At 35.4% G+C, this 144,179-nt stretch overlaps 8 protein-coding genes and 2 pseudogenes across 15 annotated transcripts; 5 read left to right on the top strand and 5 right to left on the bottom strand.

The window, feature by feature from the left end:
• The first annotated feature begins 5,907 nt into the window (after positions 1 to 5,907).
• Positions 5,908 to 8,587, top strand: LOC142605543 (G-type lectin S-receptor-like serine/threonine-protein kinase LECRK3). The gene is made up of 2 exons (XM_075776945.1): positions 5,908 to 8,338; positions 8,496 to 8,587. Exon 1 carries the CDS (start codon positions 5,923 to 5,925, stop codon positions 8,326 to 8,328), a length of 2,406 nt encoding a protein of 801 aa, XP_075633060.1. The 5' UTR covers positions 5,908 to 5,922; the 3' UTR covers positions 8,329 to 8,338; positions 8,496 to 8,587.
• Positions 8,588 to 33,781: 25,194 nt separating this feature from the next.
• On the top strand, positions 33,782 to 41,235 carry LOC142606096 (G-type lectin S-receptor-like serine/threonine-protein kinase LECRK3; annotated as a pseudogene).
• A 7,758-nt stretch (positions 41,236 to 48,993) lies between these two features.
• On the top strand, positions 48,994 to 51,304 carry LOC142607647 (outer envelope pore protein 16, chloroplastic). Its single transcript, XM_075779215.1, has 6 exons — positions 48,994 to 49,204; positions 49,328 to 49,379; positions 49,545 to 49,576; positions 50,277 to 50,310; positions 50,413 to 50,480; positions 51,020 to 51,304. The coding sequence occupies exons 1-6, from the start codon at positions 49,091 to 49,093 to the stop codon at positions 51,158 to 51,160; spliced, it is 441 nt and encodes a 146-aa protein (XP_075635330.1). The 5' UTR covers positions 48,994 to 49,090; the 3' UTR covers positions 51,161 to 51,304.
• A 1,095-nt stretch (positions 51,305 to 52,399) lies between these two features.
• LOC142607646 (pentatricopeptide repeat-containing protein At1g07590, mitochondrial) lies at positions 52,400 to 61,005 on the bottom strand. 5 transcript variants are annotated; one of them, XR_012839360.1, is made up of 4 exons: positions 60,637 to 61,005; positions 58,167 to 59,902; positions 55,770 to 55,902; positions 52,400 to 52,772 (listed from the first exon to the last, which is right to left on the bottom strand). XR_012839360.1 is itself a non-coding variant. In XM_075779214.1 (2 exons), the coding sequence occupies exons 1-2, from the start codon at positions 60,964 to 60,966 to the stop codon at positions 58,652 to 58,654; spliced, it is 1,581 nt and encodes a 526-aa protein (XP_075635329.1). In that variant the 5' UTR covers positions 60,967 to 61,005; the 3' UTR covers positions 57,957 to 58,651. The 5 variants fall into 5 exon arrangements, 1 of the variants encoding a protein (XP_075635329.1); XR_012839362.1 differs by lacking the exon at positions 55,770 to 55,902; XR_012839359.1 differs by lacking the exon at positions 52,400 to 52,772 and having other exon boundaries at positions 55,565 to 55,902.
• A 12,607-nt stretch (positions 61,006 to 73,612) lies between these two features.
• On the bottom strand, positions 73,613 to 74,200 carry LOC142606095 (uncharacterized). The gene has a single exon (XM_075777496.1). The coding sequence runs from the start codon at positions 74,198 to 74,200 to the stop codon at positions 73,613 to 73,615; it is 588 nt and encodes a 195-aa protein (XP_075633611.1).
• A 13,717-nt stretch (positions 74,201 to 87,917) lies between these two features.
• On the top strand, positions 87,918 to 89,703 carry LOC142607968 (metallothionein-like protein 1). Its single transcript, XM_075779661.1, has 3 exons — positions 87,918 to 88,046; positions 88,284 to 88,358; positions 89,276 to 89,703. Exons 1-3 carry the CDS (start codon positions 87,991 to 87,993, stop codon positions 89,367 to 89,369), a joined length of 225 nt encoding a protein of 74 aa, XP_075635776.1. The 5' UTR covers positions 87,918 to 87,990; the 3' UTR covers positions 89,370 to 89,703.
• Positions 89,704 to 94,572: 4,869 nt separating this feature from the next.
• LOC142606094 (protein FAR1-RELATED SEQUENCE 11-like) lies at positions 94,573 to 104,127 on the bottom strand (annotated as a pseudogene).
• Positions 104,128 to 118,546: 14,419 nt separating this feature from the next.
• On the bottom strand, positions 118,547 to 119,597 carry LOC142606602 (metallothionein-like protein 1B). The gene is made up of 3 exons (XM_075777919.1): positions 119,452 to 119,597; positions 119,161 to 119,235; positions 118,547 to 118,840 (listed from the first exon to the last, which is right to left on the bottom strand). Exons 1-3 carry the CDS (start codon positions 119,505 to 119,507, stop codon positions 118,747 to 118,749), a joined length of 225 nt encoding a protein of 74 aa, XP_075634034.1. The 5' UTR covers positions 119,508 to 119,597; the 3' UTR covers positions 118,547 to 118,746.
• Positions 119,598 to 126,346: 6,749 nt separating this feature from the next.
• Positions 126,347 to 134,582, bottom strand: LOC142608204 (putative GTP-binding protein OBGM, mitochondrial). 4 transcript variants are annotated; one of them, XM_075779933.1, is made up of 7 exons: positions 134,264 to 134,582; positions 134,093 to 134,147; positions 128,818 to 129,057; positions 128,537 to 128,645; positions 128,115 to 128,197; positions 127,959 to 128,021; positions 126,347 to 127,846 (listed from the first exon to the last, which is right to left on the bottom strand). In XM_075779933.1, the coding sequence occupies exons 3-7, from the start codon at positions 128,950 to 128,952 to the stop codon at positions 126,671 to 126,673; spliced, it is 1,566 nt and encodes a 521-aa protein (XP_075636048.1). In that variant the 5' UTR covers positions 128,953 to 129,057; positions 134,093 to 134,147; positions 134,264 to 134,582; the 3' UTR covers positions 126,347 to 126,670. The 4 variants fall into 4 exon arrangements, with proteins under 4 accessions (XP_075636048.1, XP_075636046.1, XP_075636049.1 ...); XM_075779931.1 differs by lacking the exon at positions 134,093 to 134,147; XM_075779934.1 differs by lacking the exons at positions 134,093 to 134,147; positions 134,264 to 134,582 and adding an exon at positions 133,830 to 133,922.
• A 1,464-nt stretch (positions 134,583 to 136,046) lies between these two features.
• Positions 136,047 to 138,368, top strand: LOC142607119 (pentatricopeptide repeat-containing protein At2g33680-like). Its single transcript, XM_075778543.1, has one exon. It carries the CDS (start codon positions 136,383 to 136,385, stop codon positions 138,216 to 138,218), a length of 1,836 nt encoding a protein of 611 aa, XP_075634658.1. The 5' UTR covers positions 136,047 to 136,382; the 3' UTR covers positions 138,219 to 138,368.
• Positions 138,369 to 144,179: the final 5,811 nt, after the last annotated feature.

Below are 144,179 nucleotides of genomic sequence, written 5' to 3'. Positions count from 1 at the left end.
ATTTAGATGTTTGAAAACTCCTACGCTAGAATCAGCCTTTTTATTAACTATTAATGCAATACGAAGCTACCACACAGTTTTAATTTATTAATCCATGTCTTTTTCTCATACCAAACGAGTAAATAAAGTTGTCACTTGCTATACAAAGTTGGTTAAGCTCAATTAATTTCACTAGTGTTTGCCTATTTTATTTCCAACCTCTGGCACATCAAGCCAATGAGGAAATAATATATACTTGCATGCTTTATGACACCCATTTCTTATTTTGTTTTTCACACAATTTGAAGCCAAACCTTGGTCAGTAGGTATGATTTAAGTATATTAATTAAACTAATCGGCAATATGAAATCCATAAAATGAGCACAGTATTTTACTCCTTGACAATACTGGCTACCTTAAATTTATGTGTGTTGCTTCATGCATACACATCTCAAGCTTCTGACTAAAAAAAACAAAGCCCATGGGTGATGTTATATGAATTATCTTGAAGATAATATTGATATACTTCGAAATGGCGGTGGCTTTGTTTTATTAATGACTGCGTTAGAATGGTGCTGGTATTTGTGTTTGGTTTTAATTAAATATGCTTGGAATTTTTATATCATAGTCTGGAATTCTTTTTCAATATTTCCAAAAGATCTAGAATAAAATGAGCCTATATTGTAGTTGCTTACAGCGGCAAGCAAGTCTCCTCCTTTGCAATCACTGAGAAGTAAGATATATTTCCAAGTTTCAATTTTTTACTTGATTTCAAATTTTGTAATACTAGTCTTGTTAAGTTTTTTACTTTTATTTTGTTTTATTTATACAAGATTTTATTTTAACTTAAGACTTAAATTTCAGCCCTTGTCCTCTAACTCTATAAAAACTATGGTAAAACTGCTTAGGTAGGTTTTGATTTAGGGTTTGGATCAATATGGTTAGGGCTATTGCACGCACCATGCAATTACCATCAATTATCACCTTTGAATTCGGAGTTAAAAAAAAGCAGTGTAGGCCACTGCCACATGTTAATCATCTTTGGAATGGTGGAACTTTTAGTGGAATATCCACATATGCTAACCCATCCCAGAGAAATAGCCCAATAGCGCAATGCCTACTAAACTTGGCTGCATAATTTAACTTCTATGTTTAATAAAAGTTGACATTTCCCCCCTATTATATAAACTTCTTTGAAAGTTTGTCTACAGGATGCCATAGGGTTGAAATTCCTTCGTATCTATTAAAAAAAGAGCGAGTAGACGACTCCACCTGCAGCATTATGGATGGAGCTTGCTACTAATTAGGCCTTAAGACCTAAGCTCGATTAATTTAATGTTTAGGATTTATTTATTTAATTGGTTTATTTTCTTTACCTATTTGGCTTAGGAGTTTAATTCCTTTTCTTAATAGGGTAGTACAATTATTTACTATTCCTAAAAGGATAAGAATATTGCAACTCTATTTAAGGAACCACGGGTTCAGTTTTATTATACAGTTTAATTGATTAATGAAATATCTCATGGAAATTTTTCAATGGTCTGGTTTTAACTTTAACCAACACTAGGTGTCTAGGTATTTTTTAATCTTTCATTTTTCTATTCTTCAATTTGTTGTTGCATCTGTGTTCAATCTTTCCAAAACCTATCAATGGATTCCTTATGCACATGGATTAGTGCTTCATCAATATTTTTCTTAGATATGTTGGTAGTTTTGTAAAACTTTATCTTATAATTTTTCTGTGTGATGTGACATATGGGCCTTGGACCAAATGGCACCTCTCCTCATAAATAAAGGCGTGGGGATGGGGTCAAGGATCAATATCAGTAATGTGTGTTTGTATCTACCTGTAAATTTATTTGATGGGTCAAGCTTCATGGAAAATAATGTATGCCATTTGCTTGGAAATAAATTGCTATTAGGTCTATCAGATTTATGCATTTGAATTTCACATATAGTGTATGCAGCTAAATGAAATAGCTCATAGGCTTGCCTAAATCCAAAAAGATTACACAGTCCTTGTGCATGATAAAAATACTTAAAAAAGGCATCTTAGATGTTCAAAATGTTAGCCTTGGACTCAAGATCTTTGACTCTTCTCTTGGCCAAAAGGCCTTTTGACACATGTACAGATTGGTCTTGCAAGCCCACATGGGGAAATAAGATCTCATATAAAGTTTTTGTAGAGCCTATACAGGCTTAATTGTTGATGTTGATGATTCTAGGATCACTTCTGTGTCTTCATATCATCTACTTAGTGACTCTTGGCACAATTGAATCGATGTTTTTAATTTGTTGCATATGCATTTAACTGGACAAATAATGGTTTTAGTTTTTGTTTCTGAAAAACTACTACATTCTACTTGAGAGAGAATATTTCCTCTTGAATTTCTGTTCGAAAGGGTGTTAGAATATTTCTTCGAATTTGCAATTATTATTCTGAATGCTGATCAAAGTATGTATTTTTGTGCTTCTATTCCAGGTCCTAGAAAGGGTTATTAAGTATCGGTGGAATGCATTGCCTGTGGAATAGCGAGATGTAATGTAAAATTACATATCTGATGTCATTGTGCAAAAAGTGCGGCTCATATAGTGATATTTTTCTCCCCCGGGGAGAGGAGTTTTGTTAGTTTGTGTCTTTTCTGTTGGCATCACATGCTTTCACAACTATATTTATTCTTACCTTTTAATTTTTCTTGCACAGCTTTCTAGTAATGAGGCCTCTTTTCGAATTGAACGATTGTATGTCAACAAACTCAATGTTGTATTGGTTTAGGTAGATTCTTCTTTATCCCCCTAAGTTTTGTTTAACTGATGATAACTGTAGCCCTTGGTATTTTGTAATTTGTTGTAGCAAGCATGCATGATGGTTTATGACAGCTGGGAGATGCTTATTTTATTTTATTTTATTATTTTGGATGGAGGCATGTTTTGCTTGTTTGTAGCTTTAGCTGAGCAACAGTGACTGCGTGCTCCTTTGCAGTCATTCTTGTTAAATTACCACTTGTCTCAAAAACTTAAGTTGTTAGGAATTGGTGAATTTAATCATTTAACTATAATTCTAACATTTCCATTCACGTGTGGATTCAAACTCCCCCTTAATGGTATCAAAGCCAACCAAGTATCCCATCGTTGTATGGCCTTATAAACAACTATAAAAACCTTATATTGTGATTGGAATAGTTCTTTTGGGTTGTAATGCAAACTTGGATAACAATATTTCTTGTTTCGTTATAGAAAACTCTTTGAAGGAGAACCCAACCTTCTTTTAGGCTAGACTAGGGACTCCTTCAATTTAAATTTTAGATTTTTTTTAACACTCCTTCCATCAATGAGTTATATTGGTAGCTATTGTTTAAGTATTCATGTACAACATAAAAATGAGGATGGTGTGGCTATGAAAGAAATTACACCATCTCACATTTACAAAGGGCATTAGAAGCTTCCTATGGGTTCTTGATAGTGGAAAAGTGGAGGAAAAGGGGTTGGAGTTTCAGTTTTAGAGGGGTTTTGTAAAGGGGAAAGAGAGAGGGAGAAATGCCTAAAAAAAGAGAAGGGAATTTTTGTACTTGAATTTTCCAAAGGGAGTGGGGGTATTTTGACAAGTGGGGTGGGGGGGAGGTGACATACCCACTTAGCTGCCCCTCTCAAATAGGCTGCTTGAGGGGTGTGGTACCTCTACATCACCTAATCTTATCCACTTGTCTTTATATTGTTGTCAGTGATCCTATAGATTGGGCCAGGGACATTCAGGTAATCCCAAATTTATTATTTTGAAAATCACATTAAGTTAGTTGGTGCATTACTGCATTGTATTGTATTTATCTATGCAAATCATCTACTTACTTCCAACTCTATCTTTCCCGCTTTTAACTATTTTTTTTCTTATTAATTTTCTTAACTTATTGTTACACTTTCTCAAACATTTCATCCTCCCTTTTAAACCTTTTTGACTCTATGCGTGTGTTTAAGTGAATTGTGAATTTTCTATAGAACTAACTTTGTTTGGTTGCTGGGAAAATTGAGTAGAAAAGGAGGGGAAAATAGAATTCATGACACATGTTTAGTGTTTTGTGTGTGTGTGTGTGTGTGTGTGTGTGTTTTGAAAAATTTGGGAAATTAAACTTACCTATGCTGAAATTGTTGTGAAATGAGAACTGTGAAAGAGTAAGGAAGGATGGTTATACAAAGAATGTTTTAGTTTCTGGTTTTGGGAATGGTAATTATGCTATTATGGTTGCCAGTCTTAATGAATAATGTTTCTTTTTATTCTGTTGTTGTATCTAACTCGGTTGATTTCCATTGCAGGTGCTTTGAAGGTACCCTTTCTGTTCTTAACAAATGGTAAGTCATTTAAATGATTCAGTTTGTGATTCATCAATAGAAATTTTAGGAGCTACTAAGACGATGATGGGCTTATTGTAAAGATATATGTGATTATGGGGTTATTAGTTATGGTTTGTGAGGTTGATATTGACAAATATGCAATGCCGTATATTGAACCTTATGGGGTTATTGGTTATGGTTTGTGAGGTTGTTGTTCAATTTGTTGTCAATTTCTCATATTTTGTCTAAGTAAATACATATAGTAGTGGTGGGTTGTTGTTTGGGAGTAAGCGGGTGGCTTGCATGGAGAGAAATGGAGAGAAAAGGTGGAGTATTTTCTATTAGGAGTGTTTTTTGTTTTTTAAACTCAATGTGCAATGGTGAAATTGTAGTGTAGGTGCACCTCATAACATTCTAGACACTTGGAATGTATTATTTTGTGTATAACATTCTAGACATTTGGGATGTAATTATTGATATGGTGTAATTAAATATATTTAGTTTGTTGGTTTAATGTGGTATTGTATTTGCTATTGGAAAATATGAATTGTGGTTCATTACAGGTTTTATAAAATATGTATTGTAGGTACATTTCAGGTGCTATAAAATTAAAATTTTTTTTTAAAAAGGCCCTATAGCAGCGCTTTGAAAAGCGCTGCAATAGGGTCTTTTTAATTATATTCATTGAAGATATGCAGGCGTTTTTGAAGAACGCCGGAATAGGTGCTGCCTATGCCGGCGTTTTCAAAAGCGCGGGTATAGGTCTTTTAAATTATATTCATTCAAGACCTGTACGGCGCTTTTGAAAGCGCTGGCATAGGCATTACCTATTCCAGCGCTTTAAAAAGCGCTGGAATAGGTTTTAAATGAATATAATTTAAAAGGCCTATACCAGCGCTTTAAAAAGCGCTGGTATAGGGCTTCTCCTTTTCCGGCGCTTTTGAAAAGCGCTGGTACAGGTCCAGCGACCCTATACCGACTATCACTGCGCGGCGGTTTGAAGCGTCGGGAAAAAAAACGCCGGGATAGGAATTTTTACCCTATCCCAGCGCTTTTTGGGGCTATCCCAGCGGTTTTAAAAACGCTGGGATAGCCCCATTTTTTTGTAGTGATTATAATCCAAAATTTTAGATAAGCGGAAAATTATAACACTATACTAAGAAAAAAAAAAAAAAAAAAAAAACCTCATCATATAATGAGGCTAGTATTTATATAATTTTTAATATACAACCTAAAATTTAGGTTATTAGGAGAAATGGACAATGCAAACATATAACTATCCTTAAAAAAATTAGTAAAACTTCGTTTTCAAAAAAAAAAAAAAAGAGTAAAACATTGTGGTTTGCATGAACGTGAGTTACGTGACTTCGAACTTTATTGTACGTTAACGTGTTAAAGCTGCCATGACTAATTTTATTTGTTGACACTTGACAAAGAACCGATTTTGTTGACCAGTTGCCCGCGATGCACGATTTTTTTTTTTCCTGAAAATCCCCCTAAATTCTCTCCTAAAATCTAGTAAAAGCGCCAGCAATTGCCAGCTAGTTGTTCATCAGTTCTCAATATAAAAAGTATATGCATGTTGTCATGTCCTAATACCTTTCTCATCCTTCTCTCATGGCTTCCATATTTACTGTTTTCTTTCTACTCTCTATTATGTCCCTTACATTTGGAGGAGCTCAACCTCAACAAAAGCAATGTAACCAAAGAATAAGCCTGGGCTCTTCACTTAATCCCACAACTTTCCCCACCTTTTGGCTTTCCTTTTCTGGCCAATTCGCATTTGGATTCTATCCACAAGGCAATGGTTTTATGGTTGGAATCTGGTTGATGGGTACAGACAATAATAAAACGGTTGTGTGGACAGCAAACCGCGATGATTCTCCGGTCACCTCAAACTCGACACTAGATTTGACAAGGGATGGTAAGCTTCATTTGAGAGCTGATGAGCAAGGAGTAGAGAAGCTTATCAGCAGTGAAGCAACAGAGTCAGCTTCTTCTGCCTGTATGCTTGACAATGGCAATTTTGTTCTCTACAACAAAAATGATTCAATCATTTGGGAGAGTTTCAGCCATCCCACTGATACAATTTTGGGAGGGCAGATTTTGTCCTCTGGTGCTCAATTGTTCTCTAGTTCATCAGAGACTAATCACTCAACTGGACGGTATCGTATGAAGATGCAGGATGATGGAAACTTGGTTCTATACCCGGTAAACACTATCGACGATGAAAGTGAAGCTTATTGGAGCTCTGACACTAGTTCCAAAAGCTTCAAGTTTCGCCTTTATCTCAATTATTCAGGTGTTCTAGAAATCATCAATAGCACTAGTATGGAAAGAGTTAAAGTTTTGAAATCACCATTGGCCGACAATAACACCAACACCATTTATCGTGCAACTCTTGTTGTTGATGGAATTTTCCGGTTGTACTCCCATACCTTTGACAAAGTAGGCAAACAAAACTCATCATCACCAAAACTTTTGTGGCCAGCATTGAAGGACGAGGATCTTTGTGAAGTGAAAGGTTTTTGTGGCTTCAACAGCTTTTGCACACTCAATGATTACAAACCGTACTGTGCTTGTCTTCCTGGAACACAGTTTGTTGATCCGAATCTCGAATCTCTCGGCTGTGAGAGAAACTATTCGGAAGTAGGGTGTGGAGGTGGCCACAAAGATCATGTTGCAAATTATTACATGTATCCCAAGGAGAATATGTTCTGGCAAGATAATCCTTACGCATATGTACCCATGTCAACAAAGGAAGAATGCAGCAATTCTTGCTTGGAAGATTGCAATTGTGATGCAGCATTGTTCAAGGATTTATATTGCCAGAGACAAAAGCTTCCACTGAGATATGTTAGAGGGGTTACAAATAGCGTAGCTTTTTTCAAGGTGGGCAGGAGCACTGAAAGCTGGAATAAAACTTCTTCCATCCCAAAGAAGCCTCCCCTTCATCATGTGACAACCAAAAAGGTTAAAAGGCAAATTTTTGTTTTAATTTTATCTTTTACAACATTCTCCTGTCTCGCCCTCGGAATTTCTGGCCGTTACACGTTCAAAATTCGAGCTCTAAGGTATAAAAGACTGAAAGAAAGTGAAACACTGGTCTTGACTAAAGGGCTCACTTTAAATTTGTTTTCATATGATGAGCTCAAAAGAGCTACAAATGGATTCAAACATGAGTTGGGTAAGGGTTCTTTTGGAACGGTGTACAAAGGGGCTTTGTACAAAAGTAAGAAACTTGTTGCTGTGAAGAGACTAGAGAAATTGGTGGAAGATGGTGAAAGAGAGTTTCGTGCAGAGATGCGAGTAATAGGGAGAACTCGCCACAAAAATTTGGTTCAATTGTTGGGTTATTGTGTTGAGGGCTCTAAGAGGTTACTTGTCTATGAATATATGAGCAATGGCTCCCTTGCCGATCTTCTTTTTAAAGGTATAAGGCGTCCAGACTGGGATGAAAGATTAAATATAGCATTGGATGTTGCAAGAGGGATTCTCTATTTACATGAAGAGTGTAAGGCCCCTATTATTCATTGTGATATAAAGCCTCAAAATATTTTGATGGATAATTTTTTGACCGCTAAAATTTCTGACTTTGGCTTGGCAAAATTATTAATGCCAGATCAAACAAGAACCTTCACATTGGTTAGAGGGACTAGAGGGTATATAGCACCTGAGTGGCAAAAGAGCATCCCAATATCAGTAAAGGCAGATGTTTATAGTTATGGAATAGTGCTTTTGGAGATCGTATGTTGCAGAAAGAATATGGAGGTCAATGTATCAAGACCTGAAGAAACTGTTCTTTCTACTTGGGTATATAAATGCTTTATTGCTAAAGAGTTGGATAAGATTATGGGTGGTGAAGAAGTAGACAAAAGAACCTTAGAGAATATGGTTAAAGTGGGATTATGGTGCATTCAAGATGAACCAATTCTTCGTCCTTCCATGAAGAGTGTTGTATTGATGTTAGAAGGGATTACTGATATATCTGTCCCTCCATGTCCAACTAATGTCTCCATGTAAAATTTTAAGGGTAAGGAAAAATTTATTTCTATTTTCAAGTAGCTGTCATATTGCTTTTTGTTTTGTTTTGTTTTGTTCTTCTTCTTTATTTATTTATTTATTTTTTTTTTTTTCAGTTTTTGGTTTTGACTTTTTTTCCTTTCTGATTCATGAGAGGGCATATGCAGGTACGTCGATCCTCTCAGTAGTCAGGGGTTAATTGTTTTCTTTAGAAGTGGAGACTAGAGAGAATTTTGATGGAGGCAACCGCGTTGGGGTATTTAGCTCTAATCATGAATGTTTCTCAAAAAAATAAAAATTCTAAACATGCATGTAACTATTTTTTATCAACAAGATTATAAAGAAAGTTTATCACTTTGATAGTCATTTACTTCAGAGAAATTTCAGAGAAATTTATTGCATAACAGTTTGTGATGTGTTATATTTCTCTAAGAAGATATTTGGTCAAGAAATAAAACAATGAAGTGTGGGTCAATCATTTTTGGAGGATTTATTGAATTTTAGCTATGGGATTTATTTCCTTATTTTAAGTATTTTTTAGAGTTGTAATCAAATTAGGCATATTTTTAGTTGGTTAATTAATTAGAATCTTTTAGGCAATATTTTGCTGAATTGGCCCTGTGGTCTAACATGAATAGAATGTTTAATATTCCTTAATATAATCTCTTTGAGATTTTTTTTTAAAAAAATTTCTAGTAGGATTCCAAAGTTTTCTTAATAATTTTAATATAATTTTAATAAAGGATTTAAAAAATAATTCAATGGTTGGTGGAGTTAGATTTGAACTGTGACATTTCTATAAGAAATACAATATTGTGTTAATTGAACTAAAAAACTCTTATGGTCGGTTTAGATTGAGGAGGAATTGGGGGGGAGTAGAGTATATTTCACTCAAAATTAGCTTATTTTCAGCCAACTTTACTCCACTCTCCCTCCTTCCTCCCTCAATCCAAACATACCCTCAACTTTAATATATAAATAAAAATTAAACAAGGGTAATTGAAGGAAAATAATTTAAACACGTTAATAAAATTTATATCATAGACTAAACATATGTGTACAATGTTGTACACATTTGTTTAGTCTATAATGTAAATTTTACATTGCCAGTCCAATATAAATTAATTATTTTTCTCAAAATAAAAACTCATGAGCATCCTTATTGCACTATAGATACATCAAAATTATAAAGTAATTCTCCATTGATGAATCTATATTACCAAAATTTTAATAAATTTAAATTACCATTTTGATTAAAATTTATTATTAACATTTTGAATTTTTTTTAAAATAAATTCAATTTCATTATTTATTTGACTTTATTTTATAAATTATTTACCATAATTTTTAGCAAACTAAAAATTAATTTTGCATTATTTATATATAATAAAAAAAGTCTTTTGCCCTTTAACTTGAGGTAAATTATTATTTTTACATTTATAATTTATTTTAATGGTTGCTTTGCTTAGAATTTGTGATATTTGTTTTGGTCTGATGATTGTATTTATTATTATCAAACTAAAGTACCAATTAATTTTTAATGTAGACAAAGATTAAACTCAAATCTCTTATTTAATTATAAAAAAATTTATTAGTTAACCTAACTAGAGCCTATATAAATCTAAATCCTATGTAAATAGTTTTTCCTTCAACTTTTTCATGTGTGGGGTTAGCAATTAGTATATAATTCCATGGAGATGGGCCCATTGGCAGCTCTTTATATCGCACATGCAATCATGCAAAAAGTCCACTGGCTAATGTGCATCTCTATAATAATTCTATCCTCCATTTGTCTGGACACTGGAGATATATGGTCTAGACTACCTTGACGAGCTAGCAATTAATCACTCAATGGGCAATCTCCAATGTCCATAGCTATGGTATTGCTGTCGTCCACCCAGGTCAAACGACTCAAAACTTCAGTAAGTTAGTAGGCAAGGACCCTACCAAAGTTTTTCAGGCTCCATCAAGATTGTGACTGCTTCTGGTTTTTTTTTTTTTTAATGGAAAAATAGTTTTGAGAAACTGAGTTGAAATAAAGAGACTCAAAAAAAAAAAAAAAAAGAGTTGAAATAAAGAATTTAAGTTCAAATTAAGTGATTGATGATATTAGGCATCTTCATTAGAATCATTACCAAACAGGACATTGGTTATTATAAAAATAAAATAAAATAAGATGTTAGGTATCTTTGCTGCCGTGGCATGAACGGTGTAATTCTTTTATGTGTGGCTCAACTATTCGAGTTTTTTAATAGACCTGAAGCATAAATTTTTGCTAGTTGGGTTAGGGCCACTTGCAAAATCTAAGGATCCTTGAAAGGTCTAGCAAGAGAGGCCCTCAACAATGAAAAACCCACTTATAGGAAGATTTTAAAGGTCTTGAGCTATTGTACTAGGAAGGCAAGTGACGCGACTATAGAGGTTACAACAGTAGTTCTAATTACTGTACAAAAGCCTTGTAAATAGATCATTGTAACTGGCTTTCCTATAATGAATTTTTCTATGGGACTGGTTGTGTCCCCATTGTGATTTTTACATTAAAAAGGCTCTTCTTTGGTTTTTCACTTGCCCACCACATTTTGTGTCATGCTTTTCTACTTTCTTATATTACTTATAGATTTGATAATTGCTTAGCTGTCGTGAAATATAATTATTTGTGTGGATATCATGTGGGTCTAAACAAAATTTTTCAAAGTTAAAACTAGTTAGGGAGGAAGCGAGGAACTTCACCTCTTATTCACAGTTGTGAATATATAGTGATATTATATGGATAACAAGAAACAGGCTTCTAAAGTGACAATATGGGGAAGTGTTAGATCATTTGACCTTAATTTCACAAGTTAAACCATTTATTTTCTTGGGAATTTGTAGATGAAACTAAAGCTAAACAGTGGATGGGAACTCCCCCCTTCCCTCCCTAATCTCCTCCTTTTGTGAAGGTTAACTTTGATGTTGTGGACAAAGAGGACAAAATGTGCATAATTGTTGCATAAAGAAACCAGAAAAGTGAGGTCCTTTTATCTAGCAGTGACAAAGACAACGGAAATAGGATACAAATTCTTCATTTGATAAGGAGATGCTTTTAAACGTTATATATATATATATATATATATATAACAAAATGTACTTTTAGTGACGAAAATTAGTGAAGAAATATTTTTCGTCGCTAAAAATATAATTTTAGCGACGAAATATGAATTTCGTTGCTAATAATGAAAAAAATTATAACATTTAGCGACGAAAAATAAATTTTGTCCCTATTGTGATATGAAAAATGGGAGCCAGCAGAGGGAACCTTTGGCACTAGTTTAATTAATTTATAGTGACGAAATTTTTCGTCGCTAAAAGTTGAAATTTTTAGTGACGAAATATTTCGTCATTATAGGTATTGTTGTGGATAGTATTAATAACGAAAATATTTTCGTTGCTGTAAGGAAGAATTAGCGATGAAAAATATTCGTCATTAAAAATAATAATAGTTTTACACTTATATGTTTTAGCGACGAAATTAAATGTCGTCACTAAAAGTACTCTATAGTGACGAAATATGAATTTCATTTCTAAAAATCTTTTAAAATCCAGGTTCTTTAGTGACGAAATTAACCTTCGTCGCTAAAAACTTAAAATCCTAATACCATTTGCGACGAAAATGAAGCAATAGCGACGGAACAATCCATCGCTAAAGACTTCAATATAAAGACCCAAAAGACCCATTAGAAAAGTTGAACAATCCGTCCCCTGTTTCATTTTTATCTTCAGCTTCTAAACTCCCAAAAGACCCCAACCGATGCAGCTCCCAAAAGACTCCAACCCACCGTCACTGTTGAGAGCCCACCGTCGCCAATAATAGCCCACCATCACAGTTGAGAGCCCATTCGCGACGGTTTAGTAGCTTTATTTCTACTCCAACCGTCGCCGATTCGAACCCATTTGCGACGTTGGAACCCATTCGTTGCCGAATTGGACCCTTGCGACAATTCCTGGTTGTACGAACCCATTTGCGACGGTTTTGAAGTTTCATTTCAGCTCCACCGTCGCCGATTCAAACCCATTCATGACAATTCAAACCCATTCATCGTTGATTCAGACTCTTCACCACTGATTCCCACCCTTCGCCTTCCGAGCTCTGACCCTTCGCCTTCTGAGCGCCAACCCTTCGCCTTCTAAGCGCCGACCCTTCATCTTCCAACTCCGACCCTTCACCGATCTAGCTTGTATTTGTATTTATATGTTAGAAATTTTGATATTATTAGCATTTTTTATGCTTTTGGAAATGAATGAGTTATAAACTGAGTTTGTTTGTTGTTGTTTTTGTAGCTCTTAGTGCAGAGGATCGTGCCAGTCTTGTTAATGAGTTAAAGGCATGTTTTTTCTTTGTGCTAGTGAGAAATGGTTTTGGTTTTGGTAGAGTTTAGTTAGTAATCAGTTCATTAAGGGCAATAATGTTTTTTATGAATTAGGTAATGAGAATAATGTGAAAAATATGCTTCGGTGGCTGGTAAAAGCTCAGTTTAGGGATATGTTTTTGAAATGGATTGATTTTAGCTGAGACTTTTTTTTTTTTTTTAAGTGGGTTTGTGCATTTTCAAAGAGGTGAACTAAAATGACTGGGAAATAATGGGTGCTTTGAGATTCATTTTCATGATTAAATATAGTTGTAGGAGTTTAAAATGGTATTTAATTTGATTGCCAAATGGATGTTTTGATTCGCAGGTTTTATTTTGCTGATGATGCGTTGTTGGATATGTTCTGATGTTTGTGCAGGATAAGCTTCAGACTTTGGCAGTTGGGCACTCAGATATCCTAGAAACTCTGTCACCCAAAGTCAGGAAGCGCATTGAGGTTCTGAGAGAGATTCAGGTTAGCTTGCCTCTAAATGCTATCAATTATGAGTGTCGTCTTGCCCTGTTTTGCTTGTTCAATATTGTGAAAATTTGATCTTGGTTGAGTATGGAATTGAATTGATTTTGTGATTATTTTGTGCTTATATTTTTGTTGTTACTATGCTTTAATAAAAAGAATGGGTTTTTTTTTGGGTATGATTAAGTTCTTGGCTTTTGTGAGGTTGATGTATAAAAGATTTAATATTTTTGATGTTTCTAGGTTTTGTTTGGTTGCAAAGAAAATGTGGGAGCTGGGTTTTTATGTTTAAGTGGTTACCTTTGTGAAAGACTATGGCTATCAATTCATGTAACTTTGATGTGTTAGAGTTTTTTTTTTTTTTTGGTTTCATTTATGTTTTGGTATGGATTAAAGTTGAGAATTAATGCTTGGTGTGTGAATGTTAGAGAGATTGGACACGAACACTAGTGGAATACCGAGTACAATTTGTGATCAATCATTTCAGTGTCCCTGCATTTCTAAATGGACTTACTTATCTTGCTAGGTGAGCTAATTCTTGATTCCACAAACATTTCCTCCCTTGTGTTTTAAGTTCTTTATTGGAGAACTTGCCAAGTGGCCTTTTTGTTTTGATCTTGAAGCTCCAATTTCATTATATTATTTTGAATATTGTGAAACCCACATAATAATAAATAAAATAAAATAAAAAGTTGTTCTTATTTATCCCAAATAATAATAAATAAATAAAAAGGTATGTTCTTTAAGATTTAATTTCCTGGTTAAAATGTATTTGTTAAAAAAGTAAGTTAGTTTGCATGTGTCTTTTAAGACATGTGGAGCTTATGAGGGGAAGGTAGAAAGTGGAAACGCAAAGTGCATTAGAAAGGCAAGAGTGCTTCATTTTTCTTTGACAATTGGAACCTACAATGTGTCGCTTTTTGCAATAGAAGTGCAACTCACTCAGGCTTTTCTCCTCGTCACTTTTCTGATTGTAGTAAGCACTACCTATATTACATGTGTAAGCTATGAGTTTGTGTAGTAATTTATGAGAGGATCATTTTTAAGACTGAAGTACTTATAAATTTAACTTTTCTTTTGAGGGCTAAATACACATTGTTTGCAATAATTTTGAATTTTTTTTTTTCTGAAAATTGTAAGCTTAGCTTGAGCAAAGTAAGTAAATTTTAGTTAAAAACCTTATAAAACTCTATACCTGTGATGTTGGAAATTGGATTTGTGGTGGTATGTTGTGTTGAAGCAAGCGGATGGCTTGCATGGTGTTATAAGGTGGTTTAAATACATATTGGGAGTGTTTTTCAATTCTTGTAAATGTGAATGAGCATTGTTGATTAGATGTGATAAATAATATTTTATTTGATCTAAATACTTATAAAACTCTATTGCATGGAGTTATAAGGTGGTTTAAATTCATATTGAGAGTGTTTGAGTGTGCAATGTATATTTGTTTAAGTATTATTTGGTGTAATGTATATTTGGTGTGACTACTCTTAATGCATTGTTAGAAATGTTTCTTATAATGTAGTTAATGTTTTTACTTTATGATTTTAATATAGTATTGTTTTTTTATTTGTGTAGATTTCTTATTGGTGGCTTTTAGAGGATTTACTTTTGGCATTACTTGAAGACATATGAAGACATCTTTCGTTAATTTTAATTATATTATTCTACACTTTTTGTATTGCTATAAAACATCTTGAGTTATTGTATGTGTTGCAAACAATTATTGTATGGAATGAGATTGAATTGGATACTTCTTTTATTTTTTACCTGTGGAATGTATAGATCTTTTTTTATAAATGTGTTGTTGAAATAAATGTTTTATTTAAATTTGAGGTTTTAATAATTTAATGACAAGTTACAGGTTAATATCAAATCTATGAAAGAAATAAAAACAAAAAATAAGTTTTAGCGACGAATTTTTTCGTCGCAAATATAGCAACAAAATATTGTTTTAGTGATGAAATATTTCATCGCTAAATGTAGAAAAATTTTGTAAGAAATGGGTTTAGTGATGAAAATTTTCATCACTATATGTGCCTAGAGTTTCTTAAAAATAGTTTTAGTGACGAATTTTTTCGTCACTATACGTACCCGAAAATAGTTTTAGTGATGAAATTTTTCATCACTAAATATGATTTTATAAACTGAAGTGTTTTTAGTGACGAAATATTTTCGTTACTGAATAGTGTTTTTAGCGAGGAAAACATTTAGTGACAAAACGTTTTCTTCGCTAAAAGTTTTATCTTTTTAAAACAAATCGGATTTTTAGTGACGAAATTTTTCGTCGCTAGGACTTTTAGCGACGGGGTTTCAACGACGAAATGAGTTTCGTCACCAAAAGTCCGATTTCATCGCTAAAGGTTCTTAGTGACGAAAAATTGGATTTTTAGTGACGAATTTTTTCCTCACTGAAAATATATATGTATGTGTATATATATATATATATATATATATATATATATATATATATATATATATTTATTTATTTATTTATTTATTTATTTATTTAAACGTTATACTTCCCCTATAAAATTCCTCCACTCCACATTATTGGTCCATTGAGTTTGGTTTGAAAATCACTTTTAGTGTCCGTTAGAAACTTAGAATTAATAGTTTGAAAGAAGTGTATTTTAAAAATAAAAAAAATAAAAAAAATTTAAACACAAGTGTTTATACTGAAAAAAATAATTTTAAGAATCACTTTAACTGATTGAAAAAACTAGTGAAAAAGTGTTGTTTTTATCAATTGAACGTCTAAAATTATCATTTCTAGTACATAATAAAAAGATCTTAACAATACAACAACTTCCTTGGAGAGAGAGAGAGAGAGAGAGAGAGAGAGAGAGAGAGAGAGAGAGAGAGAGAGAGAGAGAGCCTTTGCTCATCGTGTTTCCCACTTCCAAAAGAAAGTGATGCTACATTTTGGGTACACCAAGCTTAAATGCCTTCAACCCAACGTGTGTCAGCCGCCATCAGACTCTTTGCTATGAGAACATACTCCACTTTGCCACTACTTGCACTCAAAAGTGGGGCGGTTTGATGCATTTAAGGGTCTTAGATGAAAACTTATTAGAGACTTTTTATGCATTTAAATATGACTTTTTTGAGAAAAAAATTAATATTACTTAAATTCTATTATCTTGTTTTAGATGCAAAATTACTAATTAACAAAACTTTTCATAGTTGTTGATGTGACAAATTGGTAGTGGTAAGTAAAAATGTGATGTTAGTAATAAACTACTAGACTTAAATGAAAACTCGCAAAAGTTTGCCAACTTAATTGTTATGAAAAATATTGTGAAATTCTGTATATTGCTTCTTCTTTTTTGTTAAAAATGTTATATTCACAATATTTTCACAACAAATTCTAAATATTAAGTTGTTAATGGTTCTAATTTGAACCCAACATTGAAATTACTTTTTTCCCCACCAATAACAACCAATAACTACCTGCTACTTAGAATTTGTTGTGAAAAATGTTGTGGACAAAACATTTTTCTCTCTTTTTTCTTGTTTTTCATTTGAAAAAAAATGTTATTTTATTTATTGGCTAATATTTGAGCTTAACGAATAATTTTATAATAAAAAATTACTTTATTGGTTAAAATTGGGGGCCTTTTTCTACTTAGGGGCCTTAGATGATTGCCTCACTCGCTTCTATACTAGAGCTGACCTTGAGAAGGGGTAGCCACTTGTGAATGATGCAAAAATGGTTGTTAAGGAGCAAATAGATAAAACTTTAAGAAAATATTTGAGAGTATCTTAGGTATTGAGACCCTAAAAATTGTGCATTGTGAAAATTTTATTATTTTTTAAAAATGAAAATTTTGTCATTAAGCAAATATTTGAGAGTATCTTAGTAGGTGTTGAGACCCTAAAAATTGTGCATTGCGAAAATTTATTATTAATTTTTTTTTTAAAAGGCACGTACCTTCAATTTTAAAATGTGAATTTTTGAATTTTTAAAAACAAAATGGAAGGCCAAATCATGCGTTTTTGCATTTTTGTCTAAAAACATACATTTGCCCTGCACAATCATGGCGCCAACCAAATCTTAGAGAAACTTATTTTGTAACCCATAATGTTACAAGATGAGGGCTTTTTGTGAAATTTTGTAGAAATGATTCGCATCACAATGATCATTGGCCCTTGGTTTTGTTCCCTAAGAAAGAGATGGATATAACTCTCCACAATTGCTATCTTGATTTTTTTTCCCCTTTGATTTAAATGAAAGTATTACTTAGTAAAACAAAAAAGAAAAAAAAGAAAAAGAAAGAAAAAGAAAGAGAGTTAAAAAGAAGGAAACATGAAGATGAGTGAGCTCGCCTGAAACAAAAAGAAAGGGATTTGAAGACTCTCTTGGAGATCGAATTGCAACTGCTTCAAACCCCGCAACATCAACCCTAGTTGCCGAGCCTTCATGGCAAGAAACTGGTCGAAGAGATTGAACGCCACGGCCACAAGTACACTGGCCTTGTTGGCCTCATCAATAGTGTGGATCAAAGCTAGTTGTCTCTGATCCGTTGATCCCTCAACATCCAGTACACAACGGGACCATCCTCTGACAGTCCAAATCATTCCTTCAAAACCCTCATTCGTCTCGATGGTTGTACGAACAACAATAACTTGTTCGTCAAAGAAGAAACGGAAGCCATTGACGACGAAGAAATATCGGCGAAAAGGACGGGTTTGCTAATGTGCACCGAGAGTGTAGGGAAGTGCAGGTGTTTAGATTTGGATTTGGATTTGGATTTTTTGTTTTTGCTTTTTTAATATTTTTTTATTTTTGGATGAGTGATTTTTTTATTTTTAAGGTCATTGGTTTTGTTTAGTAGTGTATGTTTGGTTGTCGAGAATGTGATCGTGTGCTATTTTTGGTTTTGTGTTTGTTACGAGTCTGTTTTGATGATAAGAAAATGTAGGAAACGTCGAAGAGTATGTGGTAAAGTGTGTTTGATTTTAGAAGGGTTTAGTGGGTGTTGAGGTAGAAAAAGTTACAACATCAAGGCCCAAAATAGCACAATGAATGCACACTATGGAAAATAATAATAAAAGGGTTGAGCTCACCACGATAAAGGGGGGAGGGGAGTAGGCCCAAGTCCATTAAAAAGATTTCAAGCCCAAGACCCATGAAGGGATAGGCCTTAAGGCCTATCAAACAAAGGGAAGAAAGGAAAAAACCCAGCCTATCAAGATCAGAAAATCAAAAAGGAGTCCAGCAATAGAAACTAGGCTGAGATACCCAGAGGCTACCAGGGGCTCAGGGTCCTTGGGACGTGTAGCACAGCTAGGAATGAGACTAAGACAGCTCAAAAAGAGTGCCAAGAAACATAAGGAATGAAGAGTAGAAACGTCCTTCTCAATCACTCAATAATGCAGAAAGGAACCAGAAGGATTGGAGAGTAACAATTCATGAACAAGGAGGTTGGTACCTCAGGGAACCTAGGAGGAAGAAACATGAAAGGAAGCAGCTAGGAGAACTTTCAACTTGGCAGGGATGGAATCACCCCACTTGGGAAAAATGACAAAAGGAAAAGTAGCCAAAAAGCTGAGTCTAAAAAGGGGAGATTAAGAAGCCTCGAAGAAAGAGAGATTGAAGGTCAGCTTCCCAAGGACACCTTAGAATGGAAAGTCAGTAAGAAGCTTTTAGGAAAAAAATACCAAAAGAAGAAAACTATAAGAAACAAAGAAGGGACCAGCCACCAAAGCTGTTGGCACAACATGAGCCTTGGTACCCAAGGGAGCAAAAGAAGGGAACCAGTGGTACCCCGAAACCCTAAAATGACATTATAAAAGGAGGAAGCAGCCAACTGGGAAGGGGCATTCAGCAACAGTGAATCAAAATAGAATCATTGAATAAACTCTCAAAGAAAGTAGTGAAAGAAAGAGAAATACTACTCGATATCCTAAAACAGCCACTATAGAACATACTTGGATTTGAAGAGATTCAAATTTTACAATTCTTAGAGGCTTAGAAAGCCATCTAAGTCTGTAATTTTTGAGTTCATTTGGACCTTGTAACACGTCTTAGTGAGCACGTTGTAATTCACAATTAAGAAAAGATAACGAGATATCTTGCATCATTTTAAGGATCCCCATCATTTATTCTGTCTTTTCTTTATTACATTGTTCCTTTATTGTTTCTTGCTATTCAATACATATGTGTTCCGTGTTTGCTAGTATGTGTGTATTGTATAATTCTTGCTCTGTGCACCACTTGGTTCGTAATCGGCCTATTTAGCTGCAGTGAACCAAGCCCAGTCCCTTAACACCATTACTAACCGGGGTCCTTGCTTCTATTTTAGGCCTAGACATTTGTCAAAAAAGACCCTCACATTTTGGCGATTTCACTAGGGACTAGGTAAAGAAGAGGGAAGAAGCAATCCCTTTGTAGAGCATGGCTCTAAGACCAAGGAACAGCAAAGGTACCAATGCGCAACCTGCGGCCTCTAAGCCCATGCGAGAAAATGAAGTGGCCTCCAGACAAAGGAACGAGGTACCTCTGGTGGAGTAGAAGGTCATATCAGGACAGGAGCCAGACCTTGTGGTTCGAATGGTAGAAATGCTGAAAGATTTGCAATAAGAGATTTGCCTCCTTAAAGAGGGTAGGACCCAGGAAATCAGGGATAACGTCCCCCCTGTGGTCAACCAGGACAAAGCCCAACGAGAGGGAGGATCAGCGGTAGAAGGGGGAGACAACCCCCAATATCTAACGCTAGCAGATGTTAATGCCCTTTTGGAGCAAGAAAGGGAAAATCTCTCAAGGATCCCCAAGAAATTTTCATTAGATCCCCCATTCCCGCCAGAACTCCTTGACAAGCCATATCTCAAAGGATATGAACCCCTAAAGTTCCATCCTTTTGATGGAAGAAATGGGAGCGTTGTGGAACACATGAGTAGGTTTATTCACACTATGGGCCTTTACGCAGGAGATAGAGAGATGTGCCTAAGGGAGTTTGCTAAGTCCCTAGTGGATAAAGCATATACATGGTACACCACCCTGAAGCCTAGGTCCATTAAGACCTGAGACGAAATGATGGAGAGGTTCTGCACAAAATATTACTTAAGTGAGGACAAGGTCACCTTCCAAAGCCTTCAGATGGTGAGACAAAGGCCTGGAGAGGATCCTGTCCAGTTCATTAAAAGATTTGAAGATGTTTCTCTAGACTGCTATGGAGACCATAAAGAAAAAGAGCTCGTGGAGACCTACATATCCAACATACTTTTTGATTACAGGCTCAACCTTAAAAATTTATGTATAACCCAGTTTGGTGACCTGCTATAAAGAACTAGAAGGACAGCGTAGACTATAAGAACAAAGAGGGTGCCAGTACCCCAAGCCATGACAACGTCAATTAGAGAAAAAAGGAAAAGGCCTGATGGGAAAATGGTCGAGGAGCCACCCGTGATCCCATGTACTACAGAGGAACTAAATCATGCCTTGGACAAATGGATTGGAGATGGAATTGTCAGGCCATTTACTGTGTCTAGGCCACCAATCAAGGAAGAAAGAAAAAACCCCTTATTTTGCAGGATTCATAACTATGTCAAGCATTCTACCAAGGACTATTGGACCTTGGAAGGGACCCTGGAGCTCACTCAAAAGGAACCCAAAGTGCAAAGGAACTTTCTACCGAACCACAAAGGAAAGGGAGTGGTGGCTGTAGTGATTCATGGAAACCCGGCGGAAGCAGAATGATCTAAAGGATCCTTCCATCCAAGCACAGTCAGGACCCTTCAGAAGAACCCCAAGTTTAGGTCATTGTTCAACCAGTTGGGATTTGGGCCAGAGGCAAGAAGGGTGGCTACAGAGTCCCTCATGAGTATAGCAGTAGATTCAAGAATGGAATGTTTCACAACAAAATCCCATGCTAGTCGAGCCTACTTGGAGACAACCCAATGCAATAATCTTCACTGATGAGGACACGGAGGTTGAGCATTTGGACCATTGCAAACCTCTTTATTTGATGGCCACCATAAATGGTGTCCAAGTCAGGAAAACACTAGTAGATACAGGGGCATCACTTAACCTCATAGCCCTGAGTACCCTGGTGGTCGTAGGCCTAACTGGTAGGAGGATCCTAGGGGCTCCCATGGAGATAACAGGATTTAGGGGATTAGTAGAATCAACTGAAGGGTATGTGCAACTGGCCTTAAGGGTAGGCCCAATAGTAGCCCTGACCAGATTTCATGTAATCAACTCAGAAGTTTCTTACCATGTGCTGTTGGGGCACTCGTGGCTCAATAAGCATCGCCTTATTCCTTCCACGTACCATCAATGTGTTAAGGGGAGGTTGAATGGGAGGCATGTAAGGATCCCTGCCAACCATAACCCTTTCAACCAAGGAGAAGTGAACTTTCTGGAAATAATGTTTTACGATAAGTTGGAACCAGATGATGAAAGCCCCACACCAGGAACTCCAGGAGCACCTATTTTGGAAGAAGAAGAAGAAGAAGAATGAGGGGGTACCCGTGACCTGAGAAACCTCTTGGAGAGAAAAAGGCAAAAGAGGAAGCCCAGCTCCTTAGGATCCCAAGAATGCTTGGTAGTACGAGAACCTGGAGGAAGGTTAATCTATCATCTATGAAGGTGCGCAGGGCCTGAATACATCATACAGGAAGGTCCCAGACCACTAGATTGTATGATGGTGCAAGAAGAGATCCTAGAGGACCCAGTCAAGGAAGCACTAATACAGCCCGAGGAAGAATTGAGAGAGATAAACTTGAGGGCTGAGCTGGGATCCCAGAAGCCTATTTTCATTAGTAGTCAGTTGACAACACAAGAGGAGGAGCAATTAGTGGCCGTACTCAAGAAATACGTGGATGTGTTAGCATGGAACTATGATGAGATGCCTGGTCTGGATCCAAGATTGGTGGTCCATTCTCTCAACGTAGACCTAGGAGCCAAGCCAATAGTTCAGCCAATCAGGGTCTTCCACAGTGATGTAGAAGCTCAAATAACTCAAAAAGTCAAGAAGCTGCTAGAAGCAAGTTTTATCAAGCCCATCCAACACCCCAATTGGCTTTCCAACATAGTACCCATGAAGAAAAAGAATGGCCAAATCCAGTGCTGTGTGGATTTTCGCAATCTAAATAAGTCATGTCCAAAAGATGAGTTTCCCTTGCCTAATGTTGACCACCTAGTAGATTTAGCTGCAGGAAGCTCTATGTTCTCATTTATGGATGGATATAGTGGATACAACCAAATCTGGATGGCTGCCAAAGATGCTGAGAAGACAACATCCAGGACTCCAATTGAGAATTTTTATTACACTGTAATGCCCTTTGGCCTCAAGAATGCAAGGGCCATGTACCAGCGAACCATGACAGCTATTTTCCATTATATGATGCACAAAGAAATGGAAAACTATATGGATGATATTGTGGTAAAATCATAAACCAGGGTAGGACACTTTCAGATACTTGAACAAGTTTTTGAAAGGTGCAATAAGTACAAACTATGCATGAACCCCATGAATTGTGCCTTCGGGTTATCTGCTGGAAATTTTTTCGAGTTCCTAGTACATCATAAAGACATAAGAGTGGATCCAGCCAAAGTGGTAGCCATTGCAACAATGAAAAGGTCTACAACTGTAAGAGAGCTCAAAAGTTTCCTGGAAGGGTCTCCTACATCAGAACGTTTGTGCTAGGATTGGCTTCAGTCGCAAGTAGTTTATGCAAACTGCTGAAAAAAGGGGGTTGAGTTTGCTTGGGGAACTGAGTAGCAGGAAGCCTTTCAGAGAATCTAGCAGATCATAAACCATCTTCCCACCTTACAAGCACCAGTACGTGGGCGACCCCTGTTGCCATATTTAGCATCAAATTCCCAGGCTATAGGAGCCTTGCTAGCACAAGAAGACAATGATGGGAATGAACAACTCATTTATTACGTAAGCAGGGCACTTACGGATACAGAGACCAAGTACCCCAGGATAGAAAGAGCATGTCTAGTGGTTATTTACACATCCCAAAGGCTAAAACGATACTTCTCAGCCCACCAGGTCCTCTTGGTAACTAAGTCACATCTCATAAAAGCACTCCTTCATCAGCCCCTTTTGACAGGAAGGCTAGCACAGTGGCTGGTTTTGCTCTTTCAATATGACATTGGTATCAGAACCCCCAAGGCTATCAAAAGTCAAGCCATAGCAAATCTGCTAGCCCAATTCCCAGGGAAGGAAGAATGCTCACTAAGTGAAGAGATCCCCGGGGATGTGGCAGTGGCAGAACCCCCGGGAAAGAAGTGGACAATGGGGTTTGATGGGTCAACAACAACAACTTCAAATGGGCTAGGAATTGTACTAAGTTGCAAAGATGGGGACACCATGCCCTTATCTTTCAAACTTGGGTTTTCCTATTCAAATAATGCAGCTAAGTACAAGGCATACTTGGCTGGGTTAACCGTAGCACTCAGCATAGGAGTGAAGCATATAAGAGTTTTAGGAGACTCTAACCTCGTGATCTCCCAAGTGAAAGGTGACTTTGCAATAAGAGAGCAAAGTTTGGCAGCCTACAGAACTTGGGCGCAAAGACTGGAGCAAGAATTCCAGACCTTTAGCGTTGAGTACACCCAAAGAACTAAAAATAGGTTCTCTGATGCACTAGCCACCCTAGGATCCCAAGTACCATTTAAAGGAAGAGACACTCTGGTAAAAGTATGTACACAAGAACATTCCATCATAAGGATCCTCAAAAAGATGTTCTCTGAAGAACCAAAGCAATAGGATTGGAGGAATGAGGTTAAAGAAAAAATAAAAGAGGCAGGACATGAAGGAAGTATCAAGGAATTGAGGGATTACACTCTGATAAAAGGAGAGCTGTACAGGAGGCTACCTGGAGGGATCCTATCCAGATGTATCAATGAGAAAGAAGGAAAGCTAAGATTGGAAGAACTACATAGCCAGGTCTGTGGAGTTGCAGAAAAAATCAACCTATACAAAAGGATGCAGCGCATGGGGTACTACTGGCTAAATATGAACAAAGAAGCTGCAACTATACAAGAAAAGTGTCAAAGATGTTAACTCTCGGTAGACAAGGAAGAAAGCTATGCTATATTTGTCATGGAAGATTGGAGGACTCCATTCATGGAATACTTGGCTCAAGGGATCCTACCAACTAACAAGGCATTAGCTCACCAGCTCAAGAAACTTGTAGTCAGGTACTTCTTATAGAACGGGATCCTATTCAAAAAGGGTACTATTGGCCAACAATGAAAAAGGATTCCGAGGAGTTGGTTGAAACGTGTCATGCATGCCAAGTACTTGGAGATGCAATCCACACTCATCCAAATGTGCTACAAGCTATGACAACGTCGTGGCCTTTCCACACTTTGGGGCTTAATCTCATAGGCCTATAAACCTTCCTTCCAATGGCTACATATGGATCCTGGTAGCCATTGAGTTCTTTACAAAGTGGGTAGAAGCTATTCCTTTAAAAAAAGCCACTGAAGTATTCGTGGCAAAGTTCATTCGAGGGCACATCATTACAAGATTCGGGATCCCCAAGAAACTGATTAGTGACAATGGGACCTCATTCATAAACAACGACGTGAAGAACCTAACTGAGGCAAATTACATTAAGCATGGAAGGTCCACACCATACTACCCACAAGGAAATGGTCAGGCTGAAGCTACTAACAAGGTGATGCTGAAGATCCTTCAAAAAATGAAACACGAGTATGGGGGAAAATGGAGTGACCACTTGTCAGATGTACTCTGGGGATGCAGGAGCTCTATGAAGACAGCCACTGGATTTTCACCATTCTCCCTTGTTTATGGGACGGAGGCCATCAGCCTTGTGGAGTTAATCATCCCTACGCCAAGAATAGTGCTTAAAGAAAACGAAGAAGGTACCGAGGATGCAAATAATGAAAGAAGGTTGGCGAATCTGGAAGGGTTAGAGGAAGAAAGGGAAGTAGCTAGAAGGAGGAGCTAGAGGTACTAGCAGAGGATGGCTAAGGCCTACGCACAAACGATACACCCAAGGGCCTTCATTGAGGGGCAGCTGGTGTTAAGAACAGCAGAGCATGTAAAGAAAAATCTCCCAAGACCCTCCAAATTTGCCCCAAAATGGGAAAGGCCCTACATCATTAGAAAAGCCCATGATAGTGGGTACTACTTCCTCACAAAGGAAGATGGGATGGCCCTGATGGATCCCATAAATGGGAAATGGTTAAAACAGTACTACACATGAAAAGGGAGAGACCTCAGTACACCAAGACTTTTTTGCCAACTCTTCAACTTATTAAGTGTTTCACTGATCTTTACTTTTGTTATGTATTTTGTTTAAGTACAATTTTTATTTAGGAACCAATGGTAGAAGGACATTATGTGATCCTTACTACCTTTGACACCGCTTTTTGTGTTCCTTAGATGGTGACTTTATTTCGATTCAATGAAATTTACTTTTATTGTCCTTTAAGCTACGGCTAAAATAAACAATTGTGAAGCGTTACATAACCCAAGTATGGGCAGATTTAGGGAGGGGGGTACCTGAGCCAGTGCAAGGGAAAAAGAAAAACTTTAGCACATGGCCCAAGACTCACACCACAATTAGTTCAAAGCACATGACTTGGGACCACGGGCAGAAACAAGTGCCCGGGATACCTAGCCCAATACTTGACAAAAGGAGTCTGCCTGGTTCATAACCTGGGACTTGGAAAAAAAGAAGAAGCATTCAATGTACCCAGTTCATTACTTGTATAGCAAAACAACCACCAGAGTGTCTGATCCAAGACCTACAGCAAAATTTGTAAAGGCCATGGCCCAAGACTTAGTTACTTTTTGCTTCTTTTTTAAAAAAAAAAAAAAAAAAAAAAAAAAAAAAAAAAAAAAAAAAGAGCAGATCCACATGCTATCAAAAATTAGAAGCAGTCCTAAAAAAAATAACAACAGATCCATATTGCAGAAAATGGGTAGGAAAGGCCAAAAATAGTGTTCAAACAAGAAGAGATAGAACTTATACAACCCAATTGTCTAAAATACACACACACACACACACACACACACACACACACACATATATATATATATACACATCTGAATTGAAAAGAAGAGTAAGCAGCTAAGGAACAAGGCCGACTAGCAAGGAGCTGTCTGGAGAAATGGCAGGAACAGCTGAGGAAGAAAGGACCTGCTGCCTTTTAACCTTCCAATCATGCAAAACCTTGTGAGCACGGGCTAAAGCCTCCTTAGCAGCAGCAATGTCAGCATCCAGATTTTTGGAAGCCTGCCTCTAGAATAGCATGTAAGCCAGAGAACGCAAATATTCCAACAAGAAGGACAAATCGAATTTTGCTTCTATGAGATCCTGCACCACTCCTCTTCATTCCAAAAGTTTCTCTTCAAAACAGGACTCAAGGGAGGAATCCTTCAAAGAAATCAGCACAGCACACAACAGCTCCATCAGGATATTGCCTAGAAAGACACCTCCCCTAAACCCACTGGTGAAGTCTCCATGGATCTTGAACAACCCCTCCAGCAATGGCAAACCCTTCATAGGCACAGAGAAGTGTAGGAAGCTACCAAAGGAAGGCCTAAAGCGATGAAAATGGCTTGTAAGGAGGCTGTTGAACTCCAAGAGATCAAAGCGAGCCAAGAAAGCAAGGAGCCTTGAGCTAGGATCTGAAACAGTCACCTCTAGAGCCTTCCCTATTGTTGTATCTCCACTCGTAGGAATTAAGGAGCTTCCAACCCTCTGGGTGATTCAAGGGGTCCTTGCCTGAGATTCAGCAACCTGGACGCCAGGAGCAGATTCCACGGCTACCTCAGGAACTACGACCTCAAGATCGTTGACACCTGTGTCAGCACCTGCAAAAGCAGACAAAATTCAGAAAAAAGGGGAAAGAACCAAAGTAGAGATGTAAAGTGGGAAAGTAAGAGAAAGCTAAACAAAACCAGTGTCACCTCCCTGCGGCATAGCTTCCTCCTCTTGCCCTTCTAATTCCTTGGAGGACTCTGTGAAAGAACACACAGCACGTTGGAGAAAGGGTGGGGAAACTTTGGCAAAATGGCTAAAGGAAGGAAAGGATACTGGGGGCTTTTCCATAGAAGAAAAAGGCAGGGTAAAAGTATAAAAAATTAGAGGGAAAGAAGGGGGAGCACAATAAAGGTGAACGACACACACCTTCAAAACCCCCTTATTCCAAGGAAGAGGTGGCCTCAAGGGCAGATTGAACACTGGCTTAACCTAAAGGAAGAAAGAAAAACAAGAACTCTAAAAAAATAATAATAATAAGGTTAAGCATATTTATAAGGAGTGAATGAGCTTCACTTGCTTGTATGGATGAAGAAACACTCCCCAAGGACTCTTTGCCTAATATAGGCTCAGTCACAGGTTCAAATGGCATAATTTTGGCAGGACCGAAAGTCTACACAAGCTGGAGATCTTAGGGAATAGGAGGTTAGGGAGCTTCAAGGTCCTGAGCAGCTAGAGGAATAGAAAGCAGAATAGGTTGGACATCCTACATTGGCTGCCCAACCTCCTCAGTCACACCACCGCTAAGGAGCTCCTCTTCTACGCTTGGGGGAACTTTAGAAGAAGCTGTAATCACTTCTTCCACCAGAGTCCCGCCAAACGTGGGAGGAGGTACCTCTACCTGCAAAAGGGAAAGAAAAGCAAATGGCAGAACATCCCAAAATACATAAGTACACAACACTGGAAAAGAGAGAAAGCAAACAAAAAAATGCACGAATAAAAGAAGACCATACCACATCATCACCGGAAGACTGACTCCTGCCTCTCTTGGGGTTTAACTTGCATTTGGACTACAAGGAAGAAGTAACCATTCATCAATTAAAAGAGAAGGGGAAAGACACAGCAACAACAATGAACTACTGCAAAATAAAAGAGAGAAGAAGGAAAGAGGCCTTGCCCTTTTCTCTCTCTCTCTCTCTACAGATTCTCCAATGGTCTTTTGTCTACTATAGGTATGCCTAGAGGGTCCTAAGGGAGACTGGGGTATAAAATCGAATGATCTCAAAGAACCTTAGGCTGAGGAACTCACAGGAACCTAAGAGAGAGAAGATTCTACCTTAGGCTTCACTCGAGTCCTTGGAATTAAGGGATGGCCAACTTCCTTTCTAGTTGGAGGGGGGTTCACTCTCTCGAGTTCCTCAGAAATTACTAACTACTTCTGGGACCTTGCAGTCTTCTTCTTCTTAGTCTCAGGGGCAGCCTCAATACTCTCAACACTTTCTTTGAGCTCAGCTCTTCTAACCTTTTCCTGTTTAATCTTTTTTTCTTTACCTTTTCCTATGGGAGTGATAGCACCAATTGCTTCTATTGCCCCTCTCTTAATTGGCACACCAGAAGAGGTACCAACAATAAGGTCACACCCCAACCAAGTCTTTGGAAAATCTTGTGCATAGCATACCCAACCACCCCTAGAAGCATGCCACTCCGCGACCACTGTCTTGCTACTTATGGTAGCAGATACAATGCCAACAGTAGGGAGGGATAGGCGTCTGTTAGAAGTAGGAGCAGAGAAAATATTAGGACTAGGAACTCTCTCAATCTTGCCAGAACTGACATAATCAAAGAAGGTCTTCTGAACTCTTCTCCAGTAGCCAACAAAGCCACTAGCGCCTCAAGAACGGGTCCAGAGAAGGGAAAGAAGGAACTATATCTTTAAACACTGGCGGGAAGTCCTAATCAAAGCCAAATTTTCGAAGTACCTGGTGTACTGAGTAGTGGGTGTATCTGGGGCCACTTAAGGAGGGCACTAGAAGCCATAAGGGACTAATACAAGCCAGGTAGGCCAAACTACCTTCATCACCACAGCGTAGATCAAAGGTGTTCCATGGAGAATTGAGAAAAGAAGCTAGCACAGAGTTACAGGCGAACCTAGGGCTGAACTCCCGAGGAGAACGCCAACTTAAGTGCCCCGCTTGATCAAATAGCTCAACCAAATTGAGGTTGTCACCTTTTAAGTTAGCCCAACGAAAAATAATGGGGTGGCTGTTAGTAGAACTACCACACAGGGCTTTAATTACATCAGGAGATCCCTAGAACTTATCTTTTACAAACTTCAAATTTCTACACTTTGCCAAAGTAACAGAAGAAGGATCCCACATGAATACTTGGAGAATGGCGCAGTGGAGAGACGAGGTGATAGCATAGCAAGAATCACCTTCAACTTCATCTCCATGAAGTAGATCCAATTGAGAGTAAACATGGCCCAAGAACATGGGGGCTAGGGGATACTGAGCACTCTAGGCCAGTCTAATTGCCAAAGGGAAGAAAACAAACTTAACCCCATACCTGGGAAACTCACTAAATAAGAACTTATTGAGCCAGAGCACTAGGAACCCAGCTTGCTTGACTGCCTTGTCTTTCTCTTGCAAAAGGTTCATGACCTATTGCCCATTCTGGCTGGTTTCCCACTAGGAGAAGCAGTATGCCCCCTAAAATGACCGAATAATTTTTCTTCCACTTCAAGATCCTCGCCAGAAAGACTAATGTCGAAAGGATTCTCATCTCCAAACATTGGAAAAAAGAAGTTATTGACCACATCCTCCAAGGTGATAGTAAGCTTGCCAACAGAAAAGAAGAAGGTATGAAGAGAAGGGCACCAGCAGCATACCAAATGTCTGAGGCCTTTGGTGTCTCTAAAACCTTTAAGGTTCCTAGAAATTTCCATTGCTTTCAAGATCCCGGTGCACTCCAGACAACCAATAAATTCTTTATCAGAAAGTTCCTTGTCCACCTAAATGGGCCAACCAGTGATCTTCCCAAGAACGAAGTCGAAGAAAATAGGAACCGCCTCTCAAGATCCTCGCCTAATTTGGAGATCTGAAATCTCTCTTGGATCTGGAACCTGGGAGGAACTGCAAAACCAGATTAACCAAAGAACACCTAGGCTGGGGGTGTACTAGGGGTCCCGTAGAGGGAAAGCTGGGCGCTCTGTAACCCCTTGTAACTCGCGCTACACAGACCCAGAAGAGCTCTCACCCTCGGAGGGACTGGAGGTATGCTCCTTCCTTTTTCGTAAGGAAGAAGAAGCCATAGAACGGCAAGTGCACTATGAGATAGGAAAATCGAGGGATTAAAGAACACATAAGGAGAAAACAGAGAAATAAACTAACTGGGGGAAAGGAGATAAGCTTGGAATGAAAGGCTCTGGGAAGTGAAAAGAAAGTATGAGGTGATTGTAGTAATGGCGCAAAGAGTAGTTGGAGAAGACATTGTGTGGAAAGACGCGCCAGTTGCCAAAATTTAATTTTAAAGAAGAGAGTTATTGGTAGTTATTAATGGGAGTTAAGGGGAACGTGAAGCGTGGGTGGAGGAATTTTTTTACTCCAAAATTCAACTACCACGTCTCGTGCAAAGAGGGGGAGTTACAAAAGAAAGAAGTGCAACACGCAAAGAAAACCAGGATGCTCACCATTGGCGGGAAAGGCAAGATCCTGAAAGAAGAAGAGGAGGAACCCTAAGGATAATTAAAATAGTGAAGAGGGAATTCTTATGGAAATTAAAGTTCTAGTCTACTTACGCGTGGATTGCAAGCAACCCACTAGCTTGGGGGGCTAAATGTTGAGGTATAAAAAGTTACAACATCAAGGCCCAAAATAGCACAGTGAATGCACTCCATGGAAAATAATAATAAAAGGGTTGAGCTCACCACGAAAAAGAGGGGGGGGGGGGAGTAGGTCCAAGTCCATTAAAAAGATTTCAAGCCGAAGACCCATAAAAGGATAGGCCTTAGGGCCTATTAAACGAAGGGAAACAAGGAAAAAGTCCAGCCTATCAAGATCAAAAAATCAAAAAGGAGTCCAGCAGTAGGAATTAGGCTGGGATACCCAGAGGCTACTAGGGCCTCAAGGTCCGTGGGATGTGCAGCACAACTAGGAATGAGACTAAGACAGCTTAAAAAGAGTGCCAAGAAACACAAGGAACAAAGAGCAGAAACGTCATTCTCAATCACCCAATGATGCAAAAAGGAACCAGAAGGATTGGAAAGTACCAATTCATGAACAAGGAGGCTGGTACCTCGAAGAACCTAGGAGGAAGAACCATGCAAGGTTGTCAAAATCGGGATCCTACGTGAGATCGTTGAAGGTAGGTAGGATCGTAAATCGTAGGATCGAATCGTAAATCGTAAAATCCTACATATTTTCATATTTAAAGCAAAAAACACATTGATAATGACTTTGTATGTTGAATAATCACATAAATTATAAATTCATCCACAAAAAAACTAAGATTTGCATCATATGATATTATTTGCATGTCATACGTCACTAAGTCTATACTAACGAAATAAATATATTTAAGTTTTGACCTAATGTATTTAAAAATTTCAATAAATGTTTAATAAGCAACCAAATACCAAAATATTTATCAAAACATATGGAAAATATTTTCCAAATTCTAAGTTCTAAGTTCCAAGTTTGAAATCCAAAATAAGTTAACAAATGGAAACTAGCTAACTACAATATGAAATCCAAAAGTAAAATGAATATTAAGGTGAAGTAAACATTTAATTATTTTCATTCCAAGGTTCTTATAACTACCGTCCTAAATTCCTAATCATCATCACCCATTTCATCATCTATGTAGACATTATATATTTGTATACTAGAACTACAAAAGACATCAAGATACAATGTCACACTCAACTATTCAAGTTATACCACTCAACAACAATTAAAGAGCATACTCAAAAAAATCAATCGATCAATATACAAATACAAGCATAGCTGATAAAATTATATATATATATATATATATATATTTTTTAGTAATATTAGGAGATGAATGACAAATGTAGAATCAGCTTCCTAGTAAATATATCTAAAACCCAACTCTCATGCCATGAACATTATTGCTTTTGATGATTTAGGATAATAGTTCACACCTCACAAGGTCTTCTATAAAACTCTAGTGTTTGGTTGCAGAAGGGGAGCCATATATATTCATGTTAGAGTTTGCAACTGCTAGAGAAATTGCTTGAAAGATTAAACTCAAAATTGTTGCTCGCTATTTCTAAACAGTATGGAACTTTCCAAAGAACATATATAAAGACTCATTATTATAGAAGTCTAAATATTTTATCACTAATTAGCAACTATAAAATGATCAAACAAACTTAATAAAAAAAAATTTAGATAAAAAAAAAACCAAAAATTTATGTTGTTTGTAGGATCGGTAGGATCGGTAGGATCCTATACGATCCTACGATCCTATACGATCCTACACGATCCTACATACGATCCTAGTATTTTTACGATCCTAGTGCGATCTTAAACATTTTGATGAGGTGGGATCGTAAAATCGTACGATCTTACGATCCGGATCGCGATTTTGACAACCATGGAACCATGAAGGGAAGCAGCTAGGAGAACTTTCAACTTGGCAGGGATGGAATCAGCCCACTTAGGAAAAATGACAAAAGGAAAAGCAGCCAAAAAGTTGAGTCTGAAAAGGGGAGCCCCTAAGGACACCTTAGAATAGAAAGTCAGTAAGAACTTTTTGGGAAAAAATCACCAAAAGAAGAAAACTATGAAAAACAAGGAAGGGACCAGCCACCAAAGCTGCTAGCACAACATGCTCTAGTACCCAAGGGAGCAAAGGAAGGGAACTAGTGGTATCCCAGAGCCCTAGAATGACGCTATAAAAGGAAGAAGCAGCCAATAGTGAAGAGGCATTCAGTAACAGCGAATCATAATAGAATCATTGAGAAAATTCTCAAAGAAAGTAGTGAAAGAAAGAGAAATATTGTCCGGTATCCTAAAACAGCTACTATAGAACATACTTGGATTCGAAGGGATTCAAACTTTGCAAGTCTTAGGGCCTTAGAGAGCCATCTAAGTATATACTTTTTGAGTTCATTTGGACCTTGTAACATGTCTTAGTGAGCATGTTGTAATTCACAATTAAGAAAAGACAACGAGATATCTTGCATCATTTTAAGGATCCCCATCATTTATTCTGTGTCTTTTCTTTATTACATTGTTCCTTTATTGTTTCTTGCTGTTCAATACATACGTGTTCCGTGTTTGCTAGTATGTGTGTATTGTAAGATTCTTGCTCTGCGCACCACTTGGTTCGTAATTGGCCCATTTAGCTGCAGTGAACCAAGCCCAGTTCCTTAACACCATAACTAAAAGGCCCGAGGTCCTTGCTTCTATTTTGGGCCTGGACATTTGTCAAAAAGGACCCTCACAGTGGGTTTTTGTGGGTTTATTTAAATTTAAATTTTAGATGGGTTTAGTGGTTATTAGTGGAATTATTCATTTAGACCCATCTAATTAAATAACCAAATGGGTCTTTACCCATTTAATCCAAATATTTAAATGGGTTGGGTTAAAACTTATCCAAATAAGGTGGGCGGATTCATAGATATGGATAAAAATTGCCACCCCTAACTATACGTTCACATGTTGAAGCTACCATGACTAATTTTATTTGTTGACACTTGACAAACAACTGATTTTGTTAACTAGTTGCCCGCGATGTACAATTTTTTTTTTTTTTTTTTTCTGAAAATGCCCCTAAATTATCTCCTAAAATCTAGTAAAAGCCCCAACAATTGCCAGCTAATTGCTCGTCAGTTCTCAAAATAAAAAGTATATGCATGTTGTGATGTTCCTAATACCTTTCTCATCCTTCTCTCATTGCTTCCATATTTACTGTTTTCTTTCTACTCTCTATTATGTCACTTAAATTTGGAGGATCTCAACCTCAACAGAAGCAATGTAACCAAAAAATAAACCTGAGCTCTTCACTTAATACCACAACTTCCCCCACCTTTTGGCTTTCCTTTTCTGGCCAATTTGCATTTGGATTCTATCCACAGGGCAATGGTTTTATGGTTGGAATCTGGTTGGTGGGTACAGACAATAATGTAACGGTTGTGTGGACAGCAAACTGTGATGATTCTCCGGTCACCTCAAACTCGACACTAGACTTGACAATGGATGGTAAGCTTTGTTTGAGAGCTGATGAGCAAGGAGTAGAGAAGCTTATCAGCAGTGAAGCAACAGAGTCAACTTCTTCTGCCTGTATGCTTGACAATGGCAATTTTGTTCTCTACAACAAAAATGGTTCAATCATTTGGGAGAGTTTCAGCCATCCCACTAATACTATTTTGGGAGGGCAGATTTTGTCCGCTGGTGCTCAATTGTTCTCTAGTTCATCAGAGACCAATCACTCAACTGGACAGTATCGTCTGAAGATGTAGGATGATGGAAACTTGGTTCTCTACCCGGTAAACACTGTCGACGATGAAAGTGAAGCTTATTGGAGCTCTATCACTAGTTCCAAAAGCTTTAAGTTTCACCTTTATCTCAATTATTCAGGTGTTCTAGAAATCATCAATAGCACTAGTATCGAAAGAGTTAAAGTTTTGAGATCACCATTGGCCGACAATAACACCAACACCATTTATCGTGCAACTCTTGTTGTTGATGGAATTTTTCGGTTGTACTCCCATGCCTTTGACAAAGCAGACAAACAAAACTCATCATCACCAATACCTTTGTGGTCAGCATTGAAGGACGAGGATCTTTGTGAAGTGAAAGGTTTTTGTGGCTTCAACAGCTTTTGCACACTAAATGATTACAAAGCGTACTGTGCTTGTCTTCCTGAAACCTAGGAAGCACGGGTGCAGCGTTTGGGCCACTGCACCCGTGTCCGAAGTGGCACGACGCAGGGACGCGCAGGTGACACCGCTGCCTGCGCATCCGTGCCACGTCGGACATTAAAAAAATATTTTTTTCAGCGCGATACGCGCCGATTCGAGCTGACGCGCGCAAAATCGGGCCAATTCACGCCGAATCGGTCCGCATTGGGTGCAACACCGATACTAGCAAAATCAGCCGATACGGCCGAAATTCAAAAAAAAAAAAAAAAAAAGTGCGAAACGCACCGTTTAACTTGGCCAAAAAAAAAAAAGGTGCAAATGCACCGTTTGGAAAAAAAAAAAAACCAAAACCCTATAACACATACATACACTTTCATTTCTCTTCAATTTTCACTCAATCCGTGCTTCTGCTCCATAGCTCTCAGCCGACCCAGCCCTCTGCCTCTTCATTTTTCTTGTGCCTCTCTCCCACTCTCTGCCTTCACTCTTCAGCTAGACTCTCTCCCACTCTCTGCCTTCAGTGCTCCACTTCGTCTCCCCTACTCTCCATCTCCCCCCTCAGGTATCATAGCTCTCACACTCACACTCTTAGGTAATTGTTAATAGTTGATTTTTTTATTTAGTTAATAGTTATTATTACTCATTGTGATTTGTGATTGTGTTGTGAATCTGTGATGAGCTGATTTTTTTATTTTATTTTTTGTGAGTCTTGTGACACTGGGGTTTAATTTTTTATTTAGTTAATAGTTATTATTACTCAGATTTATGATTGTGTTGTGAATCTGTGATGATCTGATTTTTTTATTTTTTTATTTTATTTTTTGTGAGTCTTGTGACACTGGGGTTTGATTTTTTATTTAGTTAATAGTTATTATATATTTGGAAATTATTTGTAGGTTAAATTGAATCTATTTAATTTGCAATGGATGAAGTTACTAGCACAAAAATTTCACCTTCATCTAATGAAGAAGTGCCAAATGATGAAGCTCCTCTTTGGTAGTATGTGACTAAAATAGAAAAACCATCTGATTTTACTATTAAATCAGGTGGAAACACACAATTTAAGTGCAACTATTGTGGTAATATTTATTTGGGATCCTATTCTAGGATTAAGACTCATTTATTAAGAATTGTTAATAAAGGTATTAAAGTATGCCCTAGTGTGACACCGAGCCATAGGTTGGAAATGCAGCAAATGCATGATCAGGTTGAGAATGATAAGTTAGAAAGAGAACGGAGAAGACAAATTCCCTTACCCCCACTTCCCCCAAGCCATGGGCCTATTGGGAGTAGTCCCTCATCTCGGACACAAGAAGAGAGTGATAGTACAAATTCCTTTGATGGTAATAAGAGGAGGAAGGTTGTGAATCCTACGGTAGAGAAATTATTCCAGAATAATGCTAGACATGAATTGGATAGTCAAATTGCTAGGATGTTTTACACCGGTGGGATTTCGTTTAACTTTGCAAGGAACCCATATTATCATAGTTTCTATTCATATGCCGCTACTCATAGCATTCCAGGTTATGTTCCTCCTGGATACAATGCCTTAAGAACAACACTTTTGCAAAGAGAAGATGCTCATGTTGATAGACTTTTGAAACCAGTTAAGGACTTTTGGGTTGAAAATGGTGTAAGTATAGTTTCTGACAGATGGTCAGATCCACAAAGGAGGCCTCTTATTAATATTATGGTTGTATCAGTGGGGGTCCAGTGTTTATAAAGGCAATTGATGGATCAGGTGAGTTCAAAGACAAACATTATATTGCTGGGGTGTTGAGGGATGCTATAAAAGAGATTAGGCATGAGAAAGTTGTCCAAGTCATCACTAATAATGCTAATGTGATGAAGTTTGCTGGAGCTCTTATTGAGGGTGAGTATCCTAAAATATTTTGGACACCCTGTGTTGTCCACACTCTCAATCTAGTTTTAAAGAATATTTGTGCAACAAAAAACACTGAAAAGAATGAAGTTACATATGAGGAATGTAGTTGGATTACACGTATTGCTAATGATGCATCCTTCATACGTGTTTTTATCATGAACCATTCAATGAGGTTGGCAATGTTTAATGAATTTTGTCCATTAAAACTGCTCCAAGTTGCTAATACTAGATTTGCTTCGGTTGTTTTAATGCTAAAAAGGTTGAAGTTGATAAAAAGATGCCTTCAAGCCATGGCTATTAGTGAGCAATGGGCTTCTTATAGGGAGGATGATGTTGGAAAAGCTTAAAAGGTGAAGAAGATGATTCTAAGTGATCTTTGGTGGGATAGGGTTAATTATATCCTTGAATTCACAGCACCTATTTATGATATGATATTGAACGAAAAATTCTGGTTTTGTTTCTCATACAAAACCCACAGCGGAAGCAACAAACTAGGATCTATTTCATTCATGGTTAATAACGTGCACCATGTAAATTTCAGAATTTAAGAACAAGATAGCGTACCTTGGTGTGGAGAAATTCAAAACAAAGATTAGAAGCACTTGGGAATACTTTTAATCTTCACTCCAATTCCACTTTACGCCCAAGATGTGTGGTCTCTCAATCAGTTTTTCAAAGGGAGAATGAAAGTGTGTCTCACACTCTCTCACACACCGTTTCTTTTCTTTTCTAATCTCTTCTCATAAAAATTTTGTATGTTTCTCCCTTTATAACTAACTGATTATCTAATTCAGCTGGCCTATTGGGCCTTTCCAATTGGGTTTTAGTGTGTGGCTTGGAGTGGGACCAAAATGGACCAATAAGACACTAGCTCCAATGGGCCTTGGGCTTTTCCGTCAAATCTTGACAAGTCCAAAGTTACCATTAATTATATTTAATACCACTATATAAATATAATTGCACTCTAGGCCTTATTAATAAATTATATCCCAAGACTTTATTATACGTGCAACTCCTTCATAAAATATTCGTAGTAACACAAAGTCATAAATGTAAACTGCCACTTTGTAAATTACTACATCTTATCCTTGAGTACTCGGTTTAATCCTTTAAAGTTATTCATTATATATTTATGAAATCCAATTTCATAAATATATACTTTAGTAATTTTTTACTAAAGTGGTTAGGCCTAACTCTCTGAATAACTGAACCCATTAAACTTATCTCAAGGGAATATTTTATATCTCCATCAAAAGACTATGAATTCCATCTTGAGAATATATGTTCCATCAACACTAAATGTGGCTACCCAACATATTGAGGTTTTGACCGTCACTTCAGATCTCACTCCTGATATATCAAAGCAACCTACATTTCATGATCAGGTCCATTATTCTCTCAGGATTAAGAGTTCATGCAAATAGAAGTCATGAGATTTATTATTCATTTGACAGTCGTTAGAAAAATAATAAATCTCACAGCGGTTCTGTTCAATATGTTTTAACTCTTAAAACATATCAACATATCAATTAGAAGTTTTCACTTCCATGATCAAGACAAATCATCTTAGTTGACATGTTATAGTCTTCGCAGATGAAATGCTCAATTTCATCACCGACTACGAACTATAAATTCTGAGTTTACAAAGAACTTGTGATTTACATCTTCTGTGACTTTTCACATAAATCACATACAATGCATCTCATGGACTATATGATAATGTCCCATATACATGTTACCATTATTTTAGATAATAATAAAATAACTTTATTAATCACAATATTAAGTCATACATCATGTCATACATAATGTCATACATAATATCTTACATAGCATCATACAATAGAATTTAAGGGCACAAATCCTAACAGATACGAGTAGCTGACACAGATAAGCCTTGTCTTCATCTTGTGTATGAGATGTGGGATTCAATGATAAAGAAGGTGAAGGTAGCAATATATCGGCATAAAGGCTTGGAAGATGATGAGTAGAGCTCATTTTGGAGTGTGGTGTATGATATACTTATTGATCGTTGGACTAAAAATTGTACTCCACTACACTGTTTGGCTCATTCCTTAAATCTTAAGTAAGTACATTTATTTTCTATTTTCTTTAGTTCCCCCTTCTAGTAAAACACACGTTTCATTTATATTTGTTTTTTAATCTTTAACTCTAGGTATTACTCCACTGAATGGCTTTCAGAGAATTCAAAACGCATCCCTCCACATCGAAATCATGAAATTTCTATGGAAAGGAGCATGTGTTTGGATCGATTCTTTGAAGATATGAATGAATTAAATGTGGTGAAATCTGAGTTTGCTGCATTTTCAGGAGGGAGGTTTCCTTCACCAGCCGTCTTGACAGATAGGTGGGTCTTACAACCTTTGGTTTAGTGGCAATACCATGGCTCCGCATTTCCAACTCTTCAAACCCTCGCCCTTAAACTTCTTGGACAACCTTGTTCATCCTCATGTGCTGAGAGGAATTGGAGCACATACAAATTTATTCATTCTTTAAAAAGAAACAAAATGGCTCCTACACGCGCTGAAGATTTGGTATATGTGCATTCTAATCTTCGACTCTTGTCAAGGTGCAATACGGAGTACATAAATAGAGATACAAAGATGTGGGATATTGCAGAAGACTCTTGGAATGAGACCGACATACATGGAGGAGCTGGAATTCTTGAGAATGCAGCTCTTACACTTGATGAGCCAGAGTTGAAGGCCATGGTTATTGGGAATGTTAACACTAGTGTTACTACTAGTGAAAGTGAAGTTCGAAGTGAAGCTATTGATCTTGATGATGATGAAGTTGATGTTTGATTGTCTTGTTGATGTATCTTTTATTTTGTTTTAGTTTCAAACTTGTGAGTTGTATTTTAATTTTCGAACATCATGGAATGTTTATATAATGGAGTTGTATTCTAGTTATTATTTACTATTGCTCTTAAATTTGGTATATGTTTATATATTGTGAAAAAAGTATGTTTAGCAATATATTAAAAATATAAATAAAAATATTTTTAATAATTTTTTAATAGCCGCACCCCGCCGCACCCACACCCGCACCCGCACCCTACTTTTTCAAAAATTGCCGAGTCCTGCACCCGCTCCCGCACCTGCACCTGAATCCTGAAACGCACCCGTGCTTCATAGCCTGGAACATAGTTTGTTGATCCAAATCTCGAATCTCTCGGCTGTGAGAGAAACTATTCGGAAGTAGGGTGCGGAGGTGGCCACAAAGATCATATTGCATTTTACATGTATTCCAAGGAGAATATGTTCTGGCAAGATAATCCTTACGCATATGTACCCATGTCAACAAAGGAAGAATGCAGCAATTCTTGCTTGGAAAATCGCAATTCTGATGCAGCATTGTTCAAGGATTCATATTGCCAGAGACAAAAGCTTCCACTGAGATATGTTAGAGGGGATACAAATAGCGTAGCTTTTTTCAAGGTGGGCATAAGGAGCACTGAAAGCTGGAATAAAACTTCTTCCACCCCAAAGAAGCCTCCTCTTCATCATGTGACAACGAAAAAGGCTAAATGGCACATAATTGTTTTGATTTTAGCTTTTACAACATTCTCCTGTCTCGCCCTTGGAATTTCTGGCCTTTACACGTTCAAAATTCGAGCTCTAAGGTATAAAAGACTGAAAGAGAGTGAAACGCTGGTCTTGACTAAGGGGCTTACTTTAAATTTGTTTTCATATGATGAGCTTAAAAGAGCTACAAATGGATTCAAACATGAGTTGGGTAAGGGTTCTTTGGAACGGTGTACAAAGGGGCTTTGTACAAAAGTAAGAAACTTGTTGCTGTGAAGAGACTAAAGAAATTGGTGGAAGATGGTGAAAGAGAGTTTCATGCAGAGATGCGAGCAATAGGGAGAACTCGCCACAAAAATTTGGTTCAATTGTTGGGTTATTGTGTTGAGGGCTCTAAGAGGTTACTTGTCTATGAATATATGAGCAATGGCTCCCTTGCCGATCTTAGTTTTAAAGGTATAAGGCATCCAGACTGGGATGAAGGATTAAAAATAGCATTGGATGTTGCAAGAGGGATTCTCTATTTACATGAAAAGTGTAAGGCCCCTATTATTCATTGTGATATAAAGCCATCAAAATTTTGGACAGCTAAAATTTCTGACTTTGGCTTGGCAAAATTATTAATGCCAGATCAAACAAGGACCTTCACATTGGTTAGAGGGACTAGAGGGTATATAGCACCTGAGTGGCAGAAGAGCATCCCAATATCAGTAAAGGCAGATGTTTATAGTAATGGAATAGTGCTTTTGGAGATCGTATGTTGCAGAAAGAATATGGAGGTCAATGTATCAAGACCTGAAGAAACTGTTCTTTCTACTTGGGTATATAAATGCTTTGTTGCTAAAGAGTTGGATAACATTATGGGTGGTGAACAAGTAGATAAAAGAACCTTGGAGAATATGGTTAAAGTGGGATTATGGTACATTTAAGATGATCCAATTCTTCGTCCTTCCATGAAGAGTGTTGTATTGATGTTAGAAGGGATTACTGATATATCTGTCCCTCTATGTCCAACTAATGTCTCCATGTAAATTTTGAAGGTAAGGAAAATTTTATTTCTATTTTCAAGTAGCTTTCATATTGTTTTTTGTTTTTTTTTTTTTTCAGTTTTTGGTTTTGACCTTTTTTCCTTTCTGATTCATGTGAAGGCATATGCAGGTACGTCGATCCTCTCAGTAGTCAGGGCCTTTTTGTTTTCTTTAGAGGTGGATACTAGAGAGAATTTCGGTGGAGGCAACCGCGTTGGGGTATTTAGTTCTAATCATGCATGTTTCTCAACAAAAAAAAAAAAAAAATCTACTCGTGCATGTAACTATTTTTTATCAACAAGATTATAAAGAAAGTTTATCACTTTGATAGTCATTTACTTCAGAGAAATTTCAGAGAAATTTATTGCATAACAGTTTGTGATGTGTTATATTTCTCTAAGAAGATACTTGGTCAAGAAATAAAACAATGAGGTGTGGGTCAATCATTATTGGAGGATTTATTGAATTCTAGATAAGGGATTCATTTCCTTATTTTGAGTAATTTTTATAGTTGTAATCAAATTAGGCATATTTTTAGTTGGTTAATTAATTAGAATCTTTTAGGCAATATTTTGCTGAATTGGCCCTGTGGTCTAACATGAAAAGAATGTTTAATATTCCTTCATAAAATTTCTTTGAGAATTTTTTTGTTTTCTAGTAGGATTCCAAAGTTTTCTTAATGACTTTAATAAAATTTTAATAAAGGATTTTAAAAATATAATTCAATAGTTGGTAGAGTTAGATTTAAACCGTGGCATTTCTATCAGAAATACAATATTGTGTTAACTAAATTAAAAAAAACTCTTATGGTCCGTTTAGAGTAGAGTATATTTCACTCAAAATTAGTATATTTTCAACCAACTCTACTCCACTCTCCCTCCTTTTCTTCTCAATCCAAACATGCCCTAAACTTTAATAATAAAAAAATTAAACAAGGGTATCCATAGGAAAATAATTTAAACATGCTAGTAAAATTTATATTATAGACTAAACATATGTGTACAATGTTGTACACATTTGTTTAGTCTATAATGTAAATTTTACATTGCTAGTCCAATATAAATTAATTATTTTCCTCAAAATAAAAACTCATGAGCATCCTTATTGCACTATAGATACATCATAATTATAAAGTAATCCTCCATTGATGAATTTATATTACCAAAATTTTAATAAATTTAAATTACTATTTCGATTAAAATTTATTATTAACATTTTGAATTTTTTTAAAAATAAATTCAATTTCATTATTTATTTTAATTTATTTTATAAATCATTTACCATAATTTTTAGCAAATTAAAAATTAATTTTACATTATTTATATATAATAAAAAAAAAAGTCTTTTGTCATTTAACTTGAAGTAACTTATTATTTTTACTTTTATTATTTATTTTACTGGTTACTTTGCTTAGAATTTGTGATCTTTGTTTTGGCCTGATGATCATGTTCATTATTATTAAACCAAAATGTCAATCAGTTTTTAGTAGAAACGAAAATTAATCTCAAATCTCTTATTCAATCATCAAAATTTCTTACAAACTAATCTAACTGAAACCTAACTTAAATCTGAATCCTATGTAAATAGTTTTTCCTTAAACTTTTTCATGTGTGGGGTTAGCAATTAGTATATAATTCCATGGAGCTGGACCCATTGGCAGATCGCACATGCAATCATGCAAGAAAGTCCACTGGCTAATGTGCATCTCTATAATAATTCTACCCTCCATTTGTCTGGACTCTGGAGATATATGGTCTAGTCTACCTTGACGAGCTAGCAATTAATCACTCAATGGGCAATCTCCAATCTCCATAGCTATTGTATTACTGTCGTCCACCCAAGTCAAACGACTCAAACCTTTACTAAGTTAGTAGGCAAGGACCCTACCAAAGTTTTTCAGGCTCCATCAAGATTGTGACTGCTTCTGGGTTTTTTTTTCTTTTTTCTTTTTTCTTTTTTAATAGCAAAAATAGTTTTGAGAAACTGAGTTGAAATAAAGAGTTTCTCCACACACACACACACACACACACACACACAAAAAAAACAGTTGAAATAAAGACTTTAGATTTCCCTATAATGACTTTTGCTGAAATGAAGACTTCAAGTTCAAATTAAGTTGATTCTCAAAAAAAAAAAAGAGTTCGAATTAAGTGATTGATGATATTAGGCATCTTCATTAGAATCATTACCAAACAGGATATTGGGTATTATAAAAATAAATTAAAATAATATATTAGGTATCTTTGTTGCCTGGCTTGAACGGTGATTCTTTTATGTGTGGCTAAAACTCCATGCAATTTAAATGGAGATTTAAAGGAGAGTGATTTGAAGGTAAGATTGGGCCTATTCGAGTTTTTTCATAGACCCCAAGCATAAATTTTACTAGTTGGGTTGGGGCCACTTGCAAAATCTAAAAGATTCATGAAAGTTCCAGCAAGAGAGGCCCTTAACAATGAAAAGCCCACTTATAGGAAGATTTTAAAGGTTCTAGAGCTATTGTACTAGGAAGGCAAGTACCGCGTCTATAGAGGTTACAATAGCGGTTCTAATTACTATACAAAAGCCTTGTAAATAGATCATTGTAACTGGATTTTCTATAATGAATTTTCTATGGGACTGGTTTTGTCCCCATTGTGATTTTCACATTAAAAAGGCTCTTCTTTGGTTTTTCACTTGCTCACCAAATTTTGTGTCGTGCTTTTCTACTTATATTACTTATAGATTTGGTAATTGCTTTGCTGTGGTGATATATAATTGTGTGTGGATCACATGGGGTCTAAACAAAATTTTTCGAAGTTAAAACTAGTTAGGGAGGAAGCGAGGAACTTCACCTCTTATTCACAGTTGTGAATAGTGATATTATATGGGTAACAAGAAACAGGCTTCTAAAGTGACAATATGTGGAAGTGTTTGATCATTTGACCTCAATCTCACAAGTTAGACCATTTATTTTCTTGGAAATTCGTAGATGAAACTAAAGCTAAACAGTGATGGGAACTCCTCCCTTCCCTCCCTAATCTCCTCCGTTTGTGAATTTTAACTTTGATGTTGAGAGGAAAAATGTGCATAATTGTTGTAGAAAGAAACCATAAAAGTGAGGTAATTTTTGTCTAGATCTAACTGATTGAAGAACAAATTTTTTTTAGAGTCAAAGCATACACGGCACAACTAGCAGTGATAAAGACAACGAAAATGAGACACAAATCAAGATGGTCGATACCGTAACTAGCTGATATATACCATACCCATACATATACCAGTATCGAAATGCCAACATTTCGTACCAGTTTAAATACCAACTATACCAGCTGATTTTGGGCAATATCGGCCGATACAGGAAAAAAGCTTTTCTTTTTCTTTTTTTAGTTTGGTAATTTTTGATTTTTTGTAAGTACATGGTAACTTACTTGCATTAACTTATTAGTATTATTTGTTTTCTTTGTATACAATGAACAATTAAGTTTTTTATTTTTACATTGTGTTTTTTTTCTTTTAATTGATGCAAAAGTCAAAATCAAGAATAATTTGTTAAACCGGTATAGTCTCTGGTATGAGATTGACTCTCTTGACATAAATTCTTCATTTATTAAGGAGAAGCTTTTAAATGTTATACTTTTTTTTAAAAACGTTATACTTCCCCTATAAAATTCCTCCACTCCACATTATTGGTCCATTGAGTTTGGTTTGAAAGTCACTTTTAGTGTCTGTTAGAATTAGAGTGTAAATGAACCAAGCTAATCATGAACAATTTGGGTTCGACTTAATAGAAAACTTGTTCATGTTTGTTTGTTTATAAATAAGCCATGTTTGAGCCTTAGCTTTAGGCTTGTTTAATAAACAAGCAAAGCCCAAGCAAAACAATTGTTCACAAATAAGCTTATGAGCTATTAGGCTTGATACCCAAAAAAAAAAAATCAAGTATAAACTCATTTATAAGTTTATATATGTTAACTAAATATGCTGATTATACATATCTTAATAATGACGTGGCCAACATAAAATCACTACCCATTACCTTCTTCTTCTTCTTTTTTTCCTTCCCTCTAAACTAATCAATAACCACTTTAGATTATAGTTACATTTAAAAATTAATTGATTAATTAAGCTGGTCACGTATAATCCTTCTCTATAAATCTTCTAAAATATAGTTATGAAACATATTATTAATTTCTTATTCATAATAGTTACAAACAAGTATTTTTCTAATTCTTCACCATCTAATGTGAATGTAAAAATTGTATTTTGAACAATTGCTGAAACTATAGACAGAGAATGATGAATGAATGAATTTAATTATGTAAAATTTTAATTTGAATAATGACTAATCATAAGTAGGACTAGATGCATGATAAAATGAGTATAATATTTTATTTTTCTTTTTTTCTTAATTTTAGAGATTTAAGTATTTGATAATGTAATTTTTTAAAATATCAAGCTCAAAAGTTTGACTTAAGCTTGAGTTTGAGCTTGATATTAAGCTTGATCTAGACTTGACTAATTAATCAAGCCAAGCCAAGCCAAGCTAAGCACAAGTTTTTTGGCTTTCCCACGAGCTCAAGTTCAAACACTATTTTTAGGCTTATCACGAGCTTGAACCGAGCTTAAGGTTTTGACTTTTCCTGACAAATCAAGTTTGAACATGCACTACTCGACAAAACTTGGCTAGTTTACAGCCCTAGTTAGAATTAACAGTTTGAAAGAAAGTGAATTTTTTAAATTTAAACACAAAAGTGTTCATATTGAAAAAATAATTTTAAGAATCACATTAACTGATCGATAAAACTAGTAAAACAGTGTTGTTTTTGTCAATTGACCGTCTAAAATTATTATTTCTGGTACATAATAAAAAGATCTTAACAATACAACAACTTCCTTGGAGAGAGAGAGAGCCTTTGCTCAGCATGTTTCCCACTTCCAAAAGAAAGTGATGCTACATTTTGGGTACACCAAGGTTAGATGCCTTCAACCCAACGTGTATCAACCACCATCAGCCCATCAGACTCTTTGTTGCGAGGACATTCTCCACTTCGCCACTACTTGCACTAAGAAGTGGGGCGATTTGATACATTTAGGGGCTTTAGGCGAAAATTGATTTTGAGACTTTTCATGCATTTAAACATAACTTTTTTGAGAAAAATTATTAATATTACTTAAATTCTATTATCTTATTTTAGATACAAAATTACCAATTGACAAAACTTTTCAAAGTTATTGATATGACTGATTGGTAGTGGTAAGTAAAAATGTGATGTTAGTGATAGACTTAAATGAAAACTAGTAAAAGTTTGACAACTCAATTGTTATGAAAAATGTTATGAAATTCTTTGTGTATTGTATTTTTTTTTTTTGGTTAAAAATGTTATATTCACAATATTTTTTACAACAAATTCTAAGTATTAAGTTGTTACTGGTTTTAACTTGAACCCATTATTGAAATTACTTTTTTCCCACCAATAACAGTCAGTAACAACCTGCTACTTAGAATTTGTTGTGAAAATTGTTGTGGACATAACTTTTTTCTCTTCTTTTTTTTTTCTTGTTTTTCATTTGAAAAGAAAATGTTATTTTATTTATTAGTTAATATTTGGGCTTAATGAATAGTTTTATAATAAAAAAATTACTTTATTGGTTAAATTTTGGGAGCCTTTTTCTACTTGAGAGCCTTAGGCGACTGCCTCACTTGCTTCTATACTAGAGCTGCTGAGAAGGGGTAGCCACTTGTGAATGATGCACAAATGGTTATTAAGGAGCAAATAGATAAAATTTTGAGGGGATGTGAGAGTTTTTGTGCATTTCTTCAAGCTGATATAGTGTCGTTAAGCAAATATTTGAGAGTATCTTAGGTATTGAGACCCTAAAAATTGTGCATTGTGAAAATTTTATTCTGTTTTAAAAATGAAAATTTTTTCATTAAGCAAATATTTAAGAGTATCTTAGGTTTTGAGATCCTAAAAATTGTGCATTGTGAAAATTTTATTTATTAAAAAAAAAAAAGAAAAAAAAAAAGGCATGTGCCATCGATTTTAAAATGTGAATTTTTGAATTTTAAAAACAAAATGGAAGGCGAATCACGCGTTTTTGCATTTTTGTCTAAAAACACACATTTGCCCTGCACAATCATGGCGCCAACCAAATCTTAGAGAAACTGAAACCCATAACGTTACAAGATGAGGGCTTTTTGTGAAATTTTGTAGAAATGATTCCCATCACAATGATCATTGGCCCTTGGTTTTGTTCCCTAAGAAAGAGATGGATATACTCTCCACAATTGCTATCTTGATGTTTTTTGGTTTTCCTTTGATTTAAATGAAAGTATTACTTAGTTAAAAATAAAAAATAAAATAAAAAGAAAGAAAGAGAGTTAAACTAGCGTCAAGCACCCTAACTACTCGGTCATGAGTGACTATCTTATTTCTAGTTTGTAATTCTTTCTCAATTCTTATAATTAAAGAGGAAAGCAAAATATTTAAGGACACATACTGTTTACATAGCATTTCAAAACTTGTTGAGTTATCAAACGTCGAAAGAGAGAGGGTGACTACTTGTATAGCGTTATCATGTGTGGCCATACCCACACATGGGCCAAACACAAAGGTATTAGCACAAGGTTAAGCCTATCCACCCTACCTATTAGTAAGACTCGAACCAAAATGTTTATAGCAAGAAATCCGAGCTTATACCACACTCAAGGCTTGCTCAAGGTATTGTAGGTCATAAACCGACTACTTTAAATAAAGTCTATTCTTATACTTTGAATATTAATAGAATATTTATTTAACATTTGGTTTTTTTTCATTTAAAATCTATTTTTTTTAAGAAAAAAAAATTACAAATTAAAACGAACTCATTGCATTACTCAATGATTAGACAACTAAAATAAACACTATTTATTGAATGAAGTAATCAAATACTAAAAAATTATGATTGAAAATTTTAATAAAGTTATAAAATTGATATCTCTAAATAAAATTTGAGTTTAAATTTATATATTTACTAGTGTAAGATTAATGAGTTCTTTTAACATTTATGTGTGAGAGATTAAATAATTGATCAATCCAATAAAACATTTTTCTTTAACTGGTTTTTCTTTGATAAAAAAACTATTTTTTATTTATTGGTAAATATTTACAGCTCAATTAATACTTCTATTAGTACAAGTATTTCTATTAGTAAAAATTTAGAGATTTTTTTTTCATTGGAGGCTTTAGGTGGTTACCTAGGCTCACCTATTAAGTCGGCATTGACCACACCAGTAACAACTTTGGTGGTATGTTTAGAGAGAAAATTCATATATGGGACAGTCTTATGAAATAGGTAGAATAGCCCATAAGAAAAACCAACAAACAAAAACAAGGAGGCGAAATGGACCTGTCACATTAGTACCCAAATTTCAAACCGATCTTCATTTTCATATGGGCTCAATTTAACTACAGGAAGGCCCAAGTATTAGAACACAAAAATATTTCTTCAAACGTAGCTGGAGTGAGAGAGAGCCCCCAACCGCTTCCTAAAAGAAAGTGTCTCGTAAAAATCAGTAAATCACATGCACATCCACCTTTCCTTATTTACCAACTCAGGCCCCAAAGGACCGGCGCATGCAAAGATCTTGCCAAGTGCCAACCTCTATTGGCATTTTGGTAAACTCCCCCACATCACCCTCAACTTCAAGGAATCAAACAAAACAAAAAACATTTTTGAATTTCTTTTTTTTTTAATAAAAAAATCTAAAATATCATATAGATATTAGGCACAGGACAAGCTTGAGTAGAGTAGTGTGAGACTTGTGAGAGAGAGAGTGAGAGAGAGAGAGAGTGAGAGACACAGAGTCTGTGAAGAAGAAAGTGGAAAGAAGAGAAGGATGCCTCATAGCAGGTTTTCTGGTTCTGTGTCAACGCCGAAGGTTGATGTGGCAATTGACATGGGCAACCCTTTCCTTAATCTCACCGTTGATGGTTTCTTAAAGATCGGCACTGTTGGTTTCTTCTTCTTCTTCTTCTTCTTCTTCTTCTTCTTCTTTGATTGTCTTTTACTTTTGAGATTACAACGTTGAAATTAAATTTTAAAATGACTTCGTTTTTTGCTTCACTTGGCTCAGGTCGCAGCTACCAGAGTAGCTACAGAGGAGGCTTATCACATGATTAAAAAAGGTATTACTTTTATTTGTTTATTATTTCTTTCTCCCAATTGAAGAAGATGGAAACAGTAAATTGTGAATCTTTTACGGTAATCAAAATCATTATATAAGATCAACTTCGTTTTAATTTTCTTTTGTCATCAAGTATAATTTTCTCAGCAAGAGTTGCTATTTGCAGGGAATATTTCCAGTCACAATTTTGAGCACACGGTGAGTATGTCTTTGGTTTATATCAGATTTTTCTACTAAGACTGGTTTATTTTAGTTGCATGGTTATATTTTTAGACAGTGAAAGAAGCATACAGATCGGTCAGTCATGTAATTTACCATATTCAATCCTTCTAACACTTCCCTCACGTGTGGGGGCAGAATTGTAATTTAAGGCTCAACACGTGAGAATTTAAATAGAAACTAGAGTGGAGGAGTGAATGATTGAACTCAAGATCGCATAATCTGATATCATGTTAAATTATCGATTATCTCAAAAGCATAAACTATTGGGATATGATAAATTTAATCATATAACCAATACTTCTAACAATTGCTAGGCACAATTTTTTTTTTTTCACTAAGGTGGTCAGTGGTGAATTGTAATTGCAATTGGTGAAAATATACTTGAATTCCAAAATTTCCAAAGTTTAAGCTATTAGAATATGATAAACATAAATATGACAAGTGTTGTGGCAATCAATAATCTAGTGAAATAATTTCACATGAATGGTATTGATTGATGCATAGTAAAACTATAATATTAGTATTATTGGTGATGGACTTATGTTAAAGTGATGTTGCTCCATCACAACTTGCTAATTCAGTAAGTTGTGAAAATTTTGTATCTAGCATTGCTCTATTAATAGATGAGTATTACATGTCAATCTTGCCCTACTAATGGAACCTAGTATTATTGCAGCTGAAGAAGATGTGTAAAGAAGGGGCATATTGGGGTAAGTGCAAGTCATTTGGATATTTTGTTACCCATGAGATAATCCGAGTTTATTCTTTGTAATGAGAAGCCAAACTAAGAATCCTTATTATTTAACGAACAGGAACTGTGGCTGGATTGTATGTGGGAATGGAGTATGGAGCAGAGAGGATTCGTGGCACTAGTGACTGGGTATGTTTGCTATAAAGTGCAAGTTGAATTTCCTGTTATTCATATACGAGCAAATTGGTATAGGGGTTCTGAATGTGGCCACTGATTCTATACATTTAATCTCAACTATGTTTCATAGTTTCCAAATTATTTTGCCTATATTTAACCTGTTAGTGTTTATGAGGCTTCTGAAAGAAAACCAGATAACCCTCACATGTTTTGTGTTATCTGCACAATAAGATTGCTACTCTTTTTTTTCAACAACAGTCAAGAGGTGTTTCTTGTAAAGGAGCCTCAACTGTATTGATTTATTTTTTTCATCCTATATTATATTTTCTTTACTTGGTGTTGTACTTATGTCGGGGCCAATCATTGAGATTTGATGTTAGAACCCCTAAAAACTGAACAGTTTCCTTTCCTTTCCTTTTTTTTTTTTTTTTTCAAGTTTCAAGCGGCAAGAATTTCCTGTCTTCTTATACAATCAAGAAATCCATTTGCAGTTACGACTTTGAACTGAGAATTTTTTCTTCACATATTTTCTTGTGTTGGATGTATTGCAGAAGAATGCCATGATCGGTGGTGTAGTGACGGGTGCATTGATATCTGCAGTCACTAACAATGGCAGAGACAAGGTTGTGACAGATGCCATTGCAGGTGGTGCCATTGCAACTGCTGCAGAGTTCATCAACTATCTCACCTGAACAGATGGTTCTCCTCTTTGTACGAAACTATGTGATCTGTTCGTTTTGTCATCCTTTCCTTTGAATCTGTAAGCTTGTAAGAATAACAACTGAATTTCAATAATAAAGCTTTACTGCTTGGTGCAAAGCAGGCGTTTCTATTTTCTTTTCCTAGCCAAAGAAAAAATTTTCTTTCTTCGTTATAATTAGTTTCCATCCTGCTAAATATTTATTTTTTTACTTTTTAGGGCCATCAGGCTATCTCAGTTATATATAAAAATAAATATAAAATAAAATAAAAACAAAAATTGTATCACAAGAAATTTTTGAGCATATGCATTTTTCTTCTAGTGATCTTTGTAAAGTACTAAAAATATTGTTGGAATTTTGAAGTGATCTCCCTGCCAAGGAATAAGCCATGATTCTTGCATCTGATATTGATCTAATTTCCACTAATTTTCCACTGTTTTTTATTGAGCTCCTTTATATTGAATTTGTTATTTGTGAGAGGAAAAAAATTTTGAAAATTGTAGACCACAGTTATTGGCTTTCAGGTTGATAGAGTTATTGATGCAATGTGCCTCAGAAGGTATCTGCTGCAAATGCTAGATGCATAAACTAATTATTACTCTTCCAAACATGTTATTATGTTATGCAAATCAGATGGTTTGCAATGCGTAGTGCTAGAACAGAGGTATTGCTAGAAAATTGTATGCATCTAAAAAGAAGAAGAGAAATAAATTGGAGCCTAGAAATGAAGCCAGGCTACGAACAAGGAGGTATTAATGGGTATATGCAATGTGTCATTTAAATACAGACCAAGAACATAATCAACCTAATAATTAACAAATCCTGTAAATATATATATAAAAAAAATTATAAAAAAAAAAAAAGCAAAAGCAAAACAAAATTCAATCATCCAAAGAAAATGTTTTTAAACCAAAATGTTTGACTGAATTCCTGCGATGCCAAACTCCAATAAAAATGTGTATTTGAATCCCACCAATGTGTCACAGTTTTGTTATTGTTTTGTGTGTGTGTGTGTGTTTTTTTTTAGGAAATCTGTCACAGTTTAGCACCTAGGAAAACAACGAAAGTAAAAGTTATAAAAGAAGAAATGATAAGCAAGAAAATGATTCAAGAAAGTTCTTTTTTTTTTTTTAAATGATAGCACGACCATAAGCAAACCAACCATAATCCAAATCACACAGGCATTAACCCATCTGGTCGCCAAAAAAAACAAAAAGGCAGTAACCCAAAATAGTTCAAGAATCACCTACATAATCACCAAAGTAGTTGAAATTATCATCATCTATTGAACAATCCAAAATAGTTCAAGATACCAAAATTTTGAAATGGTTAAAACCCAAACTCAACAACTTAAAACCGTTTACATAGCCACTCTCCCCACCACAAATTTCCTTATCTCATCTACCCCTCCCTCTCTTATTTCTTTCTTTCTTAATCCGACCTGCACCCTCACACACAATACTCTCTCCTCTGCTCATTTCCGGTGCATCTACATCAATAAAGCTCTTTGAAAAGCCCCCAGTAGCCATGTCCTTACCCACAACCAGTCATTTTTTCAAACATCAATTTTTTTGTTTAAATATTGTTGGTGGTTGGGGTGTGCCTGTGTTAAGAAGAGAACCAAAAAAGAAAAGAAAAAAAAAAAACACTAATATGATGAGTATGAAGACATTTTAATGAATAATTTAAAACATAATATAATGATGCAAGTAAGTTTCTTTAATAAGCATGAACAAGCTCATGTCAAAAGCTCGAAAATCAATTTTATCCTAGCACAAAATCTGAGGATTTTGAGTGCTTACAGGTTTGGCCAACCAAAGAACTAACTTAAATTGGCTAGTGTGATGTGCTAATGTCTTTTCATTTCTAATGAAATGCCCTGGTTAAATCAGTGCAGCGATAAGGATAAAAGCGCACACGTATCTTTTGATAAGAAGTTTCAAAATAGCATAGTAATTTGAAGACATGGGGAGATCTAGGAAAAGTATTGAACTGACTGTGTAGCACACGACCTACTGCAAAAGGAAATAGGATTCTTATGGTTGAACTAACTTGAGATTGTACCGGGATTGAAAATTAATTTGGATAAGTCTGAACTAGTTCTTGTGGGAGTGGTTCCTTTTGAGATGCTAGTAGATGCATTGGGTTGTAAGCAGGGCTCACTTCCTATGAAATATTTAGGCCTTCCATTGGGTGCAAAATCGAAAGATAGAGCAGTTTGGAATCCCATCATTGAGAAGGTGGAAAGGAGGTTAGCAGGATGGAAAAGATTGTATCTATCCAAAGGGGGGAGACTTACTCTCATAAAAAGTACATTATCCAATTTACTTACTTATCTCCTTTCCCTTTTTCCAATTCCAGCAGATATAGCATATCGTATAGAACAACTTCAACGAAATTTTATTTGGGGTGGTCTGGGAGATGATTCTAAACATCACTTGGTGAATTGGTCCAAGGTATGCTCTCCTATCCAATCTGGGGGTCTAGCAATTGGAAACTTGAGATACTTTAATGAAGCACTATTGGGAAAATGGTTGTGGAGATTTGGGTATGAGAGAGAAGCACTATGGAGAAGGGTTATAAGGGCTAAACATGGAGTTGAGGAGGGAGATTGGTGCTCTAATTCTGTTCCAGGCTCCTATGGGGTGAGTTTATGGAAAACTATCAGTAGTGGTTGGTCTACTTTTTCTCACTACATTCAATTTTAGATTGGAGATGGGACTAGAGTGAAATTTTGGCATGATGTTTGGTGTGGGGATAATCCTTTGAGTATGTGTTTTCTAGATTTATTTAGAATCAATAATGATAAGGAGGCTTATGTGGCTGATCTCATGCAATTTCCTAACAAGATTCTTTTTTTGGACTTAGAATTTCTGCGAGATATTCATGATAGGGAATCAAATTCTTTGTCTGTTTTTTGGAATGTTATATTTGGAGTCTCATTGAGAGGTATTGGTGAGGATAAGATGTGTTGGACACCTGCTAAGAGTAAGGGTTTTGAGGTAAGAAGTTACTATCAGACTTTGTTGGGTGTATGTACTCAATCCTTCCCTTGAAGAAGTATTTGGAAGCAAAAGGTTTCCTCTAGAGTTGCATTTTTTGTTTGGACTATAGCTTTAGGAACTATCTTGACTATTGATAATTTACGTAAGAAGAAGGTGTTGATTCTAGATTGGTGTTATATGTGCAAAAGTAATGAAGAATTGGTAGACCATCTTTTACTATATTGTCCTATTGTTTATGAGTTGTGGTCTATGGTGTTCACTTTGTTTGGTATCCACTGGGCAATGCCAAAAACTGTAGTTCAGCTCCTTGCTTGTTGGCAAGAAAATTTGGAAGGCTGTCCCTCATTATTTGATGTGGTGCATTTGGCGGGATAGAAACAACCGGTGTTTTGAAGATTCTGAAAGGACTATAGCTGATTTAAAACTTTTCTTCTTTATAACTCTATCGAACTCGATGTCTATCATAGGAAGTCATTCTATTTCTTCAGTCTATGATTTGATGGATGCTTGTTGATGATGCGAAGAAAATCAGTAGACTGGATACTTAAGACTTGAAAGGACTACTTGCTCTCTCGATGGCCTGAAAAAAGGAAGAGCGATCAAAGGTGACCAGGGTCGCCGGCCAAGAACCATCTGATGGCAAAGTTAGTTTTCTCTCTATATTTTCGAAGTTCCAACTTTTTTGGGAAAAGTAAAAAACGTACCTTTGTTTTGCCAGAATGAGCGTTTATATAATGTCCTAAGAACGGTTATCAGACTTATAACTTCCCCTAGATTCGAGGAGGTGTAAGGGTTCGGGAATAACTTCTACAACTGTTTAGAAGTTTCATTTTTCTCACATAACGGTCATTGGAGGTTATACGTGTAATACGGAGTTACTTGTACACAAGAATTTTCCCAAGTGTTAAGGGCTCGTCCAGGGTTCCTCGTCCAAAGATCCTTTAGTCAAGCATATTACTTCCATGGAAGGTCGTCCCCTCCATGGACGACCTTATTCAAATCGAGGTGGATGGATCTTGGACGAGACAGTGGTTCTATCAAACATGGTCATGTTAATCTCGTCCGAGCACCTTCCTGTATGGACGAGATTTCTAATCTTGCCTTCCTGGTTTTCTCCAAGACGACTTCCATGGACGATATTGGAGTTGGTAAAAATCATTCCCATCACTTGTAATTTATGTATTTGATTATGTTGGTCCCCGGCTGTATACTCAGGTGACTCATTATTAAGTTCTTGAATAAAATTTCCTTTACTTATCAAAAAAAAAAAAAAAATACTATATCTTAATCTAACCAAAAAAATTGAAGTGCTTTTGCAACAAAAGAATAGGTTAAGCCTAAAAGAAGAACAACATTACTCAATATCAGCAGGAAAGGGATCAACTTTGTCTTACAAGTTACAACCTTCAACAAAATAATGTACACAAATTTGGAGCATTTAATACTTTTATCAAATGACCAAGCAATCTTTTGATTTATTTATCTTTAGGAATTTGGGAAGAACCAGTCCAAGACACATGCAAACTTATTACCGCTATTAGATCTATCCGCAAAAAAAAATATACAGGGGAAATAAAATAATGGGATTAATTCACCTCACACAGGTTGCTCCTAGATTTCCACTTAATAGATGGGTCCAAGCATGGTAAAGTGAAAAGTTGAACTTGATATCACAGCGTTAGGAATATAGGACTGAAAAAAGTGGTCGATTGCTCTGCCCCCAACAACCTTAACAAACATACACATATATCAAAAATTACTTTTAACTGGTTTACATGCCAGCACAAAGAATGAGTGCACAACAATTACCAAACAGATTACGTTATAGTGGACAGAATATATTTTGCATATAATCACTTAGGAATGTGGACTTATGAGGCATTAGCACTAGCATATCATCATGAAAAATTTATGTACCCATGCCCACAACTGTAACAGTCCAAGCTGTTGCAAGTACACCTCCAAATGAGATAACCACAAGCAGGCTAATCAGAACATGCTGTTTATGAACAGGCACCATACACAAACAATACCTTTCATGCATCATACTTCATACATACAAACATATATAAGAATAATATATGTTCAAGGCATAGAATGTGAAAGGCCAAAACCCCACCTCTAGCATCCCTATAATAGGGGCCAAGAGCCAAGAATTTTTCTTTTGATAATTAAAAGTATTTATTAATGAAAAAGATAGCCCAAGTACACCGAGGGTATACATGGGAACAGAAACATCAGCCTCTCAAAGTTTAAAGACCAAATATCTTTTCTTGATAGGTAATAAAAGTTTTATTGATAGCAAAAGTGCAATGTGTTTACAATTGTAAACGCACAGCAATGAAAAGAATACAATCAAATCAAAAGGAAAATCTAACAGGAATAATGAAATCAGACAAGGAACCTACAATGCCTAAGACCCCATATATGAGACCATTCAAACAAAGTCCTAGCTAGCAAAGTCTTCAATAGATCAATAGGTCTCTCAATGTCCTCAAATGTTTGGGCATTGTGTTCCTTCCATACTAACCACATAAGACACGTTAGTACCATTTTCCAAATATTTGAAGAAAATTTTCCTGACCAATTCCTCTAAGCGAAAAGAAGAGAGACAACTGTACTCGGCATCACCCACTGAACCCCAAACATAAGAAAAACCTCACTCCACAAAGCATAAACAATGGAGTAAGTGATCCACAGTTTCCTCATCACACTGACTTAGGCAACACCAATTAAAAAGAAGCAAGTTCTTCTTCACAAGGTTATCAATTTTAAGAATATGACTCCTAGCAGCAGTCCATAAAAAGAAAAACACCCTTTTAGATATCTTAATACACCAAATGCTTTGCCAAGGGAAGGAGACAAAAGGGGCTTTCAATAAAGAATTATAAAAGGAGAGCACATAAAAAATACCACTACGATTTAATTGCCAAATTAAAATCCCCCCTTGGAATTCTGGCAGAAACATGCTCAAAGAAAGAGTAAAATCTCCCCATTTCCCGGTCATTAAATTCACAGCGGAAAAGTAAGTTCCAACTCCTACCTCCCCCATCTAGTGCACATAAAAACATATCTAGGGGGTCCCACAAAATGATAACCGTTCCACCAGCAGCTAACTTGGTCCACAAAACCCTCCACTTTAAGCCACATATTTTCAAATTTAAAGGAACTCATCCCCTCGCCCAACCACCTACCTCCACAATAATAGGACAATGATCCGAAACTACACAAGGGAGAGACCTTAAAGACCAAATATCTAATAATGAACACAATAAAAAAGAACCCAATGCTAACATCCAATCAAAAAAAGTTTTAAAGAGAAAAGGTTCAGATCAAGAATAGTCTGTTCACAGTTCTCAAAACTTCAAGCAAGAGCCAAGTATTTCACGCAAGAATTTGAAAATTCCCACCTCAACATAATATCACAATCAACATCCACACCCCTTTGTTAAATAGAAATTACCAGAATCACTACATTTTGCACAGCTGTTTAAATAACATCAAAACCACAAATTTTAATAATACATCACCAGTCTTCCTACAAATGTCACAAAATCATTATCCATTCCCTTTATTTTCAACTTAAAATCACCCAAGAAAGTTTCCACTAAAATTAATGTCACTAGTAGTTCCATGTTTCTATTCCAAACTCCCCTACACACTTGAAAGAATCAAGGGGCAAGGATGCTCCAATCGTTTCTTAAAGAAAGCTTTACAAATCCAATTAAGCTAAATGCTCCACAACAGAGAGTTTTTGTGTGCCTATTGACAAGAACCTATTTGAGAGACAAGAAAGCTATTCAACAAACAGATTGTAGGCAAAGTAAAAATCCACAAAAGCATACAACTGGGATTTTACATTGCTCAAAAGCAAGAGCAACATTCAATAACCAACTTAACTACGAATTGTCATTTGAGAAAAGTTGATACAAAATGCAAAGATCAGAACAGACCATAGGAAAAAAAAAAATTGAGCAAAGAAAATTACTTACCTGTCAGTGCTTGGAACAGAGAGAGCCAGCTGAGAAAGCTGAAAACAATGCAGCTTCGCACAGGAGGGAAGTGGAGGAAGAAAAACCAGACAGTGAGGTGGTGGGGGAAGGGAGAGAGGGGATGAATATTAGGAGGGGGGAGATGAGGTTGCCTGCAATGGAGAACGTTGGGTGAGAGTCTGTGTCAAATAGGACTGACAGAGAGGCTGTGTCAAATTGGGTAGGGGGGTTGCAAACGAGACTCATTTTCTCATAATTCACCTATTTCAACCAAGGGGTGAAGCTGAAGCAGGAAGTAAAATTGAGCATATTATTCTCTCAGAATCTTCACATTAATCATAACTGTAATCAGAATGTACCAGATGATCCTCCCTAATTTCCTACCTCTCTTCTTACTATCTTCCACTTAGAAATTTGATTTGCTCTTTGTGCTGAGAAGAATCAAGAAACATGAATAAATAAACTAAGCATACAACAGATTAACTTCAGCTCTGAAACTGCTCAGCAAGTTTCATCAGGCTATAGGTCTCAGCATCTGGCCTAGCACCTCCTAGAATCATCCTTCTCAAAAAATTTGGATCATATTTCTTGGCCTTCACATATGCCTTGAGCAAAGTATTGTACACAAATGTATACTTGGTATACCTAGCTTTTGTAAGCTCTTCAAACAATTTCTCCACATTCACCAAATCACCCTTTTCTGCAAAAATCTCAACTATCGAAAGAGTGGTCTCCAACCATGGAGTAGAATGCCTGACTCTTTTGCTCGCTGTTAGATCCATCCCCAATTCTAGAGTTCTCAAGGCTTCTTCCACCAAGTCTGCTTTCAAGCAACCCAAAGCAAGATGTCGATAAGTTATGGCATTTGGCTTGCACTCAATCATCTCCATTTCCTTGAAAAGCCTAGATGCTCTATCAATCAACCCGTGTTTGCAGAATACAGATATCATAGAGTTGAACTGGTCACTAGATCTTAACCCTTTTACCGACTTCATATATAACCAAAGCTCTTCAGCCCGACTCAGCTGTCCAATTCTACCAAATGCTTCAATTGCAAGTATGTAACTTTTAGACCTAACATGGGGGAGTTCTTGCACAATGCCCAATGTTCTCTCTAGCTCCTTTCCTTTCCCTAAATACCCATACAATATGATTAGAACATCTAGAGTTGACCAGTTATCCCCTGTAACAGACTTTTCCACTGCTTCAACATAGGCTTCAGCCACAGTGTACAACCTTGCCACTGCATGTGCAGTAGCTATTATGCAATAAGATACTTCATTAGGCTCGACTTTTGCATGTTTCATGTCACCATATACCTTCATGAGCCCTTCAATATTGTGTTCATTGGCCTCCATTTTCATAAGAATGTTATAGGTGGAGACATGTGGAGTCACCTTATCAGCCTTCATTTGAGTCAGGATTTTGGGGATGATTTTCTTACGGCTTGGGGAGGAATGGAGGATTATGAGGCGGTTGAAGATCAAGTGTGAGATGGGATGACCCAAATCCCTCATCTTCTTCATGTATGCAAGTGAAAGCCTTATTGACCCCTTATCCAAGCATGCAATCACAAGATTATTGTAGAGCAAATCATTCTGAAACTCAGGAGGGACACAAGAGAAGAGTTTTTCACCCTGCAAAATCCCATGAAATTTAGTTGTAAATTCCAAAAGATAAGAGTAGTCTAATTCCTTGGGCCTGTAGGGCTTTTCCCTGATCACCCATTCCATTACCTGTCAAAGCAAACAAATAGCTCAGGGTTATCAAATCTCACAGTGGTTATGCTTGTCAGTACAACTCAATTCAGTTAAGAAGGGGATCACGTATGCAGGGGGAAATGATGAAGGTGAATTCAATTTGAAAATCAGTAAAAATGCCAGTGATAATCCAATGGTTCTACTATGGATGTCATTACCATGTCTTTGGTAAAATTACTTTTGAGATGACACAGAGGTAAGAACTAACCATAAATTTGTAATGAATTCGTATCATCTTTGCTTTCTAAGCAATCCGCAACAGTAATGTGCTTTGCTTATAATTGATATTGCATTAGCATATAGATCAATTGCCAAGGAAAATTTGAGGAAAAAACAGAAATCAAAATCACAACCAATATTTCTCACCACTTTTAAGCTAATAAAACAATAATTCCTCTAATTGAACTATTTGAACATGTTGAGGTGATACCTTTATTTATCACTTGTATGCTATGATACTACAATAATTCATTAAACTACCACTTTTTTGAAGCGACATGTCATGGGTTCAAGTCTGGGAATCATTCTCTTAAAAAATACTTAAAGTTAAGGTTATTTACCAATCATCTCTCCTAAACCCCACATAAGTGAGAGCTTTTTAATCATCATTCTAACACCATCTTTACAAACATAGGAAAAATAAACAAGTCCATGAGCTTGGTTTATCAAACTGAAATCCACAGCCATAGCTTTTCAAGAGAGAGAGTCACCTCAAGTGCGCGTTTGTTCATCTTGAGCTTCCTAAGACGGTTAATGGCGTGGAAAATGTCGCCTCTGTGAATGGGAAACCCATCACCCATCCAGCTTTGAAATGCTAACCCAACGGACTCACCCTTCGGCAACTTCTCAATCCTATAAGATAAGCAACTGGGTTTTCCTTCTTTTGACTCCAAAACTTTCTCGGGAAAATTTAAAGGCGTTTGAGTGCACAGAAAGTTGAAATTAAAAAGGATTTGATTGAGCGGTGAGAATGGAATTGTAAGTGTTCGACGTATTGCCTGAGTGACCCTACGTTGAATCACAAGGGTTACCGTTAGCATGCTTAGTTTGGAGAAGAGTGGGGGCTGATAGGCTCAGTACTAAATACTCAGCCGATGAGCCCAGTCCTTGTATTGAAAAACCCATCAATCTCAATTGGGCCCGTTGGAGGTTTTTTTTTTTTTTTTTAATAATTTTATAATTTTTATATATTTTATAATTTTCCGGTTAAAATGTAAATTGTCGCTCTCAGTTCGATTAAAATTCATTTCAATTCTTTATCTTTAGTTTCGTTATATTGAGTTATTTAAGTTTCAAATTTATAAAATTCAAGCATTTTCGTCCAATTCCGTTAAATTTTTTTTATTAAGTATACAATTAACTAATAAAAAAAATCTCATATTAAAATTCTAGGAGTATAACATAGACTTGGCAAAACCTAGACTAACTTGATCAGAAAAATGCCTAGTGGTCTGTTTGGATACTGCTTATTTTGTTGAAACTAAAAACTTATTGTTGAAAATACTATAGATAAAGGTAAAAATTAGTTGAAATAGTACAGTGGGGCCCATAAATAATACCAAAAAGTGCAGTATGACCCATGAATAGTTGCGAAAATAAGCTGAATAGTAAAATAATTTTAATTTTCATTGGTATCCAAACAGAAGCTAACTTAACCTGTAGTAAAACAAGGGCCGACCCATACTTGACTCGCTTAACTATGAGTGGTCTAGCCTTATCCAACCCAAACCCTTTTTTTAAAATTTTAAGTGAATTTTTTTTCACGTATCAAACTCAAATGGAATAGTATAGTATATTCATTTTTAACAGTTTTACATGCACATTTAGTATTTATAATGATGAGAATAAAAAAAAAATTGTGGTCCACAACATTTAGTTTTTTTTCTCATTCTTTTTGTGGTGGTGGTGAACTATGGATTGTAAAAACTTAAGAATATGTATTATTTAAATTTTATTCTTGAGTAATTTGTTATTTGTTTCTTATTTGTATTCAAAGGACATATAATATAATCATATTATCTATATTACTATTTAAGAGGTTTTCCTTGTTTAGGATCCTCAATTTAAATGCGCAAATACCCTCAAATTCATCCGTTTTTAAGGCTTAAATTATAAGATTAGACATGAAAAATTAGTAATTTAAAAACTCCAATTTTTTAGCCAAATTAAAAATAAAAATAAAAACAGTTTTTTCTCCCACCTCTATGTTTCTCTCTCACGTTAGTTGTCTACTAATACAACTTCTTCTTCTCTTAGAAAAAACAATGAAGCTGTTTTTTTTTTTTGTTTTTTTCACAAACATACCATTTTTTTTTATCACTACACAGTTTTTTTTCCCACCTCCACATTTCTCTCTTACATTAGTAATCAAGTATTAATATAATTTCTTCTTAAAATAAAAAAATAAAATAAAACTGCCAATCTGCCATGAGTAAAACATTTAAACCCAAAAAATAAAAAATAAAAGTCTCATCGCATGCGCGAAGAGTGTGATGAGACTAGTTATTATTATTATTAGAGAAAAATACTCATACACCCCTTGAACTTTTTTATTGGCCAATTTACTTCATAAACTTTACATACCTACCAAATAAGTACCTCAGTTAGTGTATTGTTAAAAAACTAATGGAATGGTCACGCATCTCTCACACGAGTTTTAAAAAAAAAAAAAAAACAATGAAAAGCAAGGTCTCTAAAAGCTAAACCCAGTTCTTCGTTTCTTACAATCTTAAGAGGCCGTTTGGTAATATTGTTCTAGTAACGTTGTTTATATTTTTTGGAAATACTTGTGGATGAAAAAGTGTTTGAAAATGCTTATAATGTTGTTTAAACATTGAAAACTGTTACTCAAAATACCTTACCAAACAGCCCCTAAAAGTTTTTAGTTTTTCTTATAAAAAAAACCATACACAATTTTTTTTTTTTTTTTTCTCATAGAAAAAGGTCACACTTAGGTGAACAAGTTTCGATCCCTTTGCTGCAGGTTCTAATGATGTTGGATCTATCTCAACCAAAACCTGAGAAGTATTCATCTGCAGCATCCACACAACAGAACTCATCACTACTTGTAGCTACTACTGTCGGTTTCCATCTGCAATAGCGATTGCCCTTGTTGTTCCTATCTTCATTTATCTGTGCCCTCGTTACTCACCATACCTCGCTTACGCACTCTTGCTTCTTGAAGCTTTGACAAACCCTTCAATATTTTAATAGCTTTTGTCTCAAAAAAAATAAATAAATAAATAAATAAACAACTTCATTCTGGTTTAAACTAGCATAAAGCAACTGTTAAATATACCTGAACTATTTTGTTAGTTTGTCTGCGAGTTTCTATGTGTATATAGGCCCACCAATTTCAACATCTCTATGGGGTAGGTACTCTCAAACATTTTAGGACAAACTTTTTTGTTTTTGACCCAATTTATTAACCTAACTTAGACCCAACTATTTTAGCACCGTATTTTACGGTGCGGTTTAAATAAAACCATAATTGCATTACATTTTATTTTTGCAATCACATGTACAGTGTGGTGTGATGCGATGCGGTTTAGAATTTAGCCAAAACTATAATCATACCGCACTTCATTTTTTGGAGCACATATACAATGCAGTGTATAAGATGTGATTTGAACGGCTTAAAGCTGATATATTTTTCAAATTTTGAGTTTTTCCTACACATTCCAAAACTAATTTTTCCCTTTGTTTTGGGCCACGTTTTAAACTATTGAGCTATTTTTTCTTTATTTTTGGCTGGCTTTCCTAATCAATACTTGCTATGGTAATCAAACTTTTTTATTTAAAAAAAACTAGGGTTATTGAACTATTAATAATATATTTAATATTAAAAATAAATAAATAAATATATTAATATATAGAGAGGTTGAGGTGTGGTTTGTGCAGTTTTCTTATTATAAAACCGTAAATTGAACTACATCATGCAGTGCGGTGCAACGCACTATTACGTGCAATGTAGTTATGTCATTTTGTGAGCAATTTTGGTGCGATTTTTTCAGTTTGTGTGGTTTGGTGAATATTCCTAAACCCAACCCAATTCAACTCGTTTGCCAAGTTAGACACTAAGAGTCCATTTAATATTCACTTATTTTGCTAAAACTAAAAACTTTTTACTGAGAGTATTGTAAATAAAAATAAAAGTTAGCTGAAATAGTACAGTAAAACCTATAAATAGTATCAAAAAATGCAGTGATACTCATGAATAGTAGTAAAAATAAGTTAAATAGTAAAATAAATTGACAAAAATAATCTTTACGAAAGCAACATAAGGAATAGTTTTGAAATAATGGGGTAGGCATTCATCGTGTATGTGGGTAAATCATAAATGTCAATGACTGGTCCCATCAGGACCTTTAGGTGTAGCACCATTTACTCATATAAATTTTTTTTTTCCAGATTTTTTTATTTTTCATTTTTCAATTTAGGGTGACTTTTTTAATTATTTATTTATAAAAAAAGGGTGTCCTTTTATTTATATATATATATATATATATATATATATATATATTTGCACATGTCAGGCACAACTTAATCAATAATTATATTCTCCTATAAATTAAAAAATATGTCAATAATATAATTAAATAAAAGAAAAACTGGATAGAAAAAATAAGAAAGCGAAAATTGCTTTAACTTGCATGATAAATGTTCATCATGTAAATCCAAATTTTTAATAATAAAAAAAATCATAGATTTGAAAATAATTCAAAATAAATTAATTTAAATCAAATATCTTATGAAAATTCAGCTAATTGAGTTTCAATTACAATAGTGATTTTTTTTTTTAAAGTATGAAATTCCACAAGTAAACTTTGATAATAATTTTAATTTACTTTTTCTTAATAATTGATAGTTATCATATGGGAGAGAGGATTATAAGGTTTTAGACAATTTCAATATATTTATAAAGTCAAAACAAGTCATTTGACGAAATTATATTATACCACTTGTTTATATGAACATTTAGTTACACAGTATAGGCATGGCGTGTACGACTTTTATACAAAAAAATTCTAGAAGATAATAATAATAATAATAATAATAATAATAATAATAATAATAATAGAAATTAAATCTTGAGAAACTTCTAGCTTCTTAAAACTCCTAGCTAAAGAATCTTATTGGAATAGTATTTTTTTACTGTTTTTTTTTTGGAAACATTAGCAATACAATTTTACTTAATTAGAGAAAATATGTTAATTGCTTTAATGTGTTAAAGGAACACAAATACAAACAATATAAGATGATTCAGAGAATACATACATACTATATATATATATATATATATATATATATATATATATATATATATATACACACACACATATATGTGGCTCTACAACAGGGGTGAGTGGTGCTTGGTGCTCTTACAACTTGAATACCTATGCAGGTGACTAAGGCTGCGTTTGGCTCAATGGAAAATGCTTTCAGGCTATTTGACTGCGCCATGGAAAACAAGGTAGAAAGCAAATTCCAATGTTTGGCTGCTACAGAAATAGTTTTACTGTATTCATTTTCCCATGTTTGGTTTATTCAAACATTTCATGGAAAATATGAAATGCATTGCAAAGAAACACCTACATTCCTGTAACAACACCAAAATAAAGTACTCATCCACTTTGACATCAACAAAGAGCATCTGGATAGCATCATAATATTTATATCAAAACGCACATAATGACTTTCACCATTGGCATTACACCTCCATGGTGTACAAAAATGATACCTACACGTGGTATCTGAACAGTACACGTGTGCCCTACATGCTTACAGTGAACATACATTACTTGGGCAATTGTATCGTCCCAAGAATACAAAAGACTATACATCCTACAGTCAAGGTACGTAACTGTTATCCCTTGGAGCATAACAGTCCGCAAAATATACGTACCATCAATGTATGTCCAAGGTTAGAAATACATACATAGCCTACTTACCAATAATACAATACTGTCATATATATAATACAATCATAGGTGAATACTAGTACTACAACATATGACCAAATACCTAAAGCTACCATCACAGTCAACAACAAACAGACAAGTCAGAGTCAAGTAAAAAAATAACTATCCTTCCAAAGCTTCCTCGACTTAGCATTCTTGGCCAGAAATCCCCTAGCGGCCTTTTTATTTTCACACAGATGGTTAAAGGCAATTGCGAGCATATCTTCACTATACCCATCCGATGCCATAGCCATCACCTCAAAGTAAAGACTGGCGTAATCAACAAGGCCCCGGTTGATTTCTTTCAAGGCCACAACAATTTCCTTAAGCTGATCAGACAAATCAGTCAAAACACTATCATCACTAGGAAGTGCACAACTTCTTTTGCGGGACTTCAAAACTGTGGACTTGGTGGCGGATGATTCTACCGCATTCTTTCCCTTCTTAGTATCATCCCCATTCTCTTGCTATATGTCAAGATCAACATATAACTTAGCAAAGCTGCCTGTAGCCATATCCTTACCCACTACAATGGCCAACTCATCGTACATCTCTATCCTCTTGTTTAAAAACTCGGCATGCTTAAGATGCGCTTGTAAGGGAGAAAGGAATGTATAATAATAATGCAATATTCACTTCACTCATAAATTCAATATTCAATTCAATATAGATTCCATATGGACTCATAATCTCAATATTTACTAATAAACTCAAAACACATCGCAAAAGCATCAAAAGAAGACTGTATTAACAAAATGTTTTTGGAAGCCATACCATAACTTCCTACTGATAGGTCTTGGCATCACATGTGATCATCTTAAGGTTGTCGTCCCATCCAAATCCACTATTCTTCCAAAGAATCTGAATGGTACTCCACATGGTCCTCAATGTACGCAACCGATTCTCCACAAACGAAAGGTAGCACTCTACCCCAAACTTAGCAAAGATGGCCTTGGCTACAGTGGCAGAGGAGCTGGCCTTGAAAGTGTTTGAGGGCTTGTTGCCCCTCATGGCCTCTTCGGCAAGTAGAGTAAGCATGGTAGTGTGCATTGGAGGTAACCACCCAAACTGATTAGAGCCAATCTTCTCCTTCTCCTTCACTTTCTCTTTCGACATTACTACATATAAAAATTGTATAGTGAGAGTAGCATTTAATAATTACTGTGCATATAAACAACAAATCAAACACACAAACAACCATGCTTATTTGAGGAAAAATGCATTAACAAATGAATCTACAAATGTGCACAAAAAATGAAACAACTACTGGAAATAACAATGTAATGCTGAAAATAATTGTCCTTACACCACCAGAAGTCTATAATAAATACATTGTCCTTACACAAACGAAAAATACATTACATATTACAACTATAGAAATCCGAATAAAGTACTACTCTCCACTCCTGGTATAATCAGACCACATGGCTTGGCATATCTCATCTCTCTTAACATTCCACACTCTACAATCTTCAATGGAGTCTTGACATGAACGTGTTTCTCGTTCTGAGCCACTAGACTCTACTTGGTTCATTGCAACTTCCATAATATAGTCAATAGGATCAACCCCCATAATGTGATTATGAATCACACAACATGCTAAACATTACTTCCACTTAGGTTTCAAAAGACCAAAATGATTCTACATCCAACACTCGGAAACATTTCTTCAACACTCCAAACCCATGCTCAATGGTAGTTCTCAATGAAGAGTGACGGAGGTTGAACAATTCACTTTCATTCTTAGGAGGATGATTACTAAACTCTTTTAAGTGATATCGAACGCTCCGATAAGGTGACAAAATTCCATTTTTATTACCATACCCAGCATCACCAAGATAATATTTGCCTACATATATTCACTACTATGCTTAGTAAAACGAACAAAATTATTAAACTAATAAACCCAAAAGGTGAAGTAATCATATAATACCTTCGGGAATTGAAAATCCCTCTAGCCTAGCAAATGCATCATTTAACGCACGTAAATCATGTGCACTGCCCTCCCATCCAGCCAATACATAAGTGAACTTCAAGTCAAAACTAATGGCAGCTAACACATTTTGAGTGGTTCCATCTTTGCGACCATGAAACCTTCCTTTTTATTTCAGGTGGCACAGATGCACGGACATGTGTACCATCTATTGCTCCAATACAATCCTAATTTTCGATAGACATAATGGTTTAAAATTACACAAATCTTCACAATTTACAAAAATACACAAGTTGCAATATTTACCTTAAAATATGGGTAGAACCTTCTACTATCCCTTATCTCTGGGAGTGTATCTTCGCTAGGCAATCTTATTAGAGCTTTATATAATTTCAGGACCTCCCTAAGGACGACCTTGAAATATCCATGAACAGTCTCAGTCGACCTATGGAACTGACTACCAATTACACGGAACCTCACATTATGACCAATTATGTGTAAGAAAATTAGCACTTGCTCCTTAACTAACATGTGAACAATCGGCCGTATGTGCTCACCCTCAGTGAGGATGTCACATAACTGGTGGAAAGCTATAGGCTTCATCCTAATTTGACTTACACAATGTGTCTCACTTCTATGCAGAATACTATTTATGTAATGTTCTCTTTCAGCTGCACAATTAACATAAGGCGCCCTAGACAGTCGTCTACGCCACTATTTCCTAAACAATGCAACCCCCCCAAGGAGGACAGATGCAACTGAGGCAAGAATTGCTGTTTTGGCTTTTTTCTTCATCTAAAAATCACAAACACTGTGGTCTAAGAGGTACATAAACAAGCATGCTATTTATTACACAGTATATAAAAACAGCACAAGCAGAAAACAACAGAGCACACCCTGTCAACCAACACAACACCCGTGATCTCTAACACAATCAGTATATACAATCATGCTCAAAGTTTGTTAAACCATCCAAATTTACATAAATATTATAAAAAGCCCAATTCAAGATCAATGGAAAAAAACAACCATTGTGGCAGTGTGTCCATAGTATTCACAAGCTTCCATATACATTCACCAAAACATCCAAATCACATTTATAACGAGTACCTAAATTTATGCACATACATTTCTCTACATATAATTTAAACTCTAGCAAACTACAATTATCAACATCTGAATAATCAATATACATTCACCAAAACATCCAAATCACATTGATAACCAGTACCAAAATTTATGCGCATATATCTCTGTATAATTTTAACACCAACAAAGTGCACTTTGTAACATCTGAATAATCAATATAAGTAAATTTCTTAAATCAATAATTAAATAAATAATGGATAATTAAATAAGTAAATATAAATAACTCATATAAGTAAACATAGAAATATATATATATATATATATATATATATATATATATATATATATATATATATATATATATATATATATATATAGATCGGATCCGAGAAGGTGTGGGAAATTTGGGTTTTTTATGGGTTTGAGGGTGGATTTTGGCTAGATGGGTTTGAGGGGATGTAGAGGGTGGGTTTGAGAGCTTGGCTTGGAAGATGTTGGAGGCAAGTATGGCTTTGCCAGCGTGAAGGAGAGTTCGAGATGGGCGGAGGTGTGTGGATCGGTACATGTAGAGCTCTAGATGGGTGGAGGTGAGGTCGGAGTTAGATATAAGAGAAGATAGGGGAGGAAACTCACTGGCGCAGAGGGGAAGACAGCGGTGGCACTCGTTGAATTGTGGGTGGAGCTCGGACTGGCGTCGGACCGTGGGTGGAGCTCTCTGTCTCTCTCTCTCTCTCGTTGGTGCGTGGGCTAGAGTTGAGGTGAGCTTTGAGAGGTATTCAGACCGTGTGTGAGAGGAGTGTGTGAGGAGTGAGTAATATTGGAAACCACTTGAAGGTAAAGTGAGAACTGAAATTATTTTACGGGTTGGCTAGGATATTTTATAGTCAAACTGAATTCTATTTTCAGTTTGACTGTATTTTCAAGTGCTACCAAACATGGACCTGGGTGTAAAATGTTTTCAGATTTCAGTTTACCACTAAAACAAACGCAGCCTAATATCAAATGGTGATGTATTCTAAAGGTGAATCACTCTTAACATGATAGAAAACTCTTTCAAGTGAGGGTAATTATCACTTAAAGAAAGTGTTTTCCTCATGCCTCAAAATCACGTTAATTCTTATAATATTAATTTCCTCAAAAAAAAAAATCTATTTAAGATTTGTCTAGGTGACATGAGTTGAGGCAAAACTCTAATATTGTTTTAGTTAGTAACTCATTTCATAGAGCTGTGTTACAAAATGCTAACATGAATAAGGCATCAAAATTGAAAGACAATGATTTGAAGGACTAAGTAGAGTTTCATTCCAGAAAAATAAAAATTCTTTCTAGACAAATTATATTCTTTTGTATTTCAGACATATATTCAACTCCAATCACATAACAAATAAGCGGAGACAAATGTGCACGTTAAGAATATAGAAAACATGTAATCCAACAATGAGATATATGAGATTTTAATAATACAAAAAGTTATTAGGTGAGTGTAATAGCGCCTCATACAGAAAATATAGAGCTAGGACACTTAAATCTCGTCTCATTTTTTCGTATTTATTTATTAATTTTTGCCAAATCATTTTTCCTCCTAATAAAAAAAATATCAAATACATCTCTCTCATTTCCTTTTTTAAAAATTGAATTTTTATCCCTAGGGCTTTGTTTTACTTCTGTTAAAGTTTTTTTTTCTTCGGATGTTTGTGGCCGAGTTAAAGTTTAATTATAAAATAAAACCCTCATCTACTTTTTATTATTTCCAGTTAATTAACAAAATATGTTCCTTTAAGGATATAATAGGGTTTGAAATCTATTGCCTATGACGCTTTGTGATAATTGTTATTTACTATTAAGTTAAGACATTTATGAATTTATTTTTGGTGTAGGTAGAATTTTTTTTGGTAGAAAGGGAAATGTATTAAACTAAACAGCAAATACAGAACGTTCATAAACTATCCCAGCAGGGTCCAAACTAAGTAAAAAAGTGACATCCGCCAGGGGGTCTAAGAAAACAACAAAATCTTACGGGAGTAAGGCCCCCCTCCTAGCAAGTGCGTCGGCACATTTATTTGCCTTGCGATAACAATGTTGAATTTGAACCAAAGGAATTTCTCTCAGACCTGACTTACAGTTACTCACTAAGGCATCTATGCTATTTTGATTATAATCTTCCTTTTGCATCAGCTCCACAATAAGCTTGGCATCAAGCTCAAGAATCACATCAGGGAGTTTAAGGGAAATGCATAACCTAATACCATCTTTAAATGCCTAAAGCTCCACTGCAACACTGGTTATGTGCCCAACAGCCCTCGCATAACCTCTCATCCATTCCCCTTTGTCATTTCAGATTAGGCCTTCACCACCAACTCGTCCGAGATTTCCAAGCGACAAACCATCTGAATTAAGCTTGTACCAATTCAAAGGAGGCTTAAGCCAAGACACTCTAATGGTCCAAGGGTTAGCAATCAGCTTGCCATGAATTCCGATACAAGCAAATTCATTTGCTTTAGCTAAGACTTCATGCTTTAGGTCCCGCTGACTTCTTTCATTCTGAAACAAAACTCCATTCCAATGGGTCCATAAGGTCCATATTCCAAATGTAAAAAATATACCCCAAGTTACGTCCAAAGAGGCCATAGTTTTGGTGCTACAACAATTAAGCGGAAGCTAGTCAGAGAGCTACAAATCAAAGAAGGAAACAGTAAGGAGAGGTGGAGATAAGGCAGTCCAAAGGTTCCAGGCAACTTGGCAATCTCCAAGAACATGTAGGATTGTTTCTCTAACTGAGTTAAAAAGCTAACAAACGATTGGGATATCCATTCCCCTAGTTGCAAGTAATGAGCTTACAGGGATGCTTTTTTATGGTAGCATTTCCATAAAAAGCATTTAATTTTGGGGATAGATGACACCCTCCAAATCCACTCTCCCTCAAAACTATCATTACAAATACCTTTTGCCTCCAATCTGGCCAACCTATATGCTTCCTTCATTTCAAAATTTCCACTTGGAGAAGAAGACCACGTGATGCGATCAGAATTTTGTGCAGAGAAAGAGACAAGGGTGGCTTTCATTTCCAAAATCAACCTTTTAGGAAACATAAAGGAGAAGGCCTGCCAATTCCAACCCAAGAAGTTAACCACTTCCTTCAACATCATACCCTCCTCCCTCCTGTTGAGAGGCCCTACAATCAAGCTTCGAAAAGGCCCTGTGTCCAACCACTTTCAAACCAAAGAGATAATTCGCTATTCTTGCCAAAAATCCATTTCGTACCTTTTTAGAAAAATGAATCACCTTTGCAGATGGAAGCCCAGATAGAAAAGCAAGAACCTCTAATACTGTAGCTACTCTTCTTGGAGATCGATACTTTTAAGTAAGGACGCTGGCCCATAAGGATGAAGATTATGTTTGAAGGCCCCAGTTTAACTTGGCTAGGCTTGCGATATTTTTTTCCCTTGCTGCTTGAATACCCAACGCCCCCCCCCCCCCCTCTTTCTTTGGGATAGTAATCTTCTTCCAACTAACCAAATGGATTTTTTTCTTGCTTTCTAAGGAACCTCACAGAAAATTACGGCTCAACCTATCAATGATACTTAAAATCTTAATCAAAAGTGCTGCACATTGCATAGCATAAGGAATGGTGTTGGTCACCGCTTGAGTAAGAACAAGTCTTCCGGCAAATGAAAGCGGATTAGATTTCCACCCCGCTAGCCTGTTCTAAACCCGCTCAATAATAAAGCCAAAATCTTGAGTCCCTACCGAGTGTTTAATCAGAATCCCCAAGTATTATCCAAGGGAAGAGGTAGAGTGAAATCCTAAAATATCACACATCTCGGCCCTCGCATCAGCTGATACATTAGGAGAGAAGTAAACCCGAAACTTATCTTGACTTGCCTTCTAACCGGAGATACTGCAAAAAGAATCCAGCACATCCTTAACAGCCACACAATTTTTTCAATCTGCTTTCATAAACAAAACAAGGTCGTTTGCGAAGAACATATGGGAAATGGCCGGCCTAGCACAAGAAGCCTTAATAGGATCTCAACAATTTGAATTGCATTTCTCTAAAATAAAAGCTCCTAAAACTTCCATACACAAGATGAAGAGATACGGGGAGAGAAGGTCCCCTTGCCTAATTCCTCTAGACGGAAGGAAAGGATCTAAGGTGCCCCCGTTAAAAAGAATGGAAATAACTGAGAAGGATACACAACTCATAATCAACTTAATAAAATGACTTGGAAATTGAAAGAGAGAGAGGGTATCCTTGATAAAGCTCCATTCGAGCTGATCATAAGCTTTCTCCAAATCTATCTTAACCGCCATACACCCACTCCTCCCTTTTTCCTTAGACATAGAGTGGATAATCTTTTGCACTATTATGGCATTATTGATACCTTTCGGGCCAAGAACAAAGGCAGATTGATAAGGAGATACCAAACCAGGCAGTAGGAGTCTAAGTCTTCCAATAACGTTATTTGAAACAACCTTATACATTGTGTTACACAGACTTGTCGACCGATAGTGATTGAAGGAATCTGGATTTTTACATTTGGGGACCAGAGTGATAATAGTGTGGTTGAGGTACTCCAGAATCATACTTGAAGAGAATATGCCCTTCACTTCCTCTCTCACAAAATCACCCACCAATAGCCAAAATCGCTAAAAAACCATCGTATGGATACCATCAGGGCCTGGGGCTTTAAAAGCCTTAAGTGATCAGAGATCGGTTTTAATATCCTCATCAGAGACTGGATGACTCAGCTTTGCTATCTCCTCCTCATTTAAATAATTGTGCCAGCAAGGAGGATTCCAAGTTGATAGAATGGAATAGGTATGGCTAGACGAAAACAACTCGGCATACCCATTCCTAATGAACTCAGCAATTTCTCTATCTCCTTGAATCCAATTACCTACCCGGTCCTTCAAACAGGAGATGCGATTTCTCCTTCGACGAACCAAAGCCAATGTATGATAAAAACTAGTATTTTTATCCCCTTCTACCAGCCATGTAATTCGAGATTTCATAGCCCAAAACTCTTCTTCAATTTTGGAAATGTCATGAAATTCAGATCTTAGCTGCCTCTCTAATTCCACCAGAAAGTTATTAGGATGAGTGGAGAGGGCTACTTGAATTCCTCGGAGCCTTGCAAGCAATCTCTTCTTCCGATGGAAGAGATTCCCAAAAATATTTTTATTCCAGATTTTCACCTTATCCACAAATATGGCAACTGCACTAGACAGACCAGTCGGGCCAGACCAAGCTTCTCTAAAAATACTTTGGAATGTAGGATGAGATAGCCACATAGGTTAGAATCTAAAAGGCCGAGGCAGATTAACATCATGATTCTTGTCCAAGCAGAGCAAAACAGAGCAGTGATTGGAATGTGCCCTTTTGAGGTTGTAGAGAAGGAAAATTCTCGACCTATCACAAGCTGACACATCATACTACCAAGTCCACAAAATACAACTAATTACAAGGCGCCACGTATTGCTGCTAGGTTTTTCCATCACTATTTGGATTCCAATAGAAATTTGCCAAGTGTCATTGAAATAAAGGCATGAAACTGCATCAGCATGTGTAAGCAATGACACAAGCAGCCCTGCACGAGTAAGCGATGACACAAGCAATCCAGCACGTGTAAGCGATGACATAAGCGGACCAATCAAGCTATGACAAGTGTCACCAATCAAACTCCGCCACGTGTCGCTCACCTACCCTTAAACTCCTATAAATAGAAGCCTTCCTAAGACATTTAGAAGGACACACAGACAGAGAGAAGGAAGAGGAGATCTTGAGTTCGGAAATCCAGAAGCTCTGCCGGAATCAAACCCCGAAACCTCCAGGAATTTCAAGAACTTCAACCTCGAATACGGACAACATTCGAAGCAAAATCATCCAAACTACTCGTCCAAGTCTCAAAGGTCACTGGAATCAAGCTCAAAAGCCTCCAGAAACCTCAACAAACCACAAATTGGTGAAGCTCTACGGATTCAAGCCTCCAAAGCCCTGAAGAACTTCCACCACAAACCTTCAAATACGAAGAACAATTGAAGAGGAATCATCCAAATCATATTCCTAAATCTCAAAGTTCACTGGAATCAAGCTCAAAAGCCTCCAGAAACCTCAACAAACCATAAATTAACGAAGCTCTACGGAATCAAGCCTCTAAAGCACCGAAGAACTTCCACCACAAACCTCCAAACACGAAGAATACGAAGAACAAAGAATTTCTAACAAGCTCATAGCTAGAGATTCATTGTAATTTCGTTTCAAAGATCTTCGATCCATTCCTCAGCCAAATTGAAGAATATCTTATGTTCAAATCAAAATCACATTACCACAATTCCAATCAATAAATCTTTCAAGGAGATCGAATCAGAGATCACTTTTTTGTAATCACAGAGAATTGTACCACACATTTATCAATGCAAATTCGTATTTGTGAAACTATTTTACTTGTTTGATTTATTTCGAACTAAGAAATTTAGTCGTCTACAAATTCTAGCACGCCCAGTGGGACCTCTCTGCCTCTCATCTCATTCTCCTTCAAAGAAAAAAAAAAATCTTCATCATCTTGCTACCAACTTCAATGGCCTCTAGCAAGAACATTCAAGCTTTAACAATAGCTACTTCAATTAAACTTGGTACGGCTACCACCAACGGTTGCATTGGAACAATCAAGTGTAGCCAACCTAAAGCTCACAATAAGCTTCAATCTCAATCAACCAAGGAAGCCAAGGTCCAGACAATCATCTCCTTAGACCCTCTTAAAAGAAACAAGGTCATCAACAAGGACATCTCCATCTTGGAACACCTCAAGTATGGGGGCAAATCCCCTTCTTCCTCCACAAGAAGCTGGTCGCATGATTTCTCTCTCATCAAAGGGAACCCAAAAGATGAGATTTCACGTGCTCACTTCAATTCACTTCCTTCTCCATCATCTGTGGAAGTTGTGTCAGTCATGATGACTAACACCTCTACCATGGAAGAAAAGATGGCTGAAATGGAACAAAGGGTCGTCCTTTTCACAAAAGCACTTGAAGATAAGGACCTCCAAATTGCAACTTTAATGAACAAACTCGAAGTACAAGATCTTGGTGAATCAAGCCATGGTCATAAATTCGCATCTGCAAAGGATGATGAAGGGAAAGAAATTGAAAACACTCCCCGACAAGAACAATCCACCTCAATGGCCTCAATATCTGTCCAACAACTGCAGGACATGATAACAAATACCATACGAGCACAATATGGAGGTTCTTCTACAAATTCTCTCTTATATTCAAAATCCTATACGAAGCGCATTGACAATATGAGAATGCCAAATGGGTATCAACCCCCTAAGTTCTTGCAATTTGATGGAAAGGGAAACCCTAAGCAACACATTGCTCACTTTGTAGAAACTTGCGAGAACGCAGGGACTCAAGGAGGCCTCTTTGTAAAGCAGTTCGTTCGTTCACTAAAAGGGAATGCCTTTGATTGGTATACAGACTTAGAACCCGAGTCAATCGATAGTTGGGAACAACTTGAAAGGGAGTTCCTCAACCGGTTCTACAGCACACGCCGTACGGTAAGCATGATGGAACTTACCAATACTAAGCAGTGGAAAGACGAGCCCGTTGTTGACTATATCAATCGATAGCGTTCTTTGAGTCTAGACTGTAAGGATAGACTTTCTGAAATATCTGCTGTAGAAATGTGCATCCAAGGCATGCACTGGGGACTTCTGTACATCCTGCAAGGGACAAAACCCCGAACATTCGAAGAATTGGCAACTCGTGCACATGACATGGAATTGAGTATCTCTAACCACGGAAATACAAAACCTCCCATACCTGAGGAAAGCAGAAAGGAAGTAAAGATGAATGACAGGAATGCAAAAGGCAATCTCAAAGACCCAATAACTGTTAACACTACCATAGTTAAGATTCCAAGGAGAGGAGCAAAAACAAATGAAAAACAATTTGAAGGATGGCAAAAGAACAAAGTGCGTTGTCTGACCTTTAAGGAACGTGAGCAAAAATCATATCCGTTCCCCAATGAAGATGTGCCAAACATCTTAGAACAACTATTGCAATTACAGCTGGTTGAATTGCCAGAATGCAAGCGACCAGAAGACATAGGGAAAGTTGATGACCCTAACTACTGCAAATATCATCGCATCATTGGCCACTCAATTCAAAAATGCTTCGTCTTCAAAGAACAAATCATGAAGCTTGCCAAAGAAAACAAGATTGATCTAGACCTTGACGAAGTTGTCGAGTCAAACCATGTGACCATTGCTTGTGATGTACTTCCAACTCTCTAGCAGGGGGCAAACACCAATAAGGCTTACAAATTGATTGACAATGAGAGTGTAAGGATCAGCCCCATCAATGGGAAGTTCCTCAAATGCTTCTATGCTTGAAAATCGAGAATTGCTCCTTGGTAAGAGCTTAAACTACCCACTGCAGCACTACAAGGATACATGATGTTTTCCCATTACCTTTGAAAGTGCACGAATAAGGAGAAATTAATCCCATTCTATGTCACCATTTGTGAGTGTGGCATAGTGGTTGGATGCCCATGTCACCCTTGAGGCCAAGGTCTCGAGTTCGATTAGTGGTGATACCCACTATTGCGCAATTGGTACCCATGAAACACCGTGGGGTGTAGGGCGAGGATTACACACGTGAGCCCTCCCTTTTTGTAAAAAGAAACAACAACAAAAAAAAAGCAAAAAAAAAAATAAAACAAAACAAAAAAAAAATCACCAAAACCAAAAAAAAAAAAAAAAAAATCATCAAAACCATGAAAAAAAAAAATCATCAAAAAAATTTTGGTTGAACTACGTAATGACTTGATCCCTCTCCGGGGTACGTAGGCAGCTTAGTACTTTTCACTTAGTTCAGTCACATAAAAAGAAGAAGGACTGCCAGTCTAGCTTGAAGAGTTTGTCCAAAGGTCGTCAACATGCTTTCAAGAACCCTTTGATTGGCAAGGCGTTGCTTAAGATCAATCAATTGCTCACTATATGATGTTCAAAGATCATTGCGGTAGAAAGTGATAGCTGCAAAGAATTAGTGTTACGTAGCTTTCCTCGAAATAATGATAAGTTGATTCTCGGTTGTGGAGTAAAATAAAATCTTCAACCTCTGTTGCAAGGAATGGAGTTTGCATGGCATTGCTCATCTTTTGTGGACATATTCCCACGTCTCTGAAGTATACTTTGCATCACTTATCTCCTGGGGGCATCTTTTTTGTACCTTTCAAAGTCTAGGCTATATTGTCTCTCTTCTAGGTTGTGCCACTTCACAACTCTGAAATTTGAAACACATCATCTCCCTTCTGAGTGGTGTTGTTTCATATCATGTCTCTAAAATCTGGACAACGTCACCTTCCTCCAACATCTGAAGTTGATGTTGCATCATCTCTCCTTTAAGGGCATGTTCGTGCAATGTCAAAATCATGGCAGCATTCTTCTCACATCTTCAAGGTTTTATTGGCATCTCTTTGCATCCTCAAAGTCTCGATGGGAGCTTCTTGAAACTTCAAGCTTCATTATAAAGGCCAATATTAGTGCAGCTTCGATGTGAATGAAGTGTTGACATAGTTTCATGGCAAAGATGAATGTTGGCATGGCTTCTGTGCAAATGAAGTGTTGACGTAGCTTCATGGCAAAAATGAATGTCGGCACAGCTTCTGTACAAATGAAGTGTTGACGTAGCTTCATGGTAAAAATGAATGACGGCACAGCTTCGATGTGAATGAAGTGTTGACGTAGCTTCATGGCAAAGATGAATGTTGGCATGACTTCTGTACAAATGAAGTGTTGACGTAGTTTCATGGTAAAAATGAATGACGGCACAGCTTCCATGCAAATGAAGCGTTGACGTAGCTTCATGGCAAAGATGAATGTTGGCATGGCTTCTGTACAAATGAAGTGTTGACGTAGCTTCATGGTAAAAATGAATGACGGCATAACTTCCATGCAAATGAAGCGTTGACGTAGCTTCATGGCAAAGATGAATATTGGCATGACTTCTGTGCAAGTGAAGTGTTGACGTAACTTCATGGTAAAGATAAATGTTGGCCCAGCTTCGATGCAAATGAAATGTTGACGTAGCTTCAGGGCAAAGATGAATGTTGGCATGGCTTCTCTGCAAATGAAGTGTTGACGTAACTTCATGGTAAAGATAAATGTTGGCCCAGCTTCGATGCAAATGAAATGTTGACGTAGCTTCAGGGCAAAGATGAATGTTGGTATGGCTTCTATACAAATGAAGTGTTGACGTAACTTCATGGTAAAGATAAATGTTGGCCCAGCTTCGATGTGAATGAAGTGTTGACGTAGTATCATGGCAAAGATGAATGTTGGCATGAATTTTGTGCAAATGAAGTGTTGACGTAACTTCATGGGCGATAGCATTATTGCCTGGCTGAATATCCTTATGGAAACGTCGTTGCAAAGACGAATATCACTAAAAGATTGTTGATGCAAGAAAAGAATGTAACAACATGAAGACATACGTTCTTGCAACGTTGCTATCAATGAAATACAAAGTCACCAAATGAAGGCAAACACTTCTATGAGAACGTCAGCGTGAAGTTTGATGTCAAAACCCAAAGATCAAGGAAACTGAGCTGCAAAACAAAAACAAGCAACAACGAAAAAAATGTCAGAAGAAAATCTCATTGCATGTCTAAACAAAGGACAAAAGAAAAAGAAAAAGAAAAAGAAAAAAAAAAAATCTTAAAAGCTAGAGAAGAAGATTGAAGGCTAAGAATGAGACTGAAGGCTAAGAATGCCCAAATAAACGAAGCCAATCTCACATCTTATATAGAGAATTTCTGCTAAACTAGCAGACAAAAAAAAAAAAATGAAGAAAGTCAGCAAACCCAACTGACCAATAAAAAAAAATTTTCATTCACATTTCAGAAATGTGAAAACAATTGGAACTCAAAATCAGATTTTGCAAACTCAAATGCACTTAAAATCAGAGAAGTCCAACAATTCTTCGGAGGATTTCAAACAAATAAAGAGAAGTCCAACAATGCATGCAATCTTCAGGGACTTTAAACAAATAAGGAGAAGTCCAACAATGCTTGCTTCTCTTCCACATTTTCAAAATTTTCTGACAAAGATGACCCAAAGAATCAACATTCAGCAGCCACCATAATTTCTTCATCCTGTCAGGGCGGCCACCAGAATTTCTACATCCTATCAGGGCGGCCACCACAAAATTAGACCAGAAAAAAAGGCCATAAGTCCAACAAAGACCCACGACTTTCTCGTCCAAATTTGTGAAAATCCAGACCTTATTTCACAAATCTGACACCACAGGAGTCTTCTACAACCTTCGATCCGCCAAACCTGAAAATTTCAGGCCCAGATACCCGGCCACGCGCCGCCACACACGGCCACAAATTCTCAAGTGACCCGCGGGTTTCTCACTCAAAACTGTGCAAATCTGTGCACGATTTCACAAAACTGACCACACAGGGCTCTTCAACGGCCTTAGATCTGCAAAACCTAAAAATTTTAGGTTCAGAGGCCAAGCCACGCGCCTCCACGCGCCGCCAGAAACTCCGACAAAGTCACACGCGCTACTACGCGCCACCATCATCCTCCACGCGCCTACACGCGCCGGACTTCGTTGACACACTCTTACACGCGCCGGAATAACTTCTCACACGCGCCAAACGCGCTTGCACGCGTCACACGCGCCAGGCGCAATCCGATGACGTCACGGATGACGTCATCAAACCGATTCGACCCGAGAACCCGACCCGGATTCGGACTGCCTGAAAAAAAAAAAAAAAAAAAAAACATTGACAAATTAAGACTTTGACTTTGACCAAAAAGTCAAAATTTTCAAAACAGACCTGTCCCACTCAATTTTTCGCTTACTTTCCAATTTTGGGGTTTGTTTCTTCAACCGAGGCTCGAAAATTGCATAACAGTCCAATTTCTAAAAAAATTGACTTTTGCATAAATTTTGACCAAAAGTCAAAATTTTTAAGATTGACCTGTTTTGCTCAATTTTTCGCGTACTTTTCAATTTTTGGGTCTATTTATTCATTTGAGAATCCAAAATTGCTCAAATAGTGTGAGTCTACAACTATTGGCTTTGGTGTAAACTTTGACCGAAGATCAAGGTATTCAAGCAAAACTTGTCCTATCAGGTTTTCGCAAAGATTTTGATTTTGAAATCCAGGTATTTGTTTTGGACTTAAAAACTACACCCGCTTCTCCAAAGTACTAGCGGTGTCCAAAATTTAAGCTCTCAAGATCATAATTTGAGATCCATCCATTTGGTCTGGATTCCCTCAAAATTATCCTCCAAACTTAATCAAGGCTCCCCTTTCAAAAACAGATGAACTCTCACAAGTATGTCTCAAAATTGAAATTACATTGGGTCACTACTTCAGCCAATTATTTCTGTCAGTCCTACCAGTCTCCAACCTAACATTCCCATTCGGCGCCTACCGTTCCCATCCACCGTTCTCACCAAAAAGTCTCGTCCACCATTCTTAAACCACCCAGCTACCATTCTTCATCTGTTCACTATAAATAGAAGGGCCGGATCCGCTAAATCCATCAAGAAAAAAAAAAACACATACACTAAGTCATGAAATGAAGATTTGCTTCTTTCAAATTTTCAAATCCTCCTTCTCACGGCCATTTCTCACTGTGGCCTCATCATTCTCAACACCTAGCAACCAAAATCGCTTCATAATCAGCTTGAAATCAACCCTCTCATGGTTCAGTAGAAACCCTTCTCACAACATTATCGCTGTTTTAGGATTCAAACAAATTTTGTTTCCCTACTTAACGACCTCATTTGTCCATAAAGTTACTCATAACACGGTTTGCATCGTTGTTCCATGCTTTCTTGGGTTTGGTTGACCAGAAAATCCAAGTCCAGCAGAGACACCCGTTCCTAAGATCAGGGCTTCCGTAATCTCTCTCCAACTGCTTGGTCTCCCATTAGAAGTAGCAACTCGGAACAAACAGCAACCTGGTTGGTTTCTAAAACCAGGATCACAAGTTAGCTCTATCTTTCATCTTTTGTGCTTTTCCAACAAGTGGCATTAGGTGAAGGTTGTAAAACGTGTTGGGGTATCCTACAAATTGTTTTCCATCCAACACTTGTGATGACCTCCAAGGGACCAGCTCATCAGAAATTAGCCTTTGGTGTCGGTGAAGGGTTACCAAAGCCTCATCCCATGTTTCTGCCATCATGGGGTCCAAAGGTCATCATTGCTGGTACCACAAAACACACTTTCTGGAATTACTCCAACTTAAGATCAGCTTGAAGAATTTCAGAAAATATACTTCTGAAATTACTTCAACTTAATGTCCGTTAGTATGGTCCAGTCACACAAGCACATTCAATGACTTGCCGTCAGACTTCATTCAGCATGCAGCCAGTCCCACATCTGAAGGTGTACTTACCAGAGACATCTATGCCAGAGAGTCCCCAACATGCAGGGCCAGTCCCATGGTGTCATATGTTTCACTCATTCACTTCATTTTCATTTCTATCTTCTTCACCATCAACATTAACAAACCCAAAATACTCTTCTGAAATTACCTCAACTTAACCTGAGTGATGCAATAACACATGCGCATTCAACCACACTCCCACATGTTCTCTCTGTGACCCGAAGTATACCCTTCAGATATAACTTCACCAGAAGTCCTTAAAAATAAGAGGCTAGCTCCAGAGCTCTGCATGCTGTACCCAGCCAACATTCTCACCTCTTCTCCATCTTCAACACCCTGTGATCGCCACCAACGATCCAAAATACTCTTCTGAAATTACTTTGACTTAACATTTGCTCAGAAAGCTCGGTCACACGAGCATATTCAAATACTGGCAGACCCCTTCTCGGTCTCATCAAAACCTTTCATATGGGTGGGTCTACTCTTCTGCAATTACTTCATCCTGTTAAAAGCTCCACCACCTTCAACTATTTCACTAGAAGAGTCAAGTAAAAAAGAAAAAAAAAAAAAAGACCCATTTTCTTTCAAGACTCATTCATTCACCACACTCCAAAACTGTGTGCATGAACGAGTCTCGAGGGGGCATTTGTAGAGAAGGAAAATTCTCGACCTATTACAAGCTGACACATCATACTACCAAGTCCACAAAATACAACCAATTACAAGGCGCCACGTATTGCTGCTAGGTTTTTCCATCACTATTCGGATTCCAATAGAAATTCGCCAAGTGTCATTGAAATAAAGGCATGAAACTGCATCAGCATGTGTAAGCGATGACACAAGCAGCCCTGCACGTGTAAGCGATGACACAAGTAATCCAGCATGTGTAAGCGATGACACAAGCAGCCTTGCACGTGTAAGCGATGACACAAGAAATCCAGCACGTGTAAGCGATGACATAAGCGGACCAATCAAGCTATGACAAGTGTCACCAATCAAACTCCGCCACGTGTCGCTCACCTACCCCTAAACTCCTATAAATAGAAGCCTTCCTAAGACATTTAGGAGGACATACAGACAAAGAGAAGGAAGAGGAGATCTTGAGTTCAGAAATCCAGAAGCTCTGCCGGAATCAAACCCCGAAGCCTCCAGGAATTTCAAGAACTTCAACCTCGAATACGGACAACATTCGAAGCAGAATCATCCAGACTACTTGTCTAGATCTAAAAGTTCACTGGAATCAAGCTCAAAAGCCTCCAGAAACCTTAACAAACCACAAATTGGTGAAGCTCTACGGATTCAAGACTCCAAAGCCCTGAAAAATTTCCACCACAAACCTTCAAGTACAAAGAAAAATTGAAGAGGAATTATCCAAATCATATTCCTAAATCTCAAAGTTCACTTGAATCAAGCTCAAAAGCCTCCAGGAACCTCAACACACCATAAATCAACGAAGCTCTACGGAATCAAGCCTCTAAAACACCGAAGAACTTCCACCACAAACCTCCAAACACAAAGAACACACGAAGAACACAAAGAACACGAAGAACAAAGAATTTCTAACAAGCTCATAGCCAGAGATTCATTGTAATTCCGTTTCAAAGATCTTCGATCCATTCCTCAGCCAAATTGAAGAATATCTTATGTTCAAATCAAAATCACATTACCACAATTCCAATCAATAAATCTTTCAAGGAGATCGAATCAGAGAATCACTCTTTTGTAATTACAGAGAATTGTACCACACATTTATCAATGCAAGTTCGTATTTGTGAAACTATTTTACTTGTTTGATTTATTTCGAACTAAGAAATTTAGTCGTCTACAGAGGTGTTGGACCAATGCATCAGGAGAGAGGAAATTCCATTCCACATTAATAAACACCCGTTCAATCCTTTCTTGGATCAGATGATTTAAGGGTTGGTGGTTAGACCAGGTGAACCAAGCTCCAGAATAACCAATATCAATCATCTGCAGGTATCTAAGCACTCCTAGAAGAGAAGAGCTCTATTGATGTTAACAGACCGCCCCCCACATTTATCCTCCCCCATAAGGACTTCATTGAAGTCCCCTGTAATCACCCAAGGAAGGGAGTGGAGACCAGAGACTGCAATAGGATTGTCCCAGAGGAGGCGTCTCTCTGCAAACCTTGGGCTGGCATAATTGTAGATAACAACTAAGTGGAATTGGAATAGGTTGGGGTAACTACCGCATCGATTTCCTGCTCTGTTGAGGAAAGCTCAATAACTTCCACCCGAGAGGAGTCCTAGAGCAACCATAACCCACCAGTCAAGCCGATCAAAAATTGCCCCATCAAACGGAAGCTTACTAGCAATTCTTTTTGCCCTTTCACCACAAGTTTTAATTTCAGTTAGAATTAAAATCGCAGGAGAATGAATGCGAACTAAGTCAGACACATTATTACAAAAATTGGGGTTAAGAGACCCCCTACAATTCCAGATAATTAAATTCATGGTAACAAGGAAAAGAAAAGGAGAAAAGCATAAATCAGGAGGATATAGGCACATCACCTCCTTCTTCCAATTGCATATCATCCTTTGGTGTTTCAATTACCATCTGATTGTCATCACACGGGCCCTTATGGCAAACTCGGCCAGCCTCATCATCGTGCCCCAGCTTCCCTTAACGGAGTGATGGGTCAATTCTTTTCTATATTCATTTAATAATACTTTCCAAGACTACCTTAACAGATACTCGTGATCCTCCATCTTGGGTTGGATGGTTTGAGTTCTCCATTGAAGGAGGTGTTGGCGGGTCTGGATCTAAGTTTGTCTCCATACCCACTTTCTCCACCTCTTCCCTCATCGGCATCTCCATCACCTGCTCCGACCGAATCACCTTGCTGCTTGTATCTTGATTTTCGTTGATTGTACTGTGGCCAAAAAGCTTTGCCGAGGGAGATATGGAGCCCCCAGCTCTAAACTCTCTGACTTCGGCCAAGCTAAAATCTGAATTGTCTAGAGAGTTCAGCTTAATGCCCTTCTCAGATGTGGGACCAAAAGGATTGGCCACCACTTGTTTCCAAATGGGCGAAAGTTTCCTACTTTTACCTTTCTTACTCACAGGTTCTCGGGCCTTAAATTTTGGCTTTAAGCCTGAACTAAAGGCCTTTTCCCTCTCTGATGGTATCACGTGCTTAAGGTTGACTAAGGGAATGGGCTTTTCTACACACTCCTCTCTACTTGAGCTTCTATTTGTGGGTTTATTAGGCTTTCACTTTCCTATGCTACTACCCTCCCCAGTTTTATTTGAGCCCAACGCCGACCTGGACATACTATGAGCAGACAAACTCCTTGGACTTTGGTTAGAAGGCCTTAAAGAGGAATATTGAGCATGGTCTTTCAACCCCTTCCTGATGAGTTGCTTTTTCCGTGATACCAGAACCCACAGCCCGAAGGCACCCTCCGCTACCTCTAACGAGGTTTGCCTTGGCTCTTCTTGGCGTTTTCCTACATCGTGCTTCTCTGCTTCACCGACCCCTTCATCTCTTACCGAAGTTCGAACTTGGTAATGACATTGCTCCGCCTTGTGACACACACGTCCACATGCAAAGCACAGGGAGGTAATTCCCTTATACTAAACTGGTTGGTCAATCCCCCCCCCCCCATCTTTAGGAGTTTAGTGATCGGCTCGTTGAAGTTCACCTGGATGCAAAGTCTGGCAAATATGCCTCAAGATTCAGCCGCCGTATGTGTATCAATTCTTAGCATTGGACCAATCGTTTCCCCAATCTCCCTAAGAGTTGAAGGTTCATAATATTCTATAGGTAGCTCGCGCAGCCTTACCCACACTACCATAGACGATAAACTAGCCGTAGACGGCTTAAAGTTAGGCTCCCAATGTCAGATGGATAGGTAGTGTCCACCAATAACTAAAAGAAAATACTAGTTAAGTTAACCAAAACCCATCAAAAAATATATTGTTTCTACGTTACTATTTAAGGGGCTTCCCCTATTTGATATCCTCAATTTAAATGGCTAAAATACCCTCAAATTCATCTATTTCTAAGACTTAAATCATAGGGTTAGACATGTAAAATCAGTAAGTTAAAAACTCTTATTTTTTAGCTAAATTTATAATAAAAAACTGTTTTTTCTGCCACCTCTACGTTTCTCTCTCACGTTAGTTGTCAAGTACTAATACAACTTCTTCTTTTTAAAAAATAAATAAATAAATGATACTGCTTTTTTTTTTCCCCAAAAACATACCATTTTTTTTTATCACTAAACAATTTTTCTCCCACCTCCACATGTCTCTCTCACATTGGTAGTCAAGCATAAATACAATTTCTTCTTAAAATAAAAAAAATATAAAATAAAACTACCAATTTGCCATGAGTAAAACGTGTAAACCCAAAAAATAAAAAATAAAAAACCTCATCGCACGCACGAAGAGTATGATAAGACTAGTAATAACTAATTAATGTTAGGTAAAAAGAACCCATCAAAAAATATACACACAGAGAGAGAGAGAGAGATATAATAATAATAATAATAATAATAATAATAATAATAATAATAATTAATGTTAGACAAAAAGATCAACTAATTGTAGGTGCACCTTCAATATGCAGAAAAAATAATAGAGAAAGAAATTGAGGAAAGTGAATGCTGAAAAGGTATTATCAGTCGGAAATCTTTCAATTTTATCGAATATTTATCTGCTATGAGCACGTAGGTAAGTTCACGGCAGCCCCAAGAGGCATGAAGCATGCTACTTTGCATTTTTAGATCTCTACATCATTTATAAAATAACAAAAATTACCATAGGAATCAGGATCAAGTGAAAGATGCCTTATATTCCTATTAAGTTCAAAAGATTACCTCAAAAATATAGGAAAAAAATTTAGATACTATTTTCTAAGTCTTATATCGAAGTTTTCAGTTGAATTTAATTGTGTGATTGTGTTAACAATAAGTCACATGATTAAATTTGATTGTTCTTGTGAAAGACAATCTTGCTTATCAAAATATTGTTTGTATCATGTATTGCTCAATGTAACAAAATAGTGAATTCAATTAGGGAAGCATAGGTAAGTTTTGTTCAAAATCATGTATAGTTGTCACTATAATACACCCACCAATATGTAAAAATAAATAATATATAGAAGGCAGAGCGTGACTCACCAACAAGTCAATTCCTCCTCAAATATATTCCATTTCACAAGAGCTAGAATTTCTAAACATACTCCAATTAAGCTATTAGCTGAAGTAACAACTGATCATTATAAACCTTGAAACTTGAAAGATCTACCTAAATTATGATATGATTATCCTCAAGTGCTATCTCATCGTGACAATTTATTAACTAATAAAGTCCTTTTCTCATACCTATTTTTTGATAATAATTTATACCAGTAAAAGAAATTAATATATTAAATTTCCCCACCATGGAAGCAAAATTCAAAATATTCAATTGCACACGGCACACCTGAATCTGAATAATGCAGCACTAAGAGTAAGAAGTCATAGACGCAATTGACCTATGATTCACCCACGTGTACGGTGGATAGGCACCCCTTATACCCTTACCTGCACTATAAATAGCAGCTCAGCTGTTTAGTACAAAACTCGTCCAAGGGTGAGTGAATTGATCAATCCCCTGGAAAATATTTTCCAATCCTTCTTTACAGTACTAAAACAAATGTCTTCCTCCTGTGGATGTGGCTCCAGCTGTAATTGCGGCAGTGGCTGCAACTGGTAAATACTCTACTTTTCTTAACCATTGCAATTCTCGTGAAGTTTGTTTTCCTTGAAAATCAACTTCATTGTGTCACAATTAATATATATGTTATATCTTGATTTAATATTGGTTCTAAGAAGTTTGATAGTGTAAGAGTTGGACTCGTTTCAATTTCCCTTTCTCTATCTTTTCATTGTCAAATTCTTAGTTCTTGTTTCTTGGGCTAAAAGTAAACTTTTGTCATGTTTTTGCAGCAACAGCATGTACCCTGATCTCTCAGAGAAGACCAGCACTGAGACCATCATTACTGGGGTTGCACCTGCGAAGATGTATGCATATTTACAAGATACATGATACTAGATATATTATAACTTTTATTACATTAATTTTACAAACTTATTTGTTAAATATAAGATTGAAAAGTAGTTAAGGAATTTATTTATTATGTTTTTGATATATAATGATATGATATCAATCACGATCACTGACACGTTAGTATATTTATGTATAATGAAATGGGATTAATGAGACATGGAAATGAATTAAGTCAGGGATGGAGACAAAGCTTCAAGTTAAGAGGGGGCAAAATTCTTCTAAAATTGAATCTCACAAAATGACTTTTTTTTTTTTTACGAACAAAAGGACTAATTATTGTTACTAAATAAAGACAAATATAAAAATTTGGACAGTATGCATAAGAAATTAATTATAAATTAATTATATATCAATTCATAATTTAGTTTTCAAATTATAAATTTATTAGCTTGTTATAGCTAAAGCATTTCCCTCAACAACCCATTAGCCAACCAAATGTTTTTATTAACTGTACAATTACTATTTTTTCTTTAACTTTACTTCTTCTTTTTTTTATAAGTTTCTTTAATTTTACTAAGTAACTTTTTAGTAATTACTCACTCTATCTATTCTCTTTATAAGTTATAATAGGTTACACTCACACCCACTCAACACTTCACAGTTTTGCAACATATTTCACAAAGAAATTTTTTTTTTTTTTAAAAAAAAAAAAACAATACAGTCACAAACAGAGACACAAATAACATAAATGGGTATGTTAGGGACATTTTTTTTAAGGGGCCAAGAGTTAGGCATATATTTTTTTTAGAAGGGACCAAGAGTTTGGAGATAGGGGGGCAGGTTTAATTTTTCTTGGGCCTAAATTGTAACTCAAGCCTATTGCATATATATAGCTGTTGGTTTAATTAAGTTTTTTTCACTGTCATTGCAGCTACTCTGAGGGGTCTGAGATTAGCTTTGGAGCAGAGAACGGAGGCTGCAAGTGTGGATCAAACTGCACCTGCGACCCATGCAGCTGCAAATGAGCAAAGATGGACAAAGGCCTAAAAAAAGCATTTATGTCTATTAAATTATAGTACTAATAAAATGGAACAAGAAGCCGGAATGTATTGTTGGGTTTAGCTATTATATTATTGTAAGTAAAACAGCCCCGGGTTTTGCATATCCGCTTCCTCCAAATTAAGTGTGGATTGTTACAATGGTGGCTTTGGTTTGTCTTAAATTTTCTGTACCAATGTGCCACTACTACTTTGTTATGGTATAGTTGGTATTGGAGTTAAATATAAGCTTGAACCTCAAAAGGAAATGTTGATTTGTATGGAGTGAAACTTTAATACTAATTTAAATTATGGTTTTTTAGTTTTTTTTTTTTTTTTTTGCTAAAAAATTATGGTTTTTTAGTTATAGTGTATTATGTTCTCTTTAGCATAATATTGTTGTAGTTTTGTAGTACTATGAAGCATACCCCTTCCTTTAGGGCCCGTTTGGATTGGGGGAGAAGTGAGGGGAGTTAGTTAAAAATAAGCTAATTTTAAGCCAATTTTAATATACTCTATTCTATTCTATTCTATTCTTTCTCTTTCTCCCTCCTTCAATCCAAACGGACCATTAAAGACTAATTATGAGAGACTTTTTTTTTAATGGGCCATGAAAAAGGACCTTAATCCACTTTATTGTGCCCTAAACATCAAGAGCCATTGGCTTTTAGCTTAGCGTACGCCTCTGGCTCTCCCAACTTGTTGAGTCCAGGTTTGATCCGTAGGCTTTGGACATTGGGGGACAAAAAACAAGAGCTAATATTGTATTTGTATACTAACTTATGCCGCTGCATTTCTCAAAAATAAAAATAAAAAACTTATACCACTCCATTTTGTGGTTGTCTCTTTTGATTGTGGCATTTCCTCGTCATGATTAAAATATTATTCTCTTATATATTTAGTTAAGAACTTGATGGGAATGATTTTTACCAACTCCAATATCGTCCATGGAGGTCGTCCTGGAGAAAACCAGGAAGGCAAGATTAGAAATCTCATCCATACAGGAAGGTGCTCGGACGAGATTAACATGGCCATGTTTGACAGAACCACTGTCTCGTCCAAGATCCATCCACCTCGATTTGAATAAGGTCGTCCATGGAGGGGACGACCTTCCATGGAAGTAATATGCTTGACTAAAGGATCTCTAGACGAGGAACCCTGGACGAGCCCTTGACACTTGGGAAAATTCACGTGTATAAGTAACTCTGTATTACACGTACAACCTTCAGTGACCGTTATGTGAGAAAAATGCAACTCCTAAACAGTTGTGGAAGTTATTCCCGAACCCTTACACCTCCTCAAATCCAGGGAAGGTTATAAGTTTGATAATCGTTCTTAGGACATTATATAAACGCTCATTCTGGCAAAACAAAGGTACGTTTTTTACTTTTCCCAAAAAAGTTGGAACTCCAAAAATATAGAGAGAAAACTAACTTTGCCATCGGAAGGTTCTTGGCCGGCGACCCCGGTCGCCTTTGATCGCTCTTCTTTTTTTCAAGCCACCAAGAGAGCAAGTAGTCCTTTCAAGTCCGAAGCATCCAGTCTACTAATTTTCTTCGCATCATCAGAACCTAAATTCACCTTCTATATAACAAGAAGATGGACATTTAGAGAAAAATTATTCCAATCATATTAGATTTTGTTCTTAACAAAATAGAAGAATAAGAATTCTCCGAAGATAGAATTGTTAAATTCCTATTCCAACCCCATTTTTTTCTATTAGGATGTATTAAGATTGGCAAGCCCAAATCAAAGTGGCCAATGAAAAAATTAAAGGCGAATGTCTGCATAATAATACAAATGAAGCACCAATGTTCGAAACAAAGCAAGAATGACTACTGTAAAATGGATCTAACAGCTATCAAGTCCATTACCACACAAGTTTCTTAAGTTGATTAGCAAAATCCATAGTTTAGAGGACTCAATTAGTAGCCCAAGCTTGCAACGAGACCCAAGTCATTACAATTCAAACCCATAGGAGGTAAGGTTTGGAAGGAGGAGAAGGAGGAAAGTATGAGTTTGTGGCATTCTCCACAGCCCTTTTGGGTGTTACGTTTGCAGGGAAACAAATACACACCAAAAGGGTGAAGGCAAGTCTTCCATAAGGCCCATGTGAAGTCCATTTTATATCATTGAACAAATCACCCGCTGAGTTGGCCTCTATCACCATTTAACGCTCTCAAGTCTCAACCACCATGTTTTCACCATGTTTTTGTTGGAAAACATGGTTTTGCATCTCATACAAAACAAGCAGTGGAAGCAACATAAAGATTTACTTCATCTATGAGAGATTACATACAACTTTGAATTCTAGAAAAAAGAATAAAAGGAGTACTTTGATGTAATGAAAATAAAAAACGAGAAGTAAATTGTATCCTGAGAAGACCTTTAATCTTCATCCCAATTCCACATAATGCCCAAGATGTATGGTCTCTTAATCAGTTCTTATGTACATAGTATTTTATTTTAAAAAACTATGTTCAAGAGAGATTAAAGAGAAAAATATTTTCTCTTCTTCTAATTGTATGCACGTTTTAACAACCTAGACAGTTACTTTATTTAACAATTTTTATTAAATAAACAACTGATTATCTAATTGGGTTAACCTTTTAGGCCAGCTCAATAAAGATTTAGTGTGTAGCTTGGGATGGGACCAAAGGGGCAAATAAGACTCTAACTCCAATGGCTCTCTCAAATGCTCTTTTTTGCTCTAATTAATAGTTGCTGAATGCCTTTTGCTAGTAACTTAATCCTTCTTTTATAGTATCTTCCTAGGGTTTTTGGTATGCTATTAATTCCCTCCTTTTGCTGTCTTGGGTGCTAGAACCAATGTTGTGCCAGCAACATTGGTGGCTAGTCCTATCCTTATTTTCTTATTGCATTCTCCTTTGAGGTTACCCTCCAAAAAGTTCCCAGGTGACCGTCTTCTTTTGGGGGGTCCTGATGGGGCTGACTCCTATTCCTTTCTCCAAAGCTTCTATAGGGACTTTTTAGAACCCTTTTTTGGCTGTCTCATCCTTTGTCCTTTTTCTTCAAATAGGTAGACTAATCCTTGTCATGTTGAAAGATCCTCAGCCACGTTCCTTCTTGGTTCAGCTCCCAGCTTTTCTCGAGGAACTAGGATCCCTTCATTAGGCGCTGATTCCTATGTCACCATCTGTTTCCAAAGCTTTTCTTCTGAGTTGTGGACTACTGATGGGACATGACTTTCTTCATTCCTTGTGCCCATGGGCATGCCTCCTTAAACTGTCAAAATCTTAGCTGATTCTTTCTTGCACTTCTCGATGATCCCCTCCCTGGCTCTAGCAGTTCCAATGTATCTTGGTCCAGTCCCTTTCTTCTCCCTAGGCTCCTTGGGAGCTCCATTTTCAGAGGGCTAGGCCAAACTTTCTTTGCTTTTTTCTTTCTTCTCTAGGGCCTAAGACTTACCCATTCATGGGCTTGGGCTTCCTTTTGCCCATTCTAAATGAGTCTTGGCTCATGGATTGGGCCTTCCTTAGTTTTGAGGGCCCGTTTGCTTCAGATCTTGATATTTGTAACATTTTGGACCTCAACACTTTATTAATAAATTATATCACAAAACTCTAATATAATATCATATGACCCCTCCATGAAACATTCACAGTGAACAAAGTCATAATAAACTATCACTTTGTAAATCACTATTTTATTCCTTAAATACTCGGTTTAATCTTTTAGTTATTCATATATTGAAATCTAATTTCATTAAATATAAATTTTAGTAACTCTTTACTAAAGTGGCTGGGCCCAGCACCTTGAATAACCATATCCTATTAAACTTATTTCAAGGGGATATTTCGTGTCTCTGTAAAAAGAGATTATGGATTTCATCTTGAGAATATGTGTTCCTTCAACACTACATGCGGTTACTCAACATATTGAGGTTTTGACCTTTAAATTAGATCTCCTTCTTGATATATCAAAACAACCTATATTTCATGATCAAGTTCACAATTCTCTTAAGATTGAAAGTATATAAAAATAGAAGTCGCTAGATTTATTATTCAGATGACAGCTGTTAATTGAACAATTAATTTCACAACGGTTTATGAGAGACCGTGCCCCTGACCCCTTTTTTGATGTTGGGCCAAAATCCACGTGAATGGGTGGAGTAATGTTTTTGCCTCTCAAAATGGAGATTCGACTGATTATATTTACCCCTTTAAATTAAGGGTTTTATAATGGATTTGCCACTTATTTAATTATTGAAAAAATAAGAAAACCAAAATTAAAAATTCCTCGTTTTATTAATTTGAAATTGAATTTACATTGATCATAGGAAATTACATGACTTTGATTCTAGATACAATCTAAGATAAAATACATAACTTTATTTTCCTAGTTACAATCTATAAATTGAAAATTACATGGATAAGTATTTGATCTAATAACCCTTGATCTAAGCTTGGAGGCTATGTTATAAGGTGGGAAGGTGTTAGACACCCACCTTGCCTGGTGAAACCAATTTTCTAGACTTTGGCGACCAATATTCATATCATATCATCCAATATGTCAATCAATTTGTATGTTGAATTTAATGTGTGTGCATGTGATAAACCCTAATTCAATTTATTAAGTATTGCATTTGGTTTAAAAAATAAATTCTAGTGAATATGTGTGGATGGTGATATCCTATATTCAAGGATTTGAAATAATTATGAAACAAACACATTTTTCATATTTTTTTTTTATGTGGATTTACAATCAAAACTAGTGTTATGCATGAACATGTAATGAACAACCAAGAACATATGAAGAACACATAAGAATATTTAAGACATTCAAATATATTCAAGAGAATTTAAATAATTACTATCATGCTTTAATCTTAAATTCTCAACATGGCAACATAAAAAACTAGTTAGGGAAATGGATTATACCTTCATGCAAAATCCAAACAGTGGAGGAGGAGACTCTTGGTAGAGGTCCTAAGGGTGAAGGAAAAGAAGAGTTAGGAGAGGGAGAGTGAGTCTCACTCAATACCTTGAGTTTCAGGAAGACCAGGATATGACAAAACTACTCTACTTTAATAAAACTTAAAAGAGAAGAAAAGATGAGTTTTTGTGTCTTTGAATAGAGATGGGGGGGTTTATATAGTAGTTGTGGGGAAAATATGAACGGAATGTCATTTAATGAGGGTTGACAAAAAATCATGAACCTAGACCTTATTTTAGCCTTTGAGAAAATCTGGTACATTAAATGTAGAGATTGGTGGGAGTGAGGAGTAAACAAAATTCGGTTTTCCTGTAACTACTGTATCAGCCTGTAGAGCCAATTTCAAAAAATCATATCTTACTCAATTCTGATCAGAATTGTCTCATTCTTATGCTCAAATTAAAGCCCCAGATGTCTAGTTTTGAGAAAATTAATGTTATTCACAAATTCAAAATATTTTGAGATATATTAACAAAATGGTGAGCAAAAGTCATTTGTTAGAAAATAATTTCATTACAATTAACATTAATAGGTCCCAAATTAGTTTCCAATTAACATTAAAGTACTCCAATCACTCCCATTTCAGACTTAATTAGTTCCAAAAGGGTGCTCAATTTGTGATAATGCATCTCGGTCATTAAAACTTGATTTAATGAAAACTTGATTTGATGTTAACTTTCAATCTGATGGTTTGATTAGGGTTTATGACTAGTCGATTTGATCGTTACAACATCAAGATCGTTTTGGTGAAATAGAATTAAAAATCTAATGACCAGAATCAAGATGCATATTTCTAAGGTGAAATTATCCTTTTACCCTCTATGTGAGGTTAAATGCGGGTTGTAAAATAGGGTGTCAACACAGTTTAGTTCAATGTGTCTTATACATATAAGACACTAATACATCAACTAGAAGTCTCTATTTCCAAAATTAAGATAAATCATCGTAGATGACATGATACAGTCTTAATAGATAAAATGTTCAATTTCATTACCGACTATGAAATACATTTTTTAGTTTATAAGAAACTGTGATTTATATCTAAATCACATACAATGCATCTCAATGACTATATGATAATGTTCAATTAGTTTATATATAAATAATCTCATATAATTAAACAATTTAATTATTTATAACATGCTAATAAATTGAATTTTAGAGCACAAACCCTTAACAGTTTTTCCCTACTAAAATCAAACATGTCTGTGCATTTAGCCATTGCCTATCCTCTGTTCTGCCACATAACAAATCTCCTATCCACGACTAAAATCAACAATTGCTTTCTCTTGTCCCATACCCATTTTAGTAATAAATCCTACACTTATAAGTTATAAAGACCAATCATGGACCCATCACCCAAGGAATGTTGTTCTTAGATCGGGTATTATAGGGAAGACAATCCCTAACTTCACTTATAAAAAGGAAGGCCTGGATAATCCAAGGCATCACGACTAAAACTCACGAAAGCTTTCCTTTTTAGCTTGATGAAATCCTTAAGAGATTATCAACCCATCATACCCCTAACAAAGACTGGTCCATCAAAATTCCAAGATAAAATTATTTGGCCTCATTCGGCCAATGGCAAATTCCAAGTGAAAAAAGCTTACTCTATCCTCCTCAATGAAAACCTTCCACCCTAACAAACCCCAACTCCTTTCCCCCAAGAAGTTTGGAAAACTTTATGGAAGCTTCCACTCCCACAAAAATTCTGCATTTTATTTGGAAAATCTTACATTCTGCCCTCCCTGTGAGAAATACACTTATCCTTAGAGCCTTAGAGGCATAAATTGCTTTGATATCTGCCTTTTTTGTCAAGAACATAGGAAAACCTTAGACCACCTGTTTTTTCAATGCCCCTTCTCTAAAGCTGTCTGGTTAGGCTGTGAATTAACCATTAGAATAGACAATCTCCCTTACCACACCATAACTGATTGGATTAGTAGCTGGATCCAAGGAAGCAATAAGGAACAATGAATTAAGAATTGCATTCCTACATTACTTGTCACTCTTTGGTGCATATGGAATCACAGAAATGACGTCATTTTCAAAAGGAAAGTTCCAAATATAAATGAGGTTATGCTAACCTCAAGTGCTTTAGCTCACAGAGTCATAGGCACAATGCTGCTTTTATTGAAAATTTTACAGGTCAAGATCAAACAACAAAGGGAGTAACCAACATCTTCTTCTTGCCTGGCCTTACAAAGAAGATTGGTAGCTGTTGTGTCAAGTTGAAGTTTTCAGAAAGCTAGTCAAAGGAAAAAGAGGTGCTGCCTTGATAGGTACAACAAAGGAAGGAATCCAGCTTGTCAGAAAAGCCTTTCTCACAGCATTCGAAGACTTAAAGAAAGCAAAGTTTGTTGCAATCCATGAGGCTATACTACACAGCACATTTAGGGCTCTAAAGAGTGGTAATCCTAACTTCTTTTTTTGAGACTTTCAACCTATGGCGTCCCCTCCTAATGATAGCTCATTATCATCAGATCAAGACACCAATCAATTTTTGGTGTAGGCAGGGATTGAACCCCAGATATCTTATACAACCATCATAAATTTTACTAGTTGAGCAAATTAGAACCCACTTAAGCTTCTAAAGTGACCATATGGGGAATTGTTAGATCATTTGATCTTAATTTCACAAGTTAAACCATTATTTTAATTTCTTGGGAATTCGTAGATGAAACTAAAGCTAAACAGTGAATGGGAACTCCCCCCCTTCCCTCCCTAATCTCCTTTTTTTGTGAAGGTTAATTTTGATGTTATGGTCAAAGAGAACAAAATGTGCTGAAATCCAACTCTTTTGGAGAACTAAGACCCACTGGCCTTGGTGGATTGAAACTTTATTAGAAGACATATAGAATATTACTAAGCAACACTATGTTAGTTGTAATTTTGAGAACTTCAAATATTATATTAGCTGAAAGTAGGAAACTTGCTGATATAATAGCAAGACAGACTCCTAATTTTGTAATGTAAACTCTTTGCCTGGTATCACCAAAAAAAAAAAAAAATCCCAAACAAAGACAAAAACTCATGACATGCACAACTCTGCTCATCCTCTCTCTCCTTTTGAACTTCACTTACCATTGGGTTCTACATAAAAATATCACAATCAATTGTAGGACGATGGTTATCTTTAACCAAATCTTAAACTTCATAGATTTGGACCTTCTTACCATTAACTCAACTTAAAAGTCCTTTGTTGTCGAATAAGAAATTTAGAATTTGAACCTTGTCTATACGAAAAACCAATTGATATTTTGGCCCTATGATTAAAAAAAAAATGTTAGCTATAAATTTTTTTACAAAATTGTTAATGTGGTGAGTAATTATTAGTAAGTAAAAAAAATTATGTTAGTAATGGGCCGAAATGAGAATCATAAAAATTTGTCATATCAACAGTTTATAAAAATATTTGTGTATGTAATATTACTATTATATATATATATATATATATATATATATATATATAATACTACAACTTATATCCACAAACTCTTTTACAACATTTTTTCAAACTATTGATGTTCTTACTGATTCTTATTTGAGTCCATTACTAACATCACTTTTTATTTATTAATAACCACTTATTACATTAGCAGTTTGTAAAAAAGTTTGAAAAATAGTTTATTATTTTAGCATTTTTCATTAAAAAAAGCAGGGAAAACTATTAATTTATGAATTCTTTAGGCTCGGAAAATGTGAGATGTACATGATTCTAGAAGTGGAGTCAATCACCTTTTTCTTTTTCTTTTTTTTGATAAGAAGTCAACCGCCTATTCTAATCATTCTATGTATATTTAGAAAGAAGGGAAATGATTCTAAAAATAAAAAAATTAAAATAAATAAATAAAAAGAAGAAGAAGAAGAAGGAGAAAGGAAACCTTTTCGTAAAAAATAAAAAATAAAAATAAAAAAAGGAAAACAACAATCCTTTCAGGCCCAAGAAATACCCACAATCCTTTATGCTATGTTTGGAAGTTTTGAGATAGAGGAGAGTAGAGGGAAGGAGAGTAGTGGAGATGAAAGTAGAAGGGAATGGTTATCCTCCACCTTATTTGGATATTTTTAAATTAAGTAAGGGAAGAGGAATAATTTGTCTTTTCATTTGTAATTTTGTTAATATGGTAAGGGTAAATTTGATAATTCATTTGGTCAAACATTTTTATGCTCCACTCTCCCTCCAAATCTCTCCAATTTGGGGAATTAAAAATGAAGGGTTAGAAGTAGTTCAAACTCCTCCAAATCCCTCCCCCTCCTTCCTTAAAAAACATTCAAACAAGGTAATTAAATTACTCTCTTCCCCTCCACTCTACTCCCGCTCCTTTCCCTAACATCTAAACATAGCATTAGCGAACTCCGGTCCAATAGTGCCCAATAGTGTGATTGTTGGGCCAGCTGGGCGGAGAGCCCATGTGAGAAATCATTTAAAATGAAAAGAGTAAGCCAATGATCTAACTTTCACTGTGTGTGTGTGTGTGTTTTTCTTATGGAGACTTAGGAATTGAATACCTTCCCTCACTTACAATATAATAATAATAATAATAATAATAATAATAATAATAATAATAATAATAATAAGTCTAGAGACACAAAAATTAATTTAGCAATTTAAAACCTTAGTCTTTATTAAAATTCAAATACAATGTCATTCCACTTAAATAAGTTTCAGTTTAATTTGTTATTTTTCAAACCTTAGGGTTTAATTTGTTACTTTTTAAATTATAGAATTAATTTGTTATTGCTCATAAACTATAAGATTTAAAATGTAATTTTTACAATTGCTTTATTTAAAACATAAGGATGGACTCTAACTCAATTAGGCGGAACCCAAATAAAACTCAAAGACCTACAAAATGTGGGTAAACGTAATCAATTAAGGAAAGAAGGCAATTGGAGGGGGAAAAATCAAATAAAATTTGGTCAAATTTCAGAATCAGAAATTTTCTACATGCGTCTAAGTATTTTAATCATAACTTTCAACTTAGACATCCAATTGAGTTGAAACCAACAGCATTTGTTTGCTAAAATTCAGATGGAAATTCGCTTGGTTCTTCTTTTCTAAGTTGAATGTTTATCATATGAATTAACTATATGCTAATTACAGGATACTTTAAAGTTTAAACCCTGAAATGGTTTTGAGTTAAACAAGACTTGCATGACCACAACATGCAGCGGCATAAATTTTTTTTTTTTTAGAGAGTTTTGACCTATGGCGTCCACTTCTGATGATAACTTTTTTATCATCAGACCAAGACATTAATTGGTTTTTGGTGTAGGCAAGAATGCAGTGACATAAGTTAGTATCAATAGTAGCTCTTATATTTTTGTTTCATTTTTTTTCTTTTTCTTTTTTTTGTTTCTTCTACAAGTTGGAAAAGACATAGGTGTACGCTAACCTAAAATCCCGCGGCTCTTGATGTTTATATTTAACTCCAATTCCCATAAAAAAAGTATAGAAGTGGCACAGAAAATTAAAGACAAACCACAGAGACCTTTGTAACAGTCCACAATTTGAAGGAAAGGAAACAGATATCCAAAAGCGGTAGCTGTTTTATTTACAATAATATTATATGGGTAATACTAACGAATGCCCTAAGGGCATTCGTTAAGAATTACTGAAATGCCATTGCATTTATGATAAGCTGCAAAAATCTATGCAATGAAATGACATTTGTCAGTTTGCTTAGAAGAAACCAAATGTTTTAAAATAAACCCAAAATACCCTTCAGCTTTTTTAGTTTTCTTCATTTAATGTCACATCCACATGAAAGTCCATCACACGTGAGATAAATAAAGAAGTAAACTAAAAAAAACTTGTTATTTTTTCCCTCCATTTCACCTTTTTTTCTTTTACTTTTTCCCTCCAATCTACTATTTCACCTTTTCATCTCCTACCTTTTTGTAGTCATTTTTTTTTTTATCATCACTCTTCTTTTTACTCACTTTTGAAAACGTACTTAGAAAAATATTGACACACGCTGGTTTGGTCATGGTCCATGGACCACAAGCAAATATGTAGATATTGAATTTAATCCCCAAACTCAATTGAAATCACTAATATATTAATAGAAAATCCTATTATATATACAATTACTCATATATATATATATATATATATTCTTTTTCCTTCCATTTTTATCTTTCTAGTCCTTTTTTTTAATGATTAAGAGAATTTTCAATTTGAGAATACAAAAATAGATAACATACCACCAATTCATTACTATTAGACCGAAAGTTTCATAAACATCCTGTGAGTGGGAGTGATCATAATAGAGATAAAAATGAACAAAAATTTTAAAATCAAATGGGACAATAAAAGTATCACACCAAAATAACATATCCTCGATAATTAAAATGCAACATATACTTAACAATTAAACCAACAATCAAGGAAAAGCAAAAGTTCAATAAGTAAATTCCATCAAATCTTCTCAAAAACATGTTGTCAAAATGACAACATTAACAAAATATGTGTCATAGTTTTTCTTTCACAATCTCAAAAAGCTTTCACCTAACATTTCAAACAAAATACCGGGTTCAATCCAATATCAGTTGATGTTGTTTTCTTTTTCTTGTTTGCACAATTTGACGAAGTACCACTATTCTTCTCCGGACATGTAGAGATGTTATGGCCAATATGCTTACAAAGTCTACAAGACTTCTTTTGCTTTCCCAACTCTCTTCCACCTTTCATTTGTTTTTGCTTTGGACGACCTTTTGTCTTCGACATTGGAGGACAAGAAATAAAACAGTCTTCATCAATCACATCATTAACATCACCATCGTTATTAGTTTCCTTGTCCACTAAATCTTCATCATTCAAACTAACAATTCTTTTCCCTTTAGTGATGCTTCACAACTCCAATATGATAATAGATACATATGTGGAATTTGGTGGCAATCTTTGTGAAGAAATATCCTAAGTACGTGGCGACAAAGTATACCCCAAAATTCAAAGTGTTTGCGACAACAATTAGTCATATCACCATCCCACAAAACTTTGTGTTTCTGACTAGATTTTTCTTTGTAATATTGCAACACAAATTCACTACCATTTTCTTGAAGCACATAATATAATGTAGCACTCCCAAACTCCACTTGAAATAATTTGAAAGGATAAGGTGTCAACACACTATGTGCTTGGCCTTCTAATGGTGAAAGGGTTCTTAAAGAAGAACTCCTAAATGTTTCCAACATTGTATCATGTGATTGTATTTGTTGAACATCTTCAATGGTAAGGTCAATCTAAAATTGAAAACAACAAATTAGAAGCATTTAAATGACACACCAAGACTTAAAAAAATAATATAAAAAATACTAACATTGACAAATATAAACATAGATAAAATAAATTATAAGGGTAAATAATGACTTACTTGTTTAACAAATTGGATCAAGCTTACGTGGGAACTAACAAACCGTTTGATAAAAGCGTTTATGCTTTCGGATCTTCCTGTTGTTGTCATTCCACCAAAAAAATATCCACGAAGGTAACATGGTACCCAAAAGTGCTTAATTTGATATAATCCAATCACATGCCTATTCATACACATGTCATATTTTGCAATAACTTGTAGCCATTGGTGCTCAAATTCTTCACATGAGTCCAACTTATATAACTTGTAGAAATCCATGCACCAACTCGAATATTGACTAGGAAGAATTGATGTAAACCAACCACTAAATTTAGCAGTAACATGTCATATACAAAAGGCATGTTTTGTGAATGACAATTCTTTTGAAATTGCCTCTGTGATCCATGGATCTTGATCAGTCAAAATAGACTTGGGTGTCTTTTTCATCAATGATACAAAAGTCTGTCAATCGAACATAAAATTATTACAATGCAAAAAAATTCAAATACTATCCAAATTAATAAAGAATTGTGAATCTTTACAAGATTACAAATTTACCTTCATTAACCATTGAAAGGTACTAGTTGTTTCATTGCGAAGAAGTGCACAACCAAAAAGAATTGTCTTTCCATGATTATTGACACCGACAAAGACACCAAAAGGCATATCATAAGCATTCACCTTATAAGTAGTGTCAAAAACAACTACATCACCATATTTTTGGTACCAATCAATACAAGGATAAGGTGCCCAAAAAATATGCTCCAACTTTCTCTCATCGTCTATTTTAAAAGCATATTGAAACTTTGAATTCTCCTCTTTTGCATCTTTGCAATATTGTAAGAGGCTCATGGCATCACTCATTGCATGCTCCCTTCTCATCTTCCCAAAAAGGTTACGAATATCTTTTTGAAAAAATGGAAGATGTCCATGTTCCACTTTTTTCTCAAGTTCCATAATACACATTATTTGTCTAATCGAAAGATTAGCTTCTTTCAACAATTGAATGCGGTCTTCATCTTCTTTAGTGATAATTCGATTACTAGGAAGAAACCGCACTTCCGAAGGAGTCAACAATTCATGATTGTGATCTAAAATAACTTAGTGACATGCTATTCTTGTGGAAAAATATCAAATGACTTTCGTAAGGCAATCCTTAGATGAGCTTTACATCTACATTTTAAAGACTCTATTTCTTTGCTCCTTAGATGGATCCACAATTTTTAATAGTGGTTTACCTTCTCGATGACAAAAGAAATCCCGCCTTACTATTTCTTTATTTTTTGTGACAAACCGACCTTTTCGAATAGAAAAACCATGTTGACTTGCATAAGTTCTATAGAAAATAAAAGCCTCTTCTTCACTAAGAAAACATTGACCAACAAAAGGCTCAAAATTATATTCTTCAAGAACTTTCTCTCCACAAATGTCACTATTTTTTTCATCATTTGAAGACTCATCCAACTCAATATAATTTCTTGAATCACTTTGATGAGTTTCATTTGCAATAAAATCCTCATCCATTTGTGCTATATTGTCACAAGAATTTTAAATAAAAAAAAAAAATCAACACCACATTTGAATATAAAAAATAAAAATAAATAGCCTTTCCACAAATAAAATAATAGTACCTTCTTTAGGAAACTCATTCAAGTCAAAATAATTCCTTAAAATGCATAGTTGAGTCTCACTTGAACTTAAATCCTCATCCATTTGGACTATAATAATATAACAAGAATAAATAAATAAATAAAGTAAAATCATTTTTTTAATATAAATAAATGAATAATTGAAAGTACCTTCTTAATTCTGATTAAGTTCTTTGAACCCTCCCCTCTCTTAATTTGCTTCAATATGTGTCAATATTTTTCTAAGTACGTTTTCAAAAGTGAGTAAAAAGAAGAGTGATGATAAAAAAAAAAAATTTTAAAATGACTACAGAAAGGTAGGAGATGAAAAGGTGAAATAGTAGATTGGAAGGAAAAAGTAAAAGAAAAAAGAGGTGAAATGAAGGGAAAAAATAACAAGTATTTTTTAGGTTGCTTCTTTATTTATCTCACGTGTGATGGACTTTCACGTGGATGGGACATTAAATGAAGAAAACTTAAAAAGCTAAAGGGTATTTTGGGTTTATTCTAAAATATTTGTTTTCTTCTAAGCAAACTGACACATGTTATTTCATTGCATAGATTTTTGCAACTTATCATAAATGCAATGGTATTTTAGTAATACTTAACGAATGCCCTGAGGGCATTTGTTAGCATTACCCATATTATATAGCTAGACCCAACAATACATTCCGGCTTCTTCCTCCTTTTATTAGTACTATAATTTGACAGCCACAAATGCTTCTTTTGAGCCTTTGTCCATATTTGCTCATTTGCAGCTGCATGGGTCGCAGCGGCAGTTTGATCCACACTTGCAGCCGCCATTCTCTGCTCCAAAGCTCATCTCAGACCCCTCAGATTGGCTGCAATGACAGAGAAATTTAATTCATTTCCATATGCCATTAATCCCATTTCATTTTATATATATATACCATGCGATACACATACTTGGTACAGAGAATACTAAAATTATTATCAATTTTATCACAAAACAAAAACATGTCAATGACAACAAATCAGTTTATAAGGTTGATGTAATAAAAGTTATAATATGTCTAGTATCACTGATCATGTAAATATAAAATACGCGTACATCTTTGCAGGTGCAACCCCAGTGATGATGGTCTAAGTGCTGGTCTTCTCTGAGAGACCAGGGTACATGCTGTTGCTGCAAGAACATGACAAAAAAAAAAAAAAAAAAATTAGTCCAAGAAACAAGAACTAAGAATTTGACCATGAAAAGAAAGAGAGGGAAAATGAAACTAGAAGTTCATTTTTAAGGAAAACAAATTTTACAATGATTGCAATGGTTAGGACAGTAGAGTAGCCACAACCACAATTTCCTCCAGCGGAAGACATTTTCTTCAGATTACTATAAAGAAGGATGGGAAAATATTTTACCTGGGATTGAATTCACTCACTCTTGGACGAGTTTTGGAGTAAAGACCTCAGCTTCCTTTTATAGCGCAGGTAAGGGCATAGGGGGTGGCTATCCACCGTACACGTGGGAGAATCGTAGGCCAATTGTGTCTATGACTTCCTCTTAGTGAAGCATAATTCAGATTCAGATGTGCAATAGAATCTTTTCAATTCGTCTCCATGGGGAAATTATATTTTAATTTCTTGTTCAGGTAAATTATTATTGAAAATACGTATGAAAAGGACTCCTTAATTAGTTAATAAAATGTCACAATGAAATATAGCACCTAATTATACTATGTATATTGAAGATAAAGAGGTCTAGGTTACTAGGTAGACCTTTCAAGTTTTATAAACGATCAGTAATATATTCAGCCAATAGCTTAGAATATATCCAAGAGATTCAATCATCCTAAAGTGCTTGTGACTTGGATTTTGAGGATTCCTTATTCACCATTTGGCTGGAAGACAAGAACTTTTGGATTAGTTAATTAACTACCATTCGACGTCATTTTTATTGAAACTGTAGGTCTGTCTCAGACACTCTCTCTTCAATTTCTAGTAAAAATCAGGAGTACAAAAGAAAATGAAGAAGTGGACACATGAGGTCATTATCAGCTCCAATCTTTCAAGGGAAAATGCTATGGAAATATCGATAAACCTTGTCGCTAAGTCTCAGTAGAAAGTGATTTTTTAGATTGGTTTGGACAATTAATTAAGTTCACTGTCATTGCAGCCATTTAGAGGGGTCTGAGATAAGTTTTGGAGCAGAGAGAACGGCTGCAAGTGTGAATCAAGCTGCACCTGCGACCCATGCAGCTGCAAATGAGTAAAAAAGGACAAAGGCTCAAAAGAAGCATTTGTGGCTGTTAAATTATCGTATTAATAAAAAGGAACAAGAAGCCGGAATGTATTGTGGATTTAGGTTTATCTATATTATTGTAAGTAAAACAGCCACGGGTTTAATTTGCATATTCGCTTCCGTCAAAGTGTGGAATATGTTACAATGGTTGTTTTGGTTAATTTGCCTTTAATTTTCTTTGCCACTGCTACTTTTTTATGGTATTGGAGTTAAACATAAGCTTGATTCTTAAAAGGAAAGGTTGATTTGTGTGCAGCGAAAATTAACTACTAATTTAAACTATGGTTTGAAGTTCTAGTGTAGAATTTTCTTTAGCATAATATTGCTATAGGTAGTAGGGACTAACCATGAAGGACTTTTTTAAGGGATGACTAACCATGAAACATACCCTTCCTTTTGGGACTAACGATAAAGGAATTTATTTTGAATGGGCTATGAAAAAAGACCTTAATCCACTCTATTGTGCTCTAAATGTTTGTGTTAATTTATTACATACAAATATTACATATAATATTACACACACACCCTATTTTTTAATAGAAATTGTGACTTTAAGTCACAATTTTAAACTTATAAATCATGACTTCAAGTCACAATTTTAGTTAAAAAATGAAGTGCATGTAAAATTATGTGTAACGAGTATTACCTGTGTTGTAAACATCATGAGCCACGGGCTTTTACCTCAGCATGCACCTTTGGCTCTCTCAACTTGTTGAGTCCAGGTTGGATTCATAGGTTTTATACTGTAGAAGAAACAAAAGAAGAAAAGGTTAAAAAAAAAAAATCAAGAGCTACTATTGTAAACTTATGCCGCTGCATTTCTCAAAAATTAAACTAAAAAACTTATACCACTGCATTTTGTCGTCATGTCTCGTTTGATTGTGGCATTTCCTTGCCATGATTAAAATATTATTCTCTTATTTAGTAAGGAAACTAAATTCACCTTATATATAGCAACAATAGAAGAATAAAAATTATTCGAAGATAGAATGGTTAATTCCTACTCCGATCCCATTTTTTCTTATCAGGATATATCAAGATTGGCAAGCCCAAATCAAAGCGGCCCATGAGAAAGTTAAAGGCGAATTCCTACACAATAATAAAAATTAGGCACCAATGTTCGAAACAAGGCAAGAATGGCTACCGTAAAATGGATCTAATAGCCACCAAGTTTGCCACTACACAATTTACTTTTGATTAGCAAAATCCATAGTTTAGAGGACTCAATCAGTAACCCAAGCTTGCAACAAGACTCAACCAATTACAATTTAAACCCATAGGTGGTAAGGTTTGGAAGGAGGGGCAGGAAAGTATGAGTTTGTCACATTCTCCATAACCTGGGTGTTACGTTTGCAAAGAAACAAATACACACCAAAAGGATGAAGGCAAGTCTTCCACAAGGTGCATGCTAAGTCCATTTTACATTATTGAACTAGTCACCTACTAAGTTGGCATCTATCACCATTATTGCTCTCAACCACCATGTTTTTCCCTACCAAAGTCAAGAATGTCGGTGCATTTAGCCATTGCCAATCCTCTATTCTGCCACATGAGGAATCTCCTATCCACGACTAAAACCATGAAGTACTTTCTCTTCTCAAATACCCACTTTAATTAGTAATAAAGCCTACACTTATAAAGACCGATCAAGGACCTATTACCCATGGAATTCTGTTCTTATATAGGGTATTGCATGGAAGAGAATCCCTAATCTCGCCTATAAAAAGGGAGGCTTAGATAGTCCATGGCATCACGACTAAAACTCAGGAAAGCTTTCCCTTTTAGCTTGATGAAACCTTTAAGAGATTATCAACCCATTATATACCTAACAAAGACCAAAACTCATGACACGCATAACTTTCCTCATCCTCTCTCTCCCTTTGAACTTCACTTACCTCTAGGTTCTCCATAGAAATACCATACCCAGTTAGGGGGGCGAAGGTTGTCTTTAAACAAATCCCAAGCCTCATAGATTTGGACATTCCTATTGGTAGTTCTCTAGTCTGTAGGAGTTTGGGTTTAAGCCACTTAAAACCATAAGAGAAATATTAAATCACCCAAATTTCGCTTTCATGTATACAAACGAAATACAATAAAAATTCTTAATATGTCGTATGATTTATCTTTGTTGAAAGGACATAGAAGCCCTGCATAACAGTCAAAATCTTTTCTTTTTGCCTCCACTAGATGATGAAGAACATCTAAACCCTATTAACTAGATGGAAGGATGAGATAAGTATGCGATAATTTTGGTGGATAATTTTGGTGGGCTCTTTTACATTTAAAAAAGAAAAAGAGAGCAAAGTATCAGCTCATGATAAAAAATAAATAAATATATGAATCACTTTATAAGCTTTGTATAACAAAAGATTTTTCATAAAAAGATGGTCACCGGACTTTGCTCATCCTCTATCTTCATTTTATTATTACTCTATATATTTCTCTTACTATAAAGTGGCAACTGGCAACTATCCCTTTGATAAAAATCAACCAATGTAATATAAAACCAGAAAAAAAAAATTTGTGGTAATTGAATTAGGCCATTAGCAATTAATTTACTAATGGATTATAGTTAGCTCAACTAAAAAGTCTTTTATTGTAAGTTAAGAAATTTGGATTTCGAACCCCGCTTATACCAAAACCAATTAATGTTTTAGTTTAATGATAATAAAGAATGATCATCATTGAATGGATGTCATAGGTTAAAATACTATTGAACTAATTATAAAAAAAGGGAAATGCTAAAGTTATAAAATTTTTAACAATTTTTTTACAAACTATTGATGTGATTAGTAGTTATTGGTAAGTAAAAAAATTATGTCAATAGTGGGCCTAAATGAGAAATAATAAAAATTTGTCATATTAAGAGTTTATAAAAATATTGTAAAAAAAATTGTGTATATAATTTTAATTAAAGAGAAAGCAATTAATTTATGAATTCTTTAGGCTCGGAACATGTGAGATGCGATCCTAGAAATAGAGTCAACCGTCTATTCTATGTATATTTAGAAGGGTGTATGTTTAGAAGGGCAGTATGTAATGTAGTGTATATTACACACTGCCCTATTATACACAAAATACATACAATTTAATTTATGAATTAAAATCATATTTGAAGTCACAATTTCAGTTTCAAACTTTTTATACTGTATTCATGTTTTCCATTCAGAAATAATTTGTATGTGTTGTAGGCAATAACGTGTGTACTAACAATTAGCTTATTCAGAATGGAGGGAGACCAACAATCCTTTCAAGCCCAAGAAATACCCACAATCCTTTAGTGAACTCCGGTCCAATAGTGCCGAATAGTGTGATTGTTGGGCAATTGGACGCTAAAAAAATATTGGATGGAAAGGGCCAATGGATAATGCTGTGCGGAGAGCCCACGTCCTTCCTTAAATAAAAAATCACAGAGACACCTGTCTAGGACCTTGCATATTTAGGGTCCGTTTAGATAGAATTTATTGTTAAAAATTAAAAACTGAAAATACTGTAGCAAAATAATTTTTAAATGTGTGAATACTACGGGACCCATTTTTAATAAAAATTCTGAAAAAGTGCATGAACAGTGCGCGCACAGTAAGCGTACAGTGCACGCACAGCGCGTTTTGTCCCCCACAGCAGAAACAAAAAAAAAAAAAAAAAGAAGAAAGAAAGAAGGAGAAAACGCAAAACGCAATAATTCGGATCCAAACAGGCAATGATCTAGAGATGTGTGTGAGAAATAATGAAATGAAAATAATAAGCCAATGATCTAATCCTTTTTTTTTTTTGTCTCTTACGAAGCCTTAGGATTCGAATCCCCTTCTCTCACTTAAGGTATAATAATAATAATAATTAGGTTTAAGGACACAAAAATTAAGGTAAAAATTTTAAACCTTAGTCTATATTAAACCTCAAATACAAAATCATTCCACTTAAATAAGTTTAAGTTTAATTGGTTATTTTTCAAACCTTAGGGTTTTATTTGTTACTTTTAAATTATAGAGTTAATTGTTTATCCTCATACACTATAAGATTTAAAATGTAATTTTTATAAGCATTTATTGTATGATTTTAACGTGCATGAAATATATCGATTAAAGTACTCTCATAGTTAGGTTTACACACACACACACACACACACACACACACACACACACATATATATATATATATATATATATATATATATATATATTTGAGAAATAGTTTTATGTTATTTCGTCACTAATTATGAATTATCTATATTTTACAAGTAATGGAAGTTTTTACATGCTAATAGGTTTTATTTAAAACATAAGGATTGACTCTAATTCAAGTAGGCTAAACCAACTCAAACTCAAAGACCTACGAGATGTCTAAATCATAGTAATCAAACAATACTGGAGGTTAGGCTTGTCCACAGGTCGGGACAGTTCAGGTTTGGGCCTGAACGAACTCGACCTGTTTGGGTCGAGTGGTTGGATCTTAGACCCATATTCGACGAAATAGTTGGGTCGAACCCAGTGTTTCGGGCCATCAAATGGGCGGGTCAGAGTTGTCGGTTAGGCTGGTTTGGGCCATTAATTGGGCCCAATTTTTGGAATTTTATGAAATTTATTTTAGTTTAATTTTTTCAACCTTTTTAGTCCAAATTAAGGAGTTTGGCAATTTTAAAAATTACTTGGGTGTCATATTTTTTGAATTCTCCATATAAAACAGATTGGGCCTCCCTTTTACTTTTTTTTTTAATAAATGGGCCTTCAAGATAAACTTAAATTAAGCAACTACTCCACTTATAAATCCATTGGGCCTTCAAAACATAAACATCCTAGACAAAATACCTCACCACAAGACACAAAATAAGCCTATTTTTACCACATGTTAAGCATTAAATATCCTAGACAAAATACCCCACCACAATACACAAAATAAACCTATTTTTACAACATCTGTTAAGCATCCACACATTGACCACAAAAAATAAATACATCAATATGTATTGTAAAACTTGGACAAAGAGCACAACACAACTAACAACACACAAAATCCTATTTTCACCACCTATGACTTGTTAAACAGCCACACATTGACTACCTAAAAATTAACATAACAAAATAACCTGGACAAAATAGCAAAACACAATACACAAAACATGCCTATTTTTACCACCTGGCAGTAAGCCAGTAGCTTAACACAAGTCATATACATTCAAGAAAAACCCATTGGCATAAAAGCCAGTTTTAGCACCTATGTTAAACCTTCACCTGCCAACCACACAACAAGTAATATTTCCAACAACAAAAAAGCCAACCACAACGAGCATAAGCTATAGATTTATATTGCAATACTTCCATCTATATATATATATATATAATAGGTAAGCCATATAGGCTGAGAAGGAAATTAGATTATTTCAAGTTTTTAAGGTAGTAAAACATAAGGCAATAAAGCTTGCTAGTTATACAATGTTCCCAGCAATATAATTAATTATAATTATGAAATACCACAGGTATTTCCAAAAAAAAAAAGCTTTTTCCAAGCATTAAATGACAGATACTCAAGCAAATAAGTCTATAACTAATAGAAAAGAAAACTTATTGACTAGGATTTCTTTTCTATAAGCATTAAGAGTAGTATTGTTTAAAAAGCAATTTAAAAAAGAGCTTCCAAAATGTTCCCAAAAGGCTACCTCCTTTACAAAATAAATGGTTCCTCCTACAAAAGACCAAAAAATATTTAACAAATAATACATTACTACCAAATACAAGACCAAATAGAAAGGGCAACAAGTTTATAACAGTAAGAGACCAAAGGCAGTAACATACCAAGTCAATTATCAATCTTCAACACTAATTAAGGGTCGTTTGTCTAAGCTATAACCCAAATTGGAGCTAGTACTTGCTGATGCACTTAATGATGATTGTTGATTTAAAACTAGAAAAGAAAATGAAATAAATACAATAGATTAAATTTTGTTTGAATACATGAGACATTTAATAATAATTAATTGACAATAAGTTTCAGAATTTAAACATATTACCTAAATCATGAAATTTCTCCTCCAATGCCTCAACCTCATCCCTTGATTGGCGATAAGAAATTGGAACTGTGGTTTGAAGCCAATTTTGTGCACATACAAGGTTTTGAACCATGAGAGGAGAGAGAGAACTTCGAAATGGATTAACAATGCGGCCTCAGGTGCTAAATACTGACTCAGATGCAACAGTCGAAACTGGTATAGCCAGCACATTCTTAGCCACTTTGGACAACAGTGGGTACCTACTAGAATTGTCCTTCCACCACCCCAATACCTCAAAATTCACATCCTTTCTACCATCACAATTTTCAACTAAATAATTTTCAACCTCATTACTGCAACCTACAAATTGCTCAACTTCCAAGAAAAGCTCATATCAAGAGTGAACCATCACATATGGATCACTAGCATCACCTACCATTTGTATCCTCTCACTCCCACTTGGTTCTTGCACATTTGGGGAATTAACAAAACAGTAAAAATTATACAACTTCATCAAAAGATCTTTCACCTTATCAACCATCACTTTCCCCACTGCATTCCCATAAATTTCAAAAAAAGAAAATTTCAAAAATCTCATTTTTTTTCGTAGATCAAGAACCATAACCACATACAAAAGAGAATTAATTTTATCACCTTCCCCCCAATACTTCTCAAATTTAGTTTGCATGTTTGTTGCTGTGTTTTTCAAGAGGGTGTTTTGGGATTTAACTAAATGAGAAATATTCTCCTGAATAACAAAGATCTCATCAAAGAAGGCATTTGAGGTAACATACAAAGAGACAAAGAACTTCTTTGTTGCATTGTAAAAAAACCTCAAGAAAGTCACAAATGCCCTACAGTTTTGGAAATCACTACAAGGAGATCTCAAACTATCACTATCTTCCTTGGTCCTAAAGTATGATGAATAATCATCATCTTCAAAGTCCATTCTAAAGGAATACTTTCTCAAATTTTTCAACAGTTTCTAACATGAGATAAGTTAAGTTCCACCTAGTAGGTACATTTAGACAAAGAAGACTCTTGGACTCCATATCTAACCTCTCCATAAAACTCCTAAAAGTTTGATTTCTATTGGGGTGAGGACTTCACATACCTCACAGCTTCACCACCCTAGCGACAGATGCATCAATTTCTTTCAAACCCTCCCCAACAATGAGATTTAGGATATGGGCACAACACCTCATGTGCATAAACTCATTTTCTAAAAGTTTCTCATTCCAATCTTTTGTTACCCTTTGCAAAAATTTAGTTGTGGTTAACTTGGAGCCAGCATTATCCACTATCAAAGTGAATATGCCATCAATACCCCACTCATGCAAAGACATCTTAATCTTTCTACCTATAGTCTCCCCCTTATGATCTTCAACTTAACAAAAATTTAAAATTCTCTTATGCAACTTCCAAGCATCAACAATAAAATGACATGTGAGACATATATAATTCAAATTTTGAATAGAAGTCCATGTGTCCGTAGTAAGACACACCCTACAACTCTTCAAGGATTTCCTTAGCTTCTCTCTCTCACTATTATAAATTTCAGTTACATCTCTAGCCACAGTTTGACGAGATGGAATATCCTTTAGACGGAGTTTAGATTGTAAGGTAGTTACATATTTCTTAAACTCATACCCCTCAACACACCTAAAAGGCAACTCATTAATTATAATCATTTCAACTAGTGCCTTTCTAGAAGCCTCAATAATAAAGGTTGTTGACACAAGTTGGAACCCTTCATCTTCATCATTTTTTGGTTCAAAAGCTAAGGTTTTCCGCCTTTTACCTATATCTTCTCTATTAGGGTTCTTGGGACAATTTGTCGCATGAGCTAACAATTACTAGTATCACAACTCTTACTATCAACATGATATGATTTTTTTTACAACAATTACATATAGCCTTAGTGACACTCTCATCTACCTTTACTTTTTCAAAATGATTCCAAGCTAAAGACTTTTTCCTACCATTACCAGTACCAGCCTTACTCACTTTGCTAGGTGGAACTGGGGGCAACTCACCATCAGTAACTTCAGTTAGGTTGCAATAGCAACCTTTTGGGTGGTAGTTGCACCATTAGCTTGGGTGGCAGCAGAACCATCAACTTGTGTAGTGGTAGAATCATCAGCTTATGTAGAAACAGAAGGTGCATTAGTGGAGGGTTCCATGACCTAAGAAAATCAAATATAAATATTAGCAAACTAGAACAACAAAAATTAATAATATTAATCACACAAACCAAAAAGAAAAATCTTTGATGCTTGAATCCAGATAACAGTATCCTACATAAAACATAAAACAATATCCTACATAAAACTAAACAGAACCCAGATTTGTGCTCAAAATGATGCTTAAAATTTCAATAAATAATAAAAGCAAAAACATTGGTGCTCAAACTTTATTAAACAAATATAGCAAAACAACAACAACCACCACCACCACAACAGCATAAGTAACATTCATCACACCTTAAAGAAAATCCCAACTTTTAACACAAAACACAAAGGGAAACAAAAATCATACCTTAAAGAAACCAGGGGTGTTGGAGTTTTGAATTTAAAGACTAAAGACCCCACTTGGACAACTTTCAATTCCTAAGTAAAATTAAAATAGGAACAGAATTAATCAAACAAATAAACAAAGAACAAAAAAAGTAAAATGGTTAGGGTTTCAATTTTTATTAGTTAGGGTTTCAATTTTTATTAGTTAGTGTTTCAAATTATAAAACTTGGGAATTTATTTGATTTTTAATAGTATAAATTTTACTAAATAATAAAAGTAGAAACATTAAACACATCCACAACAGCATAAGTAACATGCAGCAACTCTAAGTCTCTAACAAAAAAAGAACAAAATCCCAATTTTGAACACAAAAAACAAAGGGAAACAAAAATCATACCTTAAAAAACCGTGGGTGTTAATTTCAAGTTTGAAGACTAAAAACTCCATTTGTACAACTTTCAATTCCTGAATAAAATTTAAATAGGAACAAAATTAATCAAACAAATGAACAAAGAACAAAAAACAAAAGTAAATGGTTAAGGTTTCAACTTTTTTAGTTAGGGTTTCAAATTATAAAACTTTGGGGTTATTTGATTTTAACAATTGATTTTCATAACATATATAATCAATGAGAGACCGAAAAAAAAGAGAGATGAGAAAAGGAGAACACATACCTTAGGTTCAACCCATATGATCGACGGCAGGGAGAGGATGGGTGGTGGTGGTGGTGGCGGCAGCGGCGACAGCGGCTAGGTATGAAGAACTTGTAGTAAGAAGCTAGGGTTTGGACCTTGGAGTAGAGAAAGGCGAAGTGAGAACTGAGAATTTGAGGGTGTGGTATGTTCATTGGTGAGAAGACCGAAGATCAAAGCCTTTAAAGAGTGAAGATTCAAGACTGATGAAGAGTGATGAAGATTTCGTATGGAATTGGTGAAGAAATTAGAAAGATAGAAAGGAGAGAGCGTCTGAGTCTAAGCTCTGAGAGATTTGAGAGAGAGAGAAAGAGAGAGAGAGCGTCTGAGTCTGAGAGTGAGAGATATGAGATTGAGATTGAGAGACTAAGGTCTAAGGCAGTTGGATTTGGTGATTCAGTGAAGACTGAAGAGAGATTGAGGTTGTTGATCTTGATTCGGTGAAGACAAAAAAGACTAGAGAGAGAGCGAGAGAGAGCGTCTGAGACTCTGAGGCCATTGGATTGTATATTGAGATTGAGATATATAATCAAGTAATTTATCTCTAATTGTGACCATTGGATTGTGATATTAGTTTTAATTTTAACGGTTGATTTGTAATTGCTCTGAATCACTAATATGATGTCTTTGTGCTACTGTGCTAAAGTACTCAAAGGAGTTTGTAGAGTTTAATCATAATCGTAGAATTTGAATCTTGCTTTGGTTTAAACGGCTGGATTTGAAATTAAGAACTTGTGCCCAAAAAAGGTTGATCAGATTAGTTTCCTCTCTACTATACGTTACCCAATAACCGAAGACATGATGTGACTAAGTGGAAGATTGCTTTATGAGTTTATGTTACCCAAGTATTTGGTCGGTTCGAGTTATTCGGATTATTTATTTTGTAATTCGAAACCCAAACTGAATAATCGGTTCTTCTTAAAACAAGACCCGTGACTAACCTAAACATGCATTCAGATCAGCCCATGGACCTTTGGGTCAGGCGAGTATGGTCGGGCAGGTTAGATATTCCGGGTCACTGGACAGCCCTACTGGAGGTTAACCCGATTAAAAAATTGGTCACTGGATCATTGGTTCAACCTGTGGTTCATTGGTTGAATTGTAGGTTTATTAATTAAATAAATAATATTTTTTGTAATTATAAAAAAAACTAAAATAAAATAAAATAAAAATACTTCATTTAGGTAAATTAATAAATTATAACAATAAAAAATTACATCATATGACATAAAGTTAGAGAATAAAAAAAAAATAAACACATCATTCACATAAATCATCCAATAACCAAATTATATAGTTCAAAAGTCTTGACACAACATATCTCATAGAAATTAAAAAAAAAAAGTTTAATCATTAAACCCTAGAGCATAACCAAATTATTTAAATCTCCAAATACAACTGATGAATTCAAAGTTTAATGACTTCAATAATTTAGTATAGTCTTTTTGAGTTTTTTCACAGATACACATGGTATTTTTTTTCTTTTATCTGCAGGTTAAAAAGATCAACTCATACAATCTATCAGTTTACACTGTTTGATAATGGGTTATGGGCCATTACATATTTGGCATTTTATCCCAAACCATTCTCAATAATGCTTTAATTCATGGGTTTCAAGATTTATAACTGATTGTTTGGCATGGATTTAATAACGATGGTCTAAATCAATCAAACCAAATGAGGCAATTGGAGGGAAAAATAAATAAATTTAATTGGTCCAATTCTAGAATTAGGATTGTTTCTACGCACATTTAAATATTTTGATCATAACTTTAGGCTTAGACATCCAATTGAGTTGAAACCAAGGGCATTTGAAAGAAAGTTCAATTTTTTACAACTTTGCTAAAAAATCATATGAAAATTCGCTTAGTTTCTCTTTTTTAAGATGAATGTTTATCATATGAATTGACTGCAGTATATGCTTACAGGATGCTTTAATGGCTTTGAGTCAAATGAGACTTAACCACAAAAAGCAACGGCGTAAGCTAGGTTGCACCGACAAACCATTTTTAGTGACGTGTCAATGTTCGACACGTGTTGGACACCGGAACTGGTACGATTTGCCAGACTCCAGTGTCTGAGCAATGTCTTTTTTTTTTTCACTTCTCCTACACGGCACCAATGCGGCGCCGACATGTCCGACATGCCAGCAATGAAAAAAAAAATCACAAATTTTGACAGATGCACTTACCAATACCATTGATTTTGTGATATACCCTAAAACAACAAAGCAAGCTTAGAGTCTAAGAAGTCATTAGACTAAAAGTTGAAACCCACATCTCAAATTCTCAACCCACCCTCCTTCTGACCTCTGCTCGCTGCCCTCTGTCCCTCGTCGGAGCTAGATCGGGCCGATCAGCGAGCTCCATAGACGTCAACACCGTGCCCTGTCCCTTCCTCTCTCTCTCTCTCTCTCTCTCTCTCTCTCTCGGCATGGACAACAAGTCCGACCTCTTCTCTAAGCTTCTCTCCCTGTTTTTTTTTTCTTTCAGATATTTGGGTGAATGGGTTACTAATACTCACTTATAACAAAACTTATAACACTTTTTTTTTTTTAATCCCACTCTCACTGTCACTGTGTGAGAGTGAGAGTGGGATTAATAATTATAATATTGTTACTGTCATATATAATGTTGTTACTGCCATATAAGTTATAAGTTATAACTTATATTTTTTTTGTTTCTTTACTCAGCCTTTTGTTTTGCCTTATAAATTATAATGTTTATTATGAATATAGTGATTTTTGTTTTTGTGTGTCCTGTTATAGTTTTATTTACTTATTTATTAAAAAATATGCCCAAATATAAAATTTAATTAATTATTTAATTGTCATGTCCACGCTGTGTCATATCCTTATTTTTTAAAAATTGTTGTATCGTCGTGTCTGTATCTGTGTCGTGTCCATCTCCGTGTCAGTGCATCATAGGGCATAAGTTAGTATCAATAGTAGCTCTTGCATTTTACTCCAGTTTCGTTTTTTTCCTTTTTTTAATTTGTTTCCTCTACAAGATAAAGCCTGCAGATCAAACTTGGACTCTACAAGTTAGGAGAGCCAAAGGTGTACGTGCGATGAGCTAACAACCCGTGGCTCTTGATGTTTAGGCACAACAGAGTAGATTAAAAGGTCCTCCTTTATGGTTAGTCCCTAATGGCCTGTTTGGATGTTTAAAAAAGGAGGGGGAGCAGAGTAGAGGGAAGGGGAGTAATTCAATTACTTTGTTTGGGAGTTTTTTAAGGAAGGAGGAGAGGGGTTTGAAGGGGTTTGAAAGGGTTTGAAGGGGTTTCAATTACCTCCAACCCCCTCATTTTTAATTCCCCCAAATTGGAGAGATTTGGAGAGAGAGTAGAGCACATAAAATTATTGATAAAGTAAATTACCTAATTTACCCTTATTATATTTATAAAATTACAATGTTAAAAACAAGGGAAATGGCTAATTACTCCCTTCCCCCTTACTAATTATAAAAACATCCAAACAAGGTGGAAGGAATCATTCTCCTCTACTCTCCTTCCCACTACTCCCCTCTCCTCTACTCTCCTCCCTCTCTAAACTCCCAAACAGGCCATAAAGGAAGGGTGTGTTTCATAGTACTACGAAACTTCAACAATGTTCAGTTAAAGAGAAAATTCTACACTAGAACTTAAAAACCATAATCAAAATTAGTAGTAAAGTTTCGCTAGCTCCACACAAATCAACTTTCCTTTTGAGAATCTATCTTATATTTAACTCCAATGCCCATTAAAAAAAAAGTATTGCAGTGGCACTGAAAATTAAAGACAAACCAAAGTGGCCGTATTGTAATTAACAATCCACAATTTGAAGGAAACGAAAAGGATATGGATAACCCGTGGCTGCTTTATTTACAATAATATATATAGTTAGCTGGACCCAACAACATATTCCGGCTTCTTGTTCCTTTTTATTAGTACTATAATATAACAGCCACAAATGTTTCTTTGTCCATCTTTGCTCATTTGCAGTTGCATGGGTCGCAGCTGCAGTTTGATCCACACTTGCAGCCGCCGTTCTCTGCTCCAAAGCTCATCTCAGACCCCTCAGACTGGCTGCAATGAAAGTGAAAAAATTTAATTCATTTCCATATCTCATTAATCCCATTTCATTATATATATGCATATTGATGCGATACATATATTTGGTACAAAAAATACTAAAATTACTACTAATTTTATCACAAAAAAATTTCCAAACATACACGTGAATAATTGTAATTAATATCACATGAATAATATAATAAATAAATTTCTTAATTACTTTTTTATCTTGTATTTATAAAGGTTGACAAAAGATCAGTTTGTTAGGTTAATGTAATGAAAGTTATAATATCTCTGGTATCACTCATTGTGTAAATATAAAATATGCGTACATCTTTGCAGGTGCAACCCCAGTGATGATGGTCTCAGCGCTGGTCTTCTCTGAGAGAACAGGGTAGTTGCTGTTGCTTCAGAAACATGACAAAAAATTACTTTTAGCTCAAGAAACAAGTAAGAATTTGACAACGAAAAGAAGGAGAAAGGGAAAATGAAACGAGTCTAACTCTAACACTATCAACGTTATAAGTAAATCAATAACATATATATTGTGTCATAATGAAGTTCATTTTCATGGAAAACAAATTTCACAATGATTGCAATGGTTAGGAAAGTAGAGTATGTACCAGTTGCAGCCACTGCCGCAGTTACAGCTGGAGCCACATTTACAGGATGAAGACATTTTTTTTAGATTGCTGTAAAGAAGAATTGGAAAATATTTTACTGGGGATTGAATTCACTCGCTCTTGGACGTGTTTTGAAGTATAGAACTGACCTTTTTATAGTGAAGGTGAGGGTACAGGGGTGGCTATCCACCGTACACGTGGGTGAATCGTAGGCTAATTGCGTCTATGACTTCCTCTTAGTGAAGCATCATTCACATTCATGCGCAATTGAATCTTTTCAATTTTGCCTCCCTAGGGAGAAAATTATATTTTAATTTCTTGGACAGGTAAATTATTATCGAAAATACGTGTGAAAAGGACTCCTAATTAGTTAGTATATAAAATGTCTTGTTCAAAAAAAAATTAGTTAATAAAATGTCACGATGAAATAGCACCTAATTATCCTATATTGAATTTATCAAAAATAATTATACTATATTGAAGAGAAGGAGGTCTGGGTAGACCTTTCGATAGTTATAAACGATCAGAAATTTATTCAGCCAATGGCTTAGAATATATCTAAGAGATTCATTATGCGGTGACTTGGATTTTGAGTACTCCTTATTCACCATTTGGCTGGAAGACAAGAACTTCTGGATTAGTTAATTAACGACTATTAGACAAATAAAGGGTTATTTTTATTTTAACTGTAGGTCTGCCTCTCTCTCTCTCTTCAATTTCTTGTAAAAATCACGAGTACAAAAGAAAATGAAGAAGTGGACACATGAGGTCATTATCAGCTCCAATCTTTCAAGGGAAAACGCCATGGAAATATCGATAAACCTTGTCGCCAAGTCTCAATAGAAAAGGTTATCAAAAAAGTCTCAATAGAAAATGATTTTTCAGATTAGTTTGGACAATGATATACGTACGTACTCAGATTAGTTGACTACAAAGAGGCATGAATCATGCTGCTTTGAACATATATATCGATGTGCATACGACAAAGTGATTACACATTCAATTGTTAAAGATAGTGGTTTCCTTTAGCTCAATATAATCATTAATGGTCCAAGATATAAAGGACGCTCTTATCATGGGTCCCATGCTAGAGATTATTGTAGTTCATAGTACTCCAGGAAAAGTTTTAAAAAAATGGAAGTGGAATGGTATTTTTTTTCCCAATCCCCACCACCGTTCTTAGTGAAAGATGGCATCTTTCTACATTCGTAAAGCATTCAAATGTTAATGAGTGGCTGCAAATCCAATCATGATTAGCAATGCACTAGTCAAGTAACGAACTAGCCTATACATCAAACTAATACACTTAATTCTGTTCAAGTGCAGTGTAATAGTGGGTTTCATGCTTCCAGCTAGTCTAACTTATGAAGTCTCGTGTCACCAAATAAGGGACATGCATTTTGTTAAAAATCAAAATCCCTTAGGATTTATATCATTGAGATTCAACGGAAGTGTTTGTTATGAAAACAAAACACACATCATTCACAGCCTAAATGATTTAATGAAAGTGATGAGAAAGAGAGATAGATGTTTTAATTTTTCTGTGTGTTGTTCTCTATAGCACCACATATAAGTGAAAATTATATCAATTAATTACAAAAATAAGCCCTCGCCCTCTTTATATAAACAATCAAAGGGTATGAAGCCAAGAGATACAACTCTTTGATAATAGGCACAACTCTTTGGCAATAAATTGGACTGAGTCTACTATTGGACATACTTTATTTGAGTTTGGCTTGACCCAATATTTCTATTGCATTCAGATCCCACCTACAACAACACACACAAAACAAAAACAAAAACAAAACCAACAACAATGATTAATTAGGTTCTTAGCATAAAGATAAAAACACACACAAAACAAAAACAAAAACAAAACCAACAACAATGATTAATTAGGTTCTTAGCATAAAGATAAAAAGCAATTATTATGAGACAAATGTCATAAATTCTAAATCTCATCTTGTTTATCAAAGTTTTGTTCTAAATAATGTAATAAGTACAATAATTATCGTAGTAGAATGAACCCATTTATTTCAAATCCTATTATATCTATCAAAATTTTGTTCTAGCACAAGCGTTATGGGACCATAGCGGTGTTAATGATTCTAGGATGAAGTAGATCCACTATTCTATTTGCCTATCACAATCACACTTGTCCAATTCAACTCCTCTCTCTCTCTCTCTCTCTCTCTCTCTCTCTCTCTCTCTCAAATGAAACATTATTTGGTCTAATCACCCAAGGAGAAATCAGGTCTAGGCGGAATAATTAAGGGAGGGCTTTAGTAAAAAGATATATAAAAATTCTTTCGTGCACTTTAATTCGCAAAAAGAGTGGTATTGGCTTGTTGAAGCTCATTCATTGTCATATCTTTAACCAGCACAAGACCATGGCTATAGAAAACCTCTTTTGCCTTTACCTTTTTTCACCTAAAAAATATATTGAATTTATTTCTGTGACAAGAAAAACTCTCATTCTAGCAAACTTACTCTAGTTAAGAGAGAGGGGATGCACAAATCACAATATGCTAATGCAAGCTATAGCGCTCCCGATTTGTGTTTGTAGCATATGGTGGGCCTCAAATGGCTTCTATGCATTGATTGTGGAGTTTGCTTTGCTTGTAACTAGTAGATGGATTATTCCCTTTGAACTCATACGTACAGCTCTTGCTTGCTTTTCTATCCTGTCTTGAAAGTTTTCTTTTGTCCGATTCTTTACTCTACCCATCGAAAGTTTTTTGTTTTTTTGGAATATTAGATTGGATGCTGTGGCCTATAGTGTAATATCATATGATTACGTAAGCTAACTATAATGTTATATACTAAAAACAAAGGGCAAGATTCTAATTAAATTGAGGTTAGGGAGTTGTTAACTTTCCACAAAGTAATTTGCAATCTCGGAGTATTCTATAATTACCTCAACAACACTTCTATATCATGCAATGATTAATGAAGTGGCTTAAGTACGTTAGTAGTGCTTTTTGACGTCGAGTTGGTGAAATTTATGTTGATAATATCTTTGTATCCCCATAATTATTCATCAACTAATCTGAAACACTGGGCTCTAAGATTTATCCATTCACAAGCTAGATTTATAGTTGCATGTCAAATTTGGATCTTTTTTTTGAGTGCTCTTAGGAATAATAGATATTTAATTATGAAATATGATGCATACTTTTCAAAAAGAAAAATACACTCGAAAATGACAAATCTATTGTAGTAATGTGTATTTTTCTTGATATTTATATATTTTTTGATTTTTTTAATATAAAAACATCATTTGATAGAGTATTAAATGCACATTAACTCATGTCTTTGGGCACTCATTAACAAAAGCTATATTGGTCTTGCATGTGGAGAATCAATGGCAAATCTACTCATCTGGTGATGAAATATATGTATTTCCAAGTAGCAAAGTTTTAACGCTTCATTAGGTCATACACATATCATAGTGATGGGCAAAGTTTTTGGATATTATTTTCTTGATGGAGGCTAGTTTTTTGTTTTTTTTTTTTTTGTTTTTTAATAAAAAGGAAGAAAGCTAGTTCTTAATTTTGTTGACCAAGAAGACTTTGGGCATAATTATTCTAGCGCACTCGTGCTAATCCTTATATTCACATTGGATTTTAGTTAATCAACTTTTTATTTTATGCTCTGGGGTCCCCTATGGAGCAAGCGAAGTTTGACTGTTCGGACGGAATAAAATCCTAGTTAAACAAGGCAGAGTTGTTCGTTTGGATGTAATGAAAGACCGTTTATTCTTTCAGGGGTGTGATGAGCCAAGTGTACGCGGTGAAGGAACCATTTTTTTTATAAAAAAAAAAAAATTTAAAATCTTTTTGTCATGAAGAGGGAGCAAATGGAGACGTTCAAAAAAAATTATTATATAAAATAAAACAATCAGCTACCTTGTTAATAGTTTTATATGTGATCCCAACTAGTTATGTATCTCATGGAAGTCCCCCTGCGTTAGGACTTTTTTGTTGCCAAAGAGGGTATGTTCAAACATTTAGGATTACTCAATTCCCGGTATTCAAGTGAGAGGCTACTAGCGAGTAGTAACTGGTAATGTCATCCTTTCCAGTGACTTATGTTAGTATTACGAACCTCACATTCTATTCCTCCATTATCTACCTATCTTTAAATAATAATAAAAGTATAATGTTGCTGCATTGGCATTCTCCGATGCCATGAGAATAGCCAAGTAGAGTCCCAATTGCATGTTAGATCTCCATATCATCAATTCTAGCCTTCTAGAGGCCAAGAACCCATGTTAGGGCTTGGTACCAAGCACCAACTAATTGCACCATTAACATCTTCATTTTAGATATTTTGGAATATTTGTTTCATCGTATCTAATTGGATAACTCATTAGGACCATTAAATGCATTTCAAGACATCCATATTTCTTTAGGAATTAGATGCTTTGAGCCTAACAAAGTTTACTCAATTGTAACTTGTATGCCTAATCTACTAAGATAGTTGATCTATTTAAGACAAGTTGTAAGAGTTATTCACGAATCATGAAGACATAAGTTTTTTTTTGTTTTTGGAGGCCCTTTCAGCCTATTATGTGGTGATGATTCTAATGATCACATACTCACGTGGTACTCTACACCAATAAAAACAAGTTGCCTAATATAAAAATATGATATAAAATTAAAAAGGTCATGTGAAAAAAAAATTAATTTTTTTATATTTAATGGCTTTCATTGGTTTGGAGGATCACACAAACATACTCCAAGAGTAATAGTCTTTCATTTAAATCGCATGATTTATTAAGCTGTCCAAACAAGTACGTCATTTAATTACTTGTAGATATTCATTTGAATTGTCATGCATAGTAGACTAAAGACTCTTCGAAACTAATTTAGAGCAAGACTTTGTATTGTTAATGGATGTCAATTATGCTTTGTTCGGTCGATAGGAAATGGATAATTGATTTCAAAACTAACAAGAATTCCCAAAATTTTAGTTGTTAGATGACTAAAATGGTAAGAATAAAAAACTCTCAAGAGATCTCAAAGGTGCTCGATTAGTAGCAAAGAGGTTCACTCTTAAATATGGGCAGGATTATGAGGCATACAATATACGGAATTTAATTTAATATCTCACCCAAAAGGAAAGAATTATGATCTCCAGCAAATTAGGATTGGAGAGAGCTAAGAAAATTGCAACCTTAGGTATGTATCTCAAGAACGTTGTTTGTCAAGCTTAAGCTACTCAACACAATTATAGGTAACTTGCAGGAGAGTTAAATCTCCCCCCCCCCCCCCCCCACACACACACACACACACACACACACACACACACACACACCCATATATATATATATATATACAGAGAGAGAGAGATGCAAGGCTTATAGTGAGGATAATGTGAAGAAGTGGGTGTCGTTGTCTTCTCAAGTTTGTGGTGGTTATGGAGTTGAAATTTGGGCAAGTTTCATGCTTTAGGTGCCAAACAAATTGATGTTTACTTTTTAAGAATTTTAACTTTTAAAAGTTTGAACTCTTAAGAGTCGCCAACTCTTAGGAATCAAAGTTTTTTCAAGCAGCTAAGAGCCTTATAGTTTAACTAATTATCACTTAATAGTATTTCCAATGGAAACATCCAATGTTCAAATGCTCTCTCCCCAACCATCGAATTTTCTTTAAAAAAAAAAGGTTTTTTCCTAGTGTATAACCCTTAGTAAAGGCTTTTGTGGTTTTACAAGGGATCTGTGAACAAATCCCACAATTTAAAAAGTTTTTTCCAAGTGAATAACTCCTAGCAAAGTCTTTTGTGTGGTTAACTGGTTATGCTTGGCTACTTGCCTATACTGCAAGAGGGATGTTGAAAGGAAAGGGAGAGAACTACTTCTTGTCATGGGTGTGGATGCAAGGGAAGAGCAGTCACAAGACCAAAGGATTGGAAAAGGAGGTTCAGTAAGTCACCTCCTTAGTTGATGGAGATGGAGTGATGGATTCCAATCATGGTTGTCAAAATCGGAATTCTACGTAGGATCGTGGGAGGGAGGTGAAATCCTAAATCGTAAGATCAGATTGTGGATCGTAAGATTTTACATTATTTGAGAAAAAAAAAAACACATTGGTATGTTAATCACATAAATTATACATTCATTGATATAATTACCATACATTACTACATCAATTTGTAAGTATCATTTAAAGTGGCCAAAAATCTCAAAACGTGACACTCTATTGGGATATTTTTTATTTGAGTCCAATTGACACTCTCTACGAGAAGAAAAACTTGGTTTATTAGGATTTTATTTTTCATTTAGGTCTAATTGGGCCTTCTATCAAGTTAGAGAATATTACAAAAAACCAAGGTCGTTTGGAATTATCAAAATCGTACGATCCTACCAATCTTGAACGATCGCTAAAATCCTTGAAAAATCCGAATGGTTTTGGGCAGATGATATCATAAAATCGTAGGATTCAAATTAAGATTTTGACAACCATGATTCCAATAGCAAAATGTGGTGGCTCTTTTTCCAATGTAGGCGGTGCGTGTTAGAAATTTAAAGACAATGCATCGGGCAATTGGTCAGTCTCCATTCATGTGTAGTATGGTCCCTGAAATTTGAACTTCTGTCAGCTTAGTATAAATAGGAATTCAGAGTTCGATGTGGGTTTGAAACGCTTCACAAGGAGTTAAATTAAGGGCCAAGCCAATTTAGCAGGCACTAAGCATTGCTGCTTCCTCGTAGTTAGGAACCAAAGAAAATTTTATAAACACTAATAATCCAACTGTTACCATAATTTATGTCGATTTTATAAGTTGCAAACGTCAACAACAAATAGAATCAAAATATTCAGTGGATTGGATATGAACGTGATATCCAGGATTAATTTAATATAAAGAAAAACTGCTTATTGGGCTTGTAAAATTAATAAAGAATTTCTGATGATTGCATCATTAATAAAGCCTCAACTAGGACAGAAAGCTGGAAGAGTATACATAGAGAACCACATGTTTCCGTTGAATCCCCCAAAAAGAGAAGCATCAAGCACTGGAAACATGATTAACAAATTAAAATGGTTCTGAATCATCCGAAAATGCACAAAATTGAAACTGATATAGAGATGATCCCAGTGCTGTCAACTGCATGATTTTCTACGTTCCCCTCTTTTTTGAGGAGACAGAGAAAATAAAAGGAGAAGAGAGAGGGGGGGTAAAGTAACCAGTATCGAAGGATATGTATAGTAACCACCTAATCAAGCAATATTCCATCTAATCTAAGTCTGCATGAAATTTCACCATTCATAAGCCCTTTAAGACCAGTTTTTAGCTCTTCTATTCCCTCCTCCAAAACAGCACATACAGGAAATATAGGAACACCTGACACCCTCTTTTTTAATACTTCATACACTTCTTCAGCCCCTTTCTCATCAATTTTATTTGCCACTATTAAGGAAGGTCGATCAGATAAACCCTTTTGATGGTACTCAAGCTCTAAAATTAAATCTCTCAGCTGTTCCCATGGTGGCACACCCTTTCTACAATCCAATCCAGCAGCTAAGTCTACCACATAGGCCAGAACCTTTGTACGTTCTATGTGGCGCAAGAATGCATGTCCAAGTCCACGATTCTCATGGGCACCCTTTATTAGTCCTGGAATATCAGCCACTGTAATTGATATGTCATCATAGTTTAGATTCCCTAAATTTGGCCTAAGAGTTGTGAAGGCATAGTGCCCTACTGAGGGTTTAGCCCTAGATATAGCACCCAGTAGAGTACTTTTACCAGCATTAGGCATCCCCACAAGGCTCACATCAGCAATGCTCTTGAGTTCCAATACAAGAGTAGATTCAGAGCCAGGAAAACCAGTACTAAGAGAGGCCTGATCATCATTGGACACTTCAATATCAAAGTTATTATCCTTATTGACCCCAGGCTTCATAAACTTGGGCTTCTTTAGACCTTTGCCAGTAGCAATATTACCCAAACCGCCCTGCCCTCCTCGAGCAACTACTATTTGTTGACCTTGTTCTGTTAATTCCGCAACATTGTATAGCATCTGTTCTTTTTCCTCCATCTCTTCTTTCTTCACTGTCTCTTTTGTACACATTTTGGATGTGTTATAGGAAGAAGAAAGTTGAGAAAGAGTATCAGTTGATGCAGCTAGAGTGTTCTGCTCCATGCCTGTTGATATCTCTGCATTTCCTTCAGTTCGAGCTGATGAGCAACCAGTAGTTGGCACTGTCCCAACTTCTGCTGCCATTTTTGGGTCACTATAGGAAGAACCCTGACCCGGTTCAGATATGTTGTCAACAAGTGTACCAGGAATCTCCCATGGATCCAACTCTGTCGAATAATGCTTTTCAACAACAGAAGGAATTTCACCCTCCATAAGATGTACCACAGTACCAATGGGTACAAAGACAACCTAGCAACAAAATACTTTCTCAATGAATCACTGAATTCTAGTTTAGTTAAGTACAACTAATAGTCGATACGGATATTTTTACAGGTAAACAAAATAGCTTTAGAATAATAACCTTGTCTTCCCCTCTGGTTCCAATCATATTCTTTGAGGCTCCTTGTCCCCCTTTGTTTGCAGCCTGCAGGACACCATAACTATCACTCAATTTTGTCACAGCAGGACCATCAAGCTATATTCCGTTCAGGAAGATCGGAAAGGGATAGTTACATACAACATGATGCTGCAAACCACTGAAGTCCCAAACTGTGGGGGAACATTCCAAAATCACATCACCACCTTTCCCACCATTCCCACCTACATTAGTTCCGAAGATGGACAAAACAAGTAGAACTATCATAAATTAGCAGTTCACAAAAGCCACTACATCAACCACTGCTTAATAGTAAACTGTACAAGTAAATTTTTAATTTTTTTTGACAATATTAAAAGCAATAAAAAGAACAACTAATAACAATTATTAAGTCTCAAAGGCTCTTGACAGAAATCAATATTTAAAGGAAGCAGAAAACAAAAACATTGTCAATAGTCAACATCTCCAGTTGAAAAAGATAAACTTGTACAAATTATATTGACACTGGGAATATAACATACTACAGAATCAAATGTGATTATAGATATTAAAGTATAACCCACCATCAGGTCTGCCACGACGATCTTGCCGGCCACGGTGGAGGCTGGAACAACCATTGCCACCATCACCTCCTTTAGCATATAGCCTAAATCTGTCTATCATTTTCCTCTCCTGCAAAAATGTTCCAAAAGTCCTGTGAGTCCATGACAAGATGCAAATTTTTTTTAAGAACACACTCACATTATAAGATTCAAGAGATTTTATGCATAATGCTTAGTAGCAGGTCCTGGAGCTGTGCATGCTTGTGTGTGTGAGAGAGAGAGAGAGAGGTGTAGGTGCCAACCTGTAGAGGAGCAAGCTTTGGCTTCCTGTGAGGAGTGTCTGAGTAGAGAGAAAACAAGGAGAAAAGCCATGGAGATTTAGAGGATTGTCTCAAGGCTTCTAACTGCCAAAGAGGTTTTACACAGCGCATCCACATCTGTCTCTATTTTCTTGTCCTTCAAGCTCTCCTCAAGTTCAACACATTCATAATGGCCATGAATTCAGACTAGTAACTCCTTCACTTTCTCTTTAAGTTGGAGACCTTAAAAGAATAATACCCATATAATGGTACTGGTGAGAAATATATATATTCATTCTAAGAGCGATTACATGACGTAAATACACCAAAAAACAGATATTAAAAAAAGTGCACAACAATTCAAGGAACTTCATCAAACATTCACCAGAAGGTGCTACCCAAACTCTATAGTGCACACTCTCATTTTAATTTTTATCCACAATCACTGCCAGCCTTCAATGTGTCATGCATTTCACTACGAATAATAATAACAAATACAGTTCACTTGAATGCAAAATTAACTCTCAAAGTAAGTATCTATGTTACCTATGAACCTTCATTACACCATTGCACTTCTTCAAATATATCATGGATAGCCAGCAAAAGGAAATCCACACAGTAATTTTAAACAAAAGAAGAACTAAAATCCATTGAACATAAAGTGATAAAGAGATGTATGTGTGTGGTGCAGCAACCATCTAGCAAAGGAAACAATTAGCAACAACAAATAAAAAAACACAACAAACACTCAAAAACAGGCTTTGAAATTATAATCAAGTACTGAAAAGCCCAAGGTTGAGTAATATGTAGCTCATCAGATCAGAAGTTAACAGCAAATTAAATTGAAAACTGAATGTCAAATGCAATTAAAATACCATCCTACATATTATTTGTTTATTTCCACTTGTTCACCATTATAATTGTATAAGGTATCCAATGAGTGTAAACCCTCCAATGACCAACATCTTAATAAACGAAGATAGCTGACAAAGGATTGAAACCCATAATGTAGATCACAAATATCTTCCCTTATTTGATGAATTTCTCTTAACATCTATCCAAAATCTACCACTGATGCAGTCTCTTGACTAATTGGTGGGAATACACCACCCAAGAAAACCAAATTTGTTCTCTCAACAACATTGATGCAACTTGTTCTTACTCCCATCAAATTTTGACATTTAACTAATGTTCTAAGTCCCTAATGACACCTTCTAATTACATCATCAACACTTGAGGCAGACATCTAAGGAGTCATCAACACCATGAATTAGAAAAAAAATAAATAACATTAGTAAAACCACAAAGATAGTTCACACATTGCGTCTTCATGGGTGCGTACAACATAACGAAAATTTCAAGAGGAATGCAATGATTTGTTCATGAAGTCAGGTGGAACTAATGAGAAAATGTCACAGCTATTATACATAAATATTAGTTCCTCGTAGTTTCCTTTCTAAAGCTATCAAAGGTTGGTTGGTTGCAACAGACATAGATGCATAAATACCATAGCTATGGACCATATGAGCAGTGGAAAATGCAACAAATACCTCACAGACAACATGGAAGTGCCTCTTCTTTTCTAATCTCTTCAATCTATAAAAGTGCCTCAAATCTATAACCAAAATTCAAAAAAAACATAACCATATTACCCAACACCAAAAAACCTTCAAGCCAACTGCTTTCTTGAAAAAAATTAAATTTTAATTACAATTTTCTCAAATTCCAAACAGAGCAGTGTGCTGATGAAAATCCAGTGCACATTGATTGTACACGGTCTAGAAGAACACACTTCCAAGTGATTAAAAATATAAAATTGAAGATAAAAATCTCATACTTAGACACACATACGTAAATTTGACAGCAAGAGATTTCAGAAAGTTTCTCAATCATGGAGAAATTAAAAACAGAAGTAATGAAGAGAGAGAAACCAAATTAAAAACAGAAAGAAAGGGGAGAGAGAGAGAGAGAGAGAGAGATGAGTTACTTGTTGAGAGTTAGAATCGGCTTGAAAGATGGGCGCTTCAGTGACAGTAGTCACTCCTCAATAGAGAGACGGTCACGGGACTAGAGTAAAGACTACGGGCTTGTTTGGTTTAGAGGTGTTTTGAGTGATATGATCCAAAACTCATAACTGAGTTTTCAAAACACATGAGACCCACACCAATTTGGTTGTTTGGCTTGATTTTCACATTGTGTTTCCATCACTCAAAACTCACAAATTTTGAGTTAGAGCGATGGAAATACAAACAAGAATATGGTGTTTTCAAAAATTGAGATACATAACTCAGTGGCACCATTGTAATTTTTCATCCTCTGTGGAGCCCACAGCTTCTGTATTGTCTTGTCAACTCAGACTTGTTGATATTACCGTTGCAAATTCAAGGCAAGACCATTTCTCTTTCTCACTTCCCTCAAAATATTTCAGCCAAAATTTTCCCCCCTTTCTTACTTCCCTCTCTCCGTTTTCTCTCATATTTCATTACTCCATCAAATCTCGGTCTCCAGCAATCTAAACTGAAGTATGAAGTGGGTTTGAAGTCATTTTTCTGCACCTGGGTCTGAACTGAAGTGGGTTTGAAGTCATTTCTCTGTCCGTTGCAAAAACCATTTGAAGGCAGTTCTGTGATCTTCTCCCAGGTGCGGTGTATTTCTCTATCTCCCTCTCCATTGTCAATGACCATTGTATGATTTGGGCATTGTGGTATAATTTATGTTTTATTGATTTTTGCCCACGGGTATTGGTGAGTGTGTTGAGGTGGGTTTTTCTCCATGGACTCATCTTCGATCTGTCTTTCTTTTAATAATTTCTGTTTTGTTGATCTGCACCTGGGTCTTTCTTTTCATTATTTGTGTTTTATTGAAGTGGGTCTTTCTTTCTTTCTTGCGGTATGAAATTTAGGTGATCCATTTGCTTAATTGATGAACTGAAATTGCCATTTGTTTAATTTATTTTCCTGCCTTAGAGATTCTTTCACCATCTACAACAAATAAGATATCAAACCTTGATTTGATGGCAACTCAAGTATGACAGTGCTTACTTAGGTTCTATTACTCTAATTGTGTCTAATGTGTATAGAAGACAAAAAGGATGAGGTTTTTCTCTCCCACATTTCAGATCATTAATTTGTGTTGTAAATTGAAAAAATTGATATGCAATGTCATCAAGTGCAACCTTTATTCTTGTAGTATCTCTTGTTTCCTATTATTATTGTAACTTGTGAAGAAGGTCCTGGTTTTGGCAATTTAACAATTACCAAAATTTTGTTGATTTCACTCACTTCATGTTTGGGTGGTCTTTTGATGGTTTTGGTCTCTTGATTTTCATACACATATGATAAAAGGAAAATGTCTAAGCTTTAACTTAATTTTTGAGGTTTTGGATTAATTAGGAATATGGTTTTTTTCTTTGTTATTAAGAATACCATTTTCATTCCTTTGTTTGGAATTAACTGATAAGTGATGACTTGATCTTAGATATTGACACTACATGATAGTAAGCATTAAATAAAAATAAAACAGATAGAGCACTGCATATTGCTGGATAGTTCTATCTAGATCTGTATAACTGGTTATTCAAATCCTAAATCGTTGTATTATCAAGTAATGTAGGTGAATAAAACTGTCTATATTTCCCATTTCCTTTCTCTCTTTTACTCCCTTTTCTTTTGTAACTTCTATTAATTCACACCGTAAGCTATGATATTTTAGGGTCCACTTATGATATTTCACAAAACACCTTTAACTATAGAAGCAGATAAACTGAGTTCTTGCACTATTACATTTCTTAGCTTTATTTGTCCATCCATTAGTTTTCTGTTTTTCAAAGTGACATAAACATTTATCAAAAATACATTAAGACATGAAAACTTCATTACAATACTGTCTGAGTTCCTCTTCCAATAGAAATGAAGTGGCCAATTCATAGAACTATATATATATATATATATATATATATATATATATATATATATATATATATATATATATTAACATCTCCGCAATTGTGTTGGGATATTTGTATTAGATGGCACAAGAATCTCAAAATGCTGACGACAAAATGTGGCCTCCTCACATCGAAAAACTCTTGATTGATATTATGGTGGATGAACAACAAAAGGGGAATATGGAACATGGTATTTTTAAGGCTCCAACTTGGCTATCAATTACGAATGCCCTAAATGAGCAAACGGGGAAGAGTTTTTGCCCTAAGCAAGTGATTCAGAAGCATAATAGGCTTAGGCAAAAGCAGAAAAAGTGGAGCCAGCTTTTGAGCCATACCGGGTTGGGGTGGGATGAGACAACCCAAATGGTTACTGCTTCTGAGGAGGTGTGGGTGAATGTGGCTGCAGTATGTTAGATTTACTACCCTATATAAACATTCTATAAAATCAATGACCAATACAATCTATACAGAGTTATGCCATATCCTTGCTTGCTTCTGAGTTATGTTACTTAGTCTATGTCACATCAATATCAATATGACAGGGGAAAAACAAGGGAAAACCCAACTGAACAAGCCAAATATTTGCATTGGGCCCAGTTCAGTGGAGCTTTTTCTCTAAGGTCTTCACACATATTTTTCTCAGCAACGAAAGAGAAGTACTGCTTCTCATTTCTAACCCTTTTTTCTTTCTATTTTAAGCTACAAACTCTAATTCCAACTAAGTATATGAACCAAAACTGTCATTTTATAACATAGACCAAGTACACAATCAATTCAAAAACTTTTACAAAAAGAATACAAAAATCAATTATTTAGAGAGGCAATGTATGCAAAAACATTGATGAGAGGACTTCCCACAGCAACTAAGGTCACATTTTTTGAAAATTTACTGCCTGCTCCCAACCACATGACATAAGTAACCAAACAAGTGCAAATTTCCTCCACTTTCAAACTGCAAGATTCACAAATTCCTTCCATGTTTGTACTTCAAATTTAAATTGTATTTACTTATCCCAAAAAAAAAAAATCTATATATTTATCATTCCAATCCACTGAATCCAGTAATTACCACTTCGAAGTTAGTCATCCTCCTTCACAACAGTATTAGCTCCAGCAAAATGCTATGGAAGTTAAAACATGATCCTTCTAGACAACAAAAAGATGAGAAAAGATACAGTGTGTTGTTATAGTTCCACAGATAAATTCCATTCAACAACTTTAAACCCCAAGAGAGAAAATTTTGTATATTTATTGACAAGAACCTATTCAAGACCCAAGAAAGCATTTCAACGAACAGATTGTAGGCAATAACAAAAATCCACAATAGCTTACAACTGGGATTTTGCATAGCTCAAAAGCAAGAGCAACACTCCAATTACCAGCCATACTACAAATACTCAGTTGAGAAAAGTTGGTAAGAATTCAGATAATGTTCAAAATTTTACAAAGCAAAAGTGATAAGTGAGAGATAGTGACAAAAATTAAGCAAAGTAAAATACTGACCTGTGACTCTGTGAATGCTTGGAACAGAGGAGAGGGCCGAGAAAGCTGAAGATGACGCTGAGATCCTTTAGATTACAAGTTCACCAAGTGAAAAAGATGGCTTCAGTTTACCCACAAAAAAAAACAAAAAAAGACGGCTTCAGCCCTAACTCGTTCAGTGCGAGAAGTAAAAGAAGATGGCTTCAGTGGGTAGCAACAGTGGGAGAGGTAAAGCTCAGTATAAGTTTTTTTTTGTTAATGAAACGCGGGTAGCAACAGTAGCGTGTCAGTGGTGGGGGGCACGACTTTGGGGAAAAGGTGTAGAGACATGTAACTGAGAATTAGTCCAAACATGGATTTTGCAATTTTTGAACGAAGCCGAGGTTTGAGAAATAAATTATAAGTTTTGAGTTTGAGTGATGTGTTTTGAAAATTGAGATATGAAAATTAAGACATCACTAATCCAAATAAGTCCTACGTTTTTTATAATATTATCATTTTCCATTATCATTAATAAAGGCTCGGCCAAAACATAATAAACCTACTGAAGCCTTGTTGAAATTATAGCTCAAACAGCTCGTTAAGGTTTGTTTAGAATCCACTTATTTTGCTGAAATTAACAAATTTTTGATGAAAATACATAAAAGTTAGTTAAAATAGTATAGTAGGATTTATAAATAATATCAAAAAGTGTAATAGACTCATGAATAATAGCAAAAATAAATTGAATAATAAAATAAGCTGACTTTTCAATTTGAATGCAAAACACTCTGTGAAATAATTTGAGAACTCATACTATTTGTCGTCCCCAATACCCACTCTTTCTTTCTTTCTACCTACTATTCTACCTGGGATTTGGTTTACCCTAGTACTTTTTTAATTAAAATCTCTTTTTATTTTAATGAGAAACTGCCATTTTATTTTAACTGGAATCTCCTAAATAAAAGATGGAGTTTAAAACTCACTACCACTTGTCATTGTGAATTTAAAATAAATAAAAAAATAAAACTCCAATTAAAAAAGTACTGGAAGTAAACCAAACCCTCCTACTAGTACCTTGGTAGAGATGTCTCTTTTATTATACGTTTATTGTTCAATGTTGTTCACTAATAATGATTTTTAGGGGTGACAAAATCTGACACGACCCACGAATCCGATACGACTAATTTGTTTATAAACAGGTTATGGGTTGAAGTTAAATGAATTCAGGTCATATTAAAGTTGACATAGCGAACCCATTTAATAAACGGGTTGTGTTCATGCTCAACATGTAAACCATCTAATTCGTTTGACCCTTTTTTTTTTTTTTTTTTGATAAGTAAGAATGAAAGTAAATGATAATATTGATTTGTTTGACCCGTTTTGCTTATAAAGTTATTACCCATTTTGATATTATCACTTTAATTTATGGTTGTTTTTATATGTTTATTACTCTATTTATAGTTGTAATTTTATTTTAATTTTAGATATATGAGAATTAATAAAAAATTATATAAGTTAGGTTGCCCTATTAATAAAACAGATTATTAACCAGATTGAGTTTTACAAGATTTGTTAATTAAATGAGTTAAATATATCAAATCGGGTCAACCTGATTAATAAATAGATCATATTCAGGTTAAGGATTCCTGACTTAATACTAAATATGTCGAATTCGGGTCAAGTCATATACCCGAATACTCATTACTTGAGATGATATGAACCCGACCCGCAAAAGTGAATGGCTGACCCTAATGATTTCCCATTATTATATATAATAATGAAAGCATACGCTGCTGATAAGCAGCTTGGGTTACTATTTCCTTTCAGTTTTCAGAGCTTGGACCAACTGACCTTTCCGAAATGCCAATAAGGAGAAGGACCTTACGTATATATGTATCGTGCTTCCTTCTTCACCGAGCTTCTACACTGTACACAACAAAAGGACCTTCGAAACGGCAAGGCTCTCCACGCTCAGATCCTCAAGTCCGCGTCCACCTGCGTATACCTTGCTAACAGCCTCGTCAACTTGTACGCCAAGTGTGGCAACTTAGATAAAGCCAGGCTTGTGTTCTAGAATATACCCGAAATAGGCGTGGTCTCATGGAACTGTCTCATCAATGGCTACTCTCAACAAGGTCCTAGTGGGTCTTCTTTTGTCATGAAACTCTTCCAACGTATAAGGGCAGAGGACACTCTCCCAAATGTCCACACTTTTGCTGGTCTTTTCACTGCCGCTTCCAATGTATTCGACGTTTTTGGAGGCCAGCAAGCTCATGCGCTTGCTATCAAAACCGCGAGTTTTTATGATGTTTTTGTTGGGAGCTCGCTGCTTAGTATGTATTGTAAAGTGGGTCTTGTATTGGAAGCTGGTAAGGTGTTTGACAAAATGCCGGAGAGAATTTCGGTTTCTTGGGCGACTATGATTTCTGGGTATGCAATGCAACGAATGGCCAGGGATGCTTTGGAGGTTTTTGAATTTATGCGTCGGGAAGAGGAGGATGAGAATGAGTTTGCTTTGACAAGTGTGCTTAGCGCATTGGCAAGTCCTGAATTTGTGTATCATGGTAAGCAAATACATTGTCTTGCATGTAAAAATGGGTTGTTATCATTTGTTTCCGTTGAAAACGCTCTTGTTACAATGTATGCAAAATGTGGGAGTGTAGATGATGCACTTAAAACGTTTGAGCAGTCCGGTGGTAAGGATTCTATAACATGGTCAGCGATGATTACAGGTTATGCCCAAAGTGGGGATTCTCATAAGGCTTTGAAATTGTTTTTGCACATGCATTTTTCTGGGATTAAGCCTAGTGAGTTTACTTTTGTTGGGGTCATCAATGCTTGTAGTGACATTGGTGCTATAACAGAAGGAAAGCAAGTGCATGGCTATTCCTTAAAGATGGGATATGAAGCCCAAATATATATGATGACAGCTTTGGTTGACATGTATGCCAAATGTGGTAGCGTTGCTGATGCTCGAAAAGGATTTGATTCTTTAAGAGAACCTGATATTGTGCTATGGACTTCTATGATTGGTGGATATGTACAAAACGGAAATAATGAAAGTGCGTTGAGTTTGTATTGTAGAATGCAAATGGAGAGGATTATGCCCAATGAGCTTACCATGGCTAGTGTCCTGAAAGCATGTTCAAGCCTCGCTGCTTTGGAGCAAGGCAGGCAAATTCATGCCCGCATCATTAAGTATGGATTTAGTCTTGAAATTCCAATTGGAAGTGCTCTTTCTACTATGTACGCAAAGTGTGGGAGTCTGGAAGATGTGGACCTTGTGTTTAGGAGGATGCCTACGAGGGATGTAGTGTCATGGAATGTAGTGATATCAGGCCTTTCTCAAAATGGGCGTGGTCATGAAGCTTTAAAGCTGTTTGAGGAGATGCAATTGGAGAACACAAAGCCCGATGATGTGACATTTGTGAATATCCTCTCTGCTTGTAGCCACATGGGATTCGTGGAGCAAGGTAGGGTTTATTTCAAGATGATGTTTGATAAATTTGGCGTTGTTCCAAGATTAGAACATTATGCTTGTATGGTTGATATCTTGAGCCGTGCGGGAAAGCTCAATGAGGCCAAAGCATTTATTGAATCTGCAACTATCGATCATGGTATGTGTTTATGGCGGATCTTGTTAGGTGCTTGTAAGAACTATCATAATTACAAATTAGGAGCCTATGCTGGAGAGAAGCTAATGGAGTTAGGATCACAAGAATCATCTGCTTATGTTTTGTTGTCGAGTATCTATACTGCTTTGGGTAAGCGGGAAGAAGTAGAACGGGTTAGGAAGATAATGAAACTTCGAGGGGTGAATAAAGAACCTGGTTGTAGCTGGATTGACCTGAAGAATATGACCCATGTATTTGTTGTTGGAGACCAGATGCACCCACATATTGGAGAAATACGTGGAGAGCTACGGATGTTAGGCAAACTAATGGAGGATGAAGGTTATCAACCCACTTTTGAATTAACTTCTTTAACACTTTGAATTTGGATTACAAGAAAGTTAACTTGGGATGTTTGCCTATAATGCAATTGTCTCAATTAAACTAAAAAAAATATCATTGAAATTTGTCACTTTTTTTCTTTTAGAAAATCATGTAACTTTATTATGCGAATGGTAATGTTATCTTTTTTCTCTTTTTTCTTGTAAATGTAAATAGAATATTAAAAATATTTCATATCAAAGGATAATTGTCTGCCTATAATGGGTTAGTTGTGCATGTTCTTTATATATGGCACTAATTTTTCTACATTAGTTATGAACTTTTTGATTTTTCAAAACCATTGGAGAGAATAGATTAATGATTTTTTAGGTTTTTTTACATGAATTTTTAAATTTAATGCATTGTGAATTAAAGCACCTTGACGTCTCCTTAGGAAGCACGTACTCTTTATTTGTAGTGTCATACTCGTGTAACCATGTTGGAAAAGGGACACATCTGGGAGACTTCTACACGTGTCCTAGCTTTTTTTTTTTATTTTTAATAATAATAAAAATTGCGGGACACAGCTAGGACACTTATCTTTTATATCTTTTTAGTTTCAATCTTGAAACACTTATCTAGTTATCTTTTATTTACTCTTTTGGATCTTATTCTTGGTTTGTATTCTAATTTCTAAACATCATTTATTTGTCATGAATTCACTTTATCATCCATTATTGCTCTTAAATTGATAAATGTTTAACATTATATGAAAAAATAAATGTTTAACAATATTTTAAAATATATTTAATAATTAATTAATACGCGTATCTCCGCTGTGTCATATCCCAATTTTTCAAAAATTGCAATATCACCATGTTGTATCCGTTCCAATACCCGTGTTCGTGTCCTTGCTTCCTAGACATTCCCAAACAGGTCAATCAAATACCAAATCCTAATGCATCAAATGCTGAAATAGGGCACAAAATATACCAAGAAAACCAGCCCTACAAGATGCTGTCTTCAATTTTGGCAAAAACAGTTCCACAAGTAAACCACATATATATGTTAGCATGCTGTGTATTTGTGTTCAAAGTTCAAGTACGAGTATCATTTGCTAGGAAAAGAGTTCAAGAGAACATGGTTGACTCTGGAGTCAAAAGCCATGGTTTCTTGAGAAACATTGGACTCTACATTTCATTTTGAAGAAGGAATGATAGGCTATGATTTAATAGAAATTAGCTCATAAAATTTGCTGCTGTACCTTTTGTCTACTAGCTTGTTAAGAAGCTTAATAGAGAATCATTATTCATGGGCATATTGCCTGCATCTAGAGATCAGTTATATGCAAGAATGCCCATAACAACTAATGTGAACGAATCTGCCATTTTTTGACATTTTCTGGATGTGAAAGGAGTCCATCAGATTCAGGAGATCTTGGTTGGTGGTGCCATTGGCAAGAAAATGGAAGATTCAATGTCTCTGTTAATTTGTGTTGACATGAGTTACAAGCGAGGGGGATGTACAATATGACAAGATAAGAATCTACCATTAGGAAGTTATTATAGGGTGGTAAGTGTTGATAGGATAAAATCCATGATTACTTACTTGGGGAGTGAGTTTAAATGAGCATTTGGTGGTGATGGCTATAAAGAGTGGTGTGAGTGAGTGGAAGCTTAGGTTAGCAGTTAGCACAATGGATTTGGAGATGTTTTTTGGTAGATATTTCTTTTCTTCCATGTAAAACAACTGTTTTGTTTGTTTAATTGTTCCACTACTGCAGAAAAAATAATGGGAGTAGTAATGCCTCTCCATGAGGATGTCATTGAACCATTTTTCATAGTATGGTGAAGCTGCATAGAAGCAAATGGCCTTGTTGGTTTGGTTTGGTTATAGTGGGACTTTTAATTTAGTATATGGATTTTAAATGTATTTGAACATTTAGAAATGGGAAAATTAAATTCTATAAAATATTACTGTAGCAAAGCTCTAAAGACAATTTAGTTTGCTCCTCTCTGTTTTCCCATCAAATAAATTGTCTTTAGAGCTTTGCTACAGTAATACTTCATTGGAATTAATAGTATAACCAGTTTCTCAAAAAAAAAATATATATATATATATATATATATATATATATATATATAGTATAACCAGTAACTTACTTGTTATCAAATTGACTTATAAATTTTGTTCACAAAAAAATTCAAGAATACCCAGATTATCCAAATGATTACCTTCTTTATAAAATTTATGAGATAAAGGGAGGCACCACCACTTAAGATAACAAAAACAACAGTATTTGTCATGCTAGGTGTAATTTTTCCCTTTCTTCTAAAAACTTATTAATGTGGATCATTTGATGTGTTATGTTTACCTTATCTCAGTTTAAAACTAACCTTGAGATGAATTAATGTGCAATTCTATGAAGCAAGATAGATAGCTTTTGAAGTTATGTGGTTTTACTTTCGATCTGTATAGCTATTAAAGATACAAATCCATCATTAGGAAATTAATGACAAAGCTTAGGTTATGGCCATAAAGAGTGAAGTGAGTAGAAGCTTAGGTTAGCATAGTTGTTTCCTTCTTTCTTTTCTATTCGGTGATTCCAAACACAGTTGCTCAAATGCTCAGATTTTCTCACAATTTTTTCAATTTCATTTTGGTGGGTCTTTTTTTTTATTTTTCCTTGACATAAATCTACTTGATTGAAAGTTTGTGTTCTGTTTGAGATTTCACTTATTTGCTGCATTGATATTCATAGTCCAAATTTGAATTTCTCATTTTTGAAACTTGGATTTTAGGGGGTCTGTTTTGATTTTATCAAGACTTAAATTTGCTCTATTGAAGCTTCAGGTTCTCTTTCAGACTCCTGGGTTTTTGTTGCATTGATCTTCATGGTTTGGATTCAAACTCCAAAGTTTTCATTTTCTCAAATAGATAGTTGACCTTGTACATTGATATTGTTTATATGAAATTCTTTTGTTTTTCTCTTCTTATTTTTTCCCCTCAATTGTATTGGTACTTGCTATTATATTTCTTTTGTTAGATTTATATAAAGTTTTTTTTTTTGAGATTATCTAAAAATAATAATAGTTTATTCAGATTATCTAAATGTTAGTTTATTTTGTTCAATGTAGGGAAACTTTTAGTTAATTTAAATAGGTGAATTTATAAATTCCCGAAATCAGTATTATTAGCACTTCTATTTCAGTGAGAGAGAGAGAGAGAGAGAGAGAGAGAGAGAGGGGGGGGGGGGAAGAGTCAGTTATCAAAAACTCAATGTTTTGGTGAGGTAAAAAAATCTTCCTTCTGTAGACAGTTTGGAGATAGAGAGAGAGCATAAGTCTGATCTTGATGTTGTTGTCATTCTTTTTCTTGATTGAGAGCATATTTTGTCTACTTTCCCCAGTTGATTCTCTCCTTTTTTCTTCCATCAAGTTAATTTTTTCTCTTAGAGCACAATCCTTCTTGATTCATGTAGTTGATCTCCAAGTTGTAGATGATGAGAATGAATCAATTGACTGAAAAGTTGGCAATGATAGTGATGTAGACGATGACTAGGTGGATGAAGATGAAGATGTCTTTCCAAGTGGCCAAATATGGGTATCAATGTTCTTTGTCTCTTTGCTTTTCTTTATATTTTGGTGAATTGTGGGATGTTGATGATTTTTTCCAGTACAAATTGATTTTATATGACGACTATGTGAGTAGCTAAATTATTCCAATATAATAATTGACTAATTTTGTTAAATCATAAACATTTTTTTTCTTTCAAATCGTTAGGAATATGTTTGCAGAGGGTTAAGAAGCTATGTTTAATCTATTTGGTGGGTGCAGCCATCCAAAATTGTTGATCCAATGTATTTGCCAAGGGTACAGACCATAGTAATGTTGGATTGTTTTAGCTCTCTTTGAATGATGAATGAATTTACCTATCAAAAAAATAAATGAATGAATTTAATTTTTCTGGACTGTATTGATTTTGTATTTCTTTTACGTTTCATGGCTTTTTATGGTTATTATGTTCTTTTGCGCGAAGATAAATGTGAAATGCGCTCAAGAACTATTTATCATACAAGTGTATATATATACATATTGATAAGTAACATAAAAATTTTATTAAAAAGAACACATCCCAGTACATAGGAAATGTACTAAAGAGGCAAAAAATCAAAAAACCAAATTACAATGATCAAGCAAAATTTATCATACAAATATTAACAAGAAGGTAATTTTGGAAATACATATTACTGTTTTTATGTAATTAAAAGCCGTAAGGCACTACTTGTTTTTTTCTTCATAATTTGGTCATCTTCTTTCTTTCTTTTTCTCTTGTTCATTTGATGCAGGTTCCAAAAAAAATATGGCAAACCCTTTCTCTGAAACAATTTGTGGAAAGGTAAGTATAGTTACTTATATATGGATTCAGTGGCTACATTGTCCTTTTTAAAAGAGGATGAAGAGGTTGGTGTTAACCAGATGAGTTTTATAGATTTTGAAGCTTTGGATATGTTACCATGGATGATCTAATGAAAATTGAATCCTTCTTTGGAAATGAATTTTTTATTTTTATTTTAGGGTGTTATTTGTGATTAGTTTACATAAGAATGGCTTGGTTGGGGCCATGTATTTTTGCTTATTCAATCATTCGGAAAATATTATTTACCCTTTTCTTTGCTTGTCTTTACATTCTTATTCATGTTTGTTACAATAAATTGGCATGTGTTCCATCTTACTCAAGGATGTAAAATTACTTTATTGAAACTTGGAGGTGATATTATAATTCTATGCTTTTTCTTTGGATGTGTATTGGGAGGGATGGTGAAATTTGGAATAGATCTAAATTGGACCTAGATAGTGTTCAAATTTAGCTTCAGGGAATTGGCCTCCATTGTGTGTGCTCTAAAGATTTGAGGTATATCTAGTTAATGGATTATGAGCAATAAGTATGGTTTCCAAAATTTGACCAGATTGCCTGTTCCAATTGGGTTAACCGTGAACCAAAGGTTAATCCGGTTTTTTAATTTAGATAACCATGCATTTTAAATAATGCCAACGAACCACATGAACCACCGGTTGAACTGGCTAACAACTGAACCATTCTCAATGCAGCTGGTTCAATGCCGTGCTTTTTTGTAAAACTTTGGAAGGCGGGGGTATCGAAATTCAGACCCCCCCAACACCATTAGATTTTTGTCACGCATTGTGACCAATGAGGCAACTACCATTGTTGTGTCATTTATTGATAAACTATAAGTGAATATGCTAGTTATGAATTTCATTTTGAAAATTATCTTATTTTAGAGTAAACATTTTTCTACTGGAAGGATTACTAAAATACAGTATGTTTTTTTATGCTTTATTATAAACTTATAAAAATTGTGAAAATTCATTTGAAATTTGTTTGAATTTCTTTAGATATTTTATAGTCAACTTTTCTCATTTTTTCAAATTTAATATCTTTATTTGTATATTAATTAATTAGGACATCATCATGGTTTGATCTCTGGTTGAATCCCAATCTAACCTCAAAAACCTTGAATCTTTCCCTTTTCTTTTTCTTTGAATAGTTCGGTTTTTAAAACTATGGCCATAAGCTTTGAAGGTTCTAATTTTTTTCAAATGTATTTTTGCAATGTCATACTTTTTAAAGTCTAAAAAATAAGTCAATAATTATTTTAAAATATATATAATTTGAGATCTTAATGTCAATAGTAACTTTGGCTTGGTTGAAACTAAAAACCTGAAAGGTTATCTTATCAAAAATAGTTTTTGTGTATATTTTATATGGTTAATTTGATTTTCTTTGTCTCTACTATTTCTTTAAGATATTATCTAGCTATACTGTGGCAAAAAAAATCTCAAAGATCTATATTATTGCATATGATTGATATAATGTGTATATGGTCATTTCCTCTTGTTCTGCCCTTTGATATATACTTCTGGCAATGTACAACATGTATATCATGGTCATAGTGTGTGTACTTTTCAAATCTCTTCCAAGTTAGTGAATTCACTTCTGT

The sequence above is a fragment of the Castanea sativa genome, chromosome 8 (genome assembly GCF_040712315.1).
Source record: "Castanea sativa cultivar Marrone di Chiusa Pesio chromosome 8, ASM4071231v1".
In the NCBI taxonomy this organism is placed as follows: Eukaryota; Viridiplantae; Streptophyta; class Magnoliopsida; order Fagales; family Fagaceae; genus Castanea; species Castanea sativa.
This window is presented reverse-complemented; position numbering and strand designations above follow the sequence as displayed.

Coding starts and splice junctions, on each gene's coding strand:
- LOC142605543 (XM_075776945.1), top strand. CDS start 5,923: ATGGCTTCCATATTTACTGTTTTCTTTCTACTCTCTATTATGTCCCTT.
- LOC142606095 (XM_075777496.1), bottom strand. CDS start 74,200: ATGTGGCTATCTCATCCTACATTCCAAAGTATTTTTAGAGAAGCTTGG.
- LOC142607119 (XM_075778543.1), top strand. CDS start 136,383: ATGAAACTCTTCCAACGTATAAGGGCAGAGGACACTCTCCCAAATGTC.
- LOC142607968 (XM_075779661.1), top strand. CDS start 87,991: ATGTCTTCCTCCTGTGGATGTGGCTCCAGCTGTAATTGCGGCAGTGGC. Junction 88,047..88,283: donor TGCGGCAGTGGCTGCAACTG/GTAAATACTCTA, acceptor ATGTTTTTGCAG/CAACAGCATGTACCCTGATC. Junction 88,359..89,275: donor GGGGTTGCACCTGCGAAGAT/GTATGCATATTT, acceptor CTGTCATTGCAG/CTACTCTGAGGGGTCTGAGA.
- LOC142607646 (XM_075779214.1), bottom strand. CDS start 60,966: ATGCTAACGGTAACCCTTGTGATTCAACGTAGGGTCACTCAGGCAATA. Junction 59,903..60,636: donor TGAACAAACGCGCACTTGAG/GTGACTCTCTCT, acceptor TTGCTTTGACAG/GTAATGGAATGGGTGATCAG.
- LOC142606602 (XM_075777919.1), bottom strand. CDS start 119,507: ATGTCTTCATCCTGTAAATGTGGCTCCAGCTGTAACTGCGGCAGTGGC. Junction 119,236..119,451: donor TGCGGCAGTGGCTGCAACTG/GTACATACTCTA, acceptor ATGTTTCTGAAG/CAACAGCAACTACCCTGTTC. Junction 118,841..119,160: donor GGGGTTGCACCTGCAAAGAT/GTACGCATATTT, acceptor CTTTCATTGCAG/CCAGTCTGAGGGGTCTGAGA.
- LOC142608204 (XM_075779933.1), bottom strand. CDS start 128,952: ATGTGGATGCGCTGTGTAAAACCTCTTTGGCAGTTAGAAGCCTTGAGA. Junction 128,646..128,817: donor CAAAGCTTGCTCCTCTACAG/GTTGGCACCTAC, acceptor ACATTTTTGCAG/GAGAGGAAAATGATAGACAG. Junction 128,198..128,536: donor TCGTCGTGGCAGACCTGATG/GTGGGTTATACT, acceptor GAACTAATGTAG/GTGGGAATGGTGGGAAAGGT.
- LOC142607647 (XM_075779215.1), top strand. CDS start 49,091: ATGCCTCATAGCAGGTTTTCTGGTTCTGTGTCAACGCCGAAGGTTGAT. Junction 49,380..49,544: donor TTATCACATGATTAAAAAAG/GTATTACTTTTA, acceptor TGCTATTTGCAG/GGAATATTTCCAGTCACAAT. Junction 49,577..50,276: donor GTCACAATTTTGAGCACACG/GTGAGTATGTCT, acceptor GTATTATTGCAG/CTGAAGAAGATGTGTAAAGA.